Genomic DNA, 135,142 nt, shown 5'->3' with positions numbered 1-135,142 from the left:
CCATCGAGCCAGAGACACCGGGCGGGTCCCGCAGTGTCGGCCAGCTTTATCGTAACCGCTACAACCCCCGTTTCGCCCTGACCATGTTGGATCTCTGACGTGCTGCTTCACCTGAACCGGTCCTTGGCTTCAAAACCCATTCATTCCAGACTTCGGCCCCTCCTCGTGCACCAGGACATCAATCCAAGATGGCCACCATCCATTCTCACCTCAAGTATCTCTCGCCTATCAGTTTCTCCGAAGTGCCACAGCAGAAAGAAGAATTAGATCCCTACCTCGCGGAGCTATTCGCTCATGTTCAGTCTGTAGTTGAATCCATACCTATCCCAGATCCAGATCCTGCACTTTCCAAGCGACTCGAACATGGAAGCAAATACCAGGCATCTAGTGCTGCCGAGATGTCCGTGTCTAGTGCTCGGAGTCCTCCCCCATCGGCCGAAGATGCTGCACTGCAGAAAGAGTGGGGAAAGCCCATCAAGTTATCTGCGAAAGAAAATCCCATGAACGTTGCGGTTTATAAACTTGGAGGCAAGGATGGAAAGGGTGCGTGGTTTGCTCGCCGAAGTGTCCATGAGGGGCTAGGTTTCTCGCGCTTCAAGAAAGGGTTCGAAAGAGAATTTCCTACATCCCTGGCCGTACAAGGAGCACCCGGTGAAGGGAACATCCGAGGTATTGGCGCTGAGACAAAGGTTGAAGAAATTACGGTCCCGAATCGGGGAAAAGTCGAGGTATATCGTCTAAGTGCTCAATTTCCAGGACCAACCACTCCCAGAGATTTTGTTACTCTCCTTGTGACGTCGAGCAGGGCCATCAAACCCCACGGAGATGCCCACAAAACTCCCGACTTGGTGCCTCGACACTATATGATTATATCTAAGCCTTGCGACCACCCTGATACTCAACCCCGATCTGGCTTCATTCGTGGACAATATGAGTCAGTAGAATTCATTCGTGAAATTCCACGAAGGTTGAAGACAACTACCTCATCTACAGACCTGACCAGACTGGCCCATAATCGACCAGTGTCACCTTCACTCGAAAAGGAAGTACTGAAACATAATGCGGCGAAGCATGAGGTCTCCTTCGATAAACTTCCTCATGATGATCAGCGAGATAATAAACACCTCAAGGTCGATACGTCGAGTTCCTCACTCAGAGAACTGTCTCCCGCAAGTCGGAAACGCAGCGCAACAGTTGGGATTCCTTCGACTCCTGTTTTGGGTGGAGAACCAGCGGATCATTATGATCCAGAGGACAATCCCGTTGAGTGGATAATGGTAACGCGAAGTGATCCTGGCGGCAGCGTTCCTCGCTTTATGGTAGAAAGAGGCACACCTGGTAGCATTACTGCTGATGCCATGAAGTTCCTAGACTGGGCATGTCAACGTGAAGATGATGATGACCCGGTAACATCACCTCAACCAAGGCCTGGTGGCAATAACCGACGTGAGAGCTTTGCGAGCTGGGAAGCTAATGGCACGTTAGCTGGTATCCGTGAGCAGGAGGAAAGCCTCTCCTCAGCTGTTGAAGATCAATCAGCACCATCGACTCCCAAGGCAAGCGAACATGGGGTTGAACCTTTCCCGAGCCTGTCAAGTGATGGTCAAGACCCTACTTCTAGTGGAGCGCCGTCTTCTCCGTCCTCTTCCACTGGAATCATTGCCGCTTTGTCAAATACCATCAACTCATATACTCCCCAGGTCGTTCGCGATAATATGCCTCATTTTCAGAACCTGACGCCGAGGGGCAGCCCTGGACTTACCCCCAGGAAGGATACAGGAGTAACTACAGTGTCGAACTTGTCAATCAATTCGCGAAGCCAAGCCGATGACGACGATGATGCCTCATCAACTATTTCGAGCACTTCCTATGCTTCAGCTGACTCACACATTATCTCTGATGAATCACCATCAGTTTCATCAAAATCACTGCAGGAAAAAAACAGTGAAAGTCAAATACTTTCTCAGCACAACAAAGAGATGGCCAAGCTGGCGGATCAGAAAGCGTCAATGGATGCAAAATTCGCTCAACAACGAGAGAAGATTTCTAGCCAAGCATACAAAGATACCGAAAAGGAGCAGCAAGCCTTGAGAAAGGCCGAAGAAAAGCATGAACGAGAAATAAAAAAGCACGAAGAGAAATACAAGAAGGAACTCCTTCGACTTGAAGCAAAGAAGAAAAAGGAAGCCCAAAAGCTAGATGAAAAAAAGCGTAAGCAGCAGGATAAGGATGAAAAAGGTCGACTCACAAGAGAGCGTGATGAAGCGCGTGCACAGCTTGATCTCCTGAAAAAGGAGAATGATCTCTTCCAACGACAGATTGGAGAGCTCCAGAAAGAGAATACAGCGCTCACGGCTCGGTTGGGGAGGCTAGAAGGCACGAGCCTGTCGCTTGATAGCCCTGCTAGTGGAACCAACCGGTTTAGAGCCATCACACTAGCTTCTGATGGTCGGAATAGGAGCTCAAGTCTGCTAAGTCGCAAAAAGAACAACGTTAAGTCGGAAGATGGAGGTAGTGAAGGATCCTGAGGTGATCGCTACGCACCCCACAAATTCTGAATGAAGACGACTCCGAGCACATTCTCGAAACACAACGTACTCGCAAGTTTGGGATACTTTGGTCTGGGGATTTGGAATGACTAGAGTTTGTATATATGCAGTTTACTCGAAAATCCTGTCAGGTGTCTTCAGTTCTTCCCATCATTACGAGTCCAAGCATGACTCACTTGACCTTTGAGTGTGGGTCAAGACGTTTTGTCCTTCCCGTGCAGTCGTTCAACAAGAGGTTGATGCTCAGTTTATCTCTTTACACTAGATGTCATCTCAGATAATCATCCTTCAAAACAGGTTTGACAAACTCGGACATATCACATAATGCACAGGGTCAGTCCTTCCTGATTGCTAACCCCGTCAGGACTAACTGCCTCGACATCAAGGCACTTTTACACTTCATGATTCCTCCAGTTGTCGCCCGCATGCGATTCCATATCATGTCTCGTGGAGAAACAACATCAGCAATGTTGATGCGTAGCATGATGAATCCGTGGAGATATAGCATCTTCGCCCAGACGACTGCTCGCAATTTCGACCGAAGGTTCCGGGAGGACTACCACTCATCCGGCTCAAGCACTTCTGCAACAGCGTCAAGGAAATGCAGGAACGGTAACCGTTACCGATCAAGGCGTGAGTATTCGTTCAAATAAATTCCAGAGGCTATGCTGATAGGATTGTATACAATAGTTACATATCTGGGCGTCTTTAGTTCTCTCAGGCCTGCCTAACTATAAAGCCCATCGTGGTAGTTAGACGAGGGGCTTAGCACAACCACGACTGACAACTTGGGGCCATCCTCGATTAGGACAAAGTCGAGTTGAACACCTTCTGCGCCCAGGACGACTGATTCCAAATTTGAGATAAGCTACGCCAAGCTTGAAGAAGATGTGAAATGTTCAACGACAAGCTATAACGATGCTAGGCTATCTTTCATTTAGCTTGGATCCGGTTCGGGCAGTTTATCATGAATCGAACAAAACGACCAGCCCAAGGGTTCTCTAAGCGAATAAGCGAGTACTCGGTATTGGTGTTCCCAGAGCTCCGAATTTATTCACTATCTATCTGCCGAAAACGAAACACATACTGCTGCCCCGCCCCAGAGTCACATCCACTCTTCATAGTCGGTATATCGATATTCCTCGCTCACAATAATGTTCAGGCACCCATTGGCGGATCACACGTCGCATTTCGCTTAAGAGAAGATACTACGATTGCTTTTCACATTCAAACGGGTATGGTTAGACATGCTAGCGTTCGCTAATGGTCATGCCGCCAGGGCAAGAATAAAGATTTTGAAATGACATTGGAACCTTCAACTCTAAGGTGGCCTTCGGTTCAAGCATGAAGAGAAGTCGACTCATCCGCACACCAAACCAATGCTGCTTGGAGCGACTGAGTGTCCTCCGAAGGGAAGACAACGGTCGTATGGCGTGAGTATTGCTATCTGCGACGAGATGCCATGTCCTCTTATCTATTGCCCTGTCATGCGACCGCTGGAACTCAGTCGAGTTGGTACAAGGCTGTTGATGCTAGAGGATACGAATCCAATCCGGTGGTGTGTCAAGCAAGACTAGCCGCCAAAACTAGCATTCTTTTTTACCCTGGTCAAGGCAAATCCCGTCTTCCGATAGCGATATCTCCACCCCCTTGGACATTCGTTTGAGTATCTGATTAGTCGTTGCTTCTATTTGATACCAAACTACGGAGACTGGCGCGGCGGACATGGGTTCTGGCCAGGGGCCTCGATTCTGCAGAAAGTGGATGCCTCGTTAGGAGCTATATCCCCCGCGTTATCAATCGAAAGTCTTATCAGCAGGCGGCGTCAATGCACTCACTGGCGCCGGAACTATATGATCTCTTTAATTTTTCGAATAGGCAGCTCCTTTCTCACTCCAACAAACAACCTTTTATTTCCCGCTCATTGGGGGTTCCAACTCACATTAATCACTGATCGAAGTAAATATGGCAGTACCCGAGGAAGCACCAAGTGAGAAAGTGGCAGCGACAGCAGCACTTGAGCAAAGCGTCTCAACAAGCAAAGAGCTGCAGAACAAGGCACAACTCGCCACGGAACACGAGAAATCACTCGGGTTTCTCCAGGCTCTTCGACTTTATCCCACCGCAGCAGGCTGGTCTGTGTACTTCTCACTGGGGATTCTGATGGCAGCGTTTGACCCGCAAATTGTGGGGAATCTGTTTGCTACAGGTGCCTTTCAGAAGGACTTTGGATATCAATTCGAAGATGGATACATCATCTCGGCACCGTGGCAGACAGGTCTCATGATGGGGAGTCCTATTGGACAGGTCGTTGGTGCTTTGTTCGCTGGGTCAGTTCTACTGCTTCAGGTTGAAGGGACCTCCGCTCCGACGACAGTTGCTGACTCTTTCTTGAACACCCAGCTATCCTATGGATTGGTACGGACGAAAGAAAACATTCATGGCGTGTGTATTTGCCACCACCGGCCTGATCTTCCTACAATTCTTCGCTCGATCGCTATCCGTGCTCTTGGCGGGAGAATTGCTCGGCGGTCTAGTCCTAGGATGCTACGTCGTCATCGCACCAGCATATGCGTCTGAAGTATGTCCCGTAGCCATGAGAGGTATCCTCACCGCATTCGTCAACCTCTGCTTCGTCACTGGCCAATTGATTGCCAATGGCGTGGCAGCCGGAACGCAGAAGATCGACAACCACTGGGCATATTCAACCCCTTTTGCTATCCAGTGGCTGTGGCCGCTCTTCATCTTTGTTGGCATGCCATTCGCTCCTGAATCGCCCTGGTGGCTGGCACGAAAAGGCGACTACGAGGGTGCGGAAAAAGCGTTGCGTAAGCTTTCCTCCTCCAAGATCGATGTCAAGTCGACGCTGGCCATGATTATCGAGACCGATCGGCTTGAGCGTGCAATGGAGGCGGGAAGCACGTACTGGGATTGTTTCAAGAAAATCAACAGGCGCAGAACTGAGATCGCGTGTGGAGTCTACTCTATCCAGGTGCTGAGTGGGATTTATATGGTGGGATACGCGACCTATTTCTTCCAGTGTAAGACAAAAGACCGCTTTCATTTCCCCATTATCAATACTGTTCTGTTTTTCCACGCAGTCCACTGACCGTCACAGTGGCCGGTCTGGCTGGGGATAAAGCTTTCAACATGGGCATCGGATATCTAGCTCTCGGATGGGTCGGGACGGTTTCATCATGGTTCCTGCTCGTGAGGTATGGACGTCGACGAATCTATAACACAGGCTTGGCTATTCTGGCGACCATCATGATCATCGTGGGCATCTTAGATTGTGCACCGAACTACATCAACCGTCCTGCTATCATCTGGGCGCAATCATCCTTGATGGTAAGTCCCTTCCTTTTATGACTGTGACGCCAGACCTCCTACATCCTTCTCCACTCCCAATTCACTCGAGGATTAACCTGACCCTCCACATCCAGATCCTGTGGAATTTCTTCTTCGACATCTCCATCGGGCCCGTCGCTTACGTGCTCTTCTGCGAAGTGTCGGCGACGCGCGTGCGCAGCCGCACCATCGCCTTCGCGACCGCCGTCCAAGCGACCGTCGGCGTCGTGATGACCGTCGCGATCCCCTACATGATCAATCCAGACCAAGCGAACATGCGCGGCAAACTGGGCTTTTTCTTCGGCGGCATCTCCTTCATCTGCCTGATCTGGGCATACTTCCGGATTCCCGAGACCAAAGGGAGAACCTTCGAGGAGCTGGATATCATGTTTGAGCGTGAGGTGCCCACCAGGGAGTTTAAGGGCTATGTCGTTGATTTGAATGATTCTGTGAGGGATATGAGGGACCTTTGATTTGGGAGGGGTGGGAGGGGATGGTCGTATGTTCGATTGTCTGAAGAGTCGGTTTTGGAGTGCTGTTCATAAGGTTTTGTCTTCGGCTAGAGAGCGACTTTGTACCGCAGCCTTGTGTCGGCTCATCCTTGGAGACGGTCATTCCTCCGCGTAGCTTTTGGTATTAGGGGTTAGGGGGTCGCTGGGGAAGTGTGCCATGAACCGCCCATGCTATGGTAGCTGACTCTCAAGCTAAGGAATGTAGTCCAGCGTTCAGGCTATCATAACTCAGTGGGAGTCAGTATCACTAGAATCAAGACGATACCATTCTCGAAAATGAACAATGCCAGACAACCAGTTACAAAGTTCACTTTCTGCCCGTGTAGTGGGTCAACGCCCCTATGTAACCATCATTTTTCCCACCACCCCAAACTCTGATTGTCTCTTTTTTTCGACATCTAAAAACATATGTTCATATACTATTCAAGTAGTACCATCACCATCACCAACACCTCCAACCACGCTTTTCCAAACAACAGCACCTCGGAAATTCTTACTTCAAACCCCCCACAAATACCATGACAACGACAACAATGGAAAGTCTGTTCCCCAACACGCTGATCTCCGAGGCGGTCCGCTCGTCCTTCCCAGCAGGCTACGTAGTGCGGTCTCTGGAGCGCAACGATTTCGCAAAGGGTTATCTCGACTGTCTGCGCGTGCTGACGTGGGTGGGCGATCTCTCCGAGCAGATGTTCCATGAACGCTATGATGAGATGAAGGCTGTGAATGAGGCGTTGGGGACGGGGAAAGCCAGCGGGACGTATTTCTTGGTGGTTATTGAGTTCGAAGGGAAGATCGTCGGGAACGGGAGCCTGATTGTGGAGAGGAAGTTGTGAGTTTTATCCTTTTTCTGATTGATTGATTGCTCTGGTGGGTTTGTGGTGCTTGGGGTTTCTTGTACGGGTGATAATGACGCTGGCCGTGGGCTTGCACTCATGAAGGAGGCTACATGGCTGTTGGCAATACTTGCATGTACATCTGACACTCACGAAGGAGATACAAATGGGTTTAAAACTCGGAAGCTAATATCTTCGACCGGCAGCATCCACGACCGCGGACTCTGCGGGCACATTGAGGAAGTGTCGATCGCAAAGGAACAGCAAGGCAAGCACTTTGGGCAGAAGATGTTGGCGGCTCTCGACTCGGTGGCGATCAACGTGGGCTGCTACAAGACGATTCTCGACTGTAGCGTCGACAAGGAGCCGTTCTACGTGAAGTGCCAGTATCATAACTCTGGGACGGAGATGTCACATTATCACGAGGAGTGGAAGGAGCCTTATTATCGGGGTTAAAGGGGGCAAGCTTGGTGACTACGAACATGCAGATGGATGTGTAGTTAGTGAAACACGTTTAGAACAGTTTAGACTATTTGATTAGCCATCAGGAATAGATACGTTGCATATTTTTGGTTGAGACGTAGGTGACAACAGGCCGAACCGCTACGATGGCCCTCAGTTTGATATGCCAAAACCTTTCAGTGCAATCTCCATCTCAAGTACCTGGGTAAGTAACTGAGCATTGGATACCTAAGTGCAAGGCTCAACCCACCTACGATCTGTCAGACAGAACCCTCCCCTCTACGAGACTCTGGGGGTGCGGTGTCAGTGGGGCTCTTCACAGACTGTTCGAGATGCTTTCAGGCCACCACTCGCGTCGGCAAATGGAGATCCTACGCGTAGGTCATTTGATTGTCTCTCTTGATTGCCCATTCGAGATGCGGAGGGGACAATTGCAGGCATGCTCATAGAAGTAGTCAAGCCACTTATCTGTTGCCGTGGCTATCGGAGCAAAGCGATATCCAACCCTTACATTTCCTCACGTCTCTCATGGTGGAGGGAGTATTGCTTAGTATATTGATCATCGTACTGGCTCATTTAGACGATAACATCCTTGGAATGGCATGGCACTGCTACTACGAATCTTTCTTCGTCTGTAGGTGGAACATCGCATTGCAATTATCGTAGAGTCGGGACAGACTGCTCTAGATAGCCTGAATCACTGTGGCTCGCTCTTCGCGATACTGCTGCCAAATGTAGTCCGGTAATGGCTCGCCAGTAACAGGCTTATCATCTCCGGTGGAGGTTTAAGCGACTTTTTTCGACATTAAGCATTCATTGCTCAACGGGTGGCCCAGTTCCCCAGAGTATTGAATGCGACGTTACATCGGCCTATGCCGACGACGAGCCATCAGTGTGTCACTTTCGATCACATGACTTTATTCCCACCGTCGTGTTACAGCCTGACACTCAATGGGCGTCGTTGTCGATGAGATGAGATTTTGCATCTACATAATGGGATGAAACTATTGAAGCAACAGCTACTCATCTTCATCCATCGGTCGAGGAAAATTGAAGCAAACTGATCGCATAAACACAAGAACTCTGAAAGAAACTTAACAAGCCATGGCCAAATCACCATACCTGGAAGCTTTGGAGCGTGATGGCTTTGTTGTTATCCGATCCGCTCTTAAACCTCAAGAAGTACAAGAACTAAGATCTTCTTGTCAGAAGGTGACAGCAAATGCACGTGCAGGTAAATGGCCCAACGTGCGGACGCTACCAAAGCAATTTCCTCCTTGGAACGTCGAGGAAGGTCACAACCCAGCTGAGGCTGGAATTTGGGGTGTACAAGGTCTGATGCATCCATCGATGCTCGATCATGAACTGTTTACTGCGACATACTTCTCGGACACGTTGATCAACCCAACAAAGGAACTCCTGGCATGTAGCGACGACGAGTTGGTCATGGAGCTTTTCAACCTTCTGGTCCGTCCAGACCATGATTTTGAGCTCCGTTGGCACCGTGATGATATTTCCGACAAAGCAACACCGGAAGAGGAGCTCGAGCGACTCAACAAGCCCGCATGGCATACACAATGGAATCTGGCATTGTACGATGATGCTAGTCTGATCGTAATACCTGGCTCTCACACACGTGCGCGTACAGATGCAGAGCGAGAGGCAGACCCATACGCAAAAGGCCTTGAAGGAGAGCTGCACGTACAAATGGGGCCAGGAGATATTGTTTTTTACAATAACAACATACTCCACCGTGGGGCGTATAACAGCGAGAAGGAGAGAATGACATTACACGGAAGTGTTGGACATGTCAAGGGAGAAAGCCTCCGTGCGAGGAATGTCCTACAGCATGGTCTTCGAGATTGGATTGGTCAATGTGATTTCTCACGGGTGCCAGAGTCTGGTCGTGAGCGTGCAGAAGGAATGCGAAAGCGACTCATCGAATTGGGTATGAAATCAGGCGATGTGGGATACTCACTGGAAGGATAATTATGTGCGATTCGACAGGATGACCGAGATATCTCAAGCACAGATACGATGGCTCATTGACACCGTGCAGGTGATGTGAAAAGACGATGACAAGGCTGAGGTTTATCTTTGCTCGTGTTGACGAGGCATGCTGTTCGACGGGTGGCAATATAATTCATGCGATCCTGACCATGGTCTACCTGTAGAGCCTCGTCTCGAGGAGATGGAGTTGAAGATGAAGAAAGGGGGTACTTGCCTTGCTTGAAGTGCGAAGAAAGGAGTTCGTTAAATCTTGCCGCCAAGACCTAACATCGGTGTCGGCTAAACTCACCTCCGTCTTGAAATCCATTTGCGCTTGCATCTTCAAGATTCTGACGTTGCGTTCGACATAATTTATCCAATGTCATCAAGTAGACCTTGAAACCAAACGACTTAGAGGCGTGTACTTTATGTTTGCCCGAGCCAATAACTCGGTGCATGTCTGCTTGAGATGCCAGAAGCGTCTGCTCAATAACATCCCCGTCAAATCATCCTCACAACTCAAAACCCAATCTCCCTTACGACGATGGCAATCCAACGCAGTGGCCAAATTCGAGGAGGAAGACGAAGACGAAGTTGACCATAAAAGTGCTTCTGACAAACCACCTCGAATCACTTGGGAATCTTATCCCGCCAAAGACAAATCGCGCCTATCGAAATGGCGCCCTGCTGCTTCAATCGGAGTTAACTCTTTCGGCAAGCCTGCAGAAGTTTTAATCCTCAAAGCCCACGATCGCAAAGTCCTAAAGGCAGTCTATGACACGCCAGATGAAGATGGGCCCGCGACTACTTTACAAGAGTCCCTCGACTCCGAACAAGCGCCGCTTGATCATACCAGCCTCCATCGGGCCATTGGCGATGTTTACCACAAGTTCGTTGGAAATAGGGACAATCCCGAAGCAGACCTCACTCTGCAAGAATATGACTCCATAAAGAAACATCTCACAGACTCATTTACCCCTACACAAATGCTGCATTATCTCCATGCGCATACTTCGAGTAAAGAACCATTCCAAAAGACAGGAAAACACGGTTACACTAGATCAACACTCATGCAGAGCATCCTCACTACTGTTTGGAACCTCAACCTGCCCCTTGACGCGCTTGAGGCAAGAAAGCGTGCGAACCGTAAACAGTCATCGTTATCATACATTGTCCGGGATGAGGCGGAACTTGACCACCTCTTGACCGCCCACAGGCAGCCGTTGAAGGAAATTGCTAAAAAGAACCATGTCAACATTGAAGTCTTTCGCCGACAACGCAGGCTCAAGGTCACAGGTGTGAATCACGAAGCTCAATTGGGAGTGCAAGCTATCGCCAAGTACGTTAAACAGAAGTTGGAATCAATCGTCGTTCCATTCTATCCAGAGTATTCGGTTTATGCAGACCCCTCAGAACGTGATGCCGTCAGGGCATTTCTGCAACGTGTACAGGAGAAATATCAAGTTCACATAGCCTTACGGAAGAACGACGTCAAAATCGTCTACTACAACATGCAATCTGCGGTCCGGGCCAAGCAAGCAGCTCGTGAGATCAGTATTGTCGGTGACTCAAGGCCGGAGTCGTATGAGATCCATGTTCTCCAGTCGCACGGCACAGATCAAGTGGCACTTGAACGGTTTCCTACTCCACCAGAGTTCGCTAGGGGAATTTTAAATCGGCCATGGCATCGACTGTTGGTCACTGATACTCCCGATGTACCGCCGAGGTGTACAACGGTAGACACTGATCAAAATTCCGATAGCACCACGATTCTGCAGAGGCTAAAACTTTTCTTGGATTGTGGCGACAACCTTCCACTACCAACCAAACGACGCGATCTTCGATTTCATGTGACAGCACATTTTGGACAAGCATTATTCCGATCTAGGCCGGCGCCGGCGCCACGGGTGACGACGAACAATTCCTCAATACTGGTCGAAGATTTGGCAAGTGAGTCTTTGGGCGAAATCGCGGATATTACAGATCAACCATGGGATCTTTCTATTCACGACGGAATAGCGGTAGGTGACTTTCAGGAGCCAGACAGTAAGACACTATCTGAGATCTTGAAATTCGATTCTGGAGAGCCTATTGATCAAGACGACTCACAAATACTTGATGATCATTTGTCGGGCGAAAGCCATGTACCACCACACTCTTCATCAAGCATCGATGTTGGAAAGGGAGCACAAAATATGAAACCTACCACTACATCGAATATGTTGGCGGACCCGACTTTTTCTTGTGACGTACCCTATGCTCTACAGCAGCTTGCGAGACTTAGCCCCTGGAAGAGTCCTATCAATGGCGCACAGCCAGATATCACTGCTGCTCCTACTCAGACCATTTATCGCCTGGAGTTCATCTGCTCATCTAACCCTAGTAATCGCAGAAAACTCCCAGTGTTTGAGTTGTACGTTAGTTCGACTGCAAGAAGTCACAAATCGGAAAGAGAAAGACCTTCGCTAAAGGTGTTGAGAGTCTCAGCAATTCACGATCAGCGCTCATTCTATGCACTGTGTCCAAGACGCCATGTGGATATCAAGTTTAAACAGCAGCTGAAGCATGATTTGACCTATCCAAACAATGATATGCCACATCTTTTCAAGAAGATTCGCGCCGCATTTGATAGCTATTTAGCAAATTCAAAGCATTCAGAGCAAAAAGAATGGTCTTTCGGGCCATATCTTGAGATTGCTGTTGATTCAAGCATGCGAAATGTCGCAAAGCGTTGCCTATCATCAGTGGCTCCCGACCAAGCGAACACCCTTGAACGAGAGATGTCGGTCTCTGGATCAAATCTTGAGACTACAGAGAACAACAAGGGCAACAAACTTGAATATTGTCTTCGACGAGCTGAAGTTGTAGAAATGGACTCTTACAGCATGCCAGTCCCATCCGCTTATAAGGAACTCAAGAGGAATACTCTGTGTCTTGAAAACATAACATTCAGTGGCGCTGAGCAAACCAGGCAAGAACTCTTACTTTCGGATCACTCATTGTTTTCCACACCAAACCTCAAGAATCAAGATCTCACGACTCTGGTGAACGGGGCATTAGGGCTGGCAGAATATCTGGGGAACAACTCGTCCGAACATCTTGAAACTAAGGTTGGGTCCTTTGTGTCATCTCAGAGCAATTGGAGCGACGAGCCACACACGGAAAGCTCGGTTGGGACCTCTGATTCTATTAAGGGCAAGAAGGAACATCCTAAAAAACATCACAAGAAGGCTATTCCCTCTACATTGCAAGCCACTGGCCATGATTCCACAAAAGAAATATCCTCCCCCATCAAAGCGAAGTCCAAACCGAAGCCTATTAAAAATAAAGTTAAGAAGACCAAGTCCAAATCTGAAGCTATTTCCAAGCCAGATGTTCGGGAACCTGGAATCACGATCGATCCCGTGGTTGGAAAAGAGTCTTCAAAGATCAAACCCATGTCAGACCCAAAGCTCAAATTCCATTTTGAAAAGACTGAACCTGTCGCTGATCGAACGGCTGAGCCCAACTCCAAAGCAGAGCCAAAGGAGAAACCAAAAGTCAGGAAACCTAAGCAGCACTGGATCGGTAGAGGTTCTGTCAAAGCCAAGGCTGAAGGAGGCCGAGGTTACCTGTAACTGAGGCCAGCTGAGAGCAAAGATATCGACATTTATATAACAATGAGGAACGATTACGACTGCTCCTTGCTCTTACACTTGGTCGATCGTTGACAGGCGCCGGGGACGGTCAACTCAATAGGCATCCCGATGCATAACATCTGTCATTGGGACCTGCGAGAAATCGCCATGTCTCTAATGTTTACTTTACCTCATACACCAATCTAAGGTGAAATATGGTGCCTTTGCGATATTGCTTAGGGATCTTGTGCAGATATTTTCATCCTCTTTTCTCTTGGATCACCATGTAGAGTCGGAAACTATCTCGATGAAATGGAGAGCGCGCAGTTCATTGTCCCCGTTACGTGCGTGTATTCTTATGTATAGATATTGTTATTAGCATTAGCATAGCATCTGTAGGAACAGTTATGAACAACATTATCCCCCCCGTTACTGAAATACGTTTCTTACAAGTATTGCAGAATCGACTTTCTACTCTTTGGGATGCTATGCCACTCAAACTCAAACTCCAAAAGGGCTACCAAGCTAACTGTAAAGTCCTTCAATTATGAGCACTCCAATGGGGATAAGTCTGATCTCCGAGACATTCATTTGACGTATTGAACATGCCTGAATACAGATTGCGGTTTCGCAGAGGATGTCCCGAGAACCGAGCGCGCTCGGTTAGGGTGCAAGGCTGTCAGGGAAAAAGGGGGTGAGCGGCATCGTCATATATGTACTTCGACGTGAGCGGTTCAAGAAGCAGACTGGGAGTAGTCGATGAAGTCTTGTCCTCGTACCTGATATCAGCTACTCAGAGAGAGGCTAATGGGGCTGCATGTAACCTGATGATCTTTTGAAAAACGAAAGAGAAGAATCGTGCGTACGTCGAATGTCATGTCTCATTTAACTTAGTCTGCTGACTTCTATTGCGTAAGTATCTATCGTGTCTTGATCTATGAATCCAGAGCAAAGTCTATGCTTTTCCCTGCTCCAAATACCTAGTCACATCGGCAGCGATGCTTGGACGCCTGCTGCCGGGCGCTCCGATCTCCACACTGTTGCGCTGGCTACTATAAGCGGCGTCACGACCGGTCTTCGCGGCGATCGCACGCGTCACGCTTGGCACCAGACTGGGGCGGCGCTGGTCCATCGCGGTGACGCTATATCGGGTCGCTAGATCCGTGGTGGTGGTCTCGTCGAAGGCATTGACGTCGGTGGTCGCGAATTGTCTGGCGGGGACGCGCTTCGCAAACAGGATGTCGAGCTGCTCGAACGTGCGGTTCTTGGTCTCCGGGAGCCGGAAGTACGCCCAGATGAATGTGAGGAGTGCGGTCGAGCCCCACACGAAGCCGGCGTAGCCGCGCAGGTTCCACGCCTTAGGGTTCATGAAGTACGGTTGGAGCACGCCCGCGATCACGCTGACAATGTAGTATGCGTTGCGCGCGAGGCAGATGGTCTTTTGGCGCAGGCGCGTCGACCCGACTTCGGCTGGGAGAGCCCACCCGAGCTGCCCGGCGCTGAGTTGGAAGAGGAATGTCCCTGAGGTGGAGTGTTAGTATGTGGAACGAGAGGGAGCGAGGACGATGGAGAGGACTTACAAACAAGGGTCAGGATGGCTTGTGTCATGGCGACTGGCTGTTGTCCGGTCCAGACGTTAAGCACGCCGATCAGATACAGGGTCATGGCCATGGCGAACATACCGACCACGTAGATGGTGCGGCGGCCGAAATAGGGCATCAGGCAGAACCAGTTTACAAGGGTCCCGAAAAGTGCCAATCCTGTGCCACCGAGATTGAGCGAGTAGGTGGTTTCTGTGGCGAGGCCGACTTGTTCGAAGAAATAAGATGCGTTGTATGCGAATGAGGAACCAGAAAGGACTTGTCCCGCGAAGCAAATGCAGGCAATCTCGGTTCGGCGACGTTCGAATCCGGAGAAACAATCGAAGTAGCTGGTTCCAACGGAAAGCTCCTCCTCAAGATTGTTCGTATATACGATGGAAGCGAGAGTCTCCTTGACGTCAATGTTTGCCGATGCACGTTGAAGGCGACGTAGCGACTTCTCGGCTTCCTCGAGGCGGTGGTGTCTGACAAGATGCCATGGAGACTCGGGGGCGAAAGATAGCAATGGGATCAAGAAGGCTGGCCAGACCCATTGGATGGCGAAGGGGATGCGGAAACCCCATTGATCGTCACGTTCCAAGCATGCTCTCAAAACTCCAGCAGCGATGAGTTGGCCTATATCTTTTTGTCAGTCATGGCACAATGCTTGAACGGGTTAGAAAATTTCTTACCGATAATGAAGCACATGTTTGTCCAGCTTGTGAAATACACACGGAGTGCCATTGGGAGACATTCTGAAGCATAGCCGGGAGCGATTGTGGCCAGGGCGCCCCATGGTAAACCGCACAGGATTTGGCCAACGATGAGGATCTTGATGTTGGACGCGAAGAAGGTGAGGAAGATGGTGCAGGAGAGCATGATCAAACTTCCAAGAATAACTCGCTTTTGTCCAAAAAGAGCGACAAGATAACCACAAAGAAGGGTGCCGAAGAAGGCACCAATACCAGAAGCATTGCCGAGTCCGGCCATCCAAGCAGGTGTGAGTTGATAGCCGGACCTTGTCTGATCTGTAATTCCAACAAACTCACCATCTGCGTCCGAGTTAGTACATTTGCATTCAAGACCGAGATAACAGTAGGGAGCATACATTGACGTTGGAACGATGGAAAGGCGAAAAAGTTTCCGATGAGAATCGTGTCGTAACCTTCCATAATGACACACATGCTGACAGCGAGACACCAGAAGATAGCCATGGGATATGCTTTGATGGCTTGACCAGGAGTAAGAGTCTGCTCGACATGAGCTCGATCCTCAGCAGCTTGACTTAGTCGTCGGCTTTGCCATTTCTCGTCACGCCATTCTCGTTGAAAGTGTCGATCACTCTCTGCATCAGAAAGATCGCGTTGTTCGACTTGGTTTTTTGGAGCAGACATGTTGATTGTTGGTGAAAGACTGAGTAAGGGTATGCCTTCGTGATGTTCAAGACTTCCACGGGTTGGAGTACTTGAGACTGAGTCGTGGTCTACATCAAAAATAAGTCTGGGACTTCAAGGAGTCTTATAGTTCTGAGAACCGCACCATCCATTATTGACAAGGCTTTTGTTCATCGAATATGAAGCAGGTGGCTGACAAGGAATTGGATAGGAGTGGATCTCGCAATGAAAAGGCTATTGATGCGAGGGCTCATGGTTGGATACTGCGGGCAAGCAGTGCCTCAATTCAACGGCTCCATGCAGCGGAAAACTCATAGAAGGACGCTAGAACACTTGCCAAAGGAAATAGCTAGGGTTCGTCAACAGTATAAGACGAGAGAATAAGAAAAGGCGGGGCGTTGTTAGTCGTAGAAGTCGGGCTTGGAGCAATAGCCGGGGCTCAAACCCTTGCGCCTTAGCAGTAAGAGGTTCAAGCGTGAGAAAGGAGATGGAGTATTCAACGGAGAAAACCACGATGATCTTCCTTGAAGTCGGGAGAGAGCAAATCCGGGGATGAGGAGCACGTCCGGAGTGTCAGTGGTCTGGTGCTCGGCGTCGACTCTCCTGATTGCCGGTGCGGGGTCAGTGGAGCAATCGGTAACTAAACTCATTTCGGATCGGAGAAACTTCTCTCCAGAAGACCAACCTACTCTATTGCGTCTGCGCTCTCATCTCGCCATCTACCCCAGCCTGCCCATGAAAGTGGTACACAGCTTCTACATTCTTCCCTTTCCTTCATTACCATCTCTCTACTTTTGGACAAGCCTACTTTGCAAGGCTGGAAACCGGCGGAAAACCGGCGGGTTTGAATCTCCATTTCTTTCTCAGCTTCTCAGCAAGCGACACGTCAAGCAGACGGTGGCAGCTATCAGACAGACTTGGCTCAGGTCGCGGTTTTAATTCTCTGATTTTGCCCTAGGGTTTTCCTAGGCTTTCCTGCCTGTCTCCTTTACTAGACTTCTGGGACCATTCTTTAACAAATCGGAGCGAGGTGAAGGTGTATTCCTGTAACTAACATCAATCATGCTAACGCATCCCACTCTCGCTCCACGCAGTTGGACAGTTCCAGTCACTTTCCAGTTGATCTTGTCTTGTCTTCATTTTTCAGACATGTCTTTTTCAATATTTCAATCCTCGCTCCTCTTCTGTAAGAATAGTGCCTTGCTTGTAACCAACCTGCTTAGTCCCTAGTTCCCTTGACTTATTCCCTGTCCCAGAGATGCTCTCATTGTTTGCGGGTGCTTTCCTTGCAAGCCAGGCCTTTGCTATCAACAATGGTCTTGCTAGAACTCCGCAGATGGGATGGAATAACTGGAATTCTCTAGGCTGTGATGTGTCTCAAGATCTTCTCCTTGATACTTCAAGGATACTGCTGGACAGTGGTTTGAGGGACGTAGGGTATCAGTATGTGGTTCTCGACGACTGCTGGTCGGATGGTCGAGGAAAAGATGGTTATATCCGCTCCGACCTCAAGAAATTCCCCAATGGCATGAAGTGGGTGGCCAAACAGCTTCATGATATGGGCTTTCTTTATGGCATGTACTCGAGTGCAGGTGAAATGACTTGTGCCAGATACGAAGGCTCCCTTGATCATGAGGATCAAGATGCTGAGACATGGGCCTCGTGGGATGTCGACTATCTCAAGTACGACAACTGTTACCATAGAGGACGCTTTGGATACCCCGAAATCTCCTTCAACCGTTATAACAAGATGGCAAAAGCCCTGAACAGCACTGGCCGACCAATTCTTTACAGCCTTTGCTCATGGGGTGAAGATTACGTTCACACCTGGGGCATGTCCATAGCAAACTCCTGGCGAGTTTCAGGCGACATTTATGACCACTTTAATCGTCCAGACACGTTATGCTCCTGTGATGATCCTCGGGATCCTCATTGTGTTGCCCCTGGAGCCCACTGCTCTGTTATGAATATCATTAACCGCGTCGCTCCCTTTGTCGACCGAGGCCAATATGGAGGTTGGAATGACCTCGATATGCTAGAGGTTGGTCAAGGTGGAATGACAGACGAGGAATACAAGGTTAGACCGGTGGTCTTGAGCATTCGATCACAAGAAGTCACTAATCGTTGTTATAGGCGCATTTCTCCATGTGGGCAGCCCTTAAGTCCCCTTTACTCATTGGTGCCGACCTTCGGAAGTTGTCCTCCACGACGCTGACAATTTTGAATAATCCTGCAATCATTGCTGTGAACCAGGATCCTATTGGCCGTTCTGCACTACGCATCTTCCGCGATCAAGAGGTGAAGAAGGATAGATACGGACAGGGAGAAATTCAGATTTGGAGTGGCCCACTCTGGCCCCATGACCAGCTGGTCGTCTTCCTCAATGCTGCAGATGAAGATTTGGAAATGACAACGAACCTCAATGACATATTCGTTCATCTCGGTCCCGAAGGCTCTGCCCCACAGACCAAGCTTGAATTCGACATTTACGATCTATGGGCTGACCGGATGGAGGATTTCAAAGCTGAACAAATCCTCCAGGGGAATAATCAGTACAAGAAGGACTGGTACAACTCGACGGAGACACCATACAAAGTTGGTCTTCAACAGGGAGACGTGAGGCTGCTAGGAAAACGTGTCGGCAGTATTGGTCCTCAACATGATGCTCTACGTGCAAAGGTTCCCCGCCATGGGGTTCGCATGTTCAGATTGCGGAATCTGAATGAGCCTGCCGCAAGGTACTCTTCGACTAAGGACGAGCTTTGAACCGGCAAAGTGGTCCCGCCACTTGTTGCGTTTGGAAGAGATTATACAAACCGTCTTTCTCATAGATGAGACCGCATCCTGTACAATGGTGATGGCCACTTCCCTCCTGGAATAGCGTCATGGGCTATTAAGTATGGCAATATGCGGTCCTCAAGGTGATTCCATCCATTGGGAGTCAATCATGATTTGTATCGTCCTTTTGTCAGGCTAACTGACTTGTAGCCAACGTCGTCCTAGGCACCGACTGCTGAGGCGCCCACTTCGTATCCGTGGACGATATAAATATGATATTTGTAACCCGATTTCGACATCTGCCATCCATGATAGTCCAGACCAAGACAACCCCGCACTTCCAACCCCCATGATACCTTCCAATACCCGCTTCCAGTCTGCAATTTTATTCTTCCACTCTGAAGCTGATAGTCACATGTGATCTACTTGTTGTCTCTTAAGAAACACCCATCCATTTTTATCTTCTCACAACGAATATCCACTTCATCCAAGGAACCAGACTGTCCGATATTCCATCGACAGCCAGAATGCGTCCTCCTACGGCTTGTGTGGCATGCCGGTACTTCTCCCCCAGCTTCTCCACAATGGCCCCCTCAATCGTAAATTACCTACTTATTAGTGTCTAGAAATCGTCGCCGGAAATGCGAACCTACAACCCCCGGCGCTCGATGTGCGTACTGTAAGAATCGTGAGGTCAAGTGTTCCTTCGAAGGATCGGCCCACGATGATGATACTTGGATGCAGAACTCTTCGGCATCACCCACGGCCGCTGACTATGAACTGGGGAGGTGTCAAAGCATCAGCACTCAACTCCCATCGAGGCCACTGTGCATCGAGCTAGTTGGACTGTACTTCCGCTATATCCACGACACCTTCCACTCCTTATTTCATCAACCTACCGTGATGCAGGAGGTCGCCGATGGCACGATACCAAAAGTTCACCTGTTTGCTATGATTAGTTTAGCTGCTAGATTTAGCGAAGATCCGTTCTTCGCCGGAATTGATCCCCGAGTTCGAGGGAGGCCATATGCTCAAGAAGCAGAGCACCTCCTTAACCTCAGAGACGTTTCTTTGCAAACAGTGCAAGCTTGCGTTCTGATCGGAGCGTACGTCATTACGGACGGTGATGCTGCGGTCGAAGCAGTCTACTATGGCATCGCCTGTCGAAATGCATTAGTGTTGGACCTTCCCAACATGATCGCCTTGTCTAGGGTGGAACAGGAAGTCAACAGAAGAACTTGGTGGACTTTGTGTATGATTGATGTCTGGTCGTCCAATGGCATCCGCCTGCCGCGATCCTTGACACCTAGGAACGATGTCCCGTATCCGATGGAGGAGACTATCTTTCTTCAATTGCGCAAGGAAGACTTTGACCTTCCCAGTCCCAATGCAATGGAGGAATCAGCAGCCTCGTTACTAACACAAATGGTCAAGCTCAATGCCATCCTGGTGGAAATTAGTTTGCTCAATCAACAGGCGGCCACAACCTCGGCTTTTGACTTCAATCACCAAGAAGCCGTCGAACAACTAACAGGAAAGTTGGACGCGTGGTATCAGAATCTCCCCGTCCAGCTTCAGGACACTCACGCGAATCTCACCCGCTACGCCGCGCTGGGATTGGGTCCGATGTTCGTGGCGGTCTATCTCGGCTACTACCACTATGGCCAACTGTTGTACTACGGATATCTTCACGAAGACTCCTACAATGACACCTTATACGCAAGGTACTACGCTGACAAGTGTAAAGCCCACTCGATCGGCTTGTGCGAAATCACCTATCGCGCCTATTCTACCCCTGGCTGTGAAGTGTACTACACCATGGTAGGCCACGTACTGGTCATCTCCTCGACCGTCCAACTCCACATACTCCTCTTCGGGACCGATGAGATCCAGATTCGGGCTGCCCGTTCTCGTCTCGAGAAGAACTTCGAGATCCTGAGCCGTCTCCAGACGTTCTGGCCTACTCTGGATGCGTCGTTCACCCGTTTTCGGGAGTTTCACAAGGCTTGTCAGAAATCAAAAGAGAATTCCTTCCGGATGGACCGCTGGATGCTACAGTTCCTGTTTGAATTTGCTAAGCCGGTCGAGGAGAAGGACGCCGAGGATCTCGCAGAGCTGAAGCCTTGGTCCATGCAGGATCTAGGGTTTAGTCCTTATTCAGGATCGACATTGAGATCGCCGACTTGATCTCGTTGAGATACTGCACACCTGACACGTCGTTCCCACACACTCCTGAGTCATCATACGTGTCAGCTTGCCAGCCTTCTAGCCTCAACAGTGTCAAAACACGGGCTGTGGAAATGACGAGTGGCAGCCGCTCTTCCCATTCTTCAAACAAAACAGGTGTTACAAGACCCGAGAGCCAGCATCACAGTCACCTACGGTCTAACCTGTGTCACGATTAGACACCGAACCTACGCGGCGATTTGATCATGGACTTGGGACGACAAATGAACTATAACCAGATATCTGCGTGATATCCTCCCCGCACCATCAACCTTTGCCTACATGACGCGCCAGATCAGAATTACAAGGATATTTCTTCTCCAACCTTTGCTGTGGTATGATAAGGTGACCGATACCAACTCCAGAGCCACCACTTGGCAATCCTCTTCTTCCCTATTCCACGAGTAACTCAGAACGTCATTTCATTTGGAACCGTCCTATCACGTTTCAGAGAAGGCACACGGGACTTCAGCCGCTCAACCAGCCTGAAATTTAGCACTCTTCTGGTTGCGTCACGTGAGCGTCGTTGACGTTGGGTCTCTTTGCCACCCCGTATGTAGTGTAGCTGTTCTGCTGGGAGAACTGGAGGCAAAGGGGGCGGGTTTCGACCCAGTCATCCAGAGTTCCTGGCTCAGTGTTGTCTGCTTGATAGTTCAGGAATGTGCCTGCGGTGACGATGAATGTAGGACACGACTTTTCCAGTCACGTAAGCAGTTCAAGTAGGATAGGAGAACGAAACCGAAAAGGGCCGGCGAAGTTCTGCCTCACGTACAATCACCAGAAGAAATTAACGAGATGATTTTGAATGTTCTTTTTTTTCATTCATTTTCCATTAGGTATTCTTCTTCAATAAGGCCGTCCATCGTGCCAAATCCTCAGAAACCACGCGGCGAGGTCCGCCCAGCACTCGAATCGAGCCCCCTTAGAAATACTAGGTAATTTATCATATTCGAAATTCATCTACAACATCGCCACACCGCCCAAGACGGCGGCGCCCAAGAGACCCCATCCGACGGAAAGCATGTTTGCGTAGTTTCCTGAGGGAGAAGGTGAGGAGCTGGCGGTGGCTGAGGCCGCAGTTCCCGAAGCGGACGAAGTGGCCGCAGTGGCGTTGTCGCCGTGGCCTTCGTGGCTGCTTGACTCGTTGGCGTTGATCGCTGCGCTGCCGACCAGTGCGGTCGCGGAGATGCCGGTGCCGTTGGTGCATGATGACGGTTGTTCGGGTGTGGTTGATGTGAATGTCACGTCGGCGCACTGGAGGGGTGGGCGTGTGTTAGGTTATGGCTTTTGGGTGGAGATGGGATATATGAGTTGTGGGGCAGAATTGAGACTTACGTTGTACAGACCGCTTCCATCGTGGCTGTTCGTGATGACTTGGATGGTGCCGTTGGTGCCGTCGGTGATGTTGAGGTCCGCTGGGATGGGGATGGCAGCTAGGCAGAAATCTCCGGGGCCGAACTCCTGGATCGTGGGGAGGAGGATGGTGTTGAAGCTGTCGCCGACGTCGTTGCCAATGGCAAGGGCGATCTGGAACAGGTTCTCGGTGTGGCCGAGCTCGACGGCGACAGCCAGGGATGTTAATGACACGGCTGTGCGGTTCTGTGTCTGCGCGTAGCCGCCGCAAGGGAAAGTTGCCTGGTTCTCGTCATCGTCGCCTCTGGGTGCTGGGAAAGACAGCTCGAAGTGAGCGGATACCAATATTGGTAGGGCGACGAGAGCGAGGAGTGACTGGGGAACCATTTTGGCAGAGTTTATCTTCTGGTCTGAGCTGATTTAGGTAGAAGATGAAGTAGAATGAAGTCGAAAGAGAATTCGACCTAGACCCTGCAAGTGGCAGCGAGGGGTCTTATAAAGATGTTCTGTCTCTGTGGAGTACCCCTGTCTTCCTAACAACGGACTTGACTTATTTAATGGTGTAACTTCTCCGTCCTCGTGCCACCACAAATACTTTGGTAGAAGTGTATCTGCCCATCTCGGCTGGGGTCTGCCATGTGCAAGCCTCCGAACGCGGGCAGATCCACCACATCTCTGGTCGACCACCAGTGGCAGTCCACGCCAATCCAGGAACCAGACGCTATGCTCGATTACTTGAGCTAAAGTGCGGCTCTAGGAATTTTAGGTGCATGCACAAGTCAGCACGAAGCTCTTAAAATGAAAAAAATGGGCAGGTCCAGTCTGTCACCGAGGAAGCAATGTGATGGTTGTAGACTTGCGAGTCGCTGAGGAGGCGAGAAGAGGTAAGATTGACCGCGATTGGACCCAGCATTCCATCAGAAATGTGCTCTCGAGGGAAACAAGCTCAAAATGCCATGGAATGGGCGCGCTTTTTCCCTTGGCTTTTTCGCGTTTTTACTTGGCGAGCAAGTTTCCAAAATCGAAAATCTCCATTTTGTGGTTTGATCGGGAAGGCCATGATTATCTCGGTTGTGTCAGAAGAGCTGTCTGGAGTTATCTCCTCGTGTCATCCCGCTACTATCGCTCGACTTTGAAAAAGCAAACAGGTTGACTACATGCCTAGGTAGGTACTTGTAAGATCTCGAATATGAAGGTTTGCGTAATTACTGATGGGGACCGACAACTAGGCCTAATCTGGTCCAGTACTGCAGTTATCGACACGTGATGATAAGATCTGGTCTCACTTATGACGTCAGGTGTATTGGAGGAAGTTGCTGTCTAGAAGAACGCGTCTCTACCATCAGCAAGCCTTTCAAGGGTTGAGAACTGCTGATTAGAAAGCTCTTATTCTTGGTGGTGCAACCAAAGTAACGCAACGGCGTGGCATCATGACCGCCTCGGTGTCTTATATTTATGATCTAGCGATGTGGTTCGAAGCATGAATACCTCAGGTAAGTCGTTGGCTATCTAAATCGCTGCCAATCAAAACTACCTCTACGACTTTGCAGTAGGCATTATTGTCGCTCGCCGGGTGGGCCGGACAGCTACTCATATACTAAGACCGTTGGAATGACCTCACCAAACCCAAGGACGGACAGCTGTTGGTGAAATCGTGAGCTCTCCTAGCAATGAAATCATTGCCTGCCATTCGTGTGTGGAATGGCCCTGACACTTTCGATGAGCTCAACAAGTGAGCTCGATTGACGAAGACCCCAAAGCGCAGTCCGAACAGCCTGAAACTTCTCTTCTAGTAGCGCTTCTCGACCCTAGTCATCAGAACGACGGTGTCTGAAGCACAGTCATCGGGCATCCATATTCCTGCAAGCTCCTACTATTTATGTCGTCCTTCACTTGCGGTTAATGTCATCCAGTTCTCTTTGATGCTCGCGCCTGTCGGTCTCGCGCTGAACGCGTCCCTCTTCCCCCAATTGGCGCCGGACCTCCCTTTGACTTATCCTCCTCCCCCGATACTCTCTCGCCACGAGTTCTTCTTGGCAAAAGACGGAATTATGGCCTCTGCTCGATGTCTGCTCCTGGTCGGACCATTCAACTCCAGGGCAGTCCTCGATCCCAGCCTCCACAACAGCGTCGCAATATGTTCGTCCTATGTCGCGTCTGCCTTTGTCGCGATCGCACAGTTGGTAGTACAGCCTGACAGGACCGAGGAAACACATCTTCTTCGACAGACAGGTCAGGTCTTCCCTTACTATGAGTATACTTGTGGGATTGAGCTTGAAAGTGGTCTGAAGTTCAGGTTATTGATCTCAAAAATACCAGAATTGATAGAATAGCTGTTCCAAGAATGCCACCAAACTTCAGCGGCCAATTTATAGCCTTGGAATACCTGGTGCAAACGGACGGGCTGAACCGTCATGCCCCTTCAAACGGTTAAGTCCAGCACGACAAACGCAACACAATCAGTGAGATGTCTGTTGGTTCTCATTTCCAAGCCCAAATTTCACCCAGCAGAACGCCTTCATGCTCGTTATCAAGGTCTCCCGAGCCCCACCCTCACAACCTAGCCCATGTCTTGCTGCGTTGGCGACGATGCAAGTAGTCGAAATACGACAAGCAGCGGTCACAGTAATTCCCCCTGACAGACCTCATCTCTTGGCTGGTATTCTCATAGTTGACGCAGCCATTCTCATTTCTGGTGTGGTCACACAAGGTTCGCCCATATGCTAATCTCCCCATGTAGCTATTACATCTTTGACACCACTTCTGGACTGGACCCATCCAGCACATCTTGTGTGGAAGAATCGTCTGGGTTTGGATCTGTGTTTTGATTTCGACTCGGGTTCGGGCTCTGGTCTGAGGTTGAGATATCTTTATAAGGTAAGTATACTGAGAGATCTGTTTTTGAGGTTAAGTAAGTGTCTGGAGGATCTCGGTATGATGACACTGGCTGTATGTATAGGACCCCAACTGGAAGATATGAATCGCAATCGAACCAAATTTTATATCTTTCGACGATCTCACTGCAAACAAGTCATCTCAATCTGTTTGTGCATCATACCGCTGGCTGCGTATTCTTCTATCTAGCACATTGGCTGAGCAGCCGGGGACGAACAAAACACTGCCACGAGACGACAGCCATTGATTCTCGTCCTCATGACTTCCCGACATCAAGACTCAATTGGCACTGCGGGATCTTACGCTTCGAGGGTCCACGGCACCTTGAGCGTCGCTCTGAGTCAGCGAGCAACCCTTCACAGAGGGTTGTGGTGACCAAGGACATGACGAACACTGCGCTTGGTGAGAGTCTGCACCGTGACACGAGGCTGTGACAAGATAGGGGCACATCATGGCCCACGGTGAGGATTCAAAACGCAGCATAGCATGGCGGGCTGCCATCGTGTACTCGATAGAAAGGGTACTCGGCAATTAACCCGCCAGGGCTAGCATGCAGCGGTCACAGTTATTTACACTGAAGACTCACATTTTTCGTGCTTAGCGCCTGCGCATTGATCTTCTGGGTGGTGGCGATGCGGGCGATAAAGGTCGTAAGTCACAGGCCCAGACTCAACTTCCCAAGAGGTTTCTGGTCGATTAGCGAGGACCTTGAGCAAGAATTCTCTGGAGATACATGTCTCTGCACTCTGATTCGAGCTTCGTCTCCATCTTGGAGTTTTATCTCTGGAGTTTTCAGTAAACGGGGTATTTCGTATTTTGAACTTCTGAGAAGAACAGCAAGGTCCACGCCAGGAACAGTCAGTACGATGTCCATAACCCAACAGCACCAGTAATCATCTAACGGGTCTCCCATGGCCATCTTGCTCTGCCTTCACACCTCGAAGGCATGTTCTTAAAGCTGATGGTACATTATCCATGCAACCACAACCAACAGTCTTCTCATTCACAGGACTGTCAGACCTCGTGTCATCTGGGAGCCTGCTTGGTGTCATGCTCACAACCCCTATCCTCATAGTTTGTGCCTCTCCAAGTAGGTGAACAAGCATAACCTGAGCAAACAACAGTCACTTGCCATATTCTCCTCCCTTGCATCAGTTCGACACTTATCGACTAGCACATTCCACAATCATAGCTTTCCGGGCGCGAGCACTCTCTTTGATATCCCTCGCCAATCTCTCATTATCCTTGACTTCCTTCACTGTCACCTCCGCCGTGCTCTTCTCTAATACCATCTTCTTCTTGGCCTTTTCTTTCAACTCCTCTTCCCTCTTAATACAGTGAGGGCACTGGTCCTGCCAGGAGTTGTCCCAAGCTGTCTTGGGTACCACTCCCGCAGCGCAAGAACCCTTGAGTTTGAACTCGAAACAGCGTTTGATAAGATCCCATTCCGAGCCGAAGTACCTGCCGCAAGTGGTGCAGCATTTGCGGGTTGGGTGGATGGCACACATGTTTTTCGGGGTTTGATTTAATAGAGCCGTTTGTTCTTCTTCTTGGATGTGGTTTGTTTGGAGGCGATGTGGACAGTTGATTGTGGACGATTTGTTTGTTGAAATGATAGATATCAACTCTTATCCTCTGTTTGGACCGATACACGTCGTGTCAGCTTACGGTCTTTATTGAGATTGTCAATCGTGCTTTGAAAGCCTGGATGCGCCGGTAGACAAGAGACGGAGTTGCCGAAGTGATGGGTTCGTCAATAACTCTGATGCTTTAAATCGCGGTTTCTGTAACTTTGACTACCTCAATTGCAAGCAACCACGAAGACATGAGGAAATGGTCGTGAAAACTGTTAACAAAGCAGTGTTTGCAGTGAACAGAGGAGCTTTGTGTAGTTGTAGAAAGGTAGATTGGTTGGGCAAGAATCCGAAGATCAGTGAAGATGCCAGTGGAAGTCAAGACTGCCTCATGATCGCACCTTCCAGTGGAGCGTGTAGACTCAAGAGACAGTAGTAGCCCGCGGGCATTGTTGATTGTTCAGGCCGCACCTGCTGGTGTGGAGCGCGATGAGACTTCCTGCTCTTAATGGTTAAGAGGCACCTGAGGTCCACGTACAAATGTGTCTCAAAGCACTCTGGCTCCATGTTCGCACATGGAATGCTTGAAAGAATAGCAAATCGAGACACAAGGAAAGATTCAGAGACCGCATGATAAATAGATCAAAGAAAATCATTTCCATACACCTATGTGCAAAAGAATAGCTATCCTGAAACGCCAAAGACATCCTAGAATCAATCAAACACATCACTAGCAACACGCTCCTGGAGGGCTTCCTTGAAGCGAGTTTCCATCTTGGCCTTCTCCTCCTCCGAGATATCGCCCTTCCCTTCGATCAGACGAGCACGGGCATCAATGGCAATCTTGGTGGCTGCGTCACGAATACCTTCTGCGAGCTTTCTGGTGCCACAGACGTAGCCGCGGGCGTCGCCGCGCCAGAGACTGACGATGTCTTCGGCGTCATGTAGCATACGATCAGGCACGTAGGCACAGCCTTTCGACGCGTCTTTTTCCTTGCTGAAAGCATATCGCACTTCGACAACGCCTTCCTTGACCCACTGATCGAGCTCCTCCGCGTACAGTCTGTCTCCAGTTTGAGTGCGGCAACCGAGGAAGAGGAGTGCGCGGGCGAGCTTGCGGTTGGGATTGGAGTGCAGCTGGATCGAGCGGTGTTGGAGGAAACCCCTGAAAGGTGCTATACCAGTACCGGCCGCGAACATGAGGAGTGGAGTCTTCTCGGCATCGGCAGGGATACGGAATGTCTTTTTTGCAGAGGGGCGGACGCTGACCTGTATCGTGTCCCCTTCGGTCAGGCTTTGCATGTAGTTGCCTGTCACGCCTTCATAGCGTTGCTCCGGGTCAGACATAGCTGCGGTGTCGATCACTCCGTATGTAATAGTGCAGGTCGATGCGTTGGCCAGAGGAGAGGACGAAATTGAATATTGTCGAACATGTAATGGTGGGAGCATAGTAAGAAATTCTCCGAAGGGGAGTTTCACTGATGCGTGATGCGACAGGATGTCGAAGAGGCTGGTTCGCTTCGCCGTGATTTCTTGGTCATATCGATCACTACTCGCAATCAGCTCCTGGAGGTATTTTTCGTCCTTCGAATCTTCAGAATGCAGCGAGAGGAGTTTAATGTTCTTCTTTGTCGCTGGCTCTGACAGCTCAACATAGCTGCGTAAGACATCAAAGACCGCCAGAGGCACATTCGTGGGGATGACTGAAGGCAAATCAGACTTGATGGTGACGACCGAGTCCCACGGTAACGAAAAGTGATTCATAATCCGTCTTACTTTCTTCTCTGAGTTCAAGGGAAGAACGGCAAGATAATCACCGCATTCATATGTGCAGTCCGAAGGAAGCTCGATCTCCATGTGCCGTTTGGTCGGTTCACCATTGCTCGTCAGGACGTAGTTGGACTTGACCAGGGCTGGTCTGACATCATATCGAAGATTGGATGCGCGTGCACTGGTCGAAATCTCGACATTGCTGGTGGACTCAAGGCTAGCCTGGATCTGCTCCAAGGCCATCTTGGGCCAGAATGAGTTATCGACCCAGTCATCGAAGTCGCCATAAAGATTTCCTTTAGCAGCGTCAATGTACCCAGCACTGACAAGTCGTTTGGCTCCGCACTTTGACAGCAACTCATCCGCCAATTTCGGGATGCGATGGAATGTGCGAGTCCAGTCGCCTATCACACAGTTAGCTTATCAATCAGCCAAACGGGGACGTTGCAGTATGTAACATACGATGGCCACAACCAAATACGGTGTACTCGACTCCGGCCAAAGAGCCCTCCTTACACTCCTGCAACCATTCCATGAATCTCGCAGCATTGTCTGGAGGCTGGCCCTCGTAGGATGAAGTGATCACCATGACTGGTTTGTCTGTCGGGAGCGACCCAGTGGCAGAGTCCATATCGTTGATTGTTGGTGCGTAGCCTCGAGATGCAACATCAGAGGCGATACGTTGTGCAAATGCTTGACAAGTTCCGGTATTGCTGCCGTACAGGATCAAGATCGGCTTCGAATCTGTGGGTTTTGTGGATGATTCTTTGCTCGTTCCATTTGTGGCGGGCTGGATCTTGATTCCGTTTGTGCCGTTGTTGGTATGAGTGACACCACTCGTACCATTAGCACCGTTTGCTTTAGCTGAAGCACCATTCGTATGGAGCAGTGAATCCATGTGTGTAGCATCCATCTGGTCTCTTGGCTTCACACGAATGTACAGGTCAGCAGGTTTGATGGTCAAGGTTTGCTTGATCTTCATGCTGTATGCAGGATCATCCAAAGAAACGTCAAAGTTCTGCAAAATCATCGCCAAAACAAGAAGTGCCTCTTGCCACGCGAATGGGCGGCCAATGCAAGCTCTCTTGCCATTTCCAAAGGGCTACCGAGAAGTCAGCTTGGGGGTGAATTTTAGTGCCTATGGGGGAGCTTACCTTCCACGCACCCGGGTATTCGGCGAGAATTTTGTCAAAATTCTCGTCCAGCATACGTTCAGGTTCGAAATCCGCTGCAGTATCCCCCCAAACCTTTGGATCTGTTTGACATTTGGACATAAGAAGGATGATGTGATCCTCCGGATTGATACGATACCTCCCATTGTCTAATGTAACAACCTCATGGGCAATGGCCGGGTTGATATGCTTTTGCAGGACAGGTACCGTGGGTGAAAGACGGGCGGTTTCGCGAAGCACAGCATTCAAGTATTTGAGGTTCTGCAGGTCTTTGGCCTCAATAGACCTCTTTCCAATAACTTCATCTACTTCTTTCTGTGCCTTCAGATAGACATGGGGATTTTGAAGAAGGTAGGCGGTTGCGAATGAAAGCAAACCAGAGGTAGTTTCATGTCCTATTTCTGAGAGTTAGACAGTCTTGGCGCATACCTGGTTCATGTACTCACCAGCAATAAGAAACGTCAACATCTGTTCTGTAATCAATTCATCACGCATCACTTGGCCTGTCTTGGGGTCTTTTCCATAGATCATGGTGTTGAGCACATCAGACTTGTCTGTCGGATTTGCTCGCCGGTTGGTGACGATATCTTGGCTGACCTTCCGCATGAATGCCCGTGCCTCATCGAATTGCTTGTTCGCTTTATATCTCAACTTTGTAGCAATGGCAGGTCGACTTGTTCTGGCAGTGTTTTCTGAAAAAACATACAGCATTGCGTCAACGAATGGATGCATGGTATCTGTGTAGAACGAGTTGAAGCGGAAGCTCATCGAACAAAGCGCTATAGTATCCAGAGTAAGGCGGGTGAAATCCTCCGTAGCCAGAATTTTGTGATCGGCTCCTTTCCGAGCCCAGGACAAGATCAATTGATTCGCAATATCTTTCATGTCGGGGAACATGGATTGGACGGAAAATGGAGCGAATGCAGGCATCAGGATTCTATGTCCCTGATGCCAGTCCGGGTCTTCATTTTTGGCAACGAAGAGGCCCTTGGGTCCGGGGTTGTTGGACACTGAAGGCGGTGGAACTTTGGAGAAACGTTTCTCGTCTGTGAGTTCTTCCAGTAGCGCTGCAGAACTGATGATGATGCGCCTTTTACCACCGAGCATAGCTTGATAAATTGGGCCATAAGCTTCAGCGACACGTTCCAACCCTCGAAGAGGAATATCTCGGTCTTGCCATATGTCGAGCAGGTTGCCGACGAAAGGGAGAGCTCGTGGACCTGGAATTGGTTCAGTCATATTGAAAGATGTAGTTGTGAGCCAGAAAGAAACGCTAGAAAGGATAGGGTACAAAGATAATTAATGCAGGAAAAAGATCAAGAGGACCATGGATTTGAGCTGATATAACATTATTCCATTTACCATCGGCCTGTAGTCTGCCAGCTGTATCGTCCGTATCCATCACTGAAACGCGCAGGGGGTGGGCTATGCTTCGGACATTCCAATATGGCATCGGCCGCGAGGTTGGGCATTGCATCACAATGGTTCTCAAGCAGGCCCGCGTACCAATAGCAGCCCATTCAATGAACCCAAAGGACCGGACTCTCATTCGGCGCCATGAGCGACCGGCAGTCTAACGAAAGCCGGTGTCTCGAGGTCGGTATAGCAAGCCACGCGATCCTTGTAATCGAATCAGAAGCGTGCGACAGTGGTAGTGACACCGAATCCATCAAGGCGTAGCTGCTCCCGCTATAGTGCGATGTGCAAGTCTAGTATCATCGTGTGGCACAAGCTCTCCCATGCTAATCTCTAGCGTCATCAGATAATAGCTCATCGAAAGGCTAACGGCAGAGCCACCTGTTAATCGCTTGGATGGGAGAGAGATAAAGTTGGCACAACGAGGCCGGTACGAATGGATCTCCAAGTTGGGGAAGGCGCGTCCCCCAAAAGGGGGAGCCTGACCCTTGGCGCGGGGCTGTTCAATCGCTGGAAACTCTAAGTTGACATCTCAACCGTCCGTGAACAACTTGACTTTCGTATTTCATCGTCCATGGGCCTCAGCTGAATGCCGCTCAAGCCCCGTACCGAGTATTTCCTGCTCGTGCCGTTGGTCATTGAATCCCTCGTCCATTTACGATTCTACTAGGCCATACTCAAGTAAGCCACAACGTGAGGAATGCACGGCGCCGAGAACCTGGAGTATCCGAGAACCCTTCGCTTAATCTCGTGTTTCGTTTGCGACTGGTATGTGGTCGGATCCTTCCGTGGACTCAACACTCCAGTACCTCGTACTTCGTGAATTGCCCTTCTGTGAATCAATCTACATGGTAAGGACAACACGTTAAGCATGAGCGCGAATCATTTGGATCCGAATAACCACAGACCTGATGCTGTAATCTGATATTGATTTACTACATATGCTAAATTCGCTAGTGTTGTTGTAGATTGGACATGTGGTGTACTTGTTATTGACACATCGGCCATGTTAGTGGTTGCACTTCACGTCAAGGGCTTGAAGTGAGAAAGCTAATATTATGTACAAGCGCTGTGGCCTACCCGAATGACATATAGCTGGGGAAATGTCAAGCTAATCCTCTCAGGAGCATGTTGAAAGTTTATTTGATCTGGAGATACGAATTGTATCCAGGCAGGACTGTCAGACTCAGCAATACTATTGGCTCAATGACCACATTGGAGTTTAATATTGGTTTGATTAGAAAACAATCACAACCCCTCTTCCCGAAAGCCCTCCCCGTTCGTGCTTCTCGTCGAATCGCATCTTGCGGAGTTAGGTTCGCATAGCGACCTATCTGAGTTGAGAAACACTAAGCGAGGATTTGAGGCAGCCACAGTCACTGCGTCGACTGCACTCACACAGGCTTCGCCGTAGTGTGGTGAACCGTCGAAACATGATCACGATTGCCCGCTCCCGATGGCTTCCATGCCGTGAACGCAATGAGGACACCACGTATGAGATCACCAGGACTGAGTGCATGTATCAAGGCACGTAGACCACTGTACTTCTTCCCTGGCGCAGCCGTTCCGTCCTGATACTCCTTGGAGTGGAAAGTAAAGTAAAAGCCGATTGTAAAGATCAAACTTTCGATCGACGTCAGTAGGGCGGGGAGTCCAACTGAGATATCGCGGAACGTGATTTTGGAATTGCCTGAGACTCTCGTGCTCACGATGCTGAAGATAAACTGCGAAGTGGGGTGTCAGTAAGACAACTTCGTGCTGGTCCCAAGCGCAGGTGGTGATGAGAGTTACTTACGCGCTGTAGAACTTGGATTGCGACGAATAGCTTAAATGCAATCAACTTCATGATCGCTCGCCGGCCCTCCATGAACTTCTTCAAGCGACGCTGGAATCTTAAGATTGCAATGAGTGCATAGACCATCGAGATTGTTTGAAGGACATTAAGCTAGTCGGAATGAGTCAGCCACCAGGACAAGACAAGGGAATCAAACTGGCTGGCTCACTATGATCTGCCCACGCTTTCCTTTCTTGGTTGTCGCACAGGCGTGACCAGTAGCCTGCAGGACCTCTTGGACGACGATGAGGATCGTATATATCACGACAAAGCCGAAAACGGTCCGCCATACCCGCTGCAAATTGTCAATCACCTTGAATTTCCAGGACCATCTTTGACTTACACGAAACCAGCGCAGACTACCTCCAGGGACCGGTCTTCCATCCTTGGTCGTGCTCTCCAGGTTGTGGAAGAACTCATCGCGATTGTGCGCCTCCGGCACAACGTAATGGACGTAGAGCAAGAATAAAGATGCAAGAGCATACGCCTCGTAGAGACTGGCTATCGGGTCCAAATATTCGGCCGCGTTGTAGGCATGCACGGCGATGAGTGCAATAGTGCAGAAAACCACTGGAGTCGAGATGATGCGAAAGATAGGCCGTTGTTCGTCCGGTGCCTTGTAACGCCGCAGATGTGGAATGGCTAGGCCGAGCCATAGAATAGCAGTGAGCGCGAAGCATGCATAGTTGATGTAAATGATGAGCTGTTTGAAAGTGAGAGATCCCGTTATCGGCTCGGCGTCTGTGGCGCTTGACCCTGGGGCTTCTGGACACTTGCCCATGATTTGAATCTGTAGAAAGCAGATGCAGGCAGAGATAGTGAGGATTGTGCGGGAAAACGTGTTGGATCGAGACCAGGAATGCTCCAAATGTTGCAAGTAGCGAAAAGTAGCGAAGAATTTTCCCGGTTGCGATAGCACACCCTGTCCGAGGTCCTAATATATGATGGACAATGGGATCTCAATCCAAGACTAAGTTGATTCGTGATATCGCAAGTCGAACAAATCAATTCGAACCTCGTGTCATACAACATAGCACTATGTCTTGTGAGGGAAGTCCTTCCCAACTAGGTTCGCGGCTGGACACCCATGAGCACTTCGGGCACAGAGAGCGGATTTGATGCCAGGGTGCCATGATTAAGACTAGTAAACTTAAGTCGGATGCATTAGATACGGGCTGGAATCTGATCCAGGCACTCCAGGGTGTATCTGGTGCCGAGAAACCACATGTTAGGAAGCCTTCACGAGCATACCAAACTTTGACCTTCAGCTCAATCCCTGTAACTGAGCCCTGCGATGCGAAACCTTACTAGCATTCGTGTTTTACTTCGGGCATTCCAAGCTAGTTCAAACGCTTGGACCTCGCAACCAATGAATTGATCGGCAGGGTAAGCGAACACGAACCACCGGCTGGCGATGCTTTTCCGGTCATGGAAGGCTGCTATTCAGCCACACGCTTTCCCCGTGTGTTCGATGAAAGTCTGGTTGCGCAATAAATATTGAAGCTTTACATGTGACGATATTGTACTGACAAAAGTAGATGTGTTTGAAGCTCTAAATTTACCTCCTGCTGTAAGGTTGTAACACTTTGCAATGGACAAGGCGTAAAAGGTCGTGAAATATGCCTAATCGGGAAGTGCTTTCGAGGTCCAACTGTACAACTGACTGCCCGAGACATAATTGTTTTCAACATCAGGTACGGCCTCAAAGGCCCAGCTTCGCCACCGTCTTCGCGACAATGTCCTCATACTGCTGCATCCCGCGTTCAAGCTTGCGCAATCCCGCCTTACGCACGTGGTAGACCACACCGGGTGTAGCAGTCTCGGACTCATCACTGTCACTGCCATCCTCTTCATCGCCACCTTTTTCATTCTTCTCTCGATCCACAACACACCGCATAAAATGCCGGTCGTGGGTGATGACTAGAAGTGCGCCTTCCCAGGACTTCAAAGCCTCGATTAAACCGTCGATCGTGTCGGCATCAAGATGGGTGGTAACTTCGTCTAGCACGATCAAATGCGGTGAGCTGTGAAACACCTGGGCCAGGGCGACGCGGACTCTTTGGCCACCGGAGAGTGATGACAATGGCACTTCGGCGACGATATTGCCTCGAAGTCCGAGTTTCGCAAGCAACCCCCGGGCGGCTTGTTCATCTCCAGTCCAATCTTCTTGCTGCATCAGATGTGACAATGCGGTTTTTTCAGGTTGTTGCTTTCCCAATTCTTCGAGCTCTTCAACAGCATGCTGCGAATAACATGCGACTCGAGCCTTGGAATGAACTGTGATTGAGCCTTTGGTCGGTCTCGGGGTGCCTCCCGATGTGGCGCCCATCAATAGTTTGACCATGGTTGACTTGCCGCTTCCATTCAATCCAGCGAGTCCGATCCGGTCGCCAGGATGCATGACTAGGTCAATATCCTTGAGTTGCCAAATACCAGACTTGGGGTAGGTAAAAGAGACCTTTTCGAAACTGAAGAGCGGTCCGGGATGTCGCAACTCGGTAGGCTGGTCGGGAAGCGTGATGTTGACTGGTGGGTCGAAGCCAGGAATCTCTATCTCTGCTCGGGTTGAGTTGAAGAAGCCCATTCTATCACTGACTTTGAATCGTCCTCCAGTCGCACTAACTTCCATTCCAGATCTCTCGTCAATTTTTTTTCTCCGCGATGCTGCTTGTTTCAACTTCTTGTCATCTCCCGTACGTTTTGCAGCTTTGATATTCTTGGTGACGGTATCTTCCATATGTTTGGTCTTCTTTTCTTGAGCGGCAGCCATTTTGGTCATTCGCCGGATCTGACGACGTTTCTCATTCTCATATTCGGTTAAGTTCCCCTTGAAAACTTCCAGAGTCTTTGCAGGGGTCAGCCGAACCAAGAGTAACTCCTGAGCAACCGCATCGGCAAAGTCTCTGTCGTGAGTTACTACTACCACCGAAGTTTTGGATAAAGAGGTTTCGACATAACGTTGCAACCAGACAATAGCCGGAAGGTCCAAGAAATTCGTGGGCTCGTCCAGCATCAAAACATCGGTATTTTGAATGAGTGCACATGCTAAATCACACCTCGTTCGCCAACCCCCGGAAAGAGAAGTAAACTGTTTCTCAATCTGTGCTTCCGAAAATCCCAGGCCCAAAAGCACCGTTCTCGCTCGAGACTCAGTACTCCCGGCATCCATGGATTCCAAAGCTAGCCTAGTAGCCTCCAGCATTTCAATGCCAGTCTTGACTGCTTCTTGTTCATCATCAATATTGGATTGCTCGAGGCTGCCCAAATTAGCAAATATCATCCAGAAGTATCGATGCAATCACCGTTCCTGTGCTGCGTTGAGAGAATTCTCTTTCTCGATGAGGACTTGTCTAGCCTTTGAGCCTCTTGCACCACTTCGGCGAGCAGCTATCAATTGGGCCTCTGCCAATTCCTGTTTGGCTTCGTCTACCTTGAGAGCGAGTACGGTCTGCACGATTTTCTTGGAGTCTGCCTTCTCCTCGATCGCCGCAGACAAGCCTGAAAAGGAATTAACAGGTCATTTTTGAATCCCTCCTTGGTGACTTACTATTCGCCGTTTTCAAGGCTCGTTCTCGCCGCTGGTCGCTCCTTGTCACATGATCCAGTACAGATCGCGATGGATCTTCTGGCTCAACCGGGTCCGTCAACGCATCAGAGCTGACCCTTGTCTGGCCCAGGAGGAGAAGGCGAAGGTTACTGGGGACACCTGGCACCCGCCTCTCTGCCAGTGCTCGTAGCAATGAACTTTTCCCAGTTCCATTGCGACCAGCAAGGACGTAATGAACGCCTTCAACAATGCGCAGATGGATATGGTCCAGCAGTTCCCGCCCACCCACGGATAGCGTCAAATCCTTGACATCGATATCTTTCGACGAAGGTGCATCGACCGCGTCGACGTGAAACCGACTTTGTTGGCTTGTGACTACCAGGTTACCATCCTCTGCACCCTGCACGCCTTTGGACAATTTCGACGGCTTGGGCATGGTTGTTAGACGGACTCAGATCAGTAGATAGGTAGGTTGGGCTCAGGATAGTCGGGTGGAAAACAAATAAGAGTAGTTTGCATTAAGGTAGCACCTTATCCAGTGCACACTATCTTGCATGAAGCCAGCCTTGAAGTTATACCAAGTTTTGTTGGTTTTGACGATCACCTCGGTTGCACATGCCGAAACTTGGAGATTTTCTGGGAAAGGCGAACCAGTGGGTTAGACTCACGCTGTTACGATGCCGAAGGAGTGACTCAGAGCCTTAGCAGTCGCAGATTAGTCCGTACTGACCTCGAGTTCTTACTGGACTCTAAAAAGAGATACGCGAGGATGAACTGTGACTTCTGTACGCAGTTGCCCGTAGCAGATCGCCCATGACTCATGGAGGTGTTGGTTGTGCAAGAAACTCTGCAGAAATCGCGTCATTGGAGACGAGTGTTGTGTTTGCGAGCTGAGGTGACATTGCAGTATCTTTGTAGAGCTTAGCGTAATAGCAACGACGCCTGAGGCATGACTCACTAGAAGATTTGTGCTGCCGAACGCCTAAAAGAGGTGGAGAGTCCCCTCGGCAAATTAGTTAAGTCACACGCTCGCACCGGTTCCCCAGGCGGGTAATGGCCCCTATAATCCCGCTGCGGGGCGACACAGAAAGGATATTTGTCTAGGTCCCTGACTACCTAGGCGGGTCACTATGATGCACTCAGTCAGTGAGATATGAAGGTTGTATTGCACGCAAATCTGCACCAACTGACTAGTATTGTATCCTGGTATCAATGTTCTGGTCTATGTCAATTCCATGACCTGCCACGACACGGACTATCTAAAGGATCACCGGCATTAAACCGATGCCTAGTATGTATCATACTTCTGAAGCTTCATGTTTGATATCTGATCGTAAGCCCATCGCGAATATCACTTTACGCGTCATTAGGTAAACACAGGTGAAAGTGTCTCGACTGAATTCAATGTCGTCACCTCTCTCACTTGATTCCTCTTCCAACTAAACCATTCGAGCTTTCACCTTTGTGATGTCTCTTGCGATCTCCTGGGCAATACCATTTGACCGTCCGTGGTGGAAGCTCGACTAAATTGACACACTCCATATGAAACCACTGTCCAAAGTCGCACTGTTGTAAATATGTCAGTGGATTTGGCAAAGAAATATGAAGTAGATCCCACTTACTTTGTCATCCAATTCGCAGCAAATCATTTCTCCCCAACTGACATCTCCACATAGACAGTAGCGTTCTTCATCCGGGTCAACAAGTTCTTGCCGTCCATCCACATCTATACGTATTTGTGGCAGATGATCCGCGGAGGCTGTAGCAGATTTGGGGGTTGTCTTCTGCTGTTTGGTAGGCTTGGTCTTACGTTTGCTGACACTAACAGCTGCACCGCCATCTTGACTGCTCTGCATCACGGTGCCCGGAGCATCTCTCTTACTGCGACGACTGGCCGCCGTGGCTTTCGGGCTAGGCTCAACACCAGGTGTCTTTTGCCCAGCCAGTGAAGGTGTCATGGAAGCACGTCGACTTGTCCGGGTTTGTGGTTGGGGCTCAACAGAGGCTGCTGTTGAGCGACGCGATGGTGGTCGTGAAGTCGCTGGTGGGGTATGTTCAGTTTTTGGTGCCACACTGGTACGTTGAACACTAGCGGCACGGGTAGTGGGAGCAGGGGTTGGGTCCTTGGATGTTGGTGGTGGTACATCGGAGACATTCAACTTGAGTGGAATTTTGATGATCCCAGCACTTGAGGGCTGTGATTGAAGTTGTGTTGAAGGTGGTTCGATGCTCGCTGATGGTGAGGTCGAGGGAGGTACAGATTCGGGACTCGCTGCCAAAGGCGAAGGCTTAGGGGCAATCTTCGGTCGCTTTCTCGTAGTGTCAGGCTCTGCAGAGGGCGATGCCGATGAGGTGGGCGTTGTCTCAGCCTTGCGCTTCCTTGACGTTTTCTCGGTAGGTTTCTTGCCTGTATTTTGGCCGTTAGTAGTCGGCGTACTAGCACTTCTACTTAAAGAGGCAAGCGCCGAAGCAAATGGAGTAGTGAAGAGAGTGCGGAATTTGGAGCCGATATCACCAAGTCGTCGAGCTGCGAGTTCAGCTTCCTGGGCTGCAAGGGCAGCTTGCGACTGGGCGACAACCTCCTTCTTGTCCTTCTTGGGTTCCGACTTCCTTCCCGCCTTGGGCTTTGGCATAGGTGTCACGCTGCTCGGGGTGACGGTGACGGCTGCCAACTTCTCCCCGGGCGGCGTCTCTTGTGAAGATGACGAGACTGATGACTCTTGACGAATTAAGTCGGGAGACTTTTTGGCAAATTTGTCTGCTTTCTCAGGATTCTCAATGCTCTCGATGGCTTCCACCTTGGCAACCTTCTGGGCTTTTTGAACTTTGGTTTTGGCTTTCTCAATGCCATCGAGGTCGATGAAATCGGTGCCTTCGGTCCCCGCTAAGGCTTTGGCACGCCAATAATTCTCCCATCCTCGGCCGTTCTCAGCAAGCTCTCTACGTATCATGACATCGCTGGGCACCCAACTGAGGTTTTTCTTCATTCGTTTCCTTATATTATACATCTCGTACTCGGTCAAGTGTGTCCAGGGCTTCCACTTGCTCCCAATCGCAGCATCTTCTGGGGGAGGAGTGGGCCTCTGGGAGGGCTCGGTAGTCTCGCGGGCTTGACGGGCCTTTTCAATTGCTGATATCGACTTTTCCCTATGATTCGTGGTTGATGTTGATGCAGGTGTTTTTGGCTGCTTGGGCTTCGAAACCGGCTTGGGGGGCGATGGTGGTGGCGAATCCCAATCAGACACCTCGGTGCTTGCGATGGGTGAATCCGGGTCATATGGAGGCATCACTTCACCAGGAACGGTGATTCGGCGGCTGCGAGGTCTCTTGAGGATGGCTGCTGCCACAGCATTTCCTCGAGGAGGATTAAGTGTTAGTCTTGCTGACGTACCGTTCTCAATCTTTCTCCCACTCCGTGAGCGCTTGACTTGTGTTGATGGCTGAGGTGGCGGAGTAGGATCTCGTAGAGGAGGTTTTGGAATTGCGTTCAACTTGGCAATGATGCTCTTCAATCTATTCTGATGCCTCTCTGCGACGTCAAATAGTCTGCAGGCTTCGGCATATGATGAGTCTCTGGAATTCAAAGCCATATCCAATTGTGAAGAAATCTGATCTCGTAGATCTTGTGGGTCTGGTCGGCTAGCCGGAGGCAGAGATGGCAGTGATCCATACTGTTTTGTCAATTCATCCAACGACGAGGAGGCGGATTGATATGCCTCATCGAGGCCATGGATCAAGGTGAGCGAGCGAATGAGGTCTGCGGGGAGATATTCGGTGTAGTCAAGGAAGTCTGTGACAGCAGCCTGAGCATCAGGATCGACCGCACGGTCATGGGTGAGGTCAGCCATAGTGACCATTGAGGCTGATTGTCACCGGAGCTGTGACATTGAGGCAGATTTCGGATGTGGGTTGGCGGATGATATACCACAGAGGAAGTGCTGAGGGCAAATGGCAGGTAGTGTGGGGGAGGATTGACGACTGCAGGTAGCCTGCTCCGCGGCTGTAAGTATGCTGGGTCGTGTTTTCGAAAGATGGAGGGGATGTCTATACGCAATTATTAATGGCTTCCAAATAGATTCCGCATTTACACCGTACAGATTGTTGAGGGGCGCGATGTTATGCAGCTGATGGGTGGTGGTGTTCAGTCGCGATGGAAGTCGACGTGTATCTCAGACTGTGTCCCCGATTATTGTTCCGTCTCCAAAAGCGGTGAGATTCGGCAGAATGACATTAGTGACACACTAATTCACGTGACTGCTCCAGCGGGTCCTGCTCCTAAGGTTACCCGTACTCACTGAGGTCAGTTCCTCGCGATTACCACCAGCCTTGTTACCATTTAATATTTAGATCATGTCACATCATATCGTAAATCAATAATGTAGAGGGAGAAATCCTTCGAAATGACTGGAAGTCGATCGAGAGCAAACTTCTTTCGGGATTGTACAGCAGTGCTACCCAACCATTTGCCGCGGCTTCGTTGTGCACCCAAGGCTACTTTCCGAATATATTTGTTCTAGATCGCTCAGGGTCAAAGTCAAGCGCGGCTCCCTCTTTCCTTGTGGTCACTGAGGTGGGCGATATTGATGTTGTTTGTACTCAGTGGCCTCCTGAGACTAGTAGTGACTCTCATGTGATCTTCATGCCAAAGATTACCTGTCAAGGTCTCTTCCTTTCTTTCTGCACAGTTATCCCCTTGCGCTCTCAACCTTTCACTTCGCCCCAAAACTTCTACCGTCTTTATCATCCTCCAATACACTCGTCTCAGTCTTTGGCTTTTACTTACACACTATCAAAGATGGAGACAAATCCTCAAGATCGTTTAGCAAACCTGTTCGCTGGTAGGCCTCTCCCAGTAACAGGCAAGTCTGGCGCACCTCACTTCTCTGAGCAAGAACTTCAAGAGAAGCGAGAGAAAGATCAACCAAAACCAAAATGGCAACTGCCACTGGCTGCAGAGTTTCCTCGTCAGATTCCCAAGGCCAGGGGTCCAAAGCCTCAACCCACTAGGGAACTCCTTACCAGCTCTGATGATGATGACGACTATGTCTCTTCCTTCTCGCAGAAGCCGTCAATGAAGACCACAGCCGAACAATTTTCCAAGTCAAAGAGTCGCGGGTCTGATGCTTCTGGTGGTCATCAGAGCAATCCTCCAGCCAACATCAACCCAGAGTACATCCACCAAGGAAAGAGCACCACCAAACGCTCAAAATATGCCCAAAACAGTGTGAGAAACACGAATGATCATCCATCAGATCCCGCAGCATTCCCAATCACCGGCAACTTCTGTCAATTTGGTCTCGCAGCCAAATTTCCTTATAAGTATATGAATGATGTTCACGACAGAGTATCACGTCATTTTTTCGCCAGCAACAAATTCTTCAGCCGGACTTGGGACTTGTAAGTACTCAGCATCGCTCCTCTGACTTTCTCACTTCTATTCGTGCAAGTGACAATTTTTCGACCGTTGTAGAATTGTTAAGAGGCTGATCGAAACGTCACACAGGTATTACCTCACTCCTTCTTATTCTCTAGGCGGCAAACCTCTGGTCATGGTTCCGCATGCTCAATTTCAAGCACTCATCAAGGAGATCGGCTATAAACTCAAAATTGACGTTTCTGTTCCAGACTTTCCTTTCACTCTCACATTCCGAGATGATGGCACACCACAACCAAAGCTATTGGGGACTTCGCATTCGCGCGAGGAGGCTGGAGAACTCCAAAATTCTATTCCTTCAGCATCAGTCAACCATGGAGAATGTCCTCCAGGTGCGTCAGATGCCTTGGCCAAGCGCTACATAGAGTTCAAAACCATGTGCCAGGAGGCAATGATCGCAAGCAAAAAGAAAGGTACAGCCATCAAGAAGAGAAGAGAAGAAGACCGACTTTTGGATGTGGGAGATTTGCACAAGCAGCTTCGACGTTGTCAAAGATATCTTGGTCTCCGACCCACAACTGGTCGCGTCCGTGATCCAGACTCCGCCATGTCATGGGATGAACAGGAAGACTTTCGCGTTCAGCAGTTGAAGGAAGCTAGAATCATCCTCAATCCGCTCAATGTCAGCACCCCTGCAGAATACCCTTTCCACAACGAACCAGTGCTTATCTCCTTCGATGTCGAGGCATACGAGAGAGCACACAATCTCATTACTGAAATCGGCGTTAGCACTCTAGATACCTTGGATCTTGTCGGCATCCCACCTGGCATAGGCGGTATCAATTGGCTCGATCAAATTCGATCGCGACATTTCAGAATCATCGGACGAGAGCACTTGAGAAACAAAGACTTTTGTCCTGGCGATCCAGATGCCTTCCAATTTGGAAAATCTGAGTTCATTGATCTGAGTGAAGCTGCAGAAAAGGTTGATGGATGTTTTAAGTGGCCATTCTCAGTTCAGTTCAAGCATGCCAGTCTCGTGGATCCCTGGACGCTGCCCCCAAAGGGTGGTAACGATGTCATGGTGGCAAGTGATTCTCAGTTTGGAGGTGTTGGCACGGCTCCGACCAACAAGGAGCAAGACAAAGCCAACAGAGCCGCCGTTGACAGCGTTTTGAATGGACAAGGAGACACCACTGCCATCCAGCAAGCCATCGACATGAAGCAGGCATCCCAGACCGATCCAGAAGTCATGCAGCGCGGCCCAAAAGAGCGAAAGCTCCTCATCGTCGGTCATGCAGTTGGTGGCGATTTAAATTTCTTGAAGGAGATCGGCAGCAAAATCTTCAGCTCATCAAGAAAGACTTATCCAGTTGCAGCAATGGACATGATGGGAACAGGTGAAGGCGAGTCAAAAGTAATGGCTTCCATTCTCGAAGCACTTGATACGGGCTCATTGTACCGTATTGTTAAGCAAGAGTCACAGCCACGGAATCTGGCCTCGATCCTGAGTGATCTTGGCCGGCCATGTTTGTTCATGCATAATGGCGGCAATGATGCCAGATACACCTTGGAAGCACTGGTTAGCATGACTTTGAAAGCGAGACGAAACGATGACGAAACCCAATCTCAGCAGCAAGCTGCGACGAAGACGGACCCTGCAAACGATGGATGGAACGTCGGACCTATCTCAAGTGCTCCGGGCGAAGAAGAAAAGTGGAGTGCAGGCCAAGATGGCTCTGCAACCAACCTACCACTGACTAGCAAGCCCAAGAAGGAAGAACTAGATGACTTTGAAGCCGCAATATTAGCATCCTCAGGCTCTGAAGCATCCCCACCTCGCCCGAAGGACAACACAATCGGCACGCTATTGGAGAAGATGAAGTTCGACGATGGAGGTGAGCCTAAAAGTCTGTTTGGAAAAAGACCTCACAAGAAGTGGTAGAGGATTCCTTTATTGCAATGGACAATGCTGGGGGAGAAGGGAGCACAGCTCGATATGACGGGTATTGCCCACAGAGATCTCAACTTGGTAGCGGTCAGTGCATACCTAGTTGCTGGATGCTCCTGCTCCGCTTTGCGACGAAGCCGCAAACTGTTAGAGTTGTTCAAACGACTGAACGCAGCGGAAAGGAGCGAGGTTTGAAATGGTCGGTGAAAGACAGCTGAAGTCTCAATCACAGTAGACACTTGCCGTCGAGTGGCAGTGATGAATTATGTCTTTCGTGCATTCAGCATCTTCAAGATACCACCAAGAAAATGGTGCAATATTTCTTATTGCCCTTACACTTCCTTGATCTGTACAGTGAGTAGCTCCTCCAGGTCATTCCATGCCTTCCAGGATTCCCAACGCCTTGTAATGCTGCTATGCTGTTGTAACACTTGGTGTATATATGGCATTCGCCGCCTCGTCTGTCGTCTCCGGCACAACCACAGACAAAATCACCAACTCGCCTTCTTCACGCCTGGCAAGCACCCATCCAGCGCATGTTCTCGGAACTTGTACTATAAAATCGAAACACTCTCGTCAATAATGATCTATTCGGACATGTTTCCCCATCAACCCTCCGTTCCATACATGTTCATATACATTATACATGATACAAATATGAATCCAAAGGGGGAGAACTTGGTATGCAGGGAAGAAGAACATACCCGACCCATTCTGAAGGCGCGGAGCACACCCCTCGCGACGCCGCCCTCGACGCAGCGGTTCTTGATCTGCGTCGGCCGCGTGTACGCGTGCATCTGGCTGAGTTGCAGGGCGGCGCGATTGCGGATCGTCTGTGGCAGCGACGTGTTGCGGAGGAGGTAGCGCAGAGCTTGTCTGGTGCGCGGCGAGAAGAAAGAGGTGGTTAGCTTTAGTTTTGTTTCTGGGTTGTTGCGTGAGGATGGGAGGATGGATGGGGAGACAGAGGTGTGGGCGGGTGGGTGTCTGCTCTACCTCTGTGGTTCGTGCTGCTCAAAGACTTTCCGCTTGGTGTGGTCGCGGATGATTCTGATGTTCACGAAGGCGCCCAGGTCGAGCTTTTTGGCCCGGAACGGGGCGTGCACCGGCATGGTGTTTGGTGGTGGTAAGGAGGAGGAGGATTGGGGAGAGAGAGAGGATGCGTGGGAGAAGTGGGTTGTTGCTTTATCGTGGTGGACTTTGATGATTGTGCGTCGCTTTCATATCTTTCATATGTACAGCATCACATGTAGTTGCTCAAAGCTGCGATTCCGTTGATGAAGTTCATATCGAGGTTCCGCCAATGGGAGTAAAGCTTGGCTACAAATTATCCGGGCACGTGATATCACTTGTTGGTGGTTTTTCAGCCTCGATCTTCAGCATTCTACACAAATGGACCTTGACCCTTCGGTCTTGGGGTGGCAGTTTCTAGTGTCTCAAGAACTGCCAAATGAGAGATATCAAGCAGAGCAAGGTCGCTGCGAAGCTGTGGGCAAATCGAGATACCTTGAGTTGCCATTCTCGCACTAGCCGACACAGAGCATCTTTCCACTAGGGGGAGAGAAACATACGATTAGTTCAAACATCACGGCCAGAATGACACGGCTGCTAGTTCAGATACAGTGACGCAGGCACGCACCAAGATATGCAGGTTTTTGGGGCCAGAAACATGATGGTACATATTTGCTATGTTATTGTACAAATCCCGAAGTGATCGTAAGTCTCTGTCTCAGTGAAAAACGTTAAGTGGCAGGGGACAATTCACAATATGGCGATCAATACCGAGAAATGTATCGATCCAAAATCCCACGCAATGGAAAGTGCGGCTGGATTACTCAATATTCGCCAGTGCTGAGCTGTGAGAATACGAGAATCTCCTCTCGAGCCAATCTCAAGTCGATGTCATTTGCTATGAGCGATGAGATACGGATATATCTATTGGCGGATTGGTAAGGAAGTTCGTAAGTCGCTGGTAAAATTTACCCTTAGAAAGAGGCATGTGTGGGTGTTGGCAGTGCTTCAACGCTCACAGTCCAAGTCCACTTACCGCGTCGTGGGCAAGATTGATCTAATGGCTGGGCGGGTTCCATCATGAATTCTCCTATCCCTCATTGCAGCCGAAGTCTGGAAGTAGTTCTATGTCAGCCTGAGAAACTGATGTGGACATCCAGGTAGAGTAAGTCCCAGAGCAGAGAGAGATAAGCGTCCTTGGTGGTAAGTTCTAAGCTTTTAGAAACTTTGTTGATTAAAAAGTTTACGGCGGGGATGAGGCCGGAATCAACATCGAAGTCAAAAGTGAGAATAATGGTGAGTGGTAAATCATTTACTCCGTGCTTTCATGGACCCTCCCCTGGGCCCCTGCATTTCGAAGTACGGCAGTCAAGGTAGCGAAGAAAATAATCATGAAAAATGTTCAGATTCGGCTAGGTATATCATCAAGGCGATGGAACAGGTACAGACTCAAATTAATTCCAACGTTGTTTGCTCACCTTCATGCGGCTCGAGTTAGCTTCATAGCGGTGAGTGGTTTCCGTGCATCCGCACTAGTTAGCCTTCAACAGGCTTCGTGATCCGGAAAACTGGAGATACATTGCCGGACACGAGAAGTCAGGATGCACGATCCTGCTTCACTGTGTGACCGGTTATCCGCAGCCTGCAGTAGAACGACATCTCTTTCGAAGGATTTTATGTCAACAAGGAGCTTTATCCTGCCTCTAAGGTAATCGTACCATGGTGAAGCAAAGTTTGGGGTCCGCGGAAGCATGAGCCCTGGTTCCGCCAGACTGGTCCTGCTACCTTAGCGAGGCTGTGGCTAACAGTTAGTGGAGTTTGAGAAAGAGGAGTGCTGGAGCCCTGCTGGCTCCCAACCTCCACATTCCTTATAGAGTCATAGCTGGATGAATACAATAATTGTCATCCAGTCGTTACCTACCAAGTAGGTGGAAATATTTTGTCAATCGGAAGCGCGTGTGCCGATACCCTAGATCGTCAGAGCCTCATCTGGTTCAGGATACGGGGACATTCAAGTTCACTTGCCTGGACACCATGAAGGACAGCGTTGAAACTGGGTCTCTCAAAATCCTAGATGGGCAGCATGCCCGGAATTTGACACGTGCTCGACGAAGGTATATCCTTGTGCTTGCGAGACCACGGCCACGTATGCACGATTTGCTCACTATCGCGATTGTGAGCGCCAACAAGAATAGGCTCCGTTTCTAAAGCAAGAGCATCTAGTCCATGATGCAAAGAGGTGCTCTCATGGCTGGAGAATAAAAATAACGAGCATCGTATAGTCACCCCAAAAGTGCCATTCAAAGAACTGTTAGCCCTGTCCTATGCTTTCCTGATAGTATCTCGAGAATGTTGACCGAAAATATTTGTCCACCTCTTGCTACTATGCATGGAAAAGTTCCTTGTCGACTAACGAAATCGATGGCGAGCCGGATAATGGGGCAATTGTGGGCTACCTACAAGTATAATGCCTGGGAACGGGGGGCCGAGCACCCGTCATGTACTGATAGGTTACGATAGGTACCTTCGCCTGATGTTTTCTGCTGCGTCGTACCTAAAAGTTTCCTAGTCAGGTGTGAACGGTACGCTGGTATGCTCCCAAGATTGCTTTCACGGCGGCTGTAACGTTCGACGCTACGTGTCTCCCTGGTGTCAGAGTACGGAGTACGGTGAGACGAATCATCTGGAGAATGAAGCGATAGATGATCCTGTTTCACAACACATTTAACCGAAACGCTTGTGGAATAGGTTGGTTGCCGCATTAGCAGACTTGTCGCCAACGGAGGACTTTTCAATATCCGGATGATAGTAATGTGGTTGCGACTGACTAGACTTGATAGTAACCATGCTTATCCATACAGAGAGAATCACCAATCCACTTTTTGGGTCGCGCAGGAGCTCAGCCCTGTCAATTGCGAAATCACAAATGAAGAAAGCAACATCGGTGATGATCGAGTGAGCTAGAAAGCAAGCGGAATGTGGAAACTGATTGTTAGACCTACACGCTGGAAACGCCAGGGTGCTGTTGTCCTCATCTTCGAAAAGTCGGTAACAATACCTCGTACTCTGTCCAGAGTCGAGAGAAGTTAGTGATAGCCACTGTGTGGGAACCTGGTGCCGGAGTATGGACACCATTATTGAGCAATTTTTCCGTATCCCGTATGTATGAATTCGGTGGGCAGAGGCCTAGGAACTCCGTCGCAGGGCACAAGACAGAGTCTGTGCCGTACCTTTTCAGGGAAGGCTGGAGAAGATAATTTCCGAGACCAACTTGATGGGTGGATCGGGTTGCAGTACCTCGTAATCTGGACATCAGAACACATGGCAGCTAACAATAATACCCCGGGGCTGCCAAGCAAGCAGTTCATTGTGGATCGGCTTACCGATACGATAGAGCGCGCGGAAGGCAAAGGGCTTGTAACCCGGCTGTCTCATCAAATCCTCAATCGTCAGTCCTTCGTTTGTAAGTTCGGAAATATGATTTGAATCCAGACAGGGACAAGACATCGACATACGAGTGTTTCGCGCATCGGATGGAAAGAAAATAGTTTCTATTCTCGCAACTAGTTTCCTTCGATGTCAGGCCGGTTGTGTGACTGTTGATGATAGCATCGAATGATCCGGAAATGTGACTTTTAATAGATCTTTTCTGGACAAGAGAAAGTATGCATGGGAGCAGGGTCAATGCCTGGAAAAGCTGTTTGGCTCTAACGGCGCAAAGAATGGTTGTTCTGGTGCGTGAGATGGAACGATAGTAGTCCCGCATTTCATACGGGGCAGCGCCTGGACGGTGCAGTCACCACTGGAATGCGACTCGCATCCCCCAGTGGGTGTGAAAGAATGGAAGCCTGCCGCCGGAGCCATGTGGCTCATGCCAATTTTGACCAGGATCAGTTGGGTGACCATGGTTAAACGAGCAAGACAGAATAATGCAACAGCGCTTCCGCCCCAACCTGAGATTCAACCCAAAGAGACTTACTCGTCCGAGCCGTGTCCGTATAACTACGTGATGTTGTGGATGGGAAGGCAGCGAGGTAACACGAGGGCCCGAAATCTGTTGAGGGCGCCTGGGCATTTCTTTGAAGGCTTCAAATGTGACAGCTGAGTGACGACTATAAGCTCCAAATGGCTCCTCGTAGGGATCATTTTTTGCTTCAGCACACGGCACAGGCGCATAGCTGAAGATTCGTGGCTTTCTACTGCAATGTTCAGCTTTGTGTACAGGACCCTGTAACGAGGCACCTTAGGTCCTCAATTTTCTTCTCGTAAGTCTGGAGTATGTACGAATGCCCCATTATTCATCGAGTCCGAGGCATATTCTACCTCTTGCGAGCGCCCGGGACAGACTTTGGTCAGACGCGAAACGAACCTTGATCCCGTCACGAGTTGGCCTAGTCACGAGCAAACTTAAAGGGCGGGTGGAAGTAACGGCACATTTGCCGTCTTCTAGCTGTGTTCTAGTGTCTCTGATACTTTGGCAGCAATCACCAAAGATCAAGAATGGAGTGTCCAATTTAGCTAGGCTCTCAACCATTTTGTAGTGCGTCAGCAGTGAGGACTCGAGGAGTCGTCATTGCAGACCAAATTGGACATGGCATGCTGCCCAAGTATCCAGGTCGGTCTCTTCAAGTTCGCAATGCGAAATCTCGATCAGATTACTTGGAAAGCATGTTGATTTGGGGGCAAGAACGACAATATGGCAACCACGTGGGATGTTGTATTGCTTCTTAGAGGGGTTCGAATGGGGAAGTAAAATCTCCCAATGGAGAATTGGAGACAAGTGGGCGAGCTGCTGCTGCATGTTGGGCGGCAGAGTACTTGTTTAGGTGCATCTTAACTCGCATACGAAATACTCCACAGACTTGTGAAACAGCCTGCAAAAAGAGTATGAGGGCGAGCGAGTTCATCTCTCGTCAGAAATCGGCAGCTTGTTGAGATGCCGGTGTGATCGGAAAACATCTGACATATCAGCTCTATTTGTATCCGAACATTGATAATAACATCATTAGGTCGCGACTTGCTTATTTGTGTTCTGACGCCATTAGGGACTGGCGTTGCCAAAAAAGCCATGGGACGCGCTGATGTAAAAGGCTCAGGATTGACGTGCTGTCATCCCACGCCAGATGATATTGAAGTGGTTCCTTTTGGTGTGACAACCGAAGTATTCTCCAATGTTTCGTATGTATACCGAAAAGTTGCATCCGTAGTCGCCACATCCGTAGAAATATAAGAGTTGATGTCCCTTAAATGACAGCTGTCAGAATGTCAACATGTGAGCGGAACCCATCATCGCGATTCACTGCTCAGCCACAAGGGACGAAACCGATTTGAGAGAATGCAATCATGCAAACGCTTAGACGAATCCGGCTTGGGGACGACTCGGACGCAGTGGTGAGTCGTGACTGTCCGATGGGGCTCAAGGCTTCTGATCGACGGCTGCAGCGGCGCTTGTGCAGGTACCGGCATCAAGCCGCAGGCTAAAAGACGGAAGATTCGAAAGGAAATGGATAATCTGGCTGTGCCCCGTCACTGGATTGTCCCTGCTCCAACTCTGTCGACGGAACAGACTAAGACAGTTAGCCCGTCCAGGGGGGAGAGGGGTCTGACCCCCTTTGCCTTTTGGTATCGATTGCTCGCAACAGGGGCAGACCTAGGTCGAGCAACTTTTTTTTTCTGTTCAAACTTCCAATCCTTCGTTGTGTGCTCCGTACTCGTACGTCACTGAGGGAAGGTGACATGGTGATACCATCAACATCAAGAAGAGGGTCATATCCGTCTTCTGTACGAATACAACAATAGCCTCACATTGCTGGGTGGTGATAGCAACGAGATTCGAAACCAAATCAACAGTCCTGGGATAATGTCTGGCTGCGATTTGTGTGTGGGAATGGCGAATTGTGACCCGTAGCCCCGTCACTTTCTCTAAGTGGATGTCTCTGAGGGAGTGAAGGAGTGATCATTCTAGCGTTTCTATTCCATCTCGCCTAGTTCCTTCCGTGCCATTAGTAGCAGCAGATATGGCTGAGCGTTGAAGCGGTGGTGAAAACTTGGATTGGTTGGTCGGTCCCCCCATCGCTGACACAGACCAGAGTCAACTCTCACGCTTCACACTCCCCCGGGCGCCTCAGCTTCGACAACAGGGGTCCATGGCCATCACCATTGCAACTTGAACTTGAACGACCTGAATCGAGTGACACCCTGGCATCCTGCCTGGCTTCCGGGTGGCATTGAATGGCAGCTTCGCCCAATCTCGGCCTAGTTTGAAGGTCTTGCAGCACTAGGCGCGGTCCCAGCAACCCGGTGCTCTGGACACTGGTTAAGCAGAACTGGCGTGCAGCCACAGGCGCTCCACCCCCTGGAACTCCAACGAAGCTGGCCCGAGGCCCTCCCCTTCGGATGCGTCATGGACTAGACCATTTCAAATGGAAACAGAGACGACCGCCGTGGAGCCTGCGCTACGATCGGGGATGAAATTCCCATTGCCCAGGTGTTTTAGAACGGTCCCAGTGCCTGATGTGACTTTCGAGACGGACACGCTGGAGTCGGAGTCACGGTTTAGCCCTGGCCCTGGCCCTTAGCCTGTACTCGTACGGATAGGCTGTAGCCCTCCTGGCGACCATGGAAACAAACGTTTCTTCCTGACCTGTTTTAGCCTCTGGCCTGGCACCAGAAGAACCCTTCTTTCACCCTCCCCCCCAGGCGGGAACCCTTCCTGACTTTCCGGCCACCCACCACTTCCTTCAACTGGGTCGCCTCCGATAACGAGACACCGTCACTCAACCTGCTCACTCTTCCCCTGTCATTTAATCACCCGAGTGAGCGCAAAGTCTCAAGGCTAAGATGTTTAGGCTCGGTGGGCTTTCCTTAGGCCCCACCATCCGTCCTTCTGGCACCCTGCGGGAAGATGGAAACTGGATCGCTGGCCTAGGGAGGAGCCTTGTGGCCCTGGTTCCCAAAAGCAAGCCCTGTCCAGGTTGACACCAGCAAAGTCCACAGCTTACCTTGTGCCCCTTTCGGACCTCGGATTCTCTTTCGCGTTATAATGGCTTTATTTCCCTACTGTCATGTCTGTCTGCTGTACTTTTTTTTTGTTCGTTACACGTTTTGACTCCTCTGGACCTCGTCTCTCTCTCCTGCTTGACTACATCCAACCTTTTTTGACATTCCTTTGTTCGCATCATTTGCTCTGTTTAGCTTAAGAAAAGGAGACATCGTCGGCCCAGAACGCAACGTACATTTTCGGCCAAATTCGCTCAGGTCGACACATCATATACACATCGGATCCACCCCTGGACTCACCACCCCTACATTCGAGTCTTCGACTATCATTCTAGTCACGCATCCAATCCGCCCGCAATTATCCATATCCGAGACTCGAGAAACTACCTGTACTCTTACTCACAACCTACTCGACTGAACCTGTCGTTCCAAGCAGCTGAAAAGAGACCACCAGTCTGGATCAGCATTTTGACAGGGAGAAACTCAAATTCTCAAGGCGCCGACTCCTTTCCTCCCGCGTTCCTCCCTTGACATCGTTCAAATACCCTGTTACAAGGCCCTTCTGAGCCCGGCAAAGTCAGCAAAATAGTATTGTACCACACGCGTGGTGTCCCTCCAACACTAGTCGCTATTGGCGATCTTGTCATTGCAGACAGTACAGTAATATATCATAATGTGAGTCAGCCTCATGTCTGCAGCTATATAGTCCTGTCTTCCCAAATCTTCCCCCTTTTTGACTCACTGCCCGATCAAAGACCCTGGTATCCTAACAGTTCATTTTCCACAGATTCAACATGACTTCCTCGATACAAACCTCAGCACCCTGCGATATGGGTCGTGGTGCATATGACACCACAGGAGTTCCCAAACCCAAGCCGCCTCCAAAACGGACCCACGGCTGATCGATTCGAATCTTGCCATCAGACCTTTCCACCTTAACGCCGAATGACAACGGCCGAATAACTCTTTTTCTCTGCCAGTCCAGCGTCAGGTTGGTACGCAGCATTCACACTTCGGCAGAGGAGCGTCCAATTCTACCACGACCTGCTTGCACCAAGGATCATCTGCGATATTTCCAGAAAGGTCCACTGTGTTCGACTGAGCAATACTTTTGTCTGCTTCAACCAGAAATTTAATCCCCTCGTATGCTTTTCGACTACCCTGTACAAGTACTTGATCGCACTCAACATCTGAGCGTTTCCGGCGACACATTATTTATCTTCTTGCATGCATGGCGCAACATCTTCTTTTTCTGGGACACATTCAACAACGACCTTTCCTGTACAACCATGTTATACCACCACAAAAGTCGATTTTCATTTCCTATTCTTCTCGGGGGCGTTCGCATAGATCGGGATTAGGATGGGTCGGCGGGCTGGAACTCGAAAAGCGAATGACGAGCATTCGCGATATAGATTGTATGACTCAGGTCAATTTTTTTTCCACTGGGCGTTTTGGGATCTTGTTTCTACGGATGAGGATGAGTGATGTGAAGCTTGCACGGTGCACCCAGAAAAAGCATCGGCTGATTCACAGTCATCCGGAAACATGGTCCACCGGCCAAATACCTCGAGTGGTTTTGAAAGATGATGGAAATGCCTACCACTAGGCTTTGGGTATTGAGTCTGAGTCATATAGAAGACAGGGGCGGTACACGACTCACCCTGACCGTCCCTAATAAGGACCAATAATATCATTGATGGATTCATGTCATCCACAAAATGTTCCTTTCGTTCTGTTCTCACGTGAGCATACTTGAAGCCCATGCAGCGATCATCAGAGCACGGAGTTCCGTAGAGACATTTGCATGAGGAAGCAAGTCTTTGCCGGTTGTGCCTAACACGAGGCTCCAGGGTTCAGGGGTAAGCCTGGAGAGACGGTCCAGCCTGCATAGCTCGCCTTGAAGAGCCACGCGTAGATGACCGTGGCCCATCGGCTACCTTTCTCCGTGTTAAGAATAAGATGGCGAAGAGGAATGCAGTACCACAGGAATTCCATAGGGTCCTAGCTATGCGATTCCGAGCGTGACCGTTGCAAATCCCCACCCTAGAGATACGGCGGACCATTCATATCCAAACGATATGCTTCGTCATTCATTGAGCCCGATTTGGCTGCTCACTGCCTGCCACTGGCTGCGCCAACATCTTGAACGAACCACCACAACTCATCTCAACATCATCACTTCCTCCAATCACTTATCGAAAACGCTTTCTGCTGAAAGAGGCGTTCTCGGTCAATTACCTCTGTGCGGACTTCTGTGTACTTCCGTCCGAGATATCTTGCTCCCGAAAATTTGCGTCATACTCTACATCCTTCCAACCGTTCCAATCCGTCGCAACAAACAGGCTCGTTATCCAGGCGCTCCTTCGCTGTAGTGGACTCCTAGCACAATTGAAAAACCGTCGCTCATACATCAAGAAGATCACAAAGGCCCCTCTCATCTCTCTTCTCCTCCCAGAATATGGCGGACAATTCGTCAGTCCCCAAGCCCAGCAGCAGCGTCAAGCTAGTGCTGTTGGGCGAAGCAGCCGTTGGAAAGGTGGGTTGCACATTCTCTCGTTATCGACGTTCAATAGTTTCCATGTCACTCTGCAGACTGCTCCATGAACGACACCTTTGACAGATGGCTTCCTCATCGTGAGATGGTTGTACAGTTCTTTTTGCGATACCTTATCCTCACGTCAAACTGAGGAAGCCTCCCCTCCCGCCTACTTTACAGAAGATACTGGGACGGATGGTGCTAACAATGAGAATAGTCATCGCTCGTTTTACGATTCGTCAACAACGATTTTCAGGAAAATAAAGAGCCTACTATTGGCGGTATGTCCAACATCCTATCCCTCACCGGTCCCCCAATACAAGAATATTCGATCTCTATTCCTACATCAATTTCTTGTTTTACTTGTACCGATTCTGACAAGTGTCCACTATAGCTGCCTTCTTGACTCAAAAAATCTCGCTTCCGAGTAGAGTCATCAAGTTTGAAATCTGGGACACAGCTGGCCAAGAACGTTTCGCCTCCCTTGCACCCATGTACTACCGTAACGCCCAGGCTGCACTGGTAGTGTACGACCTGACAAAGCCCACCTCACTCACCAAAGCCAAACATTGGGTTGCTGAGCTCCAACGACAAGCCTCACCCGGAATTGTCATTGCGCTGGTGGGTAACAAACTCGATTTATGTGCCGAGTCTTCCGGAGATGGCGCCGACTCCTCAGACCCCGCAGTCTCGGAGACTGAAGATGGAGGAGAGAGCGAGCCCGGTGAGGCCGAAGCCACAGACGATGGAGACGCACGCAAAATCTCGACCCGTGAAGCCAAATCATATGCTGAGGAGGAGAGCTTACTGTTCTTCGAGACCAGTGCGAAGACCGGGACGAACGTTGCAGATGTATTCAGCGCCATCGCAAATGCCATTCCCGAGACCAGTTTGAAAGGTGCCAGAGGTGCAAGCGGAGGAGGTACTCAGGCTGCCTTGTCAGGTGCCGCCAATCGAGCGGATGAGGCCAGAGTCAATTTGGGGGAGCGAACGAAACAGAAATCAGACAATTGTGCTTGTTAGTGGTAGGCTACCACATCGTGCATTTGTGTTTCTTCATGGATATGCAGTGGGCAAGCTGGAGTCTGGAGTATTGTTATTGCGCATGTGCAAGCTGTATAAGTGTGGTGGACGGCCGCGATTCTGGCTTATGGCAATGCCATTGGGCACACCATATAGTGACCAGCTGGTCCAGAATCAGAGCACAGCAGGCCAGGCCAGGCTAGAGCAGAGCAAACGCTGTCAGCCGCGATATTTCATAGAAACGCCAGTATCTGCTCGCAGGAATAATCAAACATTCAGTTATCAAACTGCTACCGAATGCCAGCAGATCACCTCAGTTGGCTATACTGTTCCTTATATCAAATCACCGATACCTTGATGTACAGTAGATTCCTATTTCCACAGCCGAAACATTCTTCTTCCGCCTGCAGCAACCTACTAACCCGAACCCATCAACCACCACTCGGTGGCGTTTCGCAGTCCCTGAAAGTAAACAGTTCCGAGTCGTCTGATATGGAATCCCGACCCTCCAAATTGGGTATTTCCTGACCCAACAACCTTGGATCCAGATCTCGTGGAGATCATGTCGAGGGACGTGGAAACTAGAACGGGAAACCAACATCTCTCGATACAGGTTTTCCTCGCCCAACAACTCCAAATATCGCTTCTGGCACGAGATCTCCGCGAACCAAACGGGGAAGCCAACCGCTCCTGATTGAGGTTTTCCTGACCCGACAAACCCAAATCTCACTCATTTTACGGGGGACGAGATCATGTCGACGAAACCTGAACAGATCGGGAAGTTGTAAGTCCCAATTCGAATTATATTCCACAGTTTGGCCACACAGCAAAAGGCCCAGGGTTAGGGTTGTGAGCCTTCTGATTGGCTGATCTTGCTTTGTGTATTTACCTACTCTGCAAGACTGATCCTGCTGGGACAGGTGTTTCATCACACAGCAAGCCTTTCCGTGCCGTGGGGACAATGAAACAGCGCTCCAAGTTTAAATTGGTGTCTGAGATTCTCGACCTGGAGTTGCCTGTTTGGTCTGCGTCTCTAAGTCGCGAGGGTGGAAAGCCTTCCTTCCGGTCCAGACTATCCGCTCGGGTAGGTACGTGATGAAGAAGAGATTGTTATTCTCGCCTATGCGACGTCTTTTCTTTCTTGGTTAACTATCCATTCGCGGTGAGACGAGGTCGCGAGCCCTCGGCACGGAAGATCGAAGATGTGAAGAAGGTATTATGATTATGAAATAAGCTGTTTTCAATTCAACCGTCCATGATTCGGTGGTGACGGGGATATCTGAAGATGCATATGAGCGCCACCGATTATTAGAAGACCCAGATACGCCATTTACGCCATGCAAACAAATTCACTCGTCCAGAAGACAAACATCAGACAAGCCCTTGATCAATTAATCTCAATCAAGCCCGGCCCCGCAATCGTCGCCTTTGCAACGGCCTCAGCATCCGCGAAGGGCCCACTGCCATTGACCAAGGCCGCAATAGTGAGTCCGTTGAGCAAGTTCTCCGTGTAGGGGAAGGCAGCCTGGAAGGTGGCGACACCATTCTGCACGTTGACATTGCTGATCGGCTGGACGATCGGGGTGTTCTGGCCGTTGATGTAGACGACGGATGCGCCGGCAGGAGGAGCCGCCGCGACGGAGAACTGCAGTGTCTGGTCGTTGGCAGCGATGGGTGAGGTGATGACGGTCAAGGGCGCGAAGATTGGGAGACCGATGAGGTTGGCGTTGGGGCACGAGTTTGGAACCACGACGGCCTGGTTCAGTGCCGAGAAGGCGAATTCGCGGCTCGACCGTGTCAAGAATGGCTGTGCCGATGGGATCAGGTCGGTCGAGGCGCGGAAGAAGCCGTTCTGCTCGCCTTCTTGTCCGATCACGGAGCCGATGACGGGCACGACGCCGTTCGCGCCGTTAGTCGACAGGTGCAATTGCACGTCTTGCAGCGTGCCTAGCACGACGTCCGTGAAGGTCTTGGCGAACGATAGAGCGCCTGTGAGAGTTGTGCTGGGGAACTGGTACTGGCAGGGTTGGATGGCGGCTTGGTTATTGGCGGCAAGGATTGCGTTGGCGTTGACGGCGTGGAGTTCTTCTTGAGCTTGGATCGCCGTGATGGCGTTGATCATGCTTGCCTTTTGCTTTGGGTCGTCGATGCTGAAGCCGGCGACGTTGTTGGTGATGTTGTACAGCAGGTCGGTGAAGAATGCAACTTCGAACAGCTCGTTGAAAGCGATCAGTCGGAAGCTTGTCAGGTCGTCGTCCGACAGACCTGTCGGTGCGGCACCGTTGGGCTCTGTTCCTTGGCCTTGCATTTCAACCGCCTGCAGCGCGTCGGCGGTCAGATCTGGAAAGCCATTCGATAGGGGAAATGTGAATGGGCTTGCCGGGGCGGAGGGTGCAGCCGGTGCGTTGTTCCATGATTGGCGATTCTGCCAACGAGATTCTGGTACTGGGACTGCAGAAGCGATGGAGAGGAATGCACTCATTCCGATGATGGTGGTGGTGGTATGCATTGTGATTGATATGTTTTTAATCTCGAAGTATGCAGAATAAGAATGTTTAGGGCTGGTCCTTGGGTGTTGTTTGGAAGGGTTGGTTGCTTGTTACTGTGTTTGGTCTGATGAAATGCAGTTGGACTGGTCGCATACCTCTGGCATCTTATATCCTTGGTTGAAAGATTCCTCATCTTCCAGAATAGTGTCAACTGACGTGCGAGGTGACAGTATGAGGGATAGGCTAAAATTCGATATCGCTGTTTGTGTTGTTGCAGTCCACGTTGCAGCAGCCATCAAGAGTGATCTATTTTCAGCGCTATAGAAACTATAATAATCTGACGCAATGAGGTGTTTATGTAACAGTTTATTGGAGGGTTGGACAACATGGTGATCCGTGCGGTGCGGAATGATGGAGTCGCATCTTGAGTACGAACCGCCTATGAAGAACGCTACCTACCTAAGGAACCAAGCCGCTTCGTCCGAAAACATCTCAACGTTCCAAACTGCTACTGAATTGGGGAGCTTCAAGCGGCCACCAGGGCCTAGACCTGAAATGTATCTGCTTTGGTAGTTGTGACTGACCTTCTCAAGGGTCGTGCTCGTGAACCAGTGTTCGTCTCAGAAGATGCTACCGCTCACTAGTTTGCATTCTCTGAGCAGTACACTCATGTTTAGCTTCCCCAATTCACCGATCTGAGAAATTCATCCACTTTGGTGAACTTCACATGAGGGAGCAATTTATTCCACTCATCAGAGACGACCCATGAGCCCTTGAGCCCAGCGAGCAAAGTCCGAGAGATGACCTTGTCGGACAGCTCTCGCGTCCTGTGCTCAGGCGGGATTGAGGGATGTTCGATCTTCGGAGCCCAAGTTGTGTTCAATCTGCCAGCCTCCAGGTCTGCGCGTGTCACCCTTTCGATACTAATTGGTCCTGCATGTGTCTTTCCGTCAGTCATCCGCATTTGAGATTGTGACTATCGTCCAGTATTGGAGCAAAATTCAAAGAAGGACACACATACCACGAATCTCTTCAACAATCTTCAGAAGCTCAGCGTTTGTCAAGGTATGGCCATTGACACCTCCAATTTCAGGCCAGATCCCCTGGTAGTCGACCGCTTCAGCAACAACACGTGCAACGTCTTGTACGGTTGTGAATGTCCACTTCAAGTCGTCCCCTTCCGGGGCAATTGCGCGTCGATTCTCTACATCCACATGGATATTGAAGAGTTGGACATGCTTGGTAGTCTTGTGGGGACTTCCTAGGTAGTTGGTGAAAAAGCCCAGCTGGAATAGGGAGTATTCCAAAACCTGTACATTTCGAATCAATATCTGGAGGAGACTGTGTGAATGGAAAGGAACACACCCTTTTATCCTTGTTGATCTCACGCAGATAATCGCTCACGATGTCCTTCGAAGCATATTGCGGACCAGCACCACTCCGGCTGTTGTAGCACATGCCGTTTCATCAGCAATGTGACAAAAGTCCAGTAACGCGGAGATCAATGAGACTTACGAAGCCCACTCACTGGGTGCAAAGCGCTTAACTTCCGCAGCGACACTCGCGTCGATCAGATTCTTCTGAGCCATGCCCTCAGGATCAGACTGAGCGACAACAAAGGACAAAACGACTTCGACTCCCTTGAGAGCTGCAGTAAGGCCGTCCTGATCGTCGTAATTGACCTTGAGAACGCGAACGCCCTGCTTTTCGAGATCGGGATATGCACCGTCCTAGTGCAAAAAATTAGTTGATTTCGAGAAAGGACAACGATGCCAAGCTGATTGGCATTCGAGGAATACTTACTGAACGGGTGAACACCGACAGTTCATGGGTCCCTTTCTCGATGAGGGCATCGAGAATCTCCCTTCCGAGGTCTGAAGAGTACAATGGTCAGTAACTTCAACCCACATCACACAACACGAGGAATAGTACTCCGGTAGTCAGAGGTAGGGATACTCACTACCAGTGCCTCCTGCAAGCACGATCTTGACCATCTTGGCACTTGCTATATCTGCTCGAACTTCCTTCGAGAAGAATCGGAAGTGACGAAAGATATCCGAGCCACAGACTTAATGTTCGGTGTCTCTCTTCCACGAGTATCAGCGTACAAGAAGCTCAAACGTATTGTGTGCAATGGCGTGCTTCTTTAAGAGGATTGCGAGGATAAGTTCTACCTCCCAGGCACCGCAAGGCGCCAGGTTCTGCCTGTTTTTATATGTCGATTTCCCCTCACATGGCCGTCCGACATTTTGTCCGCCATGTGAAGCATTTCCTCCGTCTTGAGACTCCACTGTAGTTGGGCGGACAGGTCTAGTGGTGTATAGATCTCGCTTTGCTGTGGTTCCGATACGGCGGTTGGCAAGGCTGATGGAACAAAGGGGAGGATTGTGGGGGACTCTAGGGGTTTGTCAGAAAATCGGGGCCGCTAATTGTTGACATTTATGTAAGCAAGGAATGGAAAGGATTCCATCCGAGTTGCGTTGGGTATCTTATATGTGAGTTTGGCTTAACTTCAAGAGGATCTGAATATCATTTTCATTAAAAGGGAGTTATAGAACAGTTAACTAACCCTTGAGGATATCGATCAAACACTTCAAGCAATATCGCAGCCAATGTTCACAAAGTCGCATTCCCATTAGAAGATTTCGCTGGTGCACAAAATATGCATAAGGCGCAAAGGACTCGTTGTATGCCAAGAGAGACCTATCCCTGTTCGCCCTTACAATCTGCATAAAACCACGTTGGGTGTTTGTTCCTGGAGTCATAATCCTTCGTGTCTCATAATATGCGTTAATTCATTCCAAATCCAGCCGTACAATAGCTGACTTATGTGCATAGCCAGCATCTGCAGCAAATGCGTCCCTGCCGATCTTCTCGGTCCATGTAATCAACATTTTCCAGCCGCCATTAGTGATGTCATCGTCACCAAAATAGCCGAGATGGACTCCTCCAGAATAGATGAACTCTCGCTCAGGGGCGTCGGGTTTGGCGAGAACTTTCTCTCCAGACCACTCACTAGTGAGAATCTTTTCGACATAGTCACCACCAGGTACAACGTCCAGGTCAAGAGGTAGGTGACGGTAGTAAAATGTGTTATCGCCATAAGTGTTAAGATACACCATGACAAAACTTCGAACGGCCGGCACATAGAAGACATCCAGGCTTTGGATCAAGTGGTCAAGCATAACTGCTTTCGAATCGAAGGATGGCATGGTGCCACTCCACGATTTGCCATCCCAGTACGTATATGCTGACAACTCGTTGATACCGGATGGAGTTGTTCGTGCAACAAGAACGCCGTTAGTGCTTGGGCTGACACCGACCCGTCCCTTTCGCTGACCAAAAAGGTAAACATATCCGTCGTTGGCACCAACACCTTCAGGACCCCAGGAACGTATTCCACCGATTGTGCCAAAAGCAATTTCTCCCTGTTTGAACAACTGATTCTTAACCCGATCTGCGACAGGACCATATGTTGGGTCAACATGTACCAACAAAAGAGAATTGCCTATCTCATTGAAGACAGGGGCTTCGATCTGCTTGTCAATGTCAAAGACAAGAGTGGGATATAGCACAGCGTGCGAGGTATTCAATGAAATGAGAGACGAATCAGGCCAGATTGCGTAGCGATAGCCTGAGCCAGAGATGGCTACATTGTATGACTGTTCTCCCAAAGTCATTGGGGCAAATCCACGCATTCTTCCAACGTCATCTTGCCATTCACCGAGATTGTCCACCAGTTCAATTGGGTTTCCAGAAAGAGCATTCATTCCGCTGTCAGTGGCAACCGAACTGGAAACGAAACTGACCAACTGACCAGAGTCAGGCGTGTTGTCAATTCGAACACTCTTGGTGTCACAAAAGACGAAGATTTGAGTTCCATTAATGCTGCCTCCTCTGCCTCCATCACGTGAGATTTGTGGTACAGATTTCATTTCTGCCAATATTGGATTTGGCAGTTTGGGTTCAGTCCAAGAGCCCGTGTCATCCGCGATGGCGTAATCTCTGATCAAGGATTCGTTGGCAGTGTGGAGTGAGGTATCGCTGTAGAGCATCTCTGTGGGCCCATATGGTGTATGGCTAGGATAGTATTTTGGGGTTTTGGTGGTAGAGGAACCTAGCACCCTGAAGTCCCCAACAGACAGTTTCGTTTCTTGGCTCGCTTTATCAGTGCGAGGGGTAGAGACTGGTTTGAGTGGTGTGACCGACGAAGGACTAACTGTGGAAGAGCCAAGGACAGCACCGAGGAGCTGGAGCATGGCAGGGTAAGGGTCGTTCAGAGAGGATTTCAGGTAACAGTTATCAGCCCCGTTCATTCTTCCGGGCGCGAAGACAAATCCCATGCACTTGACATTATTTGACGTTTGGTTGAAGCTGCTGCAATGAGCATAACACTCGTCGTATGAATCTGCAAGGATAAATGGGTAGATGTCTTGAGCAGGGAAATCGACATTGCAAAGAATGGAGAAGTCCTGATCGTGCAGCATGGTTTCACCAGTACCCTCACAGATTTGGTATGTTGTGGTGTCAGTTGAGCCGATACAATTGCCCTTGGAGCAAGAAGTCGCAGAATTTGCGCGAGAGGAGGCGGCAGTTCCTTTTCCAGCGATCGGATATTTGGTGGATGAGGTGAAGACTTCTCGACCGGCGAGAGCGTTGGAATCAAGGTGAGGATACGAGGCTGAACCCTTGAAAAGAGAGATACACACCACCAACACCAGCATCAAGCGGAATGAGAAGGTTTGGAGCTTCATATTGAAGCAGGTGCTCAGTGCAGGGTTCAAGCGCGTCTTGTGATGGGCCGTCGGAAGCAGACCGGGCCTGCCGGTTGAGTCGAAGAGGAATAGTTAAAGGGCGGAAAAGGAATGAAGTTGTTGATTTGAGATAAAATGATGCCAGTCGTTGCACACGAGGGCGACTTATGTATGAAAAAGGTGAGAGATACTCAGGGCTGGTGATAGTGGAAGGAGTGACTTGGAAAAGAAACTTGAAATGTGAATCAACTCGGACTTGATTCAGAAAGAATCAGAAGAAAGCGAAGTAAACAATGGCCGGAGAAAGTATTTGTCCGCGCCAGTGTCGGCGTGGAGTGAAGATTCGATAGAAAGACAATAGCAGGCTCAATGGGTTGGAGTTGGTAGTTCGATCGAAGACAGACAGTCTCTGAGATATCATCTATTGTTCGTCTTCCAGCTCCGGATTCACTCTCCATCGACGTCCTTCGTTTGTCTTCATATACCACTCAATATGCACTTCCAGCACTCTACTACAGATCATGACGAATATATTGGTGGTCGCACATGTGCAGACACTTGCTGGAGTTGGACAACGGTAGCTGTCAAAGATCATGGACTCGTTGCAGCGACGGTGACGGTGATGGTACGGCCCAGCTCAAGCAAGCATACCAGCCTTGTCAGCACCATCTTATGTCATCCATTTCCCACGCTATGCTACACCAAGAACGCTGATCTGATCTGGTGTCACCAACTGGCCACCGTATCAGGAACCCATATTGAGGTGGTCTAACCAATGGAATTCAATCACTGCGCCTTCTTAAGCTCTTCACGTGCGCTCTTGGGCGGTGTCGCATTCTGTTCCAGATCAGCAGCCCACAGTGCTGCCCCAACTGTGTTGGTGAATGCGAAGACCAGGTTGGCAAAGGGGATCATCTCCAAAAGGAATGCTGCAACCCCAAAGGATGTATAACCCCCGCGGTGCTCTTCAATGTGAAGTTCTCGCTGTCTCTTGTTCCACTCCTTGAGCTGGAAATATCGGGTATGAGCTGCCGGACCCGCACGCTTTCCTTGTAAGATGATAAATATGACCGTCCCCACCACTGGAATGAAGTTGAGTGGTAGATACAAAACGTATCGAATAATGGCATTGGGTGTGAATTTGGCAAAGGGCTTCTTGACCAATTTCCCGAGCCTGGCAATATTGTCACCTCCAGCCTTGATCTGTCTGCCCTCTGATACCAAGTTGGTACATTCTCTTGACATCAAAGTTCCATCGAAGGTGTCTGTCAAGGCATCCTCAATCATGAATGTTCTAGACAATAAGTTGATTAGGGTGGAACTCTCGCTGAGTGTGAGTAAGGCTGCACTGATGGCTGCGACTGGACCTGAGGTGAATGCCATAATAGCGGCTTGAGGAAGATAGGCCACGAGGAACATGAAGGTGGTGACTCCAAGGCTGAGGGTGATTGTAGGAGCCAGTTTAGATGTCAGAGGCTTCCAGAGATCTCGATGAGAGATGAAGTACAAAAGTCCCTGATCAAGTCAGTCTGGAGATCTCCTCGAGTCGAAGTCAGCGAGGAACACACCTTGAGAGGATAGATGTAGGCACGAGAGCGAACTGCTTCTGTAGTCATGGCCTTGACCTTCTTGGACTCCTCAGCAGCGACCTGCTTCACTCTGTCTGCGACGTCCGCCATGATTACCTCGCTGTCTTTGAATGTGATAGAGGGAAATGGTCTGCTTTTGCTACTGGTGACCTCGAAGAAGATAGAAGCAGTGGTAGGCGTTGAATAGGATTGACCAGAGCAGTGAGAATATCAATGAAAGAGACGGAGAATAAATATCAACGTGTTGTGGGAGAGATGTCTGTTCAGTGTTGGCGTCTGCCAGTTTCACCCTTCGTCATCGCCTTTACCTAAAGGTTCGTGGATATGACATCATTGCTTCAGCCCACCGGATTCCCCTCCCGCGGAAGGAACGCGTTATTTGCACGTGAAACGCGGTGGTTATTCAGGGACGCGTTCTTTTACTACCTACCTAGGTACATAGGTAGCTATACTCCATGTCTTGTCACTCTCGATGAGACAAACATCCGAGTCGATGCAGCTTGGGCAAGCTGTTTATATACAGTCCTGCAGGCTGCAGTAACCTCTCGCCATCTGCCTGGCCAAGGACCACCTAAAACATCGGTATCTTAGGTAGGTGGATCAGCGACAGTACCAATCTCACTGTTGAATCCGAGTAAGACCAAGGCCAGAGGATTCCTCTCTCCTGTTTTCGTTATCTTGGAGGATCACCTCACCTCTGCACCCCTCCACTTCCATGGCCCATTGTCTTATCCCTGTCCTGTTTCCCCGCGCCCAGCCCATGCACCACCACTTTACGGGCTTTCGGGCCATATTTATTTGAGGGGTAAAAACGGACCTTGCATGTAACGGCACTCCTAAAGGACTTCGCTAGAATCAAACCGAATCACCGGCAGCTCATCATCAGCATGCGAGACGTGGAGTGAGGGGAGAAATGATTTGCCTGCTGATTTTGATGGCTCTATAAATGGGTTTGTTTACCTGCGCCAGGCGTTGGCACCTCATGGTTCTCTGATTGACAAAGTGCTCTCTGTTAAATACAAATGGTGGGGAAGCCTCAAAAGATTTACTGATTTTTGCAATACAACACAACTCGAAACGTGACGAGGCCCGCCCAGCTTACGTATACCGACTTACTGCCCGTTCGACCTCTTGTGCAGAAGGAAGAAGTTGAACTTGGCTGAACTCGCGCATCCTTCTTCTACATACTGAACCTCAAGCCGCCTCTTCACAATGGCTGCACCAGGCAAATCCGGTACCAACGGAGGAGACATCACAGGCCCTGGAGATGGCTCCTTTCCCCTGGCGGCCCAAATTCCGTTGGAAGACTTTCAACTGCCCAGTTTCCCTGAGGAAGCAAATAGATTAAGGGAGCTTACCTTGACCGCAGACATCAAGATGGACGAATATCAAACCCTGGTGGGACCACAACTCACCGATGCTGTCCGTGGCCAACAACCCTTACCCAATCTACCCAAGTCCATCACTCACCTAACACTGGAACTCTTCGGCCTAGGCTTCCCAGGCAACCCACCCTTCCTCACCCGCCTCGCCAGATCCCTTCCAAACCTCCGCAGCGTGACCTTCTTCAGCTGCCTGATCGACGGCATCAACGAAGACTCACGAAAGGACGCCGAGAAATTCTTCGGGGTCGCCACGCACCTTCAAGAGCTCCACATCATCGACTCCTTCGCCAGGCCGGGCTTCTTCAAGAAAATCGGCGACATCTTCTCCACCCGCTCCAAACCCAGCGACTCCACCACGGCTAGCGAAGGCCTTAAAGTCGTCGACGCGAGCTACACGTTCCGTGGCCACGAAGACAGCGACTTCCTGGCGCGGATCCAAGGCGAGGAACTCAGCGGGCTGATCGTGCCCGGGATCGTCGGCGCAAGCTTCTCCTTCGTGCCCGTGACCGAAGACGAGCTGGCCGAGAGCACGAAAGACGCCGACGGCGAAGAGGTGAAAGAGAAGCCCGCGGAGGGCGTCCTACCGTTCGCCAGCGATGGACGCGCGCCCACGGCCGCGAAGAAGCGCTTCGAGAACCTCAGCGCCGACGGCGCCCTCTCGTCCCTCCGCGTGCTGAATCTCAGCATGTGGACGCTCACCGCTGCTGAAGTGGGACACCTCCTGTACGCGAGTGCGGGCGGCGGGGCAGGGAACCTCGTCGACTTGACGGCCAGCGTGCTGCTCGAGGACGGCTGGTTCGACGCATTGGTCGAAGGGTTGGCGTACAAAGGCGTGGGCGCTGCGTTGGAGGGCATTGAGATCGTCGGCGTCCCCGTCCAAGGAAAACAGGAGGGTGAGGACTGGCAGCACGGCGCGATCAAACTCGTTGAGCTGGATGACCTCAAGAAGCTGGAAGCTGCGGCCCCTAACCTGGCGAAGCTCGAGATGAATGTCCTCAAGGTCAAGAGTGGGCCGAAGGCTGTGTTTGGGCGGGATGAGGCTGGGAAGTGGGTAAAGCTAAGTTAAGTTGGTCAGTTCACTCGAGGGGAACTACGGGTGGTGAGATAGCTGTGGATCGGGCTATGATGTATACAGTCCGGGCTCGGGATATATTAAATGAGAAATGAAGATGGGGAGATAGATAGGCTTTTTACGACGAATGAATCTATGCCATGAAATCACGTTGAGGTCCATGCCTCGAGTTCAAGTCTGAAGAGAAAAATTCATGTTCATTGAGCTTTCAGCTCGACCACCAGCGGTGTCCTAGCCGACATTTTCCTGTATTGCTATCAGCACCCACTCCTTGCAGGCATAAAGCGATAGCCATGGTGGACGAATGCTGTTCACCGGCAGTATGCAGAGTTCGAGACGCTTGGTTTGGTCTCCAAGTCGTTGGGGTATTGGCGAGCGACCGAGATTGAAGTTGCAGTGATGATGCTGGCGGATGTCGAGGGCATAAACCAGGAATTCCCATCGATGGTTACAGGGCGACCGTCATCTGGGCGGCGTTGGGCATCATCTCATCTCATCTCACTTGCGGTTGATGGATGCGACCGGTGTCTGGCAGCCACACTTGTACTCAGCAAAGTAGTTACCGCAGTAGATACATTTCTCTTGGTCGACTGGTTGCGAAGGCATGATGGCGCTTTGGAGGCTTGTGTGTCTTGACTGTTCGGGGGTATGAGTCCAGTGGCAGAGTGCAATTTGAGCGCCCACCTCGAAGGCAGGGAATGTTGGATTCGGATTTATTTTTAGTAAGGCGGTTGACGGATTTGAATAGGATCTTTTCGATGTTCGGGCCAAACTGTATGAATTCGAATAGTAGTCAAAGGATATGTCAGAAGCAGTATAAGTGAGAGAAGAGGAAGGAGTTGTCGACGATATTGACGGGGGCTGCGTTTGGTCGCCGAGCTGAGTGCTTCCATTTATTATGCTCGGCGTGAACGACCATAATGACACATCCATCATGATGAATGAGACAGGCGAACGGTTTGCAGAGCCCCTTTCCCCCCTTATTCCTTCACAGCCTCTGTTTTCCCTGTGATGGTGCTTGTTGTGCCGGCAAATGACAAGCAGCTATTGAATTTGGACATAGTTCATTGACAACGGGCCGAGGTGACAAGAGATAAGGGTGCACGTTGGGTGATTCTTGTTGTCTCAAGGTGATTGTAACCATGAGTGAAGCTAGGAGTCTTGGAAGTGGTGAAGACTATCGTTGATATTTGTCCTCGAGTGACAAAAAGCGGGTGGAAAGTCAATGCTGCTTCTTCACAAGAGCTTATGGTGTGAAGAATGGTCGGCAGAAGCAGGCTGATCCTAAACAGCGAAAGGGTGGGAATCATACACCATTCTGTCATTGCTGGCTGGGGAGAGCTCAGCATGAGACTTTCCTTCCGAGGTCCGAACAAGTACTGGAGATGTTTGACAAACAAGAGGAAGAAAGTTGCATTCGATGGGGCTTTTCGGCCGTTGGACAGAGCAACAAACGGTAGCAAACCGATAATGCTTCTGTCGAGCTACACAGGATCATTAATGTAAGGTGTCACAGTCAAACCCTCCCTTTCATCACTCAGTGTCATTCCTTTTTGTTTAGGTTTCTTTGCATCTGTTTCCAAATTTGAATGTACGAGTATGCTAATAGCCCGTTCTGGAATATTCGGTCACTCGATGCGGTGTCACATTGCCCTGACCCCCTAAGCTCTTGTTGGTCGACAAGTCTTGTTCCCGAATAAATGAATCTGCTTGACTGAATATTGTCTCCTCTGACGTAAGTTGTGCAACATACTTCACCAGCGACATTAGTATGCTCAGCCAGGGTGATCCTCATACCAAGCACATGGTAGGATCCTCCAAATCGACCCGTGTCTCAAAAGATCAAAACCTTGGGCCTTGAGTATCAAAGCAGTCGATCCGGTGACAATGCATCGATTCTAAATGCTGGAGGCCATGTACTCAGGCCCAAAATCTCGGCGAGGCCGTGTACTTATTCTGACCAATCATTGCATTAGCTTTTCTGACATTCCATGCAGTGGAACGAACCGGATAACTAAGAACACGCATGGTAGTATTCCAGAAAGATCGAGATTTCTGAGAGACCAGGCACCAACAACCATTTTCCGATAGGATCTATCAATTGGCTGCGAATGATTGAAATCACAATCTTGTCCGCTGGGGCCGGAAAGTAGATGAAGCAACAATCATGATTTCCCGAGCAGCCACGACTGCGAGCACACCACCGGCCACTGGCACTGCCGTTTAACATCCTAGGCCTCAGATCACTGTAGAAGAATGCTGGCAGAAGTACGAAGACTGAAAAGTCAGTCCGCACTCACGGTGATTCGTTTCTCCGGCCTCAACTGGTCGTAAATATGGCAACTTGACCAGTTCCTAGGTCTGGGATTTCTACCATAGAAGTGTGAATTGCAACACATGGAACACAAATGACCGAAAACAGCATTCACAATTCCTTGAAATGGCCGAGAAACTCAAGATTCATTCCCCAACATCTTCTATTCACGGATGAATGAGTTCCGGAGACAGGGCTGGACGACTGGAGATGGCGAAGTCGCGTAGAACTGCGGCAGAGTTGTGCACAACAGTGGTGAACAAATTTGACTTGTGCAGCTGGTAGCTTGGGATAACACCCCTCACCAATGAAAGATGCCTGCACCCCCTGGTAGGAGCTCGCCGATTTCTCCTTTCTTCAGGTGGTCCTGGGGCAGCGAGCTTGCTTTTTCGGGAAGTAACACGGCGATAAAGCGAGATATTCTAGGCCAGGTCTTCACAGTGATTAGAAAGCTGGAGACCGTAGGTCAACGAGGTCGAGGAGCAGCACGTAAGCTCCCTAGGGACGTTCTGGAGCCGATGGGAGCCTCGGTATCAAAATGGCGCCGCTTTAATTTCTTTTGATGCCGTTTTCAACTACCTGGACATCCAGCTGGCCCTGCACCTCTTTACAACTCATGTCCTGCAGTCCTATGTCAACCCCCCAGAGTCCCATACACACGGTCACACTTTCAGTTGTGGCAAGTGGAGGAATATGATGCCCCAGTACGCATCAGGGACTGCGCAATATACTCAACCGTCACCAAGAACCAGCCTGTCAGATTATTCCCAGATTGAAATTGCGTGCGTCAACTGTGCAGAGACAAAGACCAGATGTGACCGGCAGTATCCTTGCGGACGATGTCGTATGAAGCACTTGAGCTGTATCACGCGGCAGCCGAGACGGAAAAGGCTTTTCAGGAGAAAAGTTTCCCGCTCGGCTCAGATCTTGGTAGATGATCATGCCCAACAGTCTCAAGTAAATAGTGACTTCACAGCTGAAGGATTCTTGGAAAACCAGGACTTCTACGACTCGCGTCAGGGATTAGATTCCACCGAGCAAATGGACCTGATTTTTACCGAAGATACTAGCCTTAACTCCTTGAGAGGTGTTCCTGATGGCCAACGGCTGACTGTGGCTGATATGCAACTCGAGCAACCCAGGTATGGCATAATCGATTCCACGGATCCGACGCTACTTCAAGGAGTCGTGAACGACCCTCTCCAACATGCGGAACTTCATCCTGAACATTTTGATCCGCATATATTCGATGGCAGGCAGTCATCCAGCTTAATGGACCCTGTTGGAAGAGTCGCGGCTGGCGCAGTACTTGGACGGGGTCAGCAACGAGTACAGAGCTTCCACGGGCTCCAATATAACGAGACCTCCCCTGCATATCCAGGTCGAGGTGATCTCGAGCAGATCTATGAAGAAGATAAGATTGCACTGGCTTTAGATTGGGATCACTGGGCGATATGCCGTTGTCTTCCACCGCCTACAGCTGCTCCTGAGGATCGAAAGAAGTCATCGATCATGACCCTCGAGCAAAATTTCGCACTCCCGGGACCTTGGACCAGCCTAAAAGGCAGCCGGAGAGGAGTGCAGTTTGCGCCCGCCGAACGTTTTGTAAACGTGGAGCTGACCGAAACAACTCGAGAATGGCTCTTGATGATTGCACAAGGCTTCATGCGCGTTGCCATGGAGGTTCACGGCTTGACGATTGCTCCTCCATCTCCAGAGTCGCCTGGTATGGATGAATTCAGTAATATGGGAGGTTTCATACGATTGCCACCATCTGAAGCGCTTCATAGATACCTCGAGACGGTATTGACGATCTACGAGCCATTTTACCCACTTGTTCCAGCACGAATTCTGGAACCCAATCAATTGGCCGGGGCTCAAAATGGCCGAGGATCCAATTTATTACTCTTTTTGATGTTCGCCTTGGGATCAATGCTGGATCCTGCGATAAAAGCACGACGATTTTCTACAGCTTTGACTGAAATCTGCAGGCACTCGATCCACGATATACTCGAAAAAGATTCAGGTGCCCCTGGAAGTGGACTTCTATTCTATTGCTCATTGATTTTCATCATAAAAAGCTCTTTCAGTGGTGACAAAGCACACATGAATATTGCAGTGGCTCATAGGCATATGTACCTGACCTTAATGAGGTCGGCTGGACATTTCAAGAAACCATATCGTCAATTACAGGCACTCATCCTCGAGCACGACGGCCTCGGAAAGTTTTGGCAGACTTGGCTTGAAAAAGAGAGTGCTGCGAGACTTGCATACGGTTGGGTTATGCTAGAAACGGAGATAAGCCTGTTCTACGACTGTCGCCCGATTCTAGATACTTCGGAACTCGAAGTACCGTTGCCTTCCAGTGAGGAACTATGGCTCGCTTCGAATCCTGAAGAATGGCGTCAAAACTTGTGTAAAGAAGGCTCATTCGGTGACTGGCAGGTCTGTTTGGATGCACAGCCAGATCACTCGCTTCGGAGCCTATTTCAACTTTTGATGAATGACGAACTAGACCAACTGGATTTCCAGCCGACAATCTTACATTTGAGGCTACTGTTATACCCGCTCCACGTCCTTGTGGCGGAACTGGGTCAGCTTTTGGACAGCGGCTTAGTATCTTTGCAGTCTCAATGGTTCTCCAGTACCACCATGCAAAGTTCATCAGTGCTCCGTTATGAGGAGATACGTCAGCTCTTGCAAGCATGGCTTGGTGCCTTTCATCGATCAAGTGGACATGGTGCTCGATATCGTGCAATGAAAAGTGCCGCCTTGACACTCTTTCATCTTATCAGCCTCAACCTATCTACCGCCTTCAGCAAACTGGAGCGTATCGCTCGGGAGGGTTATGACGTCTTTGAGTCTCAATCAAGCACAGATTTGGCTTCAAAATGGATCCGCGCCCCCGAACATGCCATTGTGCATTGCGGCCAAGTTTTCCGGTTATCTAGAGAAATGGACCAAGGAATATGCCCCATTTGGAGTGCGGCAGCCATATATCGCGCTACTCTGATACTATGGTCGATAAGCCTGTTAAAGGCAAATTCTGCAATGGGGCAAGAGACCATCAGATTCCCGCAAAACCACGGGAAAGAACTTGTGATTGATGAGGTATTGTTTCAGGACGATGAGGTTCAACGATATCTTCGACGAGGAAATGCCAGGCCCATGCTTACCACCGACGACGGACGGTTGATTTCACTGGATAACCCTGGAGAACTATTGCATTTGGGTATCACCACAGTAACTCGGCATTGCTTGGCAACATCTTTCTCCGCTGGAGTTAGGTTCAAGCTGGAGAAGATGTCCAAGCTTTGGGAACCAAAAGATCGGTCTATTTTCAACCAAGGGTCACTTGTAGGGGCATGATTATCATCGATTGTGAAAATCCATCAGATGGAACTATTACTAGACTTTCTCCAAGATAGCAATGTGCAACTTTGTCTGTTCAAGCTATCTCGATCTGCATCTCCGTTTTATGGTAAGTCTATAGGTCGAGGCCTTCGAACCAACAAAAGAAGCATTGGTTGCACCTGTGACCCCGCCGACCTATTCCAGGCTCGATCTATTTGATATCACCGGACTTGATCCGCAGTCGATGCCCAAACTTGTGGATCGCCGCAACGGCGAGTACACTGACCCCGACCAACGCGGCTTGGGTGCCGAAGCTTTTGTCGTAGCCGATCGCCGCGCCCCATGGTTGCTGATAATAGCCAACGCTAAAACCTCCAGCCACACGAATGAAAGAGATCCATCCAGCTATTTCGGCGGACGCGGTTGGATATGAGTCAACGGCATATGCAAACGTGGTCACTGACAGAATAACTAGACCACATGTATGCATCCCCCAGCCCGCGATAAGTACCCCGACATTGAGATGTTGTTGCAAACCTAAGCCTAGAAGGACAAGTCCCACGATCATAAGGATGGCGGCAATGTATGCCATCCACAAACGGACCTCGGGCTCGAAGATACCCTTATGACGGCGAATGTATCTTCTAGCCAACGAATCGTTGGCGAAGTGGCCGAACAGCTCCCCAATCAGGATGCCGACAACAGGTGTGAAGTACAAGAATCCGAGTTGTTTGAAATTATAGCCATATCCCCCAAATTGGACGGGTGTGGCAAATAGGATGGCAGTGCTCACGTTGATACCTATCGCCCAGCCAAAGCAAATGAAACTACACGTGTCAGTAAGTTTGTTTCGATGTGAGCCCAAGGATTAAGTACTTACTAGTTGAAGAAAATGACAAGTAAGACAGGTTTCAAGATTGTTCTTGCAAAGGTGGTAATGGAATGACGCAAAGTGTAAAAGTGTTGGTGGTGTCGGATCTGCCACATACCAACGACTCGAGACAGACGATCAAAAATGCCGGAACCACGATGTGGCTGTAGCTCATCTGCCACGTCTCGATTGTACCAGCTTTCGTCCAGAAACAAGACGCAGCATATGAGGAAAGCAGCCTGCATCGCAAGACCGAGCCACAAAACAGGTCGCCATTCCCCAAGACCTGCAAGCATGAAGTTTCCGAACAGCGGACCCAAGTATGGTGAAGCTATGAAAAGAGCTGTCCATATACCGATCTTTCGAGCCCGCTCGTGGAAGAAGAAGATGTCACGAATGAAACCGATGGCAATGCTGGGAGGTGCATTGGAGAATATGCCCTGGACAACACGAAGAGGGTAGTACTCGTTCCAGCCGGGACACAGGGCGACACCAAGATTGAGGAAGACGGAAATGAAAGCCGTCCAAAAGATTGTGGGTGCGCGTCCCCACCACGTAGACAGAGGCACATAGAACAATGCTCCGACGCCCCTTGAAAGCTGTCAGTACGATGTAATTGGGATTTACGCGGGCCATACTTACAAGAGAAGGATGTTGAGTGTGTTTGCATGGTTGACTGTATTTGGATTCATGTTCCACTCGATGCCTTGGGCAACAATTAAGGATGTACAGCTTCCAGAGACGGCGTCGGCCACGAAGGCGCCATAGGCGAGCGTGAAGAGGATAGCATGTTTCTTCGAAGAGGACCAAAGCAATGGATCTTCAGGATTGCCTGATGGTTGAGGTAGTAACACAGTCTGAAGATGATCAGTCAGTTTTAGCTTTCTCAAGGATGACATGGATCGCTGAAGGGAAAGGATCCTCATACATGGCCGTCTTTCGCCAAAATGAGCTGATGTTCATTCTTGAGGCCAGCGTCAAGGAGAATCCCTCCGTCCACCTTCGCAACTGAGGGTAGGGCGGAGTAGACCTGCAGACCTTCCTCTACGTGCAGTGCCTCTAGAGCTGGTTTTGATGCTTGTGTCATGTTGAGGAGGGGGATAAGATGGCGAATTGTTCGGTAGTTGATCCATCGTTGGACTATTTATCGTCAGGGGAGGGCGCCGGACCAACCACTTCCCCGTGGGTATCCCAGGCAAGTCTGGAGCTAGATCATCTCCTACGAGTACTCACCTTTCAATTGAAAAGGCTCGTGTACATTCCCCAATACCTGGAGAACCAAGGGTCTAGATCAGTTCTACCTAGAAGTCCGTCGGTGAACAGGATCTGACCTCCGGACATTGCACCGGACAACCCCATCCCAGGTCCGAGAACATGAAAAGAGTCCGGAGGCGTTAAACTCTATATTGCACCACCAATGGCGTGGGGACAGCAGGTTCATCAAGATCGGATCATTGGGTTCGGAATTGGACTCTCGACATCGTCGTGTTAATATGTTGGATGGATCCAAACCATGATGGGCCACATGGATGCCCAAGAAATGCGACAGAATTGCAGGGGCACTATAGTCTTGCCACCCCATAGACCTTCGGAGGCAGAGTCCGAATGCTCTACATCGAGCTGGAGGTGTATTGTTACACTTGTTACCACAGTCCTGAAGGGATCCATCAAACTCTCCATGAGCTGGGCTTGTTCAGCCAAAAATTTCATCCTGCCATTGCGACCGCCTTTCAAGATCGCGACATCTGAATACTCACAGCTAGACCAGGGCCGTTATCTCACACCCCACCCCATCCCCTTAGTATTCTACATTTGTTCTCCACGAAGTACACAATGTCTATCGACAAAGAAGAAAATTCTACGCATCAATCTCATGTCGTGTAAGACCTTTAGACTCAGTAGCGGAGACTCAGTGCTGACACTTATCCTAGCGACCAGACCAGCCGGATGGAGACTCGCAACGGAGTTGCACAATATCTGCCAGATATTGACACGGATGTCTTCATCGTTGGAGCTGGCGTGACCGGACTGACTGTTGCAGCTCTGCTGGCTGCTGCTGGCGTACGAGCGTACACAATCGCGAAGCACAGTGGAACAGCGCCGTCGCCACGTGCTCATGTCACTAACCAACGAACTATGGAAGTGTTTCGTGACATGGGCATCGAAGAAGCTGTGCGGCAGGTTTCAACACCATTGCCACTTCTTGGGAATGGAGTTATATGTACTAGTCTTACAGGTCTGGAGCTAGGCAGATATAGCTGCTACGGTGCTGGGCCCCATCAGCTTTCCGATTTTGCACAGGCTAGCCCTTCGGAGATGGTGAACTCTCCGCAACACGTTCTCGAGCAGGTTCTCTTGACTCATGCTCGAGAGAAAGGCGCCAAGATCAATTTCTCCCATGAACTGGTCGGTATTGAGCAAAGTGAGTCAGGTGTGGTGGGCAAAGTTCGAGAACGACAGACTGGAGCTCGGTACACCGTTCGCGCAAAATATGCGATCGGAGCTGATGGTGGGAGATCGCTTGTTGCGGAGAGATTTGGTTTCGGGTTTGAAGGCCAACCTGGTCTTATGAATATGCTGACTTCGTGGCTCGAAGCCGATGTCACAGAATATACTGCATACCGACCATCGTGTATTTACATGATTGCTCAACCTGGAAACGCCTTCTGGGTCGGATCAGGAACTTTAGTCGCGGTCAAGCCTTATACCGAATGGTTACTGAATCGTCAATACAATTCTGAAGCAGAGATAGATACCTCAGACGACGCCGTCATCGCGTATGCGCGAAAAACATTAGGAATCCCCAACCTGAAAATCAAAGTCAAGGACACAAGTCGATGGCAAGTCAACAATGTGTACGCAACTGAGAATTGCCGCGGACGCATCTTTTTGGCCGGCGATGCTGCCCATCGCCACCCTCCTGCGAGCGGACTTGGAAGCAATACTTGTGTCCAAGACGCTTACAATTTAGCATGGAAGTTGGCACTTGTCGTATCAAACAAGGCTGACAGCAGTCTTCTAGAGAGCTACAACCAAGAACGACAACCGATCGCGAAACAGATTGTGGGCCATGCGATCCAAACTCTATACAATTTCGCCAAAGTGCCCGAAGCTCTGGGATTCCAGCAAGGTCAATCAATAGAAGAAGGCTACAAGTCACTTGAAGATCTATTCTCCGATGTTCCAGGCGCGGAGCAGCGGCGCACTCTACTGAGAGAGGCCATTGATCTGCAAAACCGACGATCTAATGCTTTAGGCCTGCACCTAGGTCAACGCTACACAGATTCCAGTGCAATTGTTGACGACGGTACTCCTTTTCCTGAACACAGACGTGACCCAGTGCTCAACTACGAGCCCACAACACATCCAGGAGCCTATCTGCCGCATGCATGGATCGAGGTCAAGACGCGCCGCATGTCGACGCTAGATATCTTGGAGCACGGACATTTTGGCCTCATCATTGGTATTGGTGGAGACCCTTTCATTAACGCAGCAGAAGCTGTCGGTCATGAGCTGGGTGTAAAGCTTCCTGTGTACAAGCTTGGATATCGCTGTCCCTACGATGACGTACTTGGCGAGTGGCATGCTGCTCGCGGTGAGCTCGGCGATCAAGGTGCGCTCCTGGTTCGCCCGGACCGTCATATTGCGTGGCGGACAACTAGTCGTCCTGATGATCCGGAGGACGCATTGCGTAGGGCCCTTCGTCATGTACTTGGGTTGGACTTACGACGTGAACAGCAACTTGAATGAGATTGTAGAAGATACAGTCCAAATGATAAAAGGTCTTGGGTGGTTCGGTGGGCAATCTAAGTCAGAGAATAAATACTTGCGCCCCTGATACATCCACAAATGAACAGTCATAACCTAAACTATCTGCTATTTCACTTCCTCGCCCCCTCTTCTCGTCTCCTTTCCCTCCAGTCACCACCGCCACCTTCTCTGCATATTGGAAAATACTGCCTGGTCATCCAGCTATGACTGATGTTCTCGGTACTGTGATAGCAGTGCCTTGCCATAGTCATTTCCCTGGGGTGTTCTCACCAAAGTATGAATATGAAACGGCAAAGGTAGTGCATTGTTCAGAAAAACGCCAGAATGGTGATCAAACTCGACCATGACCACAGGCGAGTGTATCTTGTAGTAGAAGCCGTCCTCACGATTGAGAGCCCCAATCCAGCAAAAGTAGGTTTCGGTCCAATAGGCTTGGGCCTCTTTCATCTTTGCTGCGAGAGCTCTATCGGGCAGGTAATTGACGCTCAGGGTAATCAGGCGCCTAACCAGATCCTGTTGTGGTATTGATAGGATACTGACCTTGACGCCTTCATATGGGATGACACGATTGTCATGAAAAGCACCGCCCAGGTGACGCTGATCGGCCGGATGGTATCGCCCCTCTGGATATTCCGGTCCTTGAAGCTGCTTGTATACTCGTACTTGATCAATTGCTACCTTAGGATCGACCCCTTCCGCGATTGAATTGATCAGGGCAAGAGCAGTTTGTTCTTGGTCTGTGAACAGCTCGGTTCCAGCATATGGTCCGTCATCAATGACGTTGGGTTCGGCACCCATAAAGACAGGCGTCACTACCATCTGAGTCTTGAGCACGAAACAATTCATGTCGAAGTGGTGGCCGAAGATCTGCCATCCCCATGGCTCTGTCTCGGAAGGCGCACCAAAGATGGTGATGTTGTACGAACGCACGTTGAGCACCTTCTCGCCATTGACTATTTGGCCAAGATAGTGGTTGACTTTCATGCACCCGTACGCTTTTTGATATCCGGCTTCGGACAAACTGGCGCGCATCAAGCCGTGTGCCGCCTCGACGAAGGCATCTGATGACTCTTCTAACCGGACGCCGTGGCGCGAGATGTAGATCTCCGGGTTCATCCATGCGCGCCATTCGGGGGAGTCAATAGCCGTGATCTGTAGACTCTGACGCTGCTGGGGATTCGCCGCAGAAATTAGTCGTTTGGCTGCTCGTACCATTTCTGCGGTAGGCGCGCCGTGGTCTTCGTTGAGTCTTGCCAGGTGATGTACATTGGGTATTAAACATCCATCAGTTGTGATGCCCTTGTATGGTTCTTCGTATAAACGTTGCCATGTCTTCCGCCAGTTCGCCACGAATGGCTCAGCACATCGCTGTTCCGCCCATTGGTACGCATCTGACTGTGTAAGCTCAAGGCTTCTGGCACAGTCAGCAGGAGGTATGAAGTCTCGCCAGTTTGTTGATTTCAAAGTGATTTTCTCCATCCCTTGTCTTGCCGTGAATCGTCAGGGCAACTCAAGTTGGTAGAAATGATGTGTAGATGTGCACAATACTTGCTTCAAACGTCAAGCAACTAGATGATGCTGCCGCACGTAGCCAAGTAACTCAACATATGACGCGGCACTAAGCCTTGATAGCAACGCGATGTGCACCCGTATAATCCTTCGCTTTGCAGAGATCATGGCCGGAAAACCTCCGGAAAGGACCGACGAATTCCTCAGGTAAGGATTTAGCATGGGATGAGAGACAGCACTGGCAACCAACCCACGGAGTGGGGCGATATGCAGACTTGCTTCGGAGCCCGTCACGCCTGTCCCCATTCCCCTGCGAATCCGATAGTGCTAGATTCTGCCCCACAGTAGATGCTCTACAACAATCTCAGACAGCTCAAGTGAACAGAGCAATCGAGAAAAGGCCTTTCAAGCCTCTAATTAGCTACTTCGAATGTCTCTGATGCATTCTTACGCCCCACTAAGGTGCTCTGGACCCTTTTAAAAAGTATACCGGTCAGGGTCAGAAACATACTCAACCACGGCAGCCTAATGAAAATGGAAAAGGCCGACACTCTATGATCAGGATGGACTAGCATTTTCAGTACCAGCATTCCTTAGGATCTATGTCTACGGTAACAAAACCTAGTTTCATCACGCTAGAAGTGAACGCAACAAGTAAGTTGCCAATGCGTGCCTCAGAATGCAGGGCGATTCAATGCATCAGTGGCCGTTTGAGCTTCGTCTTCCAGGATATTCCACCGTTCAGACGAGCGGCATCTGAGCTCAAATGGGAACTCATGAGGTTCTGTGTTCATACCTCGAACATCTACACATGGTGGTTAGTAAGGAGCGTGATTTGAGAAGTGTATATACAACTTACAGTCATAATCCGGAGGAGTGATTTCCTTTCCGGTGTCCGGGTCGATGCTCTTACTGATGTTGCAAGCCCAGCCAACTCGTGCAACGATGATATTCAGGCTTCTTTCCGCAATATGAGCGCCTGGACAAAGGCGACGTCCAAATCCGAACACCGAATAGTTGTTCATATTGGGATACTGGGTGAGTGGCTCTCGATATGTCGGGAATGTTGGATCGAGCCATCTGTTGGGATTGAATTTGTAAGGATCAGGATACAATTCTGGGTCGTGATGTATGGCCCTATGTAATTGTCAGAAATCGGTGTACACAAGAAAGCCATGAATAAGTCTTAACCATAGATTTGGGTGAATCATGCTTCCTTTTGGAATAAAGAAACCGTTGTAAATGTCATCAGCTGTAGTTTTGTGCGGAATGCCTAGAAAGGCACAGTTAGCATCGAACAACACGCCAGCATAAATATTGGCCCACGCCCGCATCACGTACCACCAGCGGTCACTGGCCTCATTCTTGCCACTTCCTTGACGACTGCTCTAACAGTTGGCAGCTGTGGTAAGTCATCGAAAACTGGGAGGCGATCCGAACCCACGACACGATCAAGCTCCTCTTGCATAAGAACAAGCCATTCTGGGTTAAGCACCATCAGTAGCACCCAACTCATGGCCAAAGACGCTGTGGTCGAAGCAGCGGCCGAATATAAACCCCCGAGGACATATGTACCCTGGAGGTCTGAAAGGCCGAACTTTTCCTTGTTCTTCAACCACATTCGGGTGAAGCTTGGTCCAGCCTCACCTTTTTCAACCTCTCTTTCCACATTATTGACTAGACCACTGAAAAGCGACACTTCGCGTTTGCGGTGCGCAGCGGCCTCTTTTTTGAATGGAGCTAGCCACGTAGGTACCCAAAGTAGCACTGGGAGCAGATCAACCAGATACTGACCAGGGGCGGACACTCGCTCAACGTTGAGTTGATTTTCGTACACCAGTCGGACAATATCTTCCTCTCCTGTTTCAATTCTCGCACCATAGGTGAGACGCAGGATTAGAGCTGATGCATACCGCTGGAAGAGAGTTCTATATCTCTTCGGCTGCCGTACCAGGTCACGGACGAGACGAGCAGACTCCTGCATCTGAAGGGGTTGGTAAGATGTAGCTGCTTTGACCTGAGTGACATGATGCTGAAGTTTGCGGACCCGACGCCACTCATCTGATATTACAAGTCAATGTTAGTAGAGCGAGGATGCGAATTGAAGTTGGTTGAAGACATACCGCCATAAGGTAAGAAGAGAGCTTTCTTGTTGTCGCTCAACAGTTGTGAGCCCATGGGCAGCTGTTCGCGGGAGCTGTAAATGTCTCCCCTCTCACGGAGAAGGTCATTGGCAATCTTCTCAGTCCCAACCACGACATTCACTTTCCCGAACGCTTTGTACTGGTATATATGCCCAAATTCTTCACCCCATTCTGTAAATTTGAACCAGAAGTAACCTCTTTCGCCTTTCTTCAAGTCATTGGCGCTGCCCACAATTGGTTTCCCTTGGTATCTATTGTCAGCAAAAATGCAATATGGCATTAAGTCAGATTCACCTTTAGGGCCAGGGAGCGGCTTCGCGCCTTTGGGAATTGAGTACTTTGTTAGCCGATAAATCTGTACAGTAGCAATGACGAACGCAATTGCAGCAAGACTAAGGAGAGACAACATCCTTTAGCGATATAATGAGTTGATCTACCACGAACATCGATCTAACAGTACGGGAGCCTTGCGACAACATGGAGGTATATTAATCATGAGCTGCCAAGTCACAGCATGAATGTTACCGGCTGGCGTGAACCCTTGAGCCTAACAGGCAGGTTGTGTCGAGAAGGTCGGCATTTGGAATCGCTCGGAGCTCATTTGGGGACAACTCCGGACGAGGTCTAGTTAGTTAGACATTGCACCTCGGTGATCCAATGCTTAAACCCCCAGTCTTTCCGAAAGCTAAGGGAGGGGGGCTGGATTGATGTCCGATACTTAGGCCCGGACAGTGGCGCAACAGCCTCATGCAGTTCGTGATTAAAGTTAGTGGGCTACATGCATTCTCTCCCATAGCCAGGTGTCAGGGGCCGTGTCAAGGCTGTGTGCTTTCAGCTAGACCATTAACCGGCAATCAAATATTGCATGTAGGTAGAAACGTGGTGTTCATCGCATGCTATCGGAAGAGCATTTTGCCATGTCTGCTAAAGCCTATCGACTGGACTAATTGTTGGTATGGATTAAATAGCTGCGTAGGTGGAGATTTGTCTTCTCAACGATAAAACATATTACATGAGCTCATGTACATCCCACGCATAACTATACACCGAAACTAGAGGATACCCTTGCACCAAGAAGCGACGATTTGTATTGTCTACATTCAATCTGAGGGCTTAACACCGTTGCTGACCACACCATTCTTTGTAGAGCCTTTCTCCTCGGTAAGGGGTCGCGTCTCGTGCAGCCTCTCATTGCGAGGCAAGATGCCGGCATTTTCGAAGGCTCTCAGCGTCTCGATCCAGCATTCGTACGAGTCCCAGTATCCAGAGTAGCCAAACCTACGTGCCTTGGACATAGATGACAATGTCGGCCATGATTTCCCGACCGACCAATCGAAGAAGAACCAAGTTCCCCAGTCGAACGCTTCCTTATTGCCTCCATACTTGTCGCAAACTCGATTCCATATTTCCTTCTTGTCAGCTGCCCAGTCTTCCATGCGAAATGAGTGTGCCATCTTCTCTTTGTCCCCCATGACCTCCCATTCAGTTTGGTCCGGAATCTAAAGTGAGGGTTCAGCCACTACTACGTTTGTGTCTTTGAAGCTCAGGATATCCGGAAGAAACTTACCTCCATGCCAAAGTACTTCCCAATACGCCTGAAAAGATATCTCCAGATGTAAGTGTCGCCATTTACAGAGTTGAAGGCTTCGTTCTTCGTGTGCTCCTGTGTGGTTGCCCATACTGATAGATCGGCGATAGCCGGTGCATATGAGCAGTCATCTACGGCGTTGTAGAAGTATTTGTTGCCAGGAAACTTTGGAACTTGACCCATTTCTCGAGATATCAGCAAATAAAGTGCAAGAGTTATGGCCTCAGACATTCCGTTTTCTGTTTGTGGGAGGCTCCACGTCAGAATACAGGACATTTCATCGCGTTGGAAATTCTACTCACTACCAGGAGTGAAACCGATGATGCCGTTGGGTCGAATGATGCTGTATGCCCAGTTGCGGTTCTTTTGCAAGTTGAACATGAAATCTTCTTGCGCGTAGTAGAAGTTCAGCCCCTGATCCTCATATCGGGGCAGATCTTCTGTCATCGGACAAAAGACAGGCCCAAGGTGAGGGCCGTAGTGCTGTAGATCAAGATCAGTAAGCGTCACCTGGACGTATTGGGCAGGATGTCCATTTACCTTTCCTCCTGTCTGGAGGCATATGCGCTGCAAATTTTGACCGGCTACCTTATCTATGGCGACAAGAAATGTCTCAAAGAGTGGGACATTGTAGTCACGGAGCTTTGTAAAATCATCGGTGTGAACATAGGAGGTGTAGTAGGCATGCGTGACTGTTTCACAGCTTCGAGACAATTTCGAGATGACTGTGTCGACTGGCTCGAGGAAATCCACCGCCAGAAATTCGACGCGTGGATCTTGCCAGTAGTTCTTGAGCGGACTTCGCGACGTCACCACGATTTTGGACCACTCTTCCTTTGGTTGACGAATGAGATGCTCAACAATTGCGTTGCCACTGATACCGTTGCAGCCTGTCACGAAGGCAACTTTGGGATTTTGGAGAGGCATGATTGAAGAAGATGAAACTTATGAAAATTGTCGCAACTGTCTGAAGGTAAAGATTGGCCGTGATTTATCTGTGCAGCTCCATCTCCGAGCCATGTGCCCCGTCCAAGTTCTATCGGAGTTGAGCCAATCCAAATTGGTAGGCAACTAATTGCATGATTGAACTCGTTTTCGGACGTGGGGCCCCAGGGTTGCGGGTTGGGGTAGCCCCGATACCATGTGCTTGCAGGGGCTAGCTGTCATTCACATGGTTGCGGGGAGTCGTTATACGATGTTAATTTGACACCTGCTTTGTTCAGAGGCCACAAGTCCCCTTTGTTGATGGTATGTATATCCTAGGGAGAGCATGCAGCGCAAAGAAATGTTGGGGGGTTTCGTCGAGACATGTGTAGTAGATATTCAATAATCACCCAGATGTTTTCAAGGACTCTGAAGTAGACTTATGTGAGTGAGTCCTACGCTACAGTTACGAACGAGTAACTAATGCGATACAGCATCTAGCCATTACATTATTTTTATTTAGCATTCAAGTCAACCCTTTAAGGCTGCCCGAATTTCTGCTCCCAGCTGGCCCACCTCGAAAGGCCCGATCGTAGGGCGATCAGCCCACTCGGCCAACTGGGTTACCATGTCTACAACCGCCTTGACACCATCAATCGAGTTTCCAATGCCTAAAGTGGCCTTTATATGACTTTTCGTCTGCCGAGAGGCTCCCAAGGCCATAATAGCTGTAGCAATGACCAAGTGCGACTCTCGGGGCTCGAATACCTCTTCGTTTGCCTTTGCGATAAGATATCCCCATGTAACCACGGTTGAGGTCGTGACTAAATTCAGCGTATCGATTAGTCTATCGTAGCTTCCCGGTATCCTCCATCTCACTTAAGGAGGGAAGTGGCTAGGCGACACACTCACTTAGATCTGTGAAATAGCTGTCCATCAAGGCGAAGATGTCTGAATTGCCTACCCCACGGTAGATCCTCGCACGAAGCTCAATCCCCTTCCGCACGTCGTCCTCGGTGATGATCTTTTTCCGAAGACTCTTAGTCGAAGCATAGACCGCGCCTTTGCGTTGAATCACTCCAATCATGCCATAGCAAGCCGGCATGCATGTTGGTAGACCCAAGTAGGGGAATATTATCGTGATGGCTTCGCGAAACCACAGAAACAAATACTCAGACTCCTCGGGCGTCGCGTTCAATGTCAGATCGTCGAAAAACCGACCAACGACGTCTGCGCGGCCAACGGCACAGCACGCCGCGGCCTTTCATAGTTAGCAAGAGTATTCCAGTCTATGGGAAGTAAAGGACTTCTCGCAGACAATCAGAGTATTGGCAATATTCTTTAATTCCGGCTGCGCAGAAGCCAAGCGGGATGCGAGGCCGAGAAAGAAATCTCTCTCATATGGCTTTGAACCAGGCTTAACGTTAGTTGAGACATACTTTTTGTCCCACTGAGACATGAAGTCGTCTGTATCCCACGTCGCCATGATCGTAGGATCCAAACGAATTGCAAAGCCTCTTAACAGTGCTGGACCAAGGAAGGATAGTGCTAGACCAGAGATCTTACTGCGAGGAGAGATTTGATCAATGAACCGATCATATCAAGCTAGAACGAGTGCGAACTACTGGACCAGCAATGATGCCCAGAGCAAATGAGAATATTGTACTTCCGGGACCAATGAAGGCCTGGGAGTAGCCACAGAAGCCAGATTTCGGACATCGGGATGGTGGGCGGACATCATTGGGGATCCCGACGTGGTACTCCGGACAGCCTTCGCAGCACTTGCCATCGACATCGGTTAGTAGACACCACCATTCCAAACCCAGTGGATCCTATCGCCAGCAGGCATGTTTAGTCATCCTGGCTTTGACCATGTTAATGACGAATCTATGCTGGATGCTCATGGTATATGGAAGCGAGTATCCTTGACCTAGCATAGCAGTCAACAACGCACCCGACGCCATTTACTATGCTGACATCAAATCTCTCAGGCAGTGTCCTACTGATCCTCCCAATATTAGGATTCGTCGGGCATCTCATATACAATAAATATGCATACGGCATCTCCAGTATCCCCGGCCCATTCTTCGCGGCGTACACAGATCTCTCGAGATTCCTTGTCGTTTGGGGACGCCGTCCCGAACGTAGACACGTGGAGCTTCACAAGAGATACGGTCCATTGGTGAGATTGGGCCCGAATTGTGTCTCTGTGTCGGATCCAGCAGCTATCAAGACCATCTACGGGCTGGCGTCGGGATATGTTAAGGTAGGCCCTACGCAGAGAAGGCTACAGCCTAGCCTCTCAAGACATTTGTCGAAGATGACCAAAGGGAGACGTTGGCTAACTACCTCCTACGAAGGAAAACAGTCTTCTTTCTATACTGTCCAACAACAGGCTGTATCTCGAGATGGACATCTATTGCAGGGCATGTTCAACACCACGGACGAACAGTACCATGCTATGCTGAGACGAGCCGTGAACAACGCATATGCAATGAGTACACTCGTGCAATTCGAGCCATTGGTAGACTCGACAACGACCGAGTTTTTCAAACAACTCACACGTCGCTATGCCGATAGGTCAGACCAGATCTGTGACTTGGGCGAGTGGCTACAATTCTACGCTTTCGATGTGATCGGAGAGCTCACTTTCTCCAAGAGATTGGGTTTTGTCGAGCATGGCACTGATGTGGACGACATCATCAGCAATTTGGAAAGTGCTCTAGGGTATTTCGCTGTGGTGAGATTACCCTTGCTTGCTTGCGATGATACACTGGGAGTGGCTTATGGCTTATGGCTTATGGGCCTACCACTAGAATCACATACTCACTCACACGTTCACCACAGATCGGTCAAATCCCCATGCTCGACAAACTGCTAATGAAGAACCCCATTCGGATGTATCTCAGCCGGTGGGGAGTCATCAACGCGACATCTCCCGTAGCAGTGTTCGCGAAGAGCCGCATGTCCAGCCGTCTCACGGGGCTGGAAGAGAAGCCACCGGGAACACCTTGGACGAAATCCAGTACCGACACGAGCACGCGAAGAAGAGACTTCCTCTCCCGCTTCCTCGAAGCCGGCGACAAAGACCCGGCATTCATGACACCGGAGCGAGTCCTGTCCCTGACGTCCGCCAACGTCTTTGCAGGGTCCGACACGACGGCCATCACGCTGCGGGCCATCTTCTACTATCTCCTCAAGAACCTTCACACACTTGGCGCGCTGCGTAAGGAGATCGCACAGGCAGAGACAGACGGTGTGTTCACACGCGACGACAAGCTCGTCCGATGGGCGGAGGCCAATTCGCTACCGTACCTCGGTGCCGTGATCAAGGAGTCGCTGCGCATCCACCCGGCCGCGGGTCTGCCACTTGAGCGCGTCGTTCCCCACGGCGGTGCAACCATTTGTGGGCGATTCTTTCCCGCGGGCACGATCGTGGGGTGCAGTGCGTGGACGATCCACCGAGACCGCGGGGTCTTTGGTGAGGATGTCGATGTCTTCAGGCCCGAGCGCTGGTTGGAAGACCCTGTTCGCGCCGCCGAGATGAACCAGGTGCTGTTCTCCTTCGGTGCGGGCGCAAGAACCTGTGCTGGCAAGAACATCAGCTACCTGGAGATGTACAAATTGGTGCCTGCGATGCTCAGGACCTTTGACGTAAGTGGCCCCCTGTTTTGGTGAACTCAGGCTGACCTGCTATAGATTCAACTTGCCTATCCTGAACGCGAATGGAAGCTGGACAATAGATGGTTCGTGAAGCAGAGCGAATTCTACGTTCGGCTGACCACGAGAGGCACCAGAAGATGAAAAACATCTTGGGACGGAAGGCTCTTGATATTGTGCTAGATAGCGCTTCAATTCTATCATAGCATTTCCGTGTACAAACATGCTCTCAGACTGCAATTTGAGAGCACAACTAGGCTATAGGCCCAAACAATGTAGAAAGATCCTCAAGTAATTCTTTCCCTTCAACAGCCGGCGGTTCCGCCGGTAGCATGATGGCGATCAATCGTGCCCATTCATCGCCATCATTATCCCAGCCATGCATGGTAGCCTGCTGTATGACAAATTCGCCCTGGTGGATCTTTGTCTTCGTCCCATCATCCAAGGACAGCGTGACGTTGCCTTTCGCGACGATGATATAGTCAAGCGACAGGGAGCGGTGCATAGCTCCAACGCTTCGCGGCGGAATGTCGACGATGCGAAAAATCGACCCCTTGTTCACGAACCCGGTGTCGGCGAGTGCTGCATCGTCTCCGGAGTTGACGTCGGCCGGGCTGGACTCACTTGACCAGATCATCGCTGAACCAGCACCATGTGGTAATATGTCCACCGAGATTTCACCATCGCGTGCCACGATAGCTTTGCCCTGGGCGTTATGCGAAGTTACGATGCGGCGCATGGGAGATAAAGGGGATGACATTGTGGCCGCCTCTTCCTGAATTGTGGACTGAGCGAATGAGGCTTGAGAGGCTTTGCCAGAAATCTCGTAACCAGTGAGCTGGGCACTTGTAGCTCAGAGGGCAAACCCGAATATACGCTCAGGACGCTGCAAAGAGCAAAAGTGGGGAGTGTTTCGGAGATCCGATGCTTTCTGGGGTTGCCGCAACGCGGAGACCTGCTTGCCAGCGCGCGGCGATGGAAGTGGGGTCAGCCCTTCACCCAAGGAAGGCCGTTGAATAGACTACGCCCATACAAAAAGTCGACAGTCTTCAAGCGCTTAAAATGCTGACAAGGCTTAATTGAAGTGGCTGATGTGTGCGTGTGTCGTGTACCCAGAACAATGACTAGACGCGGAGTCAAAGATTGGTCAATCCGTCAAGTTCACCAAGCAGAGATTCTGCAAGATAGGAGACGTTCTTATGCCGCCTCAGAGCCTCTGAACAGACCTGTAAAACCGTGGTTGCGTTATCAATGGCCTGTAGACTGTCATCTTCAGCAGTAATGCAAGGTCTGCCCACGCCACGGCTCAGAAAGGGTGGCCACATCTGATCGTCCGGAGGGAGCCTGTCGATCGCAATATCGACGAATCTCGTGGCGGAGGTTGAAATCTCCCATCGTGCGTCATTATCTACCCGGCTGAGAGTCCAGAGAATGATGGCCACCCGATACAGCGCGACTGGCCACCATAGCGGCCGGATCTCGATGTCCATGCTGTGGAGAACCCGTAGTATCTGGCCGCAATGGAAGACGGCTTCTCGGGGTCTGCGTAATGCACTTGAAGATAATTGTGGAACAACTTGGGGCTGCTTTGAAAGCGCCCGCGAGTACTGTTCCACTTGTGACCATGAAGTAGCCAGTTTCAGATTCAGCAGATGGTAGAGAATTTCTGTGACTTGTTTCAGAACCAGATGTCTCATTGTTTCCGTCTGCAAAGCATGAAAAACATTCCACCATGTCTGTAGGAGAGTTCTAATTTCTTCGAAGCGCAACGTAGAAGACGTGTGGCATGCGCTTGCCGAGAACCGTGATGGCTCCTTGTCGGAAACACAGAGCATGAGTTCGCATAATTGAGCGGTTAAAATGTGTATAGGATACAGCAGGAGACGCATGTGTAAAATCTGGAGCCTTGGTTTCCAATGGTCGAGCTTTTTGTCCAAAAGAGCCTGGAACAGCTCTGGCAGCGAGGTCTCCGAGGGGACAAAATCCCTTGAGTCAGCCTCCGGTCCATGAGATTTTTTCCAGCATTGAAACCAAGTCGAAGCATCGGGTGCAAGCCAGAGATCATCACTGTCCGGTAAAGCCTTCTCCAAGTCCGGGATTGTCAGTGTTGGATTTTTGTCATACAGGATGCTAATTTCTGCGTCAACCATAACTAGGCTGGACACAAGTCTGCGAAATATGAAAAGATTGTCAACAAAGTTCTTGGAACTCTGGAAAATAACTTACCTCGACGTATGCTCTCTTTCCAGCCAGGAATTCCAGAGAGGCTCGATGTCAGCTTCGTTGGAAGTGACATACGGCGTGTTTGGATCTCTCTCAAAGAAGCGTGAGTGCTTTGATAACTATTGAAGATGAGTTTTGTCAGCAGGATTATCCCCATGTCATGAAGATTATGATAGCAGCACTTACCATCAGATATTGGTGCATTTGGCCGAAACTCGATTCCATGAGCCATTTATCTCCACTAAAAGCTGCTTGATAGGTACTCAACAAGGCACACTCGGCGAGAATCATGCTCCGCGGATTGGTGTTATCTTTGTCTAAAAGATGCAACGTAGTTAAACGACAGATTTCCAGAAGGCCCATGGACAGTCGACGAGCCTTGATGGCAGGGTCCCTCATCGCGCCATAAGCAATCATTAGTAAGAGCATGACGATAGCAAGCTGCTCGTGTTTGCCAGAAGCGATGGCATTCGGATCGAAGGATCGTTTGTTGATCAAAGGGTAATATGGCTCGAAACTTGTCAAGAATGTTTCCAGATAGATTTGCAGTACAGGTGTTGGTGGGAGCATCAAGATGCTCGACGAACTGTAGCGTTTCAAATCTGCCATCAAGAACCGAGTGCCAGGATTAGAGTTGACATTGAGCGAGTCTAGAGTTAGCCGGAAGAAATGCTGCGCTGTCGCCAATATCCTCTCCCTGGTTGTTTCGGCAAGTCGGACATTCTCGAGATACTCCTCCTGTCTAAATTTTTGCGCTCTCCAAGTGGTAGAGATATTCGACCATGGCGCCGAATCTGCGTAATTGTCTCCTAGGCGAGCAACGTTCTCAGCCGACCGTGTGGGAGTTGCCGCCGTCTGAGCTCCAATGGATGGAGCTGACGAAAGGGCATCCACTGGAAGAAACAAGCTGTGGAAATTGGGCGTCGCTGCCTGGGAGGCGAATAAGCCCTCCCATCCCCAGTCAAATTGCGAGAATATATGGTTAGTGTCCTCTAGGCCATCAGTTATACGTGTATCTAGCTGTGGGTGTGAGGATGTTTGACTATCTGCTTCTGGAGGAATAGCGGTGTTTGGGCCACCATTGGCATTTGCGGCTTCGATTGTGGCAGCACCTTGCGGAGGAAGTAGCGGGTCAAGATCGGGGCCTTCCAACATCGGCGTCAAAGCTTGTGCCGTTACAAACTGGCTACTGGCGTGTCTCGGCGAATTCGAAACGTGTAGGTTCTGGTGATCAACCTTCGTTGCCTCGGATGCCAATGTTTCCCTCGTAGAACTGCTGTGGCGTAGAGCTTGGTTGCTTGCACGTAGCAACGGAGCTGGGGTAGTTGTTGTGGTTGAAGTCTCCAGCAATTCAGTTTGCTCGTGCCGGTCCTGGTCATCCGGTATCCTCTGCGGCACATCAAAGCCTGAATGATCAGACCTGGAAAGCCGAACTGAAGTCCGCGGAAGGCAAGAGAGATTCTTCAAGCGACACCGAGCACAAGGGATTTGACGATCACACTTAGTCTTGTTTCTAGCACAGCGAAGACATGCAGCTTGTAGGGCTTTGTCGGAGGCATGAGAGGAGCCACCGTGGGTAACATCAGCCACTTGCGTTGGTCTTATTGATGCCGGTCTAGAATGCGTGGTCGCGTGCTTTTGAGCTGCATCTCTTCGGTCGGAGTCAGAAGGATTGCGAGAAGATGGGGACAGGGCGATTTGTTGGGGGGTAGCAACAACATCGGCGACTTACTTCCGACTGAAGGTCAATTGACACACATCGCAAGTGAACGGACGAACTTTGGTATCTAGGCGCGGTAGTATGATAGTAAGCAGTTGAATCTGGGTCGAGGACAGGTACTACTCCTTACGGGTCAGGACATGACGTTGCAGATGCTCCGCTCGGCTGAACTCTCGGCCGCAATACGTGCAGAATACCATCTGACATGGAAGAATCGGTATAGTTAACTATTCATTAGAAAACGGAGCTGAGAATTATCGACTCGGACTCCGTGTCGTGTCCAGTGCTTGTTGTGTTGGAGAACGCCAAGTGCTGTCGACCTACTCGTAGGTATAGATTGGGATCGGGCCATCGTGCGGAGTATCTGGGGTATTAGCAAAGCCGGGGGCGAACGGAGTAATTCCCGGTCTACCCACAAACTCTGGCGGTTTTTGAGAAATGGGCGCCGAAGAAGAGGTCAGGTTCAATGCCTGAGCTGAATCGATAACAGAGAGGCCAACATACAAAAGTTCATCAATTGCTTTCTTTCCAGTGACCAAATTCAATTAGACCTATATCTATGTATGTGGGCGACAGCGCTGAATAACACGCTGCAATACAATACAATGCAAAAGATTATATACAAGGAACGGAAAAGACATTACATCCAACGTGATTGACACCTGGGTGGTTCAATCAGCTAAATCAAAAAAAGAGCGCTCAATAAGGAGGTTTAATCAACCGACTCGATCGGTTCTCCTTTTCCAGCTCGTCGGTGCTTTTGCCTGGGCTTATGCCCGCCAGTAACGAACCCAAGTCGAATTTCTCGTTGTTGGGTGGAGATGAGATTGGAGCAGCGCTTTTCCGGCTCACGGGTCGTGAGGTCTTCTTGATGCTGTGAGCGTCCCTCGTTGGTGGTGAAGAGTAGGTGGCGCTAGTTGCCCGTTTGGATTGAGGACTCGCGTCTCTAGCTTCAGATGAGGTTGCAATAGGCACTTCGGCTGATTCATCTTGAGTCCGAGCTGGAGAGATGTCTCGCGGCCATGTTCCTGGTAGATTGAGTGTTGATGGGATTTTCGGAACCGGAGGAACATCAGAATCTCTTCGGGGATCTGCTGTGACAGCTGGAGCCGTCGCCTTATCATGAAAAGTCTCCTCTTCATCCTTCGGAAAAGTCTTGCTCGATCTGGAGGTCTGAGGTCGAGAGTTCGTACCGTTCGGGCCCTTTGAGCGATTGTTGTCGACATCAAATGTGGAGAGATTCGCCTCGTCAGCTTCTGTCCAACTAACCATGCTACTTGTCCCGCTGCTGACAGTGCTTCTCCTCGACCCTGAACCGATTGTTGGTCTGCGTAACGGACTCTGCCGTCTTGTACCATTTCTAGCATAGCTCGACAAAGCACGTTTGAGATCAGTGACTTTGATGGTCGAGTCTCGACTAGATGTGGTTGGCTGTCTCGAGGGTGAACCAGTACCGCTCGTTTTTCTGTTCTTCGTGAGTGTTCCTAAACCACCAAGTAAGCCAAATGTCGGCGTTGTCGAGCCATTTGCGCCAACTGGAGATTCTCGACCACTTGTGGAACCATGCTTGCGAACTCCATTGACACCGAGATGGGGAGGCTGGGGAACAGATGACGTCGCAGTTCGTGAACCAGTCATGGAACCGGCGCTTTCCTTCTCCACTGCAGCAATACATGCTTCTCGGGACCAACCCGCACACATCTCATCCTTGACTTTTTGAGGAAGTTGGTCTTCACGAGAGGCCTTAGGAGCTGCTGCAATCCCATAACCATAGCCAAAGCCAAGTGTCGGAATGGAGAATACTCGGCCAGGAGATGAAGGAGCCGATGTTGGAGGGGTAAGAAGCGAGTTGTCGTATGCAATTGTGATCTCATCGACAACTTCTTTGATTGACAAGAACGGTTTAATGGTCTTGATGGCCTCCTCTGGATAGTCTGGTCGCTTCTCCGTAACGGTTGGTAGCTCCCGAATATCTTCAATTGGCAGCGCAGGTGTTTTGACCTTCTCAAACCAGATACTAAATCGTTTCCTCCGTGAGATCTCAGCATTGATCTCGTTTCCAACCGCACTGACCTCGAAGTCAAATTTCTCGGCAATGGTCCACAGATAGCCATTGACAATACTTGCAACATTGACTTTGCCGTGAGGGGAGACTATCTCTCCATTGAGGGAAGTTTCCTGTAATCTCAAAATCATAGGTAGTCCGGTTCGAATGGCATTGACTCCGAGTCTCTCAACCAACTTAGTCAACAACAAATAGAGCAACAATGTGTTCGGTTCGTTTTCAGGATCATCGAGAATGCTGTCATAGATGGCCAAATGCAACAGCTGAAGAAAACTTGATCTTGCCGGTTTTGGCTCTTTTCGGGACGCTCCAGAAACTGCCCGCTTAGCAGTGATAGCCTCACCTGGTTGTAGCGTGCTCCTTTTGTTCTGCCCGTGTTTTCGATGTCCATCCTTTGGCAATAAAAGGTCAGCTTTATTCGTCTCCAACTTGAGCCAGGCCAGTAGCGCATCAATGTAGGCGACTCTAACTTCTTTCTCTTCATCCTTCAACAGCCATTGAGTTCCTTCCCAGACCTGCACACCAACTCGAGAGCGAGCCTCAATAGGAGCTCCAACAGGCCCTCTTCTGCTATTAGCACGGTACAAAATATCCTTGATTATTTGAACGGCAGTCAGCCTGGCAGTGTTGAAAGAAAAGAAAGAAGAAGTCGATGGATCTTCTTGAATATTCGCGGATTCAGCGATGGCTCTTGCAGCGGCCGCCGGATCGGTTATCGCAGCGACAGAGTTTGGAACTTCAGACTGAGCGGATGGTTTGAGGCGTGCTAAGATTGCCGAAATCATATCGCTAATCTGATCGGTGTAGTAGATGTGATTTGATAGCGACGCAATGCATTTTTGGAGTCGAATGATTAGTTCCTGTCGTACTGCGGAAGGGTTGGCTTGGGTTTTTGATGGTGTTTTCGGTTTTTCAGAGCCGCTCAATACAGTACTGGGATCGAAAACTTCCTTGGCTTCGCGAAAGAAGCCTGTTGTGTCGTGTGATTGAGGAGAGACGAAACGAGTGTTTGGTCCACCCAATTGTAGCAAAGCCAACATGTGGTAGATCAGACCCAGTAAGACATCCATAACACTAAGACCGATCAAGTTGACCGAGGAACTGAGCAACCAATCAATAAGGGTAGTGAGAACAAGCTGTTTCTCAAGCATATCTTCAGTGATGGGACTTCGGACCAGCGTCTCCATGGCGGTCAGCACGATGATGAATCGATCTTGAACAGGAGTCCATTTGGCAATGGTCTCGAATAATGAAGTCGCCCAATTCCCTTGTCGAGCAAATTCCGGGGCGATCTTTGGTGGACTTTTGGATGCAATGAACTTCAAAGTCAGAGCAGTGGCCAGCCTCGTCTGGCCACGAGTGCTGCCAATGCCAATAGAAAAGATTTGCTTCAAACATCTCAAGGCCAATGCTCGAACCTCTTCCTCCGCGACCTTATCTGCCCCAGCGGTGGTTTCCACGGCTGTCGCGGGATCTCCCTCAGCAGTGTCGACGGTGGTGACGGTTGCAATGCTCATGCGCCTCCTACGCGCAAAATCATCATCAAGTCTCTCGCTAGTTCTTGCCCGTTGTTGAAGAGTGGCCAAAACATTCTCTTCTTCCAAAGATAGGTTCTCGAGTATAACAGGCATGACCATGTTGAGTTGACGGTTGGAGTCTGCGGCAATAGCTTCAGAGGCCACGACGGCGCGGAGGGCCCGGAGACCAAGATTGCGCCATCTCAGGGACGCAGGTATGGAGTCACCAGGTTGTTTACTGGGAGTGTTTTGTTTTGAAGCATACTCGGCATAGAGTTGAACAATAGACAAATATTGCTGAGCGCGCTGCTGATCGGCAGATAGAGAAGCAGCATCAACGTGTTTACAGTAAGCTTCAAAGGTCGGAACCGACTCTTCCACCATGTTCACATCTTTGGATCGCAAGATTGAATCGAGGATGATCAGAACCGAGCGGGCGTAGAGAGAAATGTCGCGGGGGGCCTTTTCAATGATGGCCGTGAGGATCTGAAGGGTGATCTGGACATTACTATAGCGCAGTCAGCGAAACAGCTTCGATGGGATTCGAGTGAGTAATTTCAAGTACCCCAGTCTCCCTTTCCAGACATCATGTGCATTCTTCTTTTCCAGAAATTCGCCGACTTTCTGCAGTTTATGCCGACGCGTGCTCGCGTAGTAGAGCAAGTAGCTCAATTCGGAGGCATTTGGCTTGACTTCTTGAACGGTCTTTTGGTATTTGGGATAGCACTTGAGGACCAAGACTTGATGCTTGGGACGACATTTCTGGCCCGCCGAGTGAATGGGGTGGAGGAGGGAGCTCATGGTGAGGGATTAAGCGGATTAGGAAACGGACGACGAGCGCGCTGGAGCATTTGCGACTCAAAGGAGGCGATTTATGAGGTCCGTGGGAGCAGCATAGTTGGTTCAGTCGTTGTTGGTGGTGACGCGTTGTCAAAGAATAACGATGGTTGAAGGAGCGCACGTGTTAGGAGTAGCGAACGAAGGGACAGATGTTAGAAAATAGTAAGCCTGGGATAAGTTGATGGCCGGAATGAGCTGCTAAATTAACGAGTGCCTTGAGTTCTTGTTCTGCAGGATGACGACTGTCGTCTAAACGATAGCAAGAATTGAATGGATGGGATCAAATAGTGGGAATGCAGATGAACAAAGTGTTTGGTTGACCATGTGCTGCAGCGATCGTGACTAGGATTGGGATTGGGAATCGGATATGGATGGCACGAGTACGACGAGCCTGGACTCCGAGTCTTGGAGAAGGCAAAGATGATCCGTTTGCTCCGCAGACCCCCGGTTGATAGTAGTGAGATGGATATCCGTACTGGACAGTCAAAAATTCACCCTTTGAGATTCAAGTTCGGGAACTTTTTGGAGGGCCACTTTGGGCTTTCGTGTTCGGTAAACCGTGCGAGACCGAGTCCCTGAGAAGCTCCTATTGATAGGGAACAACGCCTCGTACAGAGTAGTGCTCAAGAGCTTGAACAGGGAGATTAGGCTGGCCCTTCGCCTTACCTTCCGTGATCATTATGAGCCTACGTCATACTCCCACTAGCGATCCATTAGCCAGTCGAGGTCACTCAACGAAGCATCGTACCTGCAAACAGACAATTAGGTATCCGTACGTAGATGCTAGGTACCTAGAACCACACCCAAGTACGAGTTTGCCTACCGTCTAGGCATCTCATGACCCGTTACCAACTCACACCCTCACATCACACAGCCCATCAATGACCACCCAAAACCTCTTGATTAACCCCCCCTCCGTAAGAATAACATCAGCCCCCGTAGCCTTGACCTCGACCGAGCCCTGCTCGCCCAATTCCTTCCCCTCCACGGCCGGCCCAAACTCCCAGGCCAAATAGATCATCTCCCCGGTCTGCTTGATATTTCCCTTGGGCAGGAACCTCCATCCGGCGCGTTCGTCCAGCAGGGCCCCCGCCTTCTCGCTCACGGCATCGTGGCCCACAAACACGCTGCCATCCGGTTCGTGGAATTGCACGTCGGCCGTGTATGTGGCTTTGACGGTTTCGAGGCGTTTGGCCGCGTCGCGTTGCGAGAACACGTGCAGGAGGTTGTTGATGGCGAGCTTGTGCGCGGTTTGCGGGCTGGGGATGTTCGTGTTGGTGGCCATTTTGATTGATGGATGAGGTGTGTCTTAGTATGCGGTTGGTCCCAAGACGAGCTGCTCACTCCGAAGCAGGAATTGATGTCACGGAATGTTGATGTAGATACGGCGCTGAAGAGATCAGGAACGCCTGTAGCGATACTCACTAATTTCAACATATATGCTCGTTTCTATATATACCCACAAAATTAGAATCATCCCCCCGGCTTTCCTCAATGCCGCGACGGCCGTCTGAAAGAACGCCGCACTCTCCAGAAGTGCGTATACCCAATCTCCGACCCTGATATACCTACTGTAGTTGAACATTTAGTCATCCCCAAGAAACTCAATATCGGTGCGCTGAATAATCACTTCCTTCGATCAAAAGATCCCGCTATGTACTGGGATTCACGGCTGAGCTTCTATATGGGGATAGTACATACATACCAAGGTATGTCCACCTAAATTCGATTAGGAAATCACTTTGGGACTCTTGTGTTCGCACATCCGGTGGGTTGAGACTAATAATGGAACCACAAGTCTCCATGTAATGCACCAATCTAGTGTTCATGCCAAGTATCCAAAATGGTCAGGTAGGTCGATCGTCGAGCTGGTATGGTTGTCGGCTATCAATATTTATACAGCTGGTCCCAATGTGTGGATCAGAAGAGTGTTAACCTCCAGGAACGAAGACGTTCAATCAGTGACAAAGCGCTGTCCTAATGCATTATTGATCCACTCCACATTGCCCAAATCCATCATCTCCACGTTTTTTGCCTTGCTTAGATAGGCAGGACCGGGTGGCGGGTCCTATATCCATATCCCACCTAACTGACAGCCACTTCCATAAACTCCTGTGACTTCGGACATTTACCCCGTCCCCGCCCTTTTCCTCGACCCCAGAAAGTAGAACACACATAAAATGATGGTAGCACGCATCAGAACCGGCTCACATCTCTCCCAAATAGCTTAACAGCAACCCACTGAATGGGCACGAGGAATTTATTCCTCCAACTAAGCGTCATCGTGAGGTATGCACCGCGCCACAGTAAGAAAGCGATCCAACCCCTGAAATTCAACCCAGACGCTTTACTCGCCACCCCTCCATTCCCATTCCCGTTTCCATTCCCACCACGCCCCGAAACCGGCGGGCCTTGCAGAACAGCCTTGGCACCACCGATGTAGGTGAAAACGCCCAGATTGCGGAACGTGAACCCTTTATTCTGCGCAAACGCCTCGGGGTCCGGGTATTTATTCAGGGCTTTGGCGAGCCACAGGGCCTGCTGGTTCGCGACCTGCGCGGTGGCCGGGAGGGCGCCGGACTTGAGCTTCGTGGCGTCGCCGAGCGCGAATACATCTTTCACGTAGGCGTGGGGCTGTGGATCGTGACCGTGGTCCGGATCGCCGTTGACTTCGGCGTCGATTGCTGCGTCCGTTGTCAGGTTGACGCGGAAGTGGTCGTCGATGAGGAGGGAGCCGGACCGCGCGTCGCGCTCGATGATCCACTGCCGCGTATTGGGGTTCTCGACGGCCGTGGCACCGCCCTGAGTGATCTGCGCCGAGCGCACGGGGAAGCGACGTACGTGGTTGAGCGCCTTCTCAATGAATGGGTTGTTTTTGTTCCCAGTTGACCATACGCACAACCCAATGCCGACGTCGCCCTCCTGTTTCGTGCGGATGGTGTAAACGCGGCCTTTGACCTGGTTGGCTTGGTTCTGTCGCGCCTCGGGGTCGTTCGGGAAGCCCTTGCGTAGCTCTTCGACATCGTGGCTGGTCTTGATCTGCACGTTCTGCCGTTTATACTGTTTTACAGCATAGTCGGCGAGGCTGGCGTCGAACATGGGCAGGACTTTGGGCGCGACGTCGTAGAGCGTTATCTGGATGTATTTGAGGAGTTGTGGGTGGAGGCGGCTAATGTCGTCACGGATTAGGTCTGAGAGACACGCGGCAAACTCCATGCCTGTGGGCCCGCCGCCAACGATGGCGAAGTGTAGCAGGTAGCGCTTCGTTTCTTCCGGGATGATGGGGAGTCGCGCCAATTCAAAGAGTTCCAAGATGCGTCGCCGGATGGCTTGTGCGTCACGTACGTCTTTCAAGAACATGGCGTTCTCGCGGACTCCCTTTGTGTTGAAGGTTTGGCTGTAGCATCCCACTGCGATGACCAATTTGTCGTAGGACACTGGGAATGTAGGGACTTGGGTCTTGCTCGTCCCTCCAGCGTGGAGGGTTCTTTCCAGTACATCATTCGTACGTTCTTCATTCACTTTCCTGGGTCCTGTGAGGGCATGTCCAACATCTGGATCCAGGACGGAGGGCTCCACGGTGATGAACTTGTCGACGAAATTGACGTCGTCAGCCCATCCCTGTACGTATTCCACCTTACTGTTTCTCTTTCTCACGGACTCCAAAACGTTTCGGAACTCGAGTGTGCCGACGGTGGTGTCGTTCAGGAGAGGGGTAAAGACGAAGTATGATCGAGGTGAGACAATGAGGACGCGATATTTCTTCGGGTCGAGATGGCGAGAGAGGACGTAGCCTGGGTCATGGTGTGCGCATTAGAAGGAGGGGTCTTCACTGACAATAGATAGGCGGGGTTGCTAGGTACATACCTGCCCATCCACTCCCCAAGATGACGACTTTCTCTCTCGTGTCGTTCTTTAATTGTTGGGGAGGTTCAACAGGAGTAGCATATGCACGCCTCTGAGACGCACAGAGAACTGTACGGGTAGAATGTTGAAACAGAGTCTGTCTACAGACTAGATCCCGCCCACGTTGCCATCGAGGCAGTCCCAGTGCCCGAAGACGCATTGTGTAGGTTTTGTCAATATGTTTAGGATGGTGAGGGGGACGACTTGGGGGACCTAGTTACCAACCTGTACAGAAAGCCATCACCACCTCAGTCCTCAAAAATGAAGGGAGGGAAATGTCTTGAACAGGAGTCTTAGACAGGTCACACAATAATTGGAAAGACACCTGGTATAGTATGACTCCAACATGAGGATGAATGACCAAAAACCCTCAGGTCCTGATCCCCGGAGTGAGCCTGAGCGTCTCGGGATCGACATTACCTCAACCGCCCACTGCCCTGAGTTCATCATTACAGACCAGGTACCATTTTCGTGCGTGCAAACTCTAAAAAGACGGGACTTTGCGTCATGCCTGCTTCGTATCCGTACAACCGCCCTCCGAGGCTTGCCAGTGAGTGAATGTACTTCAGCGCATGCTTCGTCGTACGGATAGTCGTGATGACTCGTGACTCCTGAGAGGACCGGAAGTGGACCGTCAACGAAAAAGGTTGAAAGAACCTCCCGGTAGCCGAAAAAGTGTAAATTTAGGCGGGCATCAAAGGTTGAGGACAGCCCCTGGTAATTGGTTGAGGAAGATGTTGTCCGTTTTGAGATGGATGACTCTTCCGGTCCCCGAAGGTGCTGGCTCTGGGTTTTGATGAGCCCGCCCGCACGGAGAGTGGGTTGAGGCATGTACGAAGTACGAGTACCAGTTTACGGAGTATCGTATTCAGGTCTTGGGAATATGTGGGTGCGAGGTGCGAGGTGCGAGGTGCCTATGGTCGCTGTTATGGCTTATCGAGATTCAAATGCTTAGCACAGGCACTTCATACATACCTAGGTATGCATACTCTACTGCCGCACACTCCGAGTTGAAATACAAGCTTCAAGTTCAAGTTGGGGGAGGAGTCCATCTACGCTGTTTGCCCGAGTCCCTCGGCCCGAAGGCAGCTCATGGCGGAGGATGGGATGCGATGGACAGTTGGAGTCGAGCGCGCGTGCGGAATGTGGAGGTCATTCTCGGCTAGACATGTGCTTCTACTTCTAGTACGAATACATATCTTGGAGCTGAGGCACACGATAAGGAATCATGACTCCCTGCATTCAAAGGTCTCTGACGGCGAATTCCTTAGGCACATGAATCTCACACCGAGGTACACCGAACTCTAGAATGGACCACATGGCCATGTCCAGAAAACTTGAGGATTTGTATCATTCACGCTCGTTATCGTCATCATAGTGGTCTAGTCACAGATAGAAAAGGGACGAACACTTCTCTGAGTGTCCATATCTCCTTCCCTATCTGGGAGAGCTCACATCGTGACAGTCCTATCCCTTGGTGAAATATATACATAAACAGAAAAAGACACCTGGCTTTCTTTCATGCATGTTCTTTTTCCCAGCGGAATCGACCCATCGTATGACGGTCTTCGATGATTCGAGAAACGTAAACATTCAATCAAGGGGAAAGCAGGACCTTCCCAGCCCCATCCCATCCCATTTTGCACCAAGCAAGCAGAATTTCGTTCCCTGAGAAATCTCTGAACCTCTAGTACTCCCTGTCACAAGAACGTCACTGTCATCCACCCACTTTGTTGCAGGATCAACTCCGGTACCGTATGCCACGCTTGCACGGAACGAATGACTGGTGTTGTAAGTAAAACTGTAGATTAGTATGTTCAACGAAAAGAAATGTTGGGTGTTTGTGACGGTACCCCCCAGTGAAAAGTGACGAGGGCAAAGGAGGGATCTCCTCTCCTCTCACTTTCAAAGGCGAATCACTTTTCTCCAATACCACATCACTTCTCGGCTTTCTGCCAAGAGTTCAAATAGGCCATTAATCCAACTCCTATCAAAACCACTCCAAGCATAGACACGTACGGTGCTGATTGGGAGAGAGGATCACCATGGACATTTCGTTCTTTGAGCACGGTTGCGACCGCCTGCTCCAAATGCTTCGGAAGTTTCGGGGTTCGTACTTGACCATTGGCATGTGATGGCCATTTGGTCAAAGTCTTCATGTCAAGCTGCGACTCTTCCGCGGCAGTGGCCCTCACCGCTCGGTCAAGTTCTGTTGATGGCTCTCGCTCGATTGACTCGGTGCTTTTCGCTGCCGACTTTTCATTTTCCTCTCTGATTTTTGTAATCATCTCAGCAAGGCTAGCACGAGCCTGGCTTGCGTCTGTCTCGGCAACTTCAGCACGCCGTCGGAAGTGATCCATGTCGGTCTTCAAGGTCTGCATTTCTGCTACGACCGCATCCAGGCTCTCTTTTAGTTGTTGCTCTTTTGACGACAATTCTTGATCGTCTTGGACCGATTCAGGTTGGGTCTCAAGCGTGGATTCGGTGCTCTCGGGGTCAGTTGATCGCTGCTCTTCCTCTACCTGAGACACTGGCCGGGTAGCGGCATGTTGCTCAAGTGTTCGAACCCGCTCTTCCGCACTCTCTCGTGCGGAACGCTCCTCCAGAAGCTTGTCTTCTAATTGCTTGACCCTGGCACCCTGCGAGTCAAGCTCTTTCTTTGCGATTGACAAAGCTTCGATCAATGACAACATTTGACTGCTTTGAGTGTTGGTGGGAGAGTGGTTTGTACTACTAGCTTTCGCTGTCTCGCTCCGTCTGAGTAGATTCGTAAATGAGCTGCTGCTGGCTGGACTGGCCCTTGAAACATCAGGCTTTTCTGGAAGTGGTTGTTGTGGGGGAGGTGCCGGAGGGTCAGCAAACCGATTGGCATGGTCGAGTTTCACACTCTTGGACCGTCCATTTGATTGTCGTTGAGCGTGGTTGGAGGATTCTTTCGTCAATGATTGTATCTTAGATGCGTCACCATTAGCATTCATTACTGCGTTAAGAAAGTATCCAGCTTGATCTAATTCTTCCGCCTGCTGCTTGGCAACACGCATTTCAGTCTACTACACGTCAGTTCATGTCTGGACAAGATAACGATCGTCACTTACCGCTACCGTCTTGACAAGGTGTTCTATATTCATAGGGGAGCCGTAAAAATTCATTTGTCTCTGTTGTGCTGCTGAACTCAGTGGTCCTCCGGCAACACTTGAGGTTACAGAGGCTCGACCGTTGGTGACAGGGCCACCTGACCGACTGCGTGAGTGCATCATTGGGGTGCTGACGGGAGAAGGAAGTAGTGAAGTACCATGTGAAGGATCTAGATCTCCAAAGCTGAGGTCGAGGACATTGTTGGAGGAGCTGGGCAAGCCGACGTATTCCACCTTGGCTGAAACTTTGTGATGCACGATGGTCTTTTGGTCTTCGCTGACAATATCAATACCAAGCTCAAGTGTATCATGCTGACGAAGTTCGTGTGGTTCGGACTCGCGGTTTTCCGGTGACAATCTTTGGCCATTGACAAAGGTGCCATTGGAAGACTTCACATCGCGGATCCATACTTTCCCGTTTCGTTCGGCCCAGACTTCGGCGTGTTGACGTGACAAGACTTTAGAGTCGAAATATCCATTCACCGGAGTCGGCACTGTCTTTGCGTTGGTTTGACGACCGACTCGAAGAACCTCTGGATAAAATGGTAAATTAATCTGCTTTCTTTCGAAGGTGCCATTCATGGGCAACAGGGCGAGAATCGCCAAGGTTTCGGACAGCGGTTGACCATTCAGGACTCTGGCGCCGTTGGCTTGACCATTGGCATTCTGACTGGGCAGGGCGGGTTGGACAGCGTTCTTTCCAATCAAAGAATTACCGATGGCGGTTTGGAGGGAACCATTGGCGCGTGCGTTGGATAGACTCGACGTAGATTCCGATTTAGAGACAGGCCAGAATCCTCCTCTTGGTTTTTTCTTAGTACTGGAAGCGGGTTCGGCGGAGGAATCGGACGAGGTGAGAGGGGTTACAGTTGTTGTAGAGCTAGTTGAACTGTTGGAGGAGAGCGAAGAGGAGGAATTGCTTCGAGCGACAGTTTTGCGCTGAGGCATAAACATTCGAGAGACTTCGTCGGAGCTCATGGCCGAAAAGCCTCCACCAGCACCGGCACCACCAACACCATTCCAATTAAGTCTAGAGATGTTTTGAAAATTCGGGGGTGATGCCACAGCAGTCGTCATCGGGAAGATTAAGCGCCAAGCGGGGGTTCAAGTCAAAGGCGGGATCGACTCGAGTCTCAGAGAGACTGTGAAAAGGAAGCGAGGGCGCGAAGGCGTAGTACGAAGAACAAAAACAGACAAATCTTGGTCGGTGGACTCTTCATGTGTCGGGACTCGAGAACTCGTGAAGCGTGTAGAAATCTGCAGGGTGGCGTGTGTTAGCCGGCTCGAAGGACGATACGGGTTTCTGTATCGATTATTGAGGGCGTATTGGTGATCTCTATCAGCTGAAGCACGTACCGAGATGAAGTTGAATAGGAGTGGTGAGGAGGGCTGCTGCTCGCGTGCGATGACCGTGGCCAGCGGGGGTCTGACAGAGAGTGGTCAGGGCGACCCGCTCAACTCCAAAGTGGACGGGCGAGCGCAAAAAGCGGGCGATAGAAGAAAAGGCGCGGGATAGAATACACGGATGGCATTTGAAAGAGGATTGGAGGGAAGTCGGATGTGCTGAAGCGTGAACAAAGGTCAATTGTATGATCAAGAGCCGTTCAAAAAGAGTCGCCCTGGAGGCCGCCTCAGCCCAAAGAGGATTAGCGTGGTAGAATGGGTCGGTTGGAAAGCGCAGGTGGATCATGGAGTTGCAGATGGCAGGTGCATTTGGAGTTTGGTTCTGGTTCTGGTTCGACCTCATCACCAGACAGATTCACAGTGTTGCCTTGTTACAACCACACATCCATTCTGCTTTTCCTTTCATCTCAGTCCTGCTAGTACCGTACAATCGCCAAGATGCCTCCAATGCCACAATCTGCACAACGTCGTGGTCCTCACTGGACTGACAAGCGTACGCCCTCTCGACTCTGGTATATGTTGTGAATATAGCTGATGGCATTATAGTCAAAATGGGCATGTTGATGGGAGGGAGTGAGTCTTCACGATGAGATAATAGAGCTCAAAAAGAACAAACTGACCGATTGAATCCACAGCTGTTGGAGGAATCATGGGACTGATCTATGGTGCGTCCGCGACGCCGAGATCTCTTAGTTTCCTATCTACTAACTTGCAATCACTCCAGGCACCGTGACCGTCTTCCAGTATGGCGGTGGTCAGGCAGGCGTCATGAGAACACTAGGAAAGTACATGGTGGGCTCAGGCGCCACGTTCAGGTATGATGCGCTCCCACCTACCTGGACGACCATTCTAACACCGAAATCAAGTGTCTTCATGGGCATCGGCAGTCTAATTCGAACCGACTCCCCGGAGATGGCTGCAGCAGTATGGGCTCGCTCAAGATATCCTCCTCTAGTCCACCCGCGACGAGATCGACTACAGCTCCGCCAATGATCCTCCCGGTGGCAACAGCATACCACAATGTACATAACTTGAATGGCAGGGGTGGAAAAGTTGATCCATAATCATGAACTGAGCGATACCCTTGAGACAATAATGTGAACAATATTGATGCTACAAAAGATGCGAAGGGCATCAACCATCTTTCTTGATTCTCCTTCCCTTCCATTGATTACTGTACACGCAAGGCCACGACCACTATGCTGGGTGTTGATCTAAAGCCTTGACTTTGATGACACAAAAAGCGCTGTCCAGGTCAACTGGACAGTCACACTCTAAAACTCCCCGCCCTTTGCTATTGGGGGACTTGGTCGAACATATCTGAGTCCTTTGCGCCCTTGGCACATGTCCAGACGACAGCAAGTTGAAGTTGTGTCTGATGTTGGGACAAGAAGTCGTTTGCCGTGTTTTATGGAGCTGACCTGTCGGTTGCAATGTGCTCCAGACTCAGCGGTCGCCGTAGGTTTTCTGTCTATGGGACGAAGGGGGTAAAATTGAGACCCTTTCCTTATGGTTCCGTTTTGATTGACCGCTGGTCATCGTTCACCCAGATATCAATACCCACAGAAGGAAGAAGATCTACTGGAGTCAGTCATGTGCTCTACGAAATTGGGGATTCGCCTCTCACCATTAAAACGCCCATCATTTTGGCCACCAGCCATCGATTACCCTGGACCCGGTTCCAATACTTCAACAGCTCGCGCTGAGCACCTTGAACGTTGTCGACCACATCCTCGGTGTTGGCATCAATTCTCTGCAGCATCTCTCCCTGTTCTGAGACCATGGTCGCCAACTGTCCAAAAATGCCACCCAATTCGTTGATGGTTCGCTCTATTGCTTCGATGGCCTGACCTCTTTCTTGAATATAGGCATTGGCAGGTTGGGCTTCCTCCATGAGTAATAACTGATGATCAGACTGCGGACCATTCTTCATCAAGGTAGAGGTGGACGAGGGTTCAAGCGTCAGGAGGTCGTTTGTGGACATCTGCGGCGTTCTCTGTCGACTTGTGGCGCCCGAATATAGGGGAGACTCGGATCTTGAATCATCAAGATGTGGTTGAGAGCGAGCAGAGACCGAAGAGACGAAGTTCTCTGTTCTTGATCGTGAGGCCTGGATATTCTTTGTCCTCACCTCCAAGACATCTTTAAAATTCGCGGCGACATCGGTAATCTTGTTCTGGAGCATCAGAACGACATTCTTGTTGTGTTGACCTTCTTGGTCCGCAGACCGAGGCAGGGAGGCGGTTGGATGTTGAGATTGCGTGAATTGCTGCAGGGCAGATATCTGGGAGTTGAGAGCGGCCAGGTCTTGTTTTATAACATAAGTCAATTCCGAGATCTCGACAGGTCGATCGTCAAAGATGGCTTTCCTTCTGGCAAGTTGAGCAAGTCTCTCAAGTTTCCCCATAGTGGCACTGATGCCACGACCAATTTGTAAAGCATTACGGGCGAACTCAGAGCGGCCACCTTTTACAGGACCATTGGCTTCCTGCTTTTGAGCATCACTCAGGAGAGACTGCCGTTGCTGGCCCTTGGAGGCGTTCTGGCGCTTCTGCGCCTGGTTGAGGATGGTCCGGAATTCATTTGTCCGGTCTTGAATTGTCGTAGAAACCATTATAAGAATGGTCGGTGTGGATGGGGGCGTAGTAGATGTCCAAGAATTAAAAGCGCATTTTCCCGTGCCGGAGGAGGCACCAGTATTGATCAAAGAATTATGTAGTGCAGTATCTGTCGGGCGCGCAAAAGAATAGTTGGTTGTGCAACTAAACAGGCGCAGAAAAGCTGGTTGAGAGGTCTGAGAGGTTCGGATGAAGATGGCTACAAGTTGTCAATTCTAGAGGTGGTGGCCGTTGAGATGAGAGATGTTGAGGACAGCGACCACTTGAAGGCGCAGGCGCAGGCGTAGGCACATGGTGAACCCAAGGTTCCAAGTAAAGCCGGGCCCGGAATTAGCACGTGCTCGGTACACTTGCCACAATCGCCTCTACAGCTTGATAGTCTAGGCTTTAACAAGCTAGCTCTATGTATTGGCCACTCAGGGGCCAGGAGAGCTCTTTTAGCGTCGAATTGCAGTGTTAGGGCGACATTGACTCGGCACGGATAAGAAAGCCATTGAGCCACATCAGCCACATATCAGTATATGAAGTACATAAAGGATGATCTGTGCTAGATATCACCTCCCGACCCCTCTGAGATCACGCTCATCAATGTTACTAATGATCTACTTGGTACATGAGTCTATCTAGCAAGCTGGCACTTGGACTAATATCAAGGGAACTCACATTCTTCCTCTGTACGACCACAGCCACGGTTGTTGATTCCGAGGGACATTGTGGCGCAGTCAAATTAGGATGACGATCAGAGGGCCAGATTCCATCTCCAATTCGAGTTCCTGCTGGTTCGGTTTCCTCGAGCTGCCAGTGCCACTCTAATTGATTCGTGTCGCTCTCCGCTTCAGGGTCTTGGTCTGCATACGAGTCCTGCCACTCGTCATTAACCAACTAACTGCTCTGTACTCCGTCCTCGTCAGATGCGAATCTCGTTCAGGCCGTCTACCACTATCCGCATCTACTTTCTCTCCTACCATCATACACATCTTTCTCGTGCAGGGAGCCTTTCTGTGTCCTGTTCTGCCATCCCATCCCTTCTTCACGTTCTTGTTCATCTCTTTTACCCCAATCCTCCCGCGACTAGTAATAATACCAGTTACCATTGATTCTCCAATTGTTTCAGCCACGGTCTGCCTCATTGCTTTGCGCCATGTTCTGATTGCTCGCTCCCTTCACTTCACGATCTAATATCAAGCCATGGCTGCACCTGGCTCATATTCGGCGTACAAAACCAACGTCGGTCGCTCCGTCACCAAGAAATGGAAGGACGCGAACCAAATCAATTACGACGGCGATGACTGGGGTGATGACGACGACAATGGATATGACGACCATCCTGCTCCTCAGCCTGCCTCTGCCGACGATTTCCGACGTCCTGCTTGGGACCGTCAGTCAAATCGAAGCTTCACCAATCCTATCCCTGCATCGTATGCGCCCCCGCCTGCTCCCTCTCAAAACTACAACAGACCCTCTTTCGATCGAGGAGATGAACAGCGCAGTTTCTCTTCCGGTCCTGGTTTCAATTCAGCTTATCCCTCCTCCCAGCGCGATCCTTTTCCAGAACCTCAACATGATTATGATTTGCCTGCTTCAGCATATCGAGATCAACCTCCTTTGCGGCTGAATACCCAAGGTCCTCCACCATCCAATGCCTTCCGCCCGGGTTCAAGAGGCAGACAGTATCTTCCGAACAATGATTCTCATTCCCCACTGTCTGCCCCGGGCGTCTTCTCCCAGCAACAGCGAAGGTCTGGCTCAAGTAGCCGCCCTCCACCAAGTGAGATCTTTCAGCGATACGACAGCCCCAGAAGACCCGACAGCCGGGGCTCCAACGCCTCAGGCAGGCAATTTCCTCCTCGCAAGGCCAGTCTTGGTCCGCAGTCCCCCGACTTTACTCGCCCAGGAATTGATCCAGTCGCAACGTCGTCGCCTGCTGCAGCCAGTCCTCCCGCCGATGACAGACCAATCCCGGCCTTTGTCCGCCCTTCGGATATCTACAAAAAGATGGAGGAAATGGAGAAGGTGCGCAAGTCGCAAGATTCTTCCCGACCCAGTATCGATTCTACCTCTGTTCGCGTTCACCCCGAACCTCTCGATAGCAAGCCCATGGTCGTTGAATCCCAGGATCCTCCTGTCGAAGATTCGGATTCCGCCAGGCGGCTCAAGTCCACCCTAGATCCTGTCCCAGAGCGTAAGAGTGAATATGGCATGGATAATCTAACCATTCCTGCCTTGGTACAATTTGCACCTCCTGCTAATGATAGTCCAACCCAAGTCACCGAGGCGGGCGTCGAAAGACACCCCACAAATGCCTCTTCGGTCTACACTGATCGTCCCGATCCAGTTTCTGCTTCCACAATCTCGAGAAATCAGTCCATGCACGAAGGCATCCCTGAGGAACCCTCCTCCATAAGTCGACTCAGTTATGGTTTGCCTGCCATTGGCAGGATGTCCAGTTTCGGATTCGACCTTGGTTCGTCTGACCCATTGGGTCCCAGCTCTACAAGTCATATGCCACCAACTCCTGCTCAGCCTCCGCCTCCGCCACCGATCCCTATCAAGGACGAATCTACCGTGGAGCCACCTGCCGGTGGCTTGCGAACCCAACCACTACAACATCAGCCATCGCTGGGCTACAGGTCTATGGTTCAACAAGCTTTTGATGATAGCCAAAAAGATACCTCCTTCTCGCCCGTGTCAACAACCAATAGTATGTTCAGGTCCAACAGTGCCTCCACTTCAGACATTAGTCCCATAATCAGTCATAAACCACACATGCTGGCCACTGTCTCGGCCGCTCAAAGTACCACCCCTGCGATTCTTGAGGAACCATCCCAAACAGACTCTCGCAGAAATACTACCGAGACCCTCAGAGCTGACCCCAAGTCCATGCCATCAGCCCAGCAGGGCTCTATCCTCAGTCCAGACACCTACACTGCCCACTCAGCAAGTATTGATCCTCCCACACACTCGGGACCAGGTCCGGCCCCTGTAGCTACTGGTGCTCCAACTATACCTGCTGGGGAAGGAAACAACTCGAATGCGCCTCCAGCTACGAACTCGCCTATTGAGAAAGCACTGCCACCAGTTCCCGCTCCACCGGCTGAGACTGCCCCTGCCACGGAACGATCGACCTCTGAGGAGTGGAGAGAATGGCAAGCACAGCGGAAACAGTTCAACGCCCAGGCTGGTTTCCAGGATAGCGGACCAACCACTCCGCATCTTCCATCACCCATTCCGCGCACCGAAAGTCCACCCAAGGGCACAGTGAGAGATATAGCCGAAAAGCTCGAAACAAACTCTGGGCGGTCAAGCCCGAACAACATTAGCATGGCGCCTCCAGCACCGGGGCCTACCATCGCAGAGCCTACACGACCCGCACCACAGCTCCGAAACGAAAGCTTCCGCCCAGCACTTCCAGGAGGCTGGCAGTCATATGCTTCTACCGCCCCTTCGGAATCTCAGCAGGCAACGGAACCCTCAATTCGTCCGTCACCGCTAGGTGCACACCGATCAGAGACTACCGAAAGCATTCCCACAGCAAGGGCCCCAGTTCGTGACACAAATGATGGCGTCACTAAGACCGCTTTTGCAGCTGCAGCTACTGCTGGTACTGCCTTGGCGAGCGCTTTCATGGGACATCAAGAGCCAGAGCCCAAGTCGGTACCCAAATCACCTACTCGCTCTGAGATCTCCAGTGAAAACGAATGGGACGATTCTAGCTCGGAGGACGAGGGTGAACGACCGCCAGCGGGTATGGATCAAGCAAACCACGGCCGAGCTGTATCCCCGGACAATTTCAAGCCAGCTGGTCCGGAAACGTTGGCCGATCGATCTGTGATTGCGGCGACTATCCTTCCTTCCACCGCTTCTACAAGTGATAGTGGTCGGCCTCGATCGGATTCGATTGAATATCCTGCTCCATTGCGAACAAGCAGAATATTGGATTCAAGTCCAATGGCACGGCCTCCTATTCCCAACGTTGCCTTGTCTACAACCTCAACCAATGAAGACAATGACAGATTGCAGCATGACATCGTCAACAGCTTGACGCCGAAATCTTCTAATATTGATGGAGATACCTTTGGAGCTAGTTACACTGGCCCTAATTTGGCACAACCCAATGAGTCGACCTATGGGCCAACAGTGGTCGCTCAGACCCCTTCAAACATCAAGGCAGCCATCCAACCCAACCAAACTCCGCAAACCTCTCATTCTCTCGTCACCGTTGGCAGCCCGGTGCCGACTCCACCCTCTACACAAGCTGTTCCCCCAATGCAGAGACCACATTTGCAACAACGATTTTCGTGGGAAACCAGCAGTGATAAGACACCGTCAACTGCAACACCTAAACAACTGAGCCCTGCCGCTACTAATTCGCCCGATACTATTCGGGAGGCAATTCAGCCAATGTCGAGTTTGTCGGGTATAGCTGCCCATGCCGGACAATATGAGGGCGGCAACAGTCAACATACTGTGGATTCTGGACGACCATCAATACCAGGAGGGCTCAACCAGAATACCACACCCTTTTCCAGTGGATCCCAGCAAGCCTTCTCACAAAATGAGCCTGTCAGTAGCCAGCCACCACTTAACGTGAATCTACCAGCAACAACACCTGGACAGATACAACCTCAGTCGGCAGGACTCCAGCATTCTGCCAGTCAGTATCAACCAGGACCATCAAATCAGTTACCCCGATCAGATACAGTACAAGCACAATTCTATGCTGGCCAATCTTCTACTTTTCAACAGCCATCTCATGAACGTGAGACAACACCAACTCCAACAACCACTGACATTACTCCTTTCTCTGGTATCAACAATACTGGGAACACTGAATTTGCTCCGTCGCAATTGCAACACCAATACCAGCAAGCCACATCCGAACCAATGTCGTTTCAGTCCATTCTAGCACTTGGCACTCCTCATGAAAGGATTCTGGCATTTAATCAGAGCAGACAAGCTTACGCCGAATCTGATGGGCAGTTAGAAGGATGGCTTTCATCTCTGAATACATCTGAACATTCGGATGTTTTCACGCTCAACGGACGTGTTTCACATGATACCACGGAGTCGAATTCCGCTCACAAGCCATCTCCGCGACGCACTTTGACCGAGTCGGTGGGCTCTAGACACATACAAGAAGATGGCAAGAAGCTGATGGCGAAGGCGGGAAGATTTGGTGGCAAGGCCGGAATCGCGGCGAAGGGGTTGTTCGCAAAAGGAAAGGAAAAAATCCGAACTGCAAGCTCTGGCGAAAAGGTAGCTTATTGATCTTTCCTTTCTTGTTTGCTCCTGTATTAGTTTCTTTCTGGTGTCAAGCACCGAGGAAGGCTACACGCGGTCCAGTCGCTCGAGGTTTTCAGTATCTTCACGCGATTGATGGCATACCACTCGCGCGTTTTCAATTTCCAAATAGTACTCGAATTTAATCTTGTCTTCGCCATCCTGTCTGCCTTCTACAACGCTCATATGTTGACTTGTTCTCTCTAGGGACGACGAAAGTCGACGGAACTTCCCTCGACGGAATCCAACGAAGTTCTCCCAGATCCACAATCTCAGCCACAGCCACGAGATCCCACATTCCTCGAAGGCCCACCACAAATTCCATTCACACTCTCCCCTGCCAGCCCTCTTGAATCGTCGGATTGGTTCGCAAATTCTAGCCTTAATCGCTCTAAGCAAGCAGATAATACAGGCTCATCAATTGCGTCGTTCACCCAAGATCAATCGAGTCAAGGGCAAGAGAAACATCAAGGTATATCTGGTGACACAAACAAGTCCAGTGTGAATCCGACGAGCCCTGCTATTTCTGCCCTTGCCGACGATGATCACGAAGACGAAGACGGGCTCCCAAGTCGATCTGTTAGTCAATTGACTCGACCAACAGCTGATGACTCACCAGTAGGCTCACCTCAGAGGATTACAGCAGACAGAGACGTGGTAAGGGAGGACGTTCCTCCTCATGTGCAACAGCAGCTCCAGGCGACAGACACTTCTGCAGTGACAAATTTGAACGCGCCCGGGCTCTTACTAGGACAAGCCCATGGCTCCGATGTTCATTCAAGTGACCGCAGCCTTCAGGTACCCGATGGTCGAAGACGATCAATCATTTCCGATGTCTCCAGTGCAAGTCCTAGTCCTGGCCCGGACTCTAGCAAACAGATCAGAAGAAGTGTGTCTCCTGCGGATGATGTTTTACAGTCACAAAATGCTGTAGAAGAGGAAATCCAAAGTCAACCAAGAGAGGTCCGTACGAGTGAAGACAATCAACTTCCAGGTTATGATCAGGTTGTGCCAGAACCTGTAGATTTACCACCTGAGAAATCTGCCCTCGATGACCCACCTCCTCGGATAGATGACCCTTATCAGCGGGCAGAAGCGGAATCAAATCCAACAGTATCGCCCCCAGGAACAGTTCAACAACCCGAGGCTGTACACCCAGGCAATGAGTACCGTGGCTCTCAAGATGAACGTTTGTTGCCGTCAGATGGTGGAGTTGCCGTTGATTCAGCACGCCATTTGCAAGAACCAGTGACTGAGGAGCCGAGAAAAGCATCACCTCCACCACTCAGTCCTGTGAGTCAAGCCCTCAGCAAGGAGATGTCCCAAGTCAGTGTCGACGAAGTTTTTGACCAAGCGAATGCAATTGGACAGCGACAATCAAGATCATACTCGAGACCTTTCAGCGCAGATCCAAATGTTCGAAATCATCCTGCTTTCAAGACATCAGAACCTGAACAGCCCAGTATTGATAGAGCACAAATGTATTCCAGCGAGAGCCCACTACCTAGTGCTCGCCGTCATCTTGAGGAACCGGATCGCTCCCAACAACAAAGGGGTTCTCAGCAGTATGAGGCTACTCCATCTGCAAGAGAGCAACCTCCTTCTGATGGGGCTTACCGCATACCTGGCCCATATATTCAGAACTACAGGTCCCCAAAACAGATCACTACTCCTCGTATTGGACGTAGTGAGACACAGGTCGAGGCCAGTGGACAACCCTTGCCAAGCGCCCTTAGGTCTCAGCAGCAGCAGCAACATCAACAATATCAGCAGCAGCAGCAACCCCAAAATTCTGGGCACTTCCAGCAGACGCAGCAAATACAGCAAGACAGCCAATATCAGCAGTACCACCATCAACAGCAGCAGTACCAATCTCAACCTCAAGCCCAATATGTGGTGGCATCACAACCACACTTGGATCAGGATTCAGGAAGACCTCCTTTCATTCCTGGGCAACAACACGCACAACAGAAGCAGCAAAGGTACGGAGGAACCCCAGCAGAACACGGTAGACAGCAGTCTTATGGAGGTAGCATAACTTCCAATCGAATATCGCAGCAACCAGATCAATATACTCAACGGCAACAACAGCCAATGGCTCCGCCTCCAGCCCCGAGCTCTGCAACTCCAGTCGTACCTCCTCTTGCTGGACGCAAGAAGAGCACTTTTGGGAGCTTCTTTGGGGGCGGATCCAAAACAAAATTGAAAAAACAGGAACGTGCACCCGCACCTGCATCTGCACCTGCACCTGCACCAGTGCCACAAAATCAAGATGGCCAGCAGAGAGACAAGCGTGCGAGCATATTCAGACGTAACAGCCGGCATGACAGTATCTCCTCCCAACAGAGCGGTCAGTACCATAACCATGATCAAGTCGGTCAGCTTCCTCCATCGAACATGCCTCCTCACTCAGCTCGGAGACAGTCCAGAGACCTGATGAGGACTTCTAGTAATGAAGGCAGAGATCAGCCAGTTGAGAAGAAAAAGAGATTTTCTGGCTTTGGGAATAAGCTCTTCAAAAGTGGAAGTACAGCTAAGGCTCCAACCGCAGCTCATTCAGCTCCACAACAGCCTGGTATTGCTACTGCACAACCCTACCCAGATCAATATACTGCGCAGAACTACTTGTCCCCGCAAAATTCTTACGGGCAATACTCTGGAGATGCTTGGACTACACAACAGCAGCAGCCACCCCCACAGGTTTCCAGAGGCTTTTCCGAGTCTTCACAGCAGCAGCAAATCCAGCCCGCATACCCACGTGGTCCACAACGAGAATTCTCACAACCTCAAAGAGCATATACCTATGGTTCACAACAAGGGCGACCAGAATCTCAAGAATACTCAACTGTTCCTGCCAACCAGCACGACAATCAATATCCAACCACGACCTCCCCATTCCAGTACACTTCTGGGACGCCAGGTAGTGGTCCCGGATCCATGCATCAACCTCAATCTGCCGTTTCTCCACAATTAGGCAATGCTTTCCCATACATCAACCCTGACCAACGACGTCCCTCTGATCTACGAATTGACACAAACACACCTAATCGTTCCTCGCAGAATGTCCCTGCCACTGCTCCTGCACAAGTATACCCAAATCGTGGTGCCTCATTCTCTCCTCCACCCCCGGGTAGTGCAGCGCCCCGACCATACGGGAGCAGCAGCCCAGGGTTCACAACCACTACAGCACCCGCTTCAGCGGCAGCGATCCCCGCTGTCGGTGTCGGGCGTGATCACGTCATCGACCTGCACAAGCGTTCTCGTTCACCCAAACTCGGCCGCAAGAACTCATCCGAAGACTTCGATGCGCGACGACGCTCAGAACAACAAAATGGACTGGCCGCCACTGGACTGGGCACCTTCATTTCCAAACGAATCAGTCCCGTTGGTGGTGTCCCAAGGCCAGACTCCGACCAGGAGCGCCCATTCGCCATCGGTCTACCTGGTCTCGACGAGGACGCCGATCGAAACAAAACCCGAGTTCGCACCATGAGCCCCGTGCCACCATCCACACAAACCCAACATTCGCATCACCACACATCTTCAGACCTCGCCGCCGGCCGCAGCGGCACACCTGTGAGTCTCGACGGCTCCGCAACAGGCGCTTCCCATGCTGCCGTCGGGACAGGCACCTATTCGCGCGCCACCCACGCCGGCGCCACCGACGGCCTCGTCAGTCGCTCCGGCACGAGCGCAGCGCAGCACCAGGCACAGCAGGGCAAGGCGATCGCACGCGACAAATCCGTCGGCGGCGCAGCCGTTGAATTACCTGGCTCCAAACCCGACGGTTACGAGAGCGAGGAGGAGGTCCTCATGAGCGCCACCGCGTACCCGGGTCAGGAGTGGATGCCGACTTTCGTGGGTGATGGGAGGTGGGACGATTGAGCCCTGTTTTGGTTAATATATCTATCTTTTAGTTACTTTTTCGATGCACTCACACACATACCAAAATTCGGCGTTCGAGCGTTTCTTTGCCTGTTAAGCCTCATATGTTTAGTACCACTTTTTCTCGTTTTCTGGATTCTTCTACTTTGGGTATCTGGGCAGAAGCATGCAAGCGAGCGAAGCAGGCAAGCGATTATTGGTCTCTTTTTTAGATACACATGGTTTTGAAATCTCTTTTGCGGAAGATATGAGATCGGTGATGGCTGTATACTACTACCACACGAGGCGTGAACTGGTAATATGGCTCATGTTGCATGTGCAGTGCAGTGCACAGGGATGACCTGTTCTTTGTCTTTGTTTTTGTTTTTTTTGGATACCCATCATAGTGGAGCGAAAGAAACAATCAAGAGAGTGTCCACATCATATATTTATCTCTCACCGTAGTTATCGTAATAATCTCTTGAATTATGGCGCTATGCTGTTGATATGAATGAAACGGCTAGGGTAACCAACTAGTTGCGAAAATATGGTCGTCAATTTGGTCGAAGAAGGAAAGGATCAATATAAGAATAAAATGTCAAAACGGTAGGCAGCTCCATTCGCTGGTATTGTTCCTCAAACGAAAGGGCCTGCCCTCCACCCCCGTTCTCCTCGATATGATGTACGAGTAGAACCAACCTGCACATGGATGTCCATTCCGGCGCTTTAGTTGCAGACACCTGAACTGCGGCAAGAAATGAGAAGGTAAAATGAAGCTCTCCACCGAAAATGGACAACCGAACCAACTACACCGAGCATTCAACATGCGTGTGCGTCGCGGCCCACCGGTTCCGCGGCACCATGAAGCGCCGCTGCATGCGCGCCGCACGCCGTGACGACTCGGAGCTGATGTCGTCGACCGCGCCTAGAACCCCGACCATGAAGCGCGCGACTTGCTTGGACAGCGTGTCCATGAATGCTGCTGCCGACGCCGATGCTGATGGTCGGCGTGTGGGCGGAGCATACGGGAAGATCTCGACGATGGGCTGTTGTGTTGTCGTTCCTGGGATGATGAATGATGTGTCGATGCGGAGAGCTGGTCGGGTTGGTGAGTGTGAGATTGAGTGTGATTCCGGGGATGGGTACTGGTGTGGGTGCGGCTGTATGTAAGTCATGGTGGTTTGGTCGAGATCGGGGTCTTTGTGAGACTTCAGGTTTGTGAAGATGGATGCACTAATCTGCGCGCAGAAGATGATGCCAAAGAGTCCGCTGGTGATGGCTATGAGGCGTAGGGTGAGACTCAGCATCGTGTACGTACGATATGTATTTATCTTGTGCCGTGCTGTGGGAGGTCTAGAACGGAAGGTTCAATGTGGCTTGGAGTGAGGAAGCAAAGACGCTCTCTCTCTTTCGAGCGCCGCACGAGCAATAATTGGCAATGCACGGGAATATAAGATAGAATTCAATATCTCAAATCGGTTGCAGAGAGGTTTTGTGCCAGTGGTTAGTCCGTGAGAGCTATATAGTGTACTTACGAGGGTTCTATATGCTACCCCCTGAATGTGAATCCACGGCTCTCTAAACTCGTTTCTACACCACACTCGCCTTTCTATTCCCCATTGCGACAGCAAACCAGGCAGCCAAGGAGGGAGTGGTTCGTGGCATTTCTTTCATCTTGGCCACATGACGGAGGTGGTCAATTGGATATGACCCGATAATGAGCTGTGCGGGTGCTGCTAGTAGTAATCTGCTTGGTCAAAGCGTCTTTTGGATTTACCCATCAGGCTCGGGCCTCCTTCCTTCGCTATCTCGCGAGGCTGGGACCGAGCCGCAATATTGGTAACGATCGTCAAAGATTGATTGAGCGTGGAGGGAATAGAATTGCTGTTCGATGAGTTTTCCAGTATATTGCAGGGAGCTCTGGTCGTCTATGGCGAGGGGATAAGTGCATACCTGATGAAAGCGCGAGGCGGAGGTGGACAATGGATTGCCGAGGCTGAAGAAATATCTCGTGGCTGGGAATTTCGTCTGTGCCCTTTGAACTGCACCTGATGACCACCATCTCCAATATCAGCACATGCTCACTGCAGCGGCTCTGGAAACCTTCAATCTTCGAATCTTGTCTGCCGTTGCCTTGATGTGGTTTTCTTTGGCGGACAGCATCAAGCTCCACAGATTTCTCAACGCACAGATACGGCTCTCCAGTCACCGTTGAAGTCAGTGGCTGCCTCAAACACGCTCAAATGATGTCAAGTTACTCGGAAGAACATGTGAACAAGCGAGTAAGAGGTGACAAGCATCGTCACAGTGATATCTGATGAGAAGATGGCTGGGATTCTGGGACCGAAGACTTTAGTCGGCTTTTCTCCATCCTCTTCAGATCGTGGCAGCACTAATACACGTGTGTCGTAGTTGCACTGAGCAGTGTGTCCTGGAATTGAAGAGATCGTCGAATCCTTGTCCATGTGGAACCGCAATTGTAGCTCCTAGCACACCGTAGTCATTTTGTGCCAACATGGTTCGCCTTGAGGGGCGCAGCCTTGCCCACACTGATGCTCCCATTGGTCAAAGTTGATGACCACGGGGCTCGGTTACGGGTTTTCTAATTTTCCGGGTCGCGCACAGAGGGTGTTCACTTCCGATGAACACCATCATCATTCTTTATCACTCATCAAATTTGATAATTCAAGATAGCAGTCTTTACTACGCCTTCCGACGGGTAACCGACAGACTTTATATCATCGGTTCGCAGGCGGAGCACTAAGTACAAGGACAAATCGTGGTTTTGGAAAATATGCGGTGACGTTCTGACACTTTGATTATTTTTTAATCGTCATTGAGAGACTGCCTCAGAGATGGACGGACAAAGTCAGGTCGGTATATTCATTTCGCGGCCCCACGCCTAAGAACTGTGACCGACGAACTATGAACTGTCTCCAGAGTAGGTAAAGTGCCACATTCTAATTCCGGATAGAGCCCTAGGACTTGGGACAGGAAGGGTTGATCTACGTTCCTGTATCTTACCTGAAAAATAATAATCGAAGCCATGGCGAGCAACTCAAAATCTGCAGTGACAGAGTCCACAACTCGGCTTGCTGAAAAGGACGATCCAGTCCTCTCCAACCTTCAAGACTTCATCGTCAGACATGGTATTTATCTGTCACCATCACTTTCCTTCCGCCGCGTTCCCGGCCGCGGCGTAGGAGTCTACAGTACCACACGCCTTCGTAAAGGAGAGCGCATCATGGACGTTCCCAGCTCTTTATTACTCACTACAGCATCTATCCCATTCAATTTTGCTCCCAAAGAACTCAGGTCGAAGCTTCCGGTCCACGTTCTCTTAGCGGTATATCTTGCCTTTGGCGTGTCGGAGCAAAAGAAGCAGGAGCTACAGCCATGGATGGCGACGTGGCCCAAAGTGCAGGATTTCACAGAGTCCATGTGTCTTTTCTGGCCAGAGAAGACGAGAAAACCCGTCACTGTACGGACCGGTAGAGGAGACGATCATGGTCATGGGGATATTTCAGCTGGTCAAAAGAACAAGACTGCGACAACCTCTGATCAACACATCACGTTCCGCCCAGTGCCGCAGACCTTGACTGGATCATGGCTAGGAGCAAGGGAAGATGGACAGATTCTGGAGTCTGAAAAGCCAAAATTTCTCGACTTACAGCTCGCCAAATTTCAGTCGCATATCGCATTGGCCAATCAGCATTTTCCAACGCATCTCACGAAATCGGCCTTGTCGTCCAAGGCCTCTCAGCCCCTTACCACATTCACGCATGCCTGGGCGAACGTCAACTCTCGATGCTTCTATCATGTGGCCCCAGGTAAGCGAGCACCAAAGGACAGCAATGAAGCAATGGCCATGGTACCTGCGATGGACCTTTTCAACCACAGTCACATGGCGAACTGTAACACGTCGTACGACCGCAAGGGATTTCACGTCGTGACGGAGCAAGCCATTTCGGCGGGTCAAGAGCTGCTGCTCAGCTATGGTGCTCACAGTAACGACACGCTATGGACGGAATATGGGTTCATCATGGATCCCAATGGAGATGACAGTATCCGCGGCTTTGATGAAGTCGTGCTTGATGGACTGACGCCGATCGAGATGGATGTCTTGGAAGGCGTATCATATCTGGGCAACTACACATTGACAGCGCAAGGGCTCTGCTGGCGTACTGAAGTCGTGTCGTGGTTGGGCATCCTATCGAGAAATCAGTGGTTCCGATTCATTGAGGGAACACTTACTCCCGAGACGATTGACCGACTACATCTGCAGAAAACCGGGAACGGGAGTGTCAAGAGGAGAAAAGGAAATAACACGACTGTTGCGGCTCAGGCCGATGTTGATGTCGTGCTGCCAAGTGCCAGAGCTCGCGACAAGCAAATTCACTGGCTGACTCAACTGAAGACACAGGCGGAGCTCAGCGTGCAGGGGTTGACGCTTCTTGACCAGATGGCCTCTGAGAAAGATTTGCTTGACATTTTTGCGGACGTGGAGGAATTATTCAAGGCGCAGGGATTCGAGAAAGCCCAGGTGGACGATATGATGCGATTGCAGGCAAAACAACGGCGTGGCATGTGTTTGCAGAGATGGAGTCAGATACTTGATACCTGTAGGTTGGGGATAGAGAAACTGAGGAAAGAGAACACAGACAAGTAGCCTACTAAGTGATGGATCATTCACGGAAAACACATGAGGCATTGATACTGAGCACTGTTGCAGAACTGATTGATTAATCTCTGTGAGACGAGTAAGAAACTGCTGGCAGCGAGCATCACCTATTTGGTGTTGCTGAACAACGGCTCTGGTATTGATTCTGCTCCAGCACCGAGATTGGTATGGACAATTTCAGCCCCATGACCCCCTGCGAGCCATTCCTACAGTCTCAGGGATGTGACTTGAAGTTGGACGATTAGAAGATCGAATCTGCTGTACATCACTGGGGATTGTTTCCATAGATATCGCCCTTGCAGATGCCCTCTTTTCGATCACTCCATGAGAACAATCCGGTGCAGACAACGATTGGCGGGTTGCATTGCTCTTGAACATCTTGACATAATCGCAACCTCGGAGCAGGACAGGGTCACTAAGAAGATGTGTTCGAGCGAATTCATGCTGGGGTAAGTGGGCACCTGAATCATGAGTGACAGGAATCGCCGAATAGAAGCTCACCTCAAATCGAGTGTCATTGTGGGCGTGTAGAACTCATGAAGCCTGAGCCCTTAGTCTTCACCTGTAGAAAGGATACGAGATTGCCACTCTAATGGACTGGACGCTTTCGTCAGTGCCAGAGGGGTCATATGATAGCTCATTCAACCCTTCGAAGAACCGGCTTTTGACTTTTTTGCCTTCTTGGCCTTTTTAGCCTTCTTCGCGGTTGTGGCTGCTTGGGTATTGGCAGCAGCTGCAGCGCTTGCTTTTCTCGCTTTCTTGCGTTGCTTTTTGCTCGTTGCCTTCTGGTTCGTTAAAATCTGGGGACCAGTCGCAGATGAGTTCTTCTGCTTCTTGCTGTTCTTTCCTTGCCTTGTCATGGGAGGATCGGGCACTGTCTGATCGGGTGAGTCCTCTGAGTCTTGAGACGTAGGGTGTAAGTCAGGTTGCGCCACAGCTGAATCAGAAGTATTGGTCAGATCCATTCCACTGCCCAAGACCCCATCATCATTACTATCCGAAGACAGTGATGAAGACGCGACCTCTTCCGAGACTTCTCCTTCTTCGACATCCATCGCGATCAGCTGGGCCGCCTCCTGCGCCGCAGCAAGCGCTGTTGCTTCGGCTTCAGCATCATCTTGGGTATTGGCTTCGGCCTTCTCTTTCATGACTGCTTCGAGCTCCTTGAGCTTTCTCTTTGCCAACAACTTTTGACGTGCCTCTCGCTCTCTACGCTCGAGGTCGTATTGGTCATTGCCAGCCTACCATGTTCAGCTCAAGAAAAAGGACTCATGCATAGCCGCCCTGACTTACCAGGGCATGTTTGATAAATCTTCCTGCAGCATTCTTATCCAGCACGACAGCTGGTTGGGACTTGTTTGGCTCAGCCTCGATCGCTTTGATCTTTTCAAAGTACTGCTTGACTCTGGTTAACTCGCGGAAGACTGGGTGCTCTTTGGCTTGGACGCCATGTAATCTGAGGTATGCTAAAGAAACAAGTCAATAGTTGTGAAAGGGATGAATCGCACATGGCGACTGACAGAAGATGAGGGATTCGATGGCGTAGACTAGGAGAACGTTAAGTTTGGCACGATCGAGGAGCGGTAATTTCTTGGTGGTGGTAATCAGAGAATTGGCCGAGAGTGGTTCAAGTGTTTCCTCTAAATCCTCCAAATCTTCTGCAAGCTGATCCGCAAGGATCAAGACCGATTTGGTATCCATATCACGGCACGAGTGTGATGACTTAAGAAGTGGTGGTTGATCTCTATACGGAACGGATCTAAAGATCGAAGATCGCAATAATTTCTGGAGCCTGATCACGTGATTACGCGACGTGAAAATCACGTGTGACGTGGAAGCATTTCTCGCCGCACCTGCCATCTTGGTACAGAGTTCGGTATTTCATCGTCATGCAGTGCCAGTATTGCTTCAAGCATACAAATTTAATGCAAACACGTCCACAGTCATAGATACATTACGATCTATTGCTCTTGCTCTCTGATCTATGGATCAACTAGGTTTGATCTTGCCACTGTAAAATTTCATCTGATGAACCATAGATCTGGATCAACGACTCGACTGTAACCCTACCTCCGACAGAAACAGTGGCCCGGTAACGGCCTGAGTCCCATCCCAGATCTTCCGCGAACCTGTGTTTCGAACTGTGGCACAAGCTTGTCCCTCCAGAGAAGAAAGTTTCCCTCTGAATTCTACCATATACCACCTTCAAACTGTCTCAGCGGACCCTTCTTGGGCCGCTCTCCCGAGCCGCGGGCACATGGTTCAAAATACACGCAACTGGCCGCTTGCCAGAAAGGAACCCGTTAGCAGCCCTTAGGACCCGAGCGAACTTCTCGACCATGACAGAACTGGGATCATGGTGGTCAGGATCACCCCCAGCTGAAAACTTGCGCAACGACCATAAAAAATATGATTCTATACCTCTGGAGCAAGATAAAATACAACAGTCAAACGAAGATGAGCTCCTTACAAGGAGGATCCATATCCTGGGATTGGGTAGTATTGGCACTTTGGTCGCCCACTCGCTCAAATGTCTACCAAATCCACCACCGGTCTCTTTGATAATCCATCGCCCTACCATGTACGAATCGTTTAAGAAGCAAGCTCGAATTGTTCGCTTGGTCAATGTACAAAGTGATGTCAATGACGAACAGACTGGCTACGATGTTGACATCCTTGAGAATAATGATGGCGACCGACCTTATTGGAAGTTCATCCCTGATACTCCTAATGGTCCTGAAGCTGAGCATACCAGTCCAGTCGAGCCGCTCGAGAAACTGCCTTCGGACGAGAACTACATTTACAATTTGATAGTCACTGTCAAGGCTCCTGCTACGGTGGCTGCTCTACGATCTATCAAGCATAGAGTCGATGCAAACTCGACGATTTGTTTCATGCAAAACGGCTTGGGACAGATCGACGATGTCAATCGTGAGGTATTTACGGACCCAGAGACACGCCCTACCTATATGCTCGGAATTGTGTCTCATGGCGCTTACATGTCTGGTCGATTTTCTGTTGTCCATGCTGGATTCGGCTCCATAGCCTTGGGAATTCACCGCGATACAGATCGATTTCCACTACCCTCGAAATTAGTAAAATCTTCGCATTCTGATCTTTCCGAAGAAGTGAGAAAGCTGCATTACCCTACAGACGAAGACCTTTTTTCCAATGTTTCTTCACGATTCCTCTTACGCACCTTGACTAGATCGCCCGTACTATCATGTGCGGCCTTTCCCTACCTTGATCTTCTCCAACTGCAGCTGGAGAAATTGTCAGCCAATGCTATCTTGAATCCTGTCACCGCATTGCTCGATGTCCCCAATGGTGCATTACTACACAATGCTTCATTATCCATGGTGCAAAGAATGTTGCTTGCGGAGATATCATTGGTTATTCGAGGTTTACCGGAACTGGAGGGGATCCCTAATGTTGTCCAGCGTTTCTCCGCTCAAAGACTAGAGCATTACGTCCTGGGCGTCATATCCCGAACAGCACAAAACTCAAGCAGCATGCGGGAAGATTTCAGACGTGCCAAGCAGACCGAAATTGATTTTATCAATGGATACATCATTCGGCGAGGTGATGAGCAAGGAATTAAATGTGCTATCAACTTCCTCTTGATGCATCTCGTCAAGGGGAAAACTTTGATCCAACAGGGTGCCGAGGGCGCCAGTCTGCCATATGGCGTCAGACGCATGGAGAGCGAGATCGATGCTCGTGGGTTGGTAACGCTAGATGACCAGAGTACTCCAGCCAAGGGCAGAATTTCGTGAATGACGTTTGTTTGTTGCGATGGTCCATGTGCTCTAATACCGGGTCTCAGCACAGCAATAATGTGACGAGTCTGGGCACCACAACAATAAGTGACGGATGACAGCATGTCACAATTTATCAATGGCACATTTACCAATGATCAAAAAATTGATTATTTCGGAAACTCCGTCTTGCAATAGTCGGTCATCTATTTGATTCAAGCGCCCTTAACTTGAGTGAAGTGTGGCTTTTTCTGATGTCTGATTATCGCATGTCAATATTGGAGGGTTTGATACTCGTTCAATGCCTGTCAGCACTTTCAGATGCATGGCTGATGCATCAAATTCCCACGTGGAAGCAGCCTAGACTCAGATGGTATTCCTCTTACCAAGCCTAGTGATTTCTGGTAGGGCTGGTACCTGCGTCTGACTGTACTCAATTTGATTCTCAATCACCCAGTGAAAGGCCTCAAACAATAGTCAGAATGCCTGATTGCTGACTCCTGATTCCTTTGAGCTTCACGAACATCGGGAAATGAGGGTACTGGATGGCCTTGAGACCAAGTGGAGATATTCCTTATGGGGTACCAGTCTATACTCATGGACCATTACGAGATGGAAAGGAGCCTCTCTGTACGGATAGGAAGTGATCCGGAAAAGTGGCAATAGCAGTTCCAAGAGGTTCCAAAAATACTCAGAGTCTACACCACTTCCAGAGGCACACCAACCGCGGGGAGACCCAGATAGACGAGAAACATGGTCCGGTATTAGTTAGGAGCATGCACAAGTGCCAAAATCTCGAGCACCTCGACCACGGGAACTTGAGCATCATCCCTTGGCGAAAATTGGCAGCAGAGTGATGATGCGTGCTTGTTGAGTTCCGCCTAGCTGGTTATTCTCAGATGCACAGCGGGTGCAACTTGGACTGGGCTAGTAAAGCGTCCCAAATCCCGGGCGAGCCAGTCTCAATCGGGCCGGGGTGTGGCTGGGGTGGGGTTGCTGAACTGTCCAATCTAGTGTGGTGCTCCGTGCCCTTTTCCCACCAGTGGCCAATCTTTCTTGTGGGCGGAAGAGTCTAGGAGCACCAGAATTTCCAAACCTGAAGTTTGGATGACCATGGCTCGTGAGCACAACAAATCTGGAGGTGACTAGCACTAGCTGCTTACAACTAGACAACCCTGGAAAAGGTACGAGGTCGCTAGCTACCAGTACCAGGATTTGGCTATATAACTGGAGGACTTCCCCCAGCATATCATGCCATATCCAGTCCAACAGAACACCACCATTCGCTCACCAAGCTTCATTCGCTACTTCTAACCCCAACTTACTACAATCGTTTCAATACTTCTCACGAAGACCCCAATAATCAATCAACATGCGCTCATTCATCACCATCGCTACCACCGCTGCTCTCGTCAGCTCTGCTGCCGCTGCCCCATGGGGACCCGGTGGTGGTTGGTGGGGACGACCAGGCCCAGGCAAATGTCTGACTGCAGACTCAGCTCAGTACCTCGTTGATGGCTTCGAGGGTCTCATCTCAGCCTACTCTGATGCCAACGCCGACAAACTTCTATCTGATGATTTCTCCGACTACTCCGACAGCATCAACTCTCTGGCCGGTATCCCAGTTGGTCAAGTCACATTCCCCAACAAGGCTGCATTCAAGGCCGGTCAAGGTGCTCAGCCAGCTGTGCCCATCGAGACTCTTGCCATTGAGTCCTTCACCTGCGACACCATCGCTCTCCGCTGGTTGGTCGGACTTCAACCTGAGCCAGTCAAGGGTATCACCATCTTGAAGGCATCCAACGCCCAGGGCCAAAAGGATACCTGGCAAATCAAGACCATCTTCACCGAGTTCAACAGCATCTCGTGGCTGAAGGATATCGGTGGCACCGTCACTCTTCCCGGTCGCCCAGCATAAGCAACTTGTCAAGGATTACGTTTCGAATGCATGCACATGGGACATTAGCGCGGGCGTCAAAAGTTGAGATATTTTGGATTATAAACTCTACTTCACGAGGAGGAACTTTGACGTGACTTGATCATATCAGCTGATGCCGTTGAAAGATCACAGTTTTTGTGCCACATTATTCTTTATTGTTGAAGATTCAATCCCAGCATAATAATACCTATATTGTTCAAAACTATATTACTTCTAGTGCGTGAGTGCTCGTTATTGTTCTTTGCTTTTGTGATATGATTTCAACAAGGTATCCCAACCTCGTACGGGACAGACTGACGCAATTGAGCTTGACAGGAATAAAGGGCCTGCTTGAGGCTTCGGGGCTTGGAGGCGCCGTCCAGCCCCCTCGGCCTGCCGCTTCAGGGCGTCAAGGTTGCTTCCCGAGGTGCATTCAAAGGCTTCAAGCCTCACAAGCCATTACCGCATGGGAACAAGGTTGCCTTCTCAATTATTCAGGGAGGAGGATCACACACCAAATGTTTCGCCGACATTCAGCATGCCCAGGGGAAACCACAGATATTGCTTTCGTAGCAAATTTGGGCACTATTGACCTTGTGGATAGAAACTTGCGGCTCTAATGAATCACTCGTAGCTAAACACAAACTATTCTCTACTAAGCACAGACAAAGAACCACCCGATGAGCCAATCTTGAACTCGATTCGTGCCTTTACAGATGGAATACGAGCCCAGCTGGAAACTCCAGCCAGGAAAAACCCGGCCTTCTCGAAAGTCAAGTTAAGCCCCCGGACACTCGTAACTAACCACATTCTAGCCCCCGGTCTCTGTCGCTTGCCACGACCTGGAAATTGCGAGGCCTGAGGTTGAACGATCTCCCATCTCCTCGTTCGTTTCGAGTCACCCGGGCTTCTGTTTGAGGTCAATGCGCCTGTGGGGAAATTTGGGACCAACTTCAACTTTTGATATGCTCGGGTCGTGATCCCCTTGACTCCAAGTTGGTTAATAATGGCAAGCTGGGCGTCCCTTTCTCCTATTTGTAAGTTGACCACGCATCCGAACGCTGAATCTCGCCTGTAGCTGTGGGGACGAGGTTGCTTGCAGACTTGGGGAGGTGTGAACGAGATCACGCGGGAGAAGCTCCCCAGCACCGCGTGGAGCCGCCCTACGAAATCGCTGACCGAGTTCTATTTAGGCAATCAATTCGACTATGATGCTCTGGGAAAGCTAACAACTATAGCTGGCCCGGGTAAGTGCTCTCGTGCCTTGGCCCTCAGCTTGAGAAGTGTACCTCGTAGCGTAGTGCAGTGTATGATCACTCGCCCAATCCCCAGGGCAAATTGCCAGTGAACCCCTGGCCTATCATTTCTGATCAGCGTGACCACCGACCTCGTGCTAGAGAGACCGTTCGTTGCGACCTTTCAACCTCAACCAAATTTCGCCAAAAGGTCGATGAATGGGACGATGCACACCTCGGGACTGCTGGGAAGACTGAGCTTGCCCGAATTTTAGACTCTGGGCCTGGACTACGGACTTCAAGTGACAGACATGTGAAGACAAGGCGCGGACATGAAATCATTGGCCGCATCTTCACCAATTGAAACAGGTGATGAGGCTGCAGTCTCAAGAGTTCCAAGACTTCGAATTGGAGGCGGAGCTGAACGTTGTCTTTCTTCAGGGTCTCAGGCATTTGCTTGTTCAGGTCAGTGCGCCCGCCACCGGTTAAAGGTGCCTGCCCCATGCCAAAAGTGGCCAAAACATCGGTGGAGCCGGGAGGAGCCACTATAACTAACCAGGGCAGGAGGGCCCTAAGAAATGGATCCCGAGCACCTAAGGAACGTTGGGTCGATTTGAACCCAGATTCCAGCACTCCAGCAAACCCAAAAAGTCTGGTGCCTCGCGCCCAGCCATCACTTCCATTAGCCTTTCAAGCTGCGGAAAGTCTAAAGAAGAAGGGAAAAAAAAGTCCCCAGCCGTGCCAGTGACTTGGCCTCGATCGATCTCAACACGAGGCGGACAATCGTGTAGGTCTACTCGCATGTTTTGTTGAAGGGACATGTGCACTGGTGGGTGACTGATTGACAAGGCCGGCAGGTTGCGAACTTGTGAGAGAGTGAAAAAGGCTCCCCCTGGCGATCGATCGCGGGTGAGTTGGTGAAACAGCAACCGTAACAGCCGTGATCTGGTTAAGATTAACGGCCTGCTCCAGTGCTCATCGCCATCGATTTCCTTTGCTGGACCTGGCAGGCTGGCACTGGCAGGCAATAATACTCGGTCATAATGAAATCAATAACCACCATCCTATAATTCCATGACGTCTGCTGGATGTCACTGCATCTCTCGCCTGAAAAGACTCTATTTTCCCTTCAAGGTTTGGATTCGAAACGTGGCCGTGCAAACAAAAGGATGATCATTCCAATTTGAGCTTCTTCTCGTCTGATCCAACAAGGCACGGGATGACACTGGCAGGGCAGTGAAGCGCCGGGTTGGTTAGAGGGTCATCGACCCCCAGAGAACCCATGTATCTCACACTGTTTGGTACCTTACATAGGTGCCTTTTCCTGTGTAAAGGCTCGCGCCGTAGCCTTCAGGCCAGCTTTATTATGGTTGAAGTCACATCATAAATTAAGCTGACATGACTGGGAGAGAGCTCTGACCCCTGAGTGATTATTTGGTACGGTGCACGGTACACCACAAGTACTACTGTCAATGTCATCCATCATCCGGGACGTCAATAACAATAACAATGCCAGATGAGGTGGACGTGCCATGCGTACATTTGATTGCCGAATCTTGGAGTATCGGTGCGAGGAATCCAGAATGCCACGAGATCATCACAACATGGTCGGTGCGTTCTCACCTTTGTTGGCACAAGCACCAGGATACGACTTACGATCATTTTCGCAGCGAGTGAGGAACGTGTAGACAGAATTCCAGCTAGATACAGCATCTCGGCCGCCCCCGGGTGTCAATGTTGAGATTTGTGCTTTTGCTTTACGGACATGTCTATGCTGTTTACACATATCAATGTACGAATACATAGGTCTTCAGTCTTACTAGATAATATATAGGTTAAGCCAAGGGGACATGTTTGGAAAGGCTACACGAGCATTATAGCCATAGGTGGCTAACGTCTATAAGTTGCGATAGTTGCTCAGATACCTAGGTAGGCATGAATGCAGCACTCAATACCTACGTGCCTACCTACCTACCTGACCTAACGAAAGAAATGATGACGACATAGCGAGAAAAAGGTAGGAGCACCACGTGTACGTCTAAGGACCTACCTACCTTGAGCAGCCGAGGGGCAGGCGCGAGGGGAAGCAGTTTCGCGTCCAACGATAACTTTGGCGATAACTTTGCAACCCGCCTTGAAAAACCCCTCCAGTCACCACCGTCGTTGGAATTAACATTCCTTTGCTGGACATCTTCACATGCTTGCAGAATATTTCTACAAAAGAACCTATCCTTCCTCATGATATTCGCACGCCCCATCACATTTCCGGACTGATTCGGGAAACAGTTCCACCGCCAATGTGTCGCGAGAAAGTCATGTTGTCATGGACTCGGCGACTTTGGGAAGGCGCGAACCAACTTTCTGAGAAGATATCCACGTGAATTTTTCCACCGATTGACATTCTCATTGCTGCTGTTACAGGCGCCGTGATTCATATAGCAGCTCACATCGCAGCAACAAATCATGAGTAAGCCAAAGAGCGTCGTCATTGTAGGTAAGTTTGTCGTGAAACTCTCTTACGCCTCGAAGCACGACTAAACCATCTGCGCAGGCGCCGGTACTGGTGGAATCGCAAGTGCTGCTCGACTTGCCAAGGCAGGCTTTCGAGTCACTGTTGTCGAGAAGAACGATCATACGGGTGGGCGGTGCAGTCTAATACGCGATGATGGCCATCGTTTCGATCAAGGTCCCTCCCTCCTTCTCCTTCCAGATCTCTTTCGAGAAGCTTTCATCGATCTCGATACCACTCTCGAGGCCGAAGGCGTTGAATTGGTCAAATGTGAGCCCAATTACAATGTATGGTTCGGAGATGGGGAATGCATCGAGCTTTCAACCGACGTTGCCAAAATGAAGACCACCATAGAACGATGGGAAGGAAAAGAAGGCTTCGAGAGATATCTGGCATGGATGCAAGAAGCCCACGTTCATTACGAAGCCAGTGTCGTTCACGTACTCCGTAAAAACTTCTCAACCATCTGGGCTATGGCCCGCCCCAGCTTTTTGCCGTACCTACCCGCACTTCATCCGTTCGAGAGTATCTGGAATCGGGCAGCCCGGTATTTCCGGACAGAACGGCTGCGACGGGCCTTCACCTTTGGTAGCATGTATATGGGCATGAGCCCATTCGATGCGCCTGGGACATACAGCCTTCTACAGTATACCGAGCTGGCAGAAGGTATTTGGTGAGTTACAACAAATGTCTGAGGATAAGAATATATGCTGAATATGCTTAGGTATCCCAAAGGTGGATTTCACGTTGTTTTGGACGCCTTGGTCCGAGTTGGTGAGCGATTCGGAGTGGAATACCGTCTCTCAACACCAGTTGCACATGTCAACGTTGACGGCTATTCTAAACGCGCCACCGGCGTAACTTTGGCTTCTGGCGAGGTTCTGAATGCCGATATCGTTCTCGTGAACGCCGATCTTGTCTACGCATACAATGAGCTTTTGCCGTCCTCGCCTCAAGCCTCCTCTCTGTCCCAAAAGCCAGCTTCATGCTCAAGCATCTCGTTCTACTGTAAGTCAACTGTACCATTAAGGGGCTTTCTCCACTGACAAGTTCCAGGGTCAATGGACAAGGTCATACCAGAACTGCATACGCACAATGTATTCCTTGCGGATGATTACAAAGACAGCTTCGATGACATCTTCAAGCGACAACTCATACCCAAAGAGCCTTCCTTTTATGTCAATGTGCCTTCAAGGGTTGACCCTACAGCGGCTCCAACCGGAAAAGACAGCGTTGTCGTACTGGTACCCTGTGGACATCTGCTGGAAGGTGGAGCCGACCGCGGATTGAACCCTCAGAATGCTCAAGACTGGCAAGCAATGGTTTCCAAGGCTCGCAATGCAGTGTTCGACACAGTACGAGTCAGGACTGGTGCTGACCTCCAGGCTCATATTACTAACGAGATTATCAATACTCCCGCCTCGTGGAAAGAAAGGTTCAACCTTGATAAGGGTGCTATCCTAGGACTGAGCCACTCATTCTTCAATGTCCTGAGTTTCAGACCTGGGACGAAGCATAGCGATATCAAGAGCCTTTATTTCGTTGGCGCTAGCACTCATCCTGGGACCGGTGTGCCAATCGTGCTTGCAGGCAGCAAGATTACTACCGGCCAAATTCTTGATGATCTCGGTATGGTCAAGCCATGGTCACCTGGCACACATACCCGAAAGATGGTCAGTTCGCTCGACAAGGAAGGCAAAGTGCCTCTGGACTTGACCCGCAGTATTGTTGTACTACTAGTGCTGTTCTTGTTGGCGCTAGTTCTCTACACCTCGAGGTGATTGGTTTCAGTGTTCATAGACGCATTGAGCCTGGAGTTATAGGTCTAGATTTTCGTATATACCCATACCCTTAATCACAAGATCAAACAACCTGGATATCATTGCAATGTGATTTACCGTTTCCACTCATGGCCTTCCTTCTTGCGGGTGCGACCTAAATGGTTCTGGTGAGCACAGGAGAAGCGCATCTCTCAACGAGGAATGGTGCACAGGATGGATTCTGAGATGGTCATGAGATCAGTAGGTTTGAACTGTCGTGAATTTGTTGACCTGACTTTTCTATCAATCTGCAATGTCGATCACTTACAGGTAGTCAGCTTTGAACTCACGGATGTTCTCGCTTGCCTCCATGATTTGAACGTTTTAGCGATAGGCTGTTCGCCTGGGTCGTTCCAATGACCGTAGTGGTGCATGCTTGTATCGACAGCTCTCGAGTGGGAAGATTTCTGCCATACTTTTAACCCACTTCCGGTGCATTCCGGCCTCCTCAATCCGTTGCTCCTTTTACCAAACTCCTTCATCCTCACGTCAAAGTTTTCCCAATTTATACTGCATCTACTGATAAACTATTAAAACACTCAGTGCTCTGAGCTCCAGGCGAGCTCGGCCCGACCATCTCCTCCGTGGAAATGACCTTGCCTTTTGCTGTTGCTGAAAGTCCCTGACCAGGGCTTGATCCACCATCAAGCCATTCTCGTTACGTACATTTGTGCGTCGGACGTTTGAGTCATCACGAGCATATGTTCATGGTTTGACAGCAAGCAGAAAATCCACAAGCTCCCCTGCATTCAAGTCATCCGTTCCGCTCTACCTTCACTAGATGCCCCATGCGCTCCCCCGTCTGTCAGAGCCTTGCGTTAGATGAGGTAAAGTTGCCATCCTTTTTAGGATGGCTTTCCAGTGCCGTACTATCTTTTTGCCAGAACGACGAATTTGTTTTGCCAGCCTAGGCATGGTATGCGTGTGCCAGTGGAGTGATGCTACTCATCCCATACGGGTGAATTGATGTTCAATGACGCTGACGATGAAGTTATATCCTCCTTGGTTTGCAGCTCCACTCTGTGCGTCTGAAGAAGTATTAAATGGGCTGCGAGCAGCCTTTGATGAACACTCTACAGGTCAACAATTTTGTCGAGCGGCAAGATCGGCAACAGAAACATAAAACAAAAGAATAATTCCTCTCAGTCACAAGAAGCAAGACTATCTTTCATCATGCCTAACCGCGCTCTCGACATCAATGGTTTCACCAACACGGTGACTACCGACAACCACATCACCACTCGTGGTAGCGATTGGTATTTCACAGTCACCTCTGTCTTTGGAGCAGCCACCATCGCCATTTGGGCCCTCTCATTCACCAAGCCACGTTCTCAACGACTCTTTCACTATCTGACCGCGGCTCTTACCCTCATCTCTGCCATCGCTTATTTCTCCGAAGGTTCCAACCTAGGATGGACTGCGATTGAAGTCGAGTTTCCCCGTGGCTCGCCCAAGGTTGCCGGTGATATGCGTCAAATTTTCTATGTTCGCTATATCGATTACTTCATCACCACTCCGCTCTTGTTGGCAGACCTCCTCTTGACTGCAGGCCTTCCCACGCCCACTATTTGGTACACCATCTTGATCAACCAGGTCTTTGTTGTCACCCGACTCGTTGGCGCTTTGGTCAAGTCCACATACAAGTGGGGTAAGTGTCCTTACCCATTCTTCCATGGTCCTTGGAACTGACAATTTCATCTCTAGGCTTCTTCACATTCGGTGTCGTCGCACTCTTCTTCGTAGTCTACACCATCATCTACGAAGGCCGTATCTACTCCCGTGGGCTCGGTGCCGACGTCTTTCGCCTGTACAACGTTCTCGCTGTCTGGACCGTGTCCATCGCACTTGTCTATCCCATTGTGTGGGCTGTCTCCGAGGGTGGTAACATCATTCCCCCAGATTCCGAGGCTGTTGCTTACGGCGTCCTCGATCTTGCTTCCAAGATCGTCTTCGCCGCAGCGCTCCTCTGGGGCCATCGCAACATTGACATCGAACGTCTTGGCATCCATATCCGCGATGCTCACCAGCTCCCTGCTACTCCCGTTGTCTCGGAGAAGACTATCGAAGCTGATGCCGCTGCCGGTGTCACTGCTCCTCCTGCTCCCACCGTTGAGCCTGAGACAGTGTAAATGGTCTCCGAAGCTGATTAGACGTATCTGAGACCCGCTGTATGGATCGCAAACTGCTCGGTCTAGCCAATAGGGCATCATCAGTGGACAGGAGCCATCCTCGACAAAGCCAGGCCTGAACAAAATCCGCATCTTTGGACTCTAACTCAACCACACCTTTCAAATTCTCCTTCATCATGACACGAAACAGGACACTCGTTTCAAGGCTAATGGCCGAAAGACAACGGACCCGGAAGATAATGCTTGATTTATCGTATCCCATTCATCAAAATCGACTCAAGATACCACTTGCCGCGAGCACTGGAAACTGTTGGTTTCCTTCCGTTTTCATTACCGAGCACTTCGACTGCTGGTAAGCTGGGGATGGCAGCAGACGAGATGGAAAATTGGCAGACTGGGAATCTCCATCTGATTATCCACGTAGAGATTTCTGCCACAGTAATAGTAATAATAACTCTCCCTCATATAGCAATCCCGCCTGATCACTTACCATCTTCTCTCTTCCCTTGTGAACCAACCCTCCAATTCGACATCTTGCCTTCGTTGTACATGCCTTGAATAACCGAGAGTTCCGCCGCTGAGCTGCCGTGCAGCCTTGGTGGGTCCGTCCTCGACCTCGAGCTCATTCACCACGACGTATCAGGAACTGGCCAGCCTCCGAGAACGGCATGCCGATTATTCATGTTGTCCTGTTGTAGAAGCATGTCAGGCCATATTGAAAACGCGACTCAGCTAATTGGGCGACATATTGTGCTCAACTGATTGCGGTGCATGTGCTTGTGGATCACTTTCCAAGGTCCTCAACGTCACCGCCCCACGTTGCCAGTTGGCAGCAACGCATGCAGAGTGCCCAACAGGTACCTACCCACATGAGTACTTACTTCGAGGGGCATGTATTACCCCTCCATGTCCGAAGGCTCATGTACTAGGTATTTAACTGTGCAACTTAAAACTTATCCGGTGTCGAAATCCTTGATCTCTTCTTTGAACTCGCTCTTCTAAACTCGTCCCAACAATCTTGCTCTCTAAAAAACCACCTTAACCTCCATACATCTTCCGTCGCCTTGACAGACCAGCCTATCCTCGGAACACCGCTGAATTCGAGTCTCTCGAGACATCAACCAACACGGTATGCACGACAAGATGAGAAAACTCCAAACGGAGCACCAATTAGAATTCATGGCCACTTTTGAGTTGGGATAGTTATCCACAGATCAAGGTAACGTTCTTCGGAGAAGAAAATGCATGGCGGGTGTTCACTTCGATGACTTTCTCTCTCTTGCATCCCTTCTTCATTGAAGCGAGAGATACCAGAGAGAGGAGATATCGTGTGATCTGAGAAATACCGCTG

The 135,142-nt window shown here is 50.2% G+C and overlaps 41 protein-coding genes across 41 annotated transcripts; 20 read left to right on the top strand and 21 right to left on the bottom strand.

The window, feature by feature from the left end:
* Window positions 1-188: 188 nt before the first annotated feature.
* LTR84_007360 (uncharacterized protein) lies at window positions 189-2,528 on the top strand (the record flags this gene model as incomplete). Its single annotated transcript, XM_064850913.1, has 1 exon — window positions 189-2,528. One exon carries the CDS (start codon window positions 189-191, stop codon window positions 2,526-2,528), a length of 2,340 nt encoding a protein of 779 aa, XP_064702182.1.
* A 1,986-nt stretch (window positions 2,529-4,514) lies between these two features.
* LTR84_007359 (uncharacterized protein) lies at window positions 4,515-6,370 on the top strand (the record flags this gene model as incomplete). Its single annotated transcript, XM_064850912.1, has 4 exons — window positions 4,515-4,879; window positions 4,953-5,590; window positions 5,668-5,897; window positions 5,993-6,370. The coding sequence occupies 4 exons, from the start codon at window positions 4,515-4,517 to the stop codon at window positions 6,368-6,370; spliced, it is 1,611 nt and encodes a 536-aa protein (XP_064702181.1).
* Window positions 6,371-6,927: 557 nt separating this feature from the next.
* LTR84_007358 (uncharacterized protein) lies at window positions 6,928-7,245 on the top strand (the record flags this gene model as incomplete). The annotated part of the gene is made up of 1 exon (XM_064850911.1): window positions 6,928-7,245. The coding sequence occupies one exon, from the start codon at window positions 6,928-6,930 to the stop codon at window positions 7,243-7,245; it is 318 nt and encodes a 105-aa protein (XP_064702180.1).
* A 1,566-nt stretch (window positions 7,246-8,811) lies between these two features.
* On the top strand, window positions 8,812-9,696 carry LTR84_007357 (uncharacterized protein; the record flags this gene model as incomplete). Its single annotated transcript, XM_064850910.1, has 1 exon — window positions 8,812-9,696. One exon carries the CDS (start codon window positions 8,812-8,814, stop codon window positions 9,694-9,696), a length of 885 nt encoding a protein of 294 aa, XP_064702179.1.
* Window positions 9,697-10,124: 428 nt separating this feature from the next.
* Window positions 10,125-13,313, top strand: LTR84_007356 (uncharacterized protein; the record flags this gene model as incomplete). The annotated part of the gene is made up of 1 exon (XM_064850909.1): window positions 10,125-13,313. One exon carries the CDS (start codon window positions 10,125-10,127, stop codon window positions 13,311-13,313), a length of 3,189 nt encoding a protein of 1,062 aa, XP_064702178.1.
* Window positions 13,314-14,268: 955 nt separating this feature from the next.
* On the bottom strand, window positions 14,269-16,287 carry LTR84_007355 (uncharacterized protein; the record flags this gene model as incomplete). The annotated part of the gene is made up of 4 exons (XM_064850908.1): window positions 14,269-14,834; window positions 14,894-15,529; window positions 15,586-15,945; window positions 16,002-16,287. The coding sequence occupies 4 exons, from the start codon at window positions 16,285-16,287 to the stop codon at window positions 14,269-14,271; spliced, it is 1,848 nt and encodes a 615-aa protein (XP_064702177.1).
* A 1,258-nt stretch (window positions 16,288-17,545) lies between these two features.
* Window positions 17,546-19,053, top strand: LTR84_007354 (uncharacterized protein; the record flags this gene model as incomplete). Its single annotated transcript, XM_064850907.1, has 2 exons — window positions 17,546-18,364; window positions 18,421-19,053. 2 exons carry the CDS (start codon window positions 17,546-17,548, stop codon window positions 19,051-19,053), a joined length of 1,452 nt encoding a protein of 483 aa, XP_064702176.1.
* Window positions 19,054-19,618: 565 nt separating this feature from the next.
* Window positions 19,619-21,252, top strand: LTR84_007353 (uncharacterized protein; the record flags this gene model as incomplete). The annotated part of the gene is made up of 3 exons (XM_064850906.1): window positions 19,619-19,624; window positions 19,685-19,744; window positions 19,810-21,252. The coding sequence occupies 3 exons, from the start codon at window positions 19,619-19,621 to the stop codon at window positions 21,250-21,252; spliced, it is 1,509 nt and encodes a 502-aa protein (XP_064702175.1).
* A 999-nt stretch (window positions 21,253-22,251) lies between these two features.
* On the bottom strand, window positions 22,252-23,031 carry LTR84_007352 (uncharacterized protein; the record flags this gene model as incomplete). Its single annotated transcript, XM_064850905.1, has 2 exons — window positions 22,252-22,545; window positions 22,627-23,031. The coding sequence occupies 2 exons, from the start codon at window positions 23,029-23,031 to the stop codon at window positions 22,252-22,254; spliced, it is 699 nt and encodes a 232-aa protein (XP_064702174.1).
* Window positions 23,032-27,827: 4,796 nt separating this feature from the next.
* LTR84_007351 (uncharacterized protein) lies at window positions 27,828-31,294 on the bottom strand (the record flags this gene model as incomplete). The annotated part of the gene is made up of 4 exons (XM_064850904.1): window positions 27,828-29,287; window positions 29,346-29,985; window positions 30,038-30,450; window positions 30,502-31,294. 4 exons carry the CDS (start codon window positions 31,292-31,294, stop codon window positions 27,828-27,830), a joined length of 3,306 nt encoding a protein of 1,101 aa, XP_064702173.1.
* A 1,571-nt stretch (window positions 31,295-32,865) lies between these two features.
* On the bottom strand, window positions 32,866-34,086 carry LTR84_007350 (uncharacterized protein; the record flags this gene model as incomplete). The annotated part of the gene is made up of 4 exons (XM_064850903.1): window positions 32,866-33,195; window positions 33,267-33,416; window positions 33,475-33,600; window positions 33,649-34,086. 4 exons carry the CDS (start codon window positions 34,084-34,086, stop codon window positions 32,866-32,868), a joined length of 1,044 nt encoding a protein of 347 aa, XP_064702172.1.
* A 921-nt stretch (window positions 34,087-35,007) lies between these two features.
* LTR84_007349 (uncharacterized protein) lies at window positions 35,008-37,288 on the bottom strand (the record flags this gene model as incomplete). The annotated part of the gene is made up of 3 exons (XM_064850902.1): window positions 35,008-36,562; window positions 36,608-36,803; window positions 36,853-37,288. 3 exons carry the CDS (start codon window positions 37,286-37,288, stop codon window positions 35,008-35,010), a joined length of 2,187 nt encoding a protein of 728 aa, XP_064702171.1.
* Window positions 37,289-41,647: 4,359 nt separating this feature from the next.
* LTR84_007348 (uncharacterized protein) lies at window positions 41,648-44,171 on the top strand (the record flags this gene model as incomplete). The annotated part of the gene is made up of 2 exons (XM_064850901.1): window positions 41,648-42,249; window positions 42,356-44,171. The coding sequence occupies 2 exons, from the start codon at window positions 41,648-41,650 to the stop codon at window positions 44,169-44,171; spliced, it is 2,418 nt and encodes an 805-aa protein (XP_064702170.1).
* Window positions 44,172-54,645: 10,474 nt separating this feature from the next.
* VPS21 (Vacuolar protein sorting-associated protein 21) lies at window positions 54,646-55,746 on the top strand (the record flags this gene model as incomplete). Its single annotated transcript, XM_064850900.1, has 3 exons — window positions 54,646-54,723; window positions 54,941-55,004; window positions 55,118-55,746. The coding sequence occupies 3 exons, from the start codon at window positions 54,646-54,648 to the stop codon at window positions 55,744-55,746; spliced, it is 771 nt and encodes a 256-aa protein (XP_064702169.1).
* Window positions 55,747-57,133: 1,387 nt separating this feature from the next.
* Window positions 57,134-58,255, bottom strand: LTR84_007346 (uncharacterized protein; the record flags this gene model as incomplete). Its single annotated transcript, XM_064850899.1, has 1 exon — window positions 57,134-58,255. One exon carries the CDS (start codon window positions 58,253-58,255, stop codon window positions 57,134-57,136), a length of 1,122 nt encoding a protein of 373 aa, XP_064702168.1.
* A 653-nt stretch (window positions 58,256-58,908) lies between these two features.
* LTR84_007345 (uncharacterized protein) lies at window positions 58,909-60,229 on the bottom strand (the record flags this gene model as incomplete). Its single annotated transcript, XM_064850898.1, has 6 exons — window positions 58,909-59,168; window positions 59,257-59,545; window positions 59,601-59,679; window positions 59,751-59,965; window positions 60,039-60,109; window positions 60,196-60,229. The coding sequence occupies 6 exons, from the start codon at window positions 60,227-60,229 to the stop codon at window positions 58,909-58,911; spliced, it is 948 nt and encodes a 315-aa protein (XP_064702167.1).
* An 801-nt stretch (window positions 60,230-61,030) lies between these two features.
* On the bottom strand, window positions 61,031-62,989 carry LTR84_007344 (uncharacterized protein; the record flags this gene model as incomplete). The annotated part of the gene is made up of 1 exon (XM_064850897.1): window positions 61,031-62,989. One exon carries the CDS (start codon window positions 62,987-62,989, stop codon window positions 61,031-61,033), a length of 1,959 nt encoding a protein of 652 aa, XP_064702166.1.
* A 786-nt stretch (window positions 62,990-63,775) lies between these two features.
* On the bottom strand, window positions 63,776-64,668 carry LTR84_007343 (uncharacterized protein; the record flags this gene model as incomplete). The annotated part of the gene is made up of 2 exons (XM_064850896.1): window positions 63,776-64,504; window positions 64,558-64,668. 2 exons carry the CDS (start codon window positions 64,666-64,668, stop codon window positions 63,776-63,778), a joined length of 840 nt encoding a protein of 279 aa, XP_064702165.1.
* A 1,122-nt stretch (window positions 64,669-65,790) lies between these two features.
* LTR84_007342 (uncharacterized protein) lies at window positions 65,791-67,029 on the top strand (the record flags this gene model as incomplete). The annotated part of the gene is made up of 1 exon (XM_064850895.1): window positions 65,791-67,029. The coding sequence occupies one exon, from the start codon at window positions 65,791-65,793 to the stop codon at window positions 67,027-67,029; it is 1,239 nt and encodes a 412-aa protein (XP_064702164.1).
* Window positions 67,030-70,188: 3,159 nt separating this feature from the next.
* LTR84_007341 (uncharacterized protein) lies at window positions 70,189-72,718 on the top strand (the record flags this gene model as incomplete). The annotated part of the gene is made up of 2 exons (XM_064850894.1): window positions 70,189-70,279; window positions 70,326-72,718. 2 exons carry the CDS (start codon window positions 70,189-70,191, stop codon window positions 72,716-72,718), a joined length of 2,484 nt encoding a protein of 827 aa, XP_064702163.1.
* A 196-nt stretch (window positions 72,719-72,914) lies between these two features.
* Window positions 72,915-74,661, bottom strand: LTR84_007340 (uncharacterized protein; the record flags this gene model as incomplete). The annotated part of the gene is made up of 4 exons (XM_064850893.1): window positions 72,915-73,530; window positions 73,584-74,165; window positions 74,217-74,431; window positions 74,503-74,661. The coding sequence occupies 4 exons, from the start codon at window positions 74,659-74,661 to the stop codon at window positions 72,915-72,917; spliced, it is 1,572 nt and encodes a 523-aa protein (XP_064702162.1).
* Window positions 74,662-75,407: 746 nt separating this feature from the next.
* On the top strand, window positions 75,408-77,324 carry LTR84_007339 (uncharacterized protein; the record flags this gene model as incomplete). The annotated part of the gene is made up of 2 exons (XM_064850892.1): window positions 75,408-75,454; window positions 75,506-77,324. 2 exons carry the CDS (start codon window positions 75,408-75,410, stop codon window positions 77,322-77,324), a joined length of 1,866 nt encoding a protein of 621 aa, XP_064702161.1.
* A 222-nt stretch (window positions 77,325-77,546) lies between these two features.
* Window positions 77,547-81,407, bottom strand: LTR84_007338 (uncharacterized protein; the record flags this gene model as incomplete). Its single annotated transcript, XM_064850891.1, has 9 exons — window positions 77,547-78,759; window positions 79,366-79,379; window positions 79,465-79,475; window positions 79,651-79,659; window positions 79,714-79,991; window positions 80,046-80,127; window positions 80,196-80,915; window positions 80,978-81,241; window positions 81,293-81,407. The coding sequence occupies 9 exons, from the start codon at window positions 81,405-81,407 to the stop codon at window positions 77,547-77,549; spliced, it is 2,706 nt and encodes a 901-aa protein (XP_064702160.1).
* Window positions 81,408-82,098: 691 nt separating this feature from the next.
* Window positions 82,099-82,769, bottom strand: LTR84_007337 (uncharacterized protein; the record flags this gene model as incomplete). Its single annotated transcript, XM_064850890.1, has 2 exons — window positions 82,099-82,497; window positions 82,566-82,769. The coding sequence occupies 2 exons, from the start codon at window positions 82,767-82,769 to the stop codon at window positions 82,099-82,101; spliced, it is 603 nt and encodes a 200-aa protein (XP_064702159.1).
* A 111-nt stretch (window positions 82,770-82,880) lies between these two features.
* LTR84_007336 (uncharacterized protein) lies at window positions 82,881-83,513 on the bottom strand (the record flags this gene model as incomplete). Its single annotated transcript, XM_064850889.1, has 1 exon — window positions 82,881-83,513. The coding sequence occupies one exon, from the start codon at window positions 83,511-83,513 to the stop codon at window positions 82,881-82,883; it is 633 nt and encodes a 210-aa protein (XP_064702158.1).
* Window positions 83,514-84,041: 528 nt separating this feature from the next.
* Window positions 84,042-84,996, bottom strand: LTR84_007335 (uncharacterized protein; the record flags this gene model as incomplete). The annotated part of the gene is made up of 3 exons (XM_064850888.1): window positions 84,042-84,334; window positions 84,423-84,771; window positions 84,829-84,996. 3 exons carry the CDS (start codon window positions 84,994-84,996, stop codon window positions 84,042-84,044), a joined length of 810 nt encoding a protein of 269 aa, XP_064702157.1.
* Window positions 84,997-85,357: 361 nt separating this feature from the next.
* Window positions 85,358-87,314, top strand: LTR84_007334 (uncharacterized protein; the record flags this gene model as incomplete). The annotated part of the gene is made up of 4 exons (XM_064850887.1): window positions 85,358-85,415; window positions 85,502-86,250; window positions 86,358-87,164; window positions 87,210-87,314. 4 exons carry the CDS (start codon window positions 85,358-85,360, stop codon window positions 87,312-87,314), a joined length of 1,719 nt encoding a protein of 572 aa, XP_064702156.1.
* A 109-nt stretch (window positions 87,315-87,423) lies between these two features.
* Window positions 87,424-95,496, bottom strand: LTR84_007333 (uncharacterized protein; the record flags this gene model as incomplete). The annotated part of the gene is made up of 8 exons (XM_064850886.1): window positions 87,424-88,008; window positions 88,397-89,339; window positions 89,397-89,512; window positions 89,580-90,799; window positions 90,914-91,120; window positions 91,169-91,180; window positions 91,839-95,203; window positions 95,261-95,496. 8 exons carry the CDS (start codon window positions 95,494-95,496, stop codon window positions 87,424-87,426), a joined length of 6,684 nt encoding a protein of 2,227 aa, XP_064702155.1.
* Window positions 95,497-96,388: 892 nt separating this feature from the next.
* LTR84_007332 (uncharacterized protein) lies at window positions 96,389-96,820 on the bottom strand (the record flags this gene model as incomplete). The annotated part of the gene is made up of 1 exon (XM_064850885.1): window positions 96,389-96,820. The coding sequence occupies one exon, from the start codon at window positions 96,818-96,820 to the stop codon at window positions 96,389-96,391; it is 432 nt and encodes a 143-aa protein (XP_064702154.1).
* Window positions 96,821-97,731: 911 nt separating this feature from the next.
* Window positions 97,732-99,601, bottom strand: LTR84_007331 (uncharacterized protein; the record flags this gene model as incomplete). Its single annotated transcript, XM_064850884.1, has 2 exons — window positions 97,732-99,329; window positions 99,403-99,601. 2 exons carry the CDS (start codon window positions 99,599-99,601, stop codon window positions 97,732-97,734), a joined length of 1,797 nt encoding a protein of 598 aa, XP_064702153.1.
* A 1,777-nt stretch (window positions 99,602-101,378) lies between these two features.
* LTR84_007330 (uncharacterized protein) lies at window positions 101,379-103,652 on the bottom strand (the record flags this gene model as incomplete). The annotated part of the gene is made up of 2 exons (XM_064850883.1): window positions 101,379-102,488; window positions 102,537-103,652. 2 exons carry the CDS (start codon window positions 103,650-103,652, stop codon window positions 101,379-101,381), a joined length of 2,226 nt encoding a protein of 741 aa, XP_064702152.1.
* A 765-nt stretch (window positions 103,653-104,417) lies between these two features.
* LTR84_007329 (uncharacterized protein) lies at window positions 104,418-104,972 on the top strand (the record flags this gene model as incomplete). Its single annotated transcript, XM_064850882.1, has 5 exons — window positions 104,418-104,472; window positions 104,526-104,552; window positions 104,615-104,644; window positions 104,704-104,794; window positions 104,846-104,972. The coding sequence occupies 5 exons, from the start codon at window positions 104,418-104,420 to the stop codon at window positions 104,970-104,972; spliced, it is 330 nt and encodes a 109-aa protein (XP_064702151.1).
* Window positions 104,973-105,579: 607 nt separating this feature from the next.
* On the bottom strand, window positions 105,580-106,593 carry LTR84_007328 (uncharacterized protein; the record flags this gene model as incomplete). The annotated part of the gene is made up of 1 exon (XM_064850881.1): window positions 105,580-106,593. The coding sequence occupies one exon, from the start codon at window positions 106,591-106,593 to the stop codon at window positions 105,580-105,582; it is 1,014 nt and encodes a 337-aa protein (XP_064702150.1).
* Window positions 106,594-107,785: 1,192 nt separating this feature from the next.
* Window positions 107,786-115,762, top strand: LTR84_007327 (uncharacterized protein; the record flags this gene model as incomplete). The annotated part of the gene is made up of 2 exons (XM_064850880.1): window positions 107,786-111,853; window positions 112,085-115,762. The coding sequence occupies 2 exons, from the start codon at window positions 107,786-107,788 to the stop codon at window positions 115,760-115,762; spliced, it is 7,746 nt and encodes a 2,581-aa protein (XP_064702149.1).
* A 785-nt stretch (window positions 115,763-116,547) lies between these two features.
* Window positions 116,548-117,048, bottom strand: LTR84_007326 (uncharacterized protein; the record flags this gene model as incomplete). Its single annotated transcript, XM_064850879.1, has 1 exon — window positions 116,548-117,048. One exon carries the CDS (start codon window positions 117,046-117,048, stop codon window positions 116,548-116,550), a length of 501 nt encoding a protein of 166 aa, XP_064702148.1.
* A 1,739-nt stretch (window positions 117,049-118,787) lies between these two features.
* On the top strand, window positions 118,788-120,410 carry LTR84_007325 (uncharacterized protein; the record flags this gene model as incomplete). Its single annotated transcript, XM_064850878.1, has 1 exon — window positions 118,788-120,410. One exon carries the CDS (start codon window positions 118,788-118,790, stop codon window positions 120,408-120,410), a length of 1,623 nt encoding a protein of 540 aa, XP_064702147.1.
* A 653-nt stretch (window positions 120,411-121,063) lies between these two features.
* LTR84_007324 (uncharacterized protein) lies at window positions 121,064-122,123 on the bottom strand (the record flags this gene model as incomplete). Its single annotated transcript, XM_064850877.1, has 3 exons — window positions 121,064-121,663; window positions 121,716-121,888; window positions 121,943-122,123. 3 exons carry the CDS (start codon window positions 122,121-122,123, stop codon window positions 121,064-121,066), a joined length of 954 nt encoding a protein of 317 aa, XP_064702146.1.
* Window positions 122,124-122,761: 638 nt separating this feature from the next.
* LTR84_007323 (uncharacterized protein) lies at window positions 122,762-124,198 on the top strand (the record flags this gene model as incomplete). Its single annotated transcript, XM_064850876.1, has 1 exon — window positions 122,762-124,198. The coding sequence occupies one exon, from the start codon at window positions 122,762-122,764 to the stop codon at window positions 124,196-124,198; it is 1,437 nt and encodes a 478-aa protein (XP_064702145.1).
* A 1,354-nt stretch (window positions 124,199-125,552) lies between these two features.
* On the top strand, window positions 125,553-126,098 carry LTR84_007322 (uncharacterized protein; the record flags this gene model as incomplete). The annotated part of the gene is made up of 1 exon (XM_064850875.1): window positions 125,553-126,098. The coding sequence occupies one exon, from the start codon at window positions 125,553-125,555 to the stop codon at window positions 126,096-126,098; it is 546 nt and encodes a 181-aa protein (XP_064702144.1).
* A 3,698-nt stretch (window positions 126,099-129,796) lies between these two features.
* LTR84_007321 (uncharacterized protein) lies at window positions 129,797-131,623 on the top strand (the record flags this gene model as incomplete). Its single annotated transcript, XM_064850874.1, has 4 exons — window positions 129,797-129,827; window positions 129,885-130,515; window positions 130,567-130,850; window positions 130,899-131,623. The coding sequence occupies 4 exons, from the start codon at window positions 129,797-129,799 to the stop codon at window positions 131,621-131,623; spliced, it is 1,671 nt and encodes a 556-aa protein (XP_064702143.1).
* Window positions 131,624-132,835: 1,212 nt separating this feature from the next.
* Window positions 132,836-133,791, top strand: LTR84_007320 (uncharacterized protein; the record flags this gene model as incomplete). Its single annotated transcript, XM_064850873.1, has 2 exons — window positions 132,836-133,310; window positions 133,367-133,791. 2 exons carry the CDS (start codon window positions 132,836-132,838, stop codon window positions 133,789-133,791), a joined length of 900 nt encoding a protein of 299 aa, XP_064702142.1.
* Between the last annotated feature and the right edge of the window lie 1,351 nt (window positions 133,792-135,142).

The sequence above is a fragment of the Exophiala bonariae genome (assembly GCF_035927105.1).
Source record: "Exophiala bonariae strain CCFEE 5792 chromosome Unknown scaffold_29, whole genome shotgun sequence".
NCBI classification, from domain to species: domain Eukaryota; kingdom Fungi; phylum Ascomycota; class Eurotiomycetes; order Chaetothyriales; family Herpotrichiellaceae; genus Exophiala; species Exophiala bonariae.
Note: the sequence above shows the minus strand (reverse complement) of the source record. Positions and strands in the feature narration are given on the sequence as shown.